Source organism: Equus quagga, chromosome 7, assembly GCF_021613505.1.
Source record: "Equus quagga isolate Etosha38 chromosome 7, UCLA_HA_Equagga_1.0, whole genome shotgun sequence".
NCBI lineage: Eukaryota > Metazoa > Chordata > Mammalia > Perissodactyla > Equidae > Equus > Equus quagga.
The window spans coordinates 98,523,428-98,667,606 of NC_060273.1; the positions used below are offsets into that span (position 1 = coordinate 98,523,428).

Sequence of the window (144,179 nt, forward strand, 5' to 3'; positions counted from 1 at the left end):
TCTAACCTCCAGAACTGCAAGACAGTAAGTTTCTGTTGTATAAGCCACCCACTTGTAAGAGCAGTCCTAGAAAACTAGTCTAGATGGTGAGTCCCAGGGGTGGAGCCTGAGCAGTAGAAGGAGAACATCTGGAGGTTTGGGCAGTGCCTATTTACGAACAGGTGTGAAAGCATTTCAGTATTTTACCGATCAGTTTGGCTGTCCCATTGCATACAAGCTGTTACACGTTGCATATCAGGCCTGACTGAAAGACCATGGGGAGCTCACAGTCTCTCTCTTCCAGGGATGTAGCAGAAAGGGAGAGAGAGTATCTTTTCTGGAGAGTTAAAGAATGCACCTGCTCCAATAGAGGGTTGGAGAAGATTTTAACTTATGGCTCTTTTAGCTTTGTGAGTAACTCAAGCTCCATTCTGTATTGTGCACCTACTACTAGTTACTGAAGTGGCCTAGGCACTGACGGAGGAAACAGAAGTCTAAGACTCGGTCTCTGATCTCCTGCAATTTACATTCTAGTTCGAAAGACAAGATGAAGTCACTTAAAAGAGAAGTATATAAAGCAATCAAAGCTTAATTAAGTACAATATGATTCATATAAGTCATTATTGTTATTGTTGTTATTAAGAACCAGCTCAGATGACTACACTTGAATTCAAGATTCCTATCAGTCCAGGAGCTCTTCTGTGAGATGAATGGCATGAAATGCTCAGGCTGACGTCTGAACCTGGGATGCTCAAGTTCACCTCTCCCCCTCTGCTCCTCCTCCCCCTGCTCCAGTATGCAAGTTGCTCAGACCATTTGGATGTGAGCATCTCTCTCAGATTAAGGCTCTTTTTAAAAGAACTGAAACAGATCCCTATGCTTTCCACATGAGATGTCAATGTTCTCACAAATTTTTTTTAAAGTTTCAATCTTGACATTTTTATTCATTTTACATTTGGTTTCTGTGAGTCTTCCCAGATTGTGAAATGTTAGGGTGGTTAGTTTGTGTTTCATTAGCTTCCTCTCAAGCCTAACGAGATTTCTACTGTCCTCAGGGCACGTGGATGTGGGTCAGACCCATAAATGTTAGTTGTGACTGACTCTTTCTAGCAAAAGCCAAGGGAGAGTACTCTGTGTGGTGAGGAAGCTGGGTCTGACAGACAGGAAGAGGGAGGGAATGGGCAAGGCTGAAACACAAGCAGCAAGAGGTCTTCCCAGAAGTGGCAGAATTTGCCAGGGGACATATGAGGACACGCGGCTGCCAGGAACATGGTGCACTCGGTTTACACCCGGAGAGAGCACAGCCTCGACATTATCACCCCTGAAGGAGAACGTGCATGAACTGAGAGGACGTGGACAAGTTCTGATCTCCCAGAGAAATACATTTGGGAATTCTAAGGGATGTAAATCTGGCCACACAATCTGGGAAGAAGCTCCAACATCTGTTCCATGCATCTCTGGGGCTAAGTCTGGGACCCCATGAAGCCAATTGGCAAAATGTGTTATTTCCTCTAGCCAGAAATGTAGTGGTTTTAGAAATTTAAATTCACCTTGACTTTTCTCCCCCCTTCATAAGTTGTTTTTGTTATTGCTCTTTGTTTTTCCTTCATAACTACTTCAAACCTTAAACTTGGACACACACTCAAAAAGAAAAATGCTGCCCCTGCTGATTCTGTGAGCTTGGAAAACAGGAGCTTTGGGGAGAGAACCAGGAACAGATGAATTGTGAGCACCTATTATCTAGAAACGCATCCATGTTTTATATACATTTGAATTTAATCTCCATGAAACTCCTCTGGATCTGTCTGGATCCTCCCATTTCCGTAATTGCCTCAGGGGTACCCCTGGTGTGGTATAAGAAACACTACTTTTATCATCTCTACCTGAATTATCAACCCGTTACAAATAATTGCCTTGACTTGCGCACAGCTGCTTTGCTGCTATAAATACAGGATTAAATGAAATACATAATTTAAATTTAAATTTCATTTTATTCCTAATCCTTGAGTTGGTCTATTGGTTTTACAAATTCTCTAAGAACTTTGGCAGCTTGTGATTGTTTATGGGCAAATACCTTCTCCAGGGCAGGGCCTTCAGAAGAGGGTGCTGGCTCATTCTTAGCTAGGCTTTAACATTCCCCTTACGAGTAAAATCTTACACTTCTTCCAAGAAGACAAACAGTAGACTCATGTTTAAACTCAGCATGTATGATTTCCTGAAAATGACAAGCCAGTAATCTGGGTGAATTAAAGCATTAAGACACATACCCACCATATAATAGACATCCAAAATGAAGGCCAATTGAAGAGTAAAGGATTTAGAAGAATTTTAGTATTTTCTCCTTTCCAGTTTATTTGTTTTGGTTGGTTTGTTTTCTTGGAAATCTACATATGTGAACACTTGACTTGTTTTAATCAGACATTTGTGGGCTCTTGGCCCAGTACACAGAAAAGCAGTGATGGGGAGAGAAATGGGGAGGAAGCTAGAAGGCACCAAGAAATGGGAGTCTGACTCAGACCATGGTTTTTGTTGCGTACACTCTAATGTTTTCCAAAAACTGTTACAACCTGTTTTGTATGTTTACAGGGAGCGTCAGTTTCCAGGATAAATGAAGTTTCCTCAAGGTCGTATATTACTTCACAGCAGAGCTGGGGTCCGTTTCTACAATGCCTCAGTGCCTAGCACAGAGCCTTGCACATAGAAGACATTCCAGGAATGTGTATTTGCGAAATTTAGATGAATTCCTAAAGATTGTGTGTGAATTCCATTTTTATAAGTTGAATCATACTTTAAAAGCATATAGGGAGCACATTTAAAGGAATACTACACTGGATCATTTTGTAAAATTAACATGTACCTCCTGATTTATCTGTTTTGTAAGCAGAATTGAGTTTATGAGATTTCCTTAAAACTGAGAGCACAGATCCTCTGTTCCTCATCTGCAACATGAGGGAGTTGGCCTCAGTGATTTTGGATATTCTTTCCAGCACGAAAATGATTAGGTTTTAGAACGTACCTCCAATTAACATTAAATTTTAGAAATTGAAACATTTGGCCATCTTTTCTGCTTTGAGGGATAGGGAGAAAAAAGTAGAGTGACTCTTCTCAAGTTTTGTCTTCTTCTCATTTATTCAAAACCAACCCCTTACTGCAATTATATTCACCTGAAATAACCGTATTAAGCCAGACCCACCTCTCGCATTAGGCAGAACTCTGCTATGGATTAAATGCATTGTTTGCTTCTAGTATGTTTACTTCTTGGCTGCAAACAAACTGAGCTCTGCTGGATTGAGGTGGGAACAGCTGAGCACCCCTCCTCCCCGTGGTGGCTGACTGTAAAGATGTTATGTATTTCAACAGCAAAATCTCTCCACAGCAAAATCACACAATCATGGTCTTTTTTTTTTCTTTATTGGTGGGAGTTCCCAGAGGAAAAAAATTAAGAACATGCTTTTTTTGTTGTTCTTTTTGATTGTATAACTAACTGCATTTAAATATACTGATGGAGTTGGTAATTTAGCAAGCCTTCTCTTGGACCAAATATCCTGAAAATTCTTATAAAATGAAACAGCATGTTGGTTCCTACCATAACTAGAATATTATCAAGATAAAAAGTTATTGATGATTGGCACTTCTCTCTCCAACTCCCTCATTTAGGAAACATAGTAGCGCCAGCCCTGTGGCTGAGTCTTTAAGTGTGTGAGCTCCACTTCAGCAGCCCAGGGGTTCCTTGGTTGGGATCCTGGGCAAGGACCTACACGCTGCTCATCAAGCCATGCTGCGGCAGCATCCTACATAGAGCAACTAGAATGACTTGCAACTAGGATATACACCTATGTACCAGGGATTTGGGGAGAAAGGGCAAAAAAAGAAAAGAAAAAGGAGGAAGATTGGCAACAGGTTAGCTCAGGGCCAATCCCCTTCAAAAACAGAAACAGAAACAAACACAGTGACTTTAATAATTTGATATAATATGATTATTAAAAATAATTCAAGCAGTTCAGAAAATCATCACAAATTACACTAGTCAGATACAGTAGTCCTTACAATGTGGTGGACAGCCTTACAGGCATCTATGTATGTATACAGAGAGAAGAACTGGTGGAAGGACAGACAGATGGATGGTTGGATGGAAAGAAAGAGAAGGAAGGAAAGAAACTCATATTATATGTGCTTTGGAGTTTTAAAGTGTTTTTAAATATTTTTAAATTTTAGGATAGTTTTAAATTAACAGAAAAGCTGCAAGGACGGTACAGAGGGTCCCCTTAAACCTCGTGTCCAGTTGTCCTCACTGTTAATATCTTACATTAGTATGTAACCAATACATTATTAACTAAATCCATACTTTATTCAAATTTTCTTAGTTTTTACATGATGACCTTTTTCTGTCCCAGGACCTCATCCAGGATACCACATTACATTAAGTGATCATCTCTCCTTAAGTTCCCCTGGACTGTGACAGTTTCTCAGATTTTTCTTGTTTTTGACGACTTTGACAGTTTTGAGGAGTACAGGTCACGACATTTTGTAGATTGACCCTCAATTTGGGTTTGTTTGATGTTTTTCTCATGATTGGTGTTAGAGTTTTAGGGAGGAAGACCGCAAAGGTAAAGCTCCATTTTCACCACAACCCATCCAGGGTACGTGCTACCAACATGACTTACCAATGATGATGTGAAGCTTGACTGCTCCGCTGAGGCAGTGTTTGTCAGGTCTCTCCACTCCTGTCCCCCTTTCCACATTGAACTCTTGGGGTAGAAGCCGCTGTGCACGGCTCATACTCAAAGGATAGGGAATTATGCTCTATCAATTTGAGAGTATATTACCTACATAAATTATTTGAAATTCTTTTGTAAAGACGACTTGCCTATTCTTAATTATTTACTTACTCACTTTTTTGTGTCAATATGGACTGAAAGATATTTATTTTATACTTTGGGTTATAGTCCAATACTATGTTATTTATTTTGTTGCTCAAATTGTTTCCGCTTTGACCATTGAAGAGCTCTTTCAGTTGGCTTTGAGTCCCTTTGACGTACACCCACTGTCTTGTTTTTTAAGTATTTCCTTACTTTCTGGCACCACAAGATGCTCCAGGCTCATCTCGTATAGTCCCTGCCCCAGCCCTGGAATCAACCATTTCTCCAGTGAGCCTAGTTTGCCTTTATTGAAGAATAGCATTTAGAATCCACGATCTGGGTGCTGGGTGTGCTCATTGCCACTGGGCGGTGGGGGGTACTTCTTTCCTCTTTGCTCCTTCTAGACCCTCTTAGTTGACAGAGTAAAAAACACATATGTGTATACTAACCAGTGCATATACACATATCTATAAATATTTCTATATGCATCCATCTTTATCTATATTAAGCTAAATATGAGTTCATATTAATGTCTCCAATTTTAATCCATTACCACACATTTTATAGATATTGCAACTGTGGAGAAATGTAAACCAACCTGATTTTCCCCTCTACTACATAACTCACTTTTCCTAACAATTTTGGCTATCTTTGAAATTCAGTCACTTCACCAGGCCATATATTGGAGTTGATCATTTTGACTGGACCCTGACTCCATGAGAGGGACAGAAGTGTTCAGAGGACACGACTAGGAAGCCACCTTCTCCACAACTCCCAGGCAAAGCCCTATGGTGGTGGCACCAACCCCGGGACAAGGAGTTCTCTTCAGCCTCTCCTTTTGTCCAGCTGGGAGAAAAGCTTTTCCCAGTGCAAAGAACTCCAAGTAAGGAATTTGCAATTGTTTTAAAATCACTTAATTTTTAAATTTATGTTTAGATTTGTACAGAGTAAAAGTCACTGTCTGTGATGCACAATTCCATCGCTTTTGACAGATGTATAGAGAGGTGTATCTACCATCACAGTCACAATACAGAACAGTTCACTTACCCCCTAAGTTCCCTTCTGTTGCCCTTTGTAGTCACCCCTTCCCCTCTCCCCTATCTTGGTCAACCGCTGACCTATTCTTCATGCCTATAGTTTCGTCTTCTCCAAAATGTCATGTATATGGAATCAAATAGGATGCAGCCTTTTGGGTGTGGCTTATTTCACTTAGCAAAAATGCATTTGTGATTCCTCCATGTTATACCATGAACTCACTTAATGTTAATATTAATATCCATGTCCTACATCAGCATAGTCTAGATTTTTGCTCTAGAGATTTCCTTGAATTCCTGTATTAGTTTCCTATGGCTGTATAAAAAATTACCACAATCTTAGGGACTTAAAACAACACCAATTTATTAACTCACAGTTTCCATGGATCTGGAGTCTGGGCACAGCTTGACTGAGTCCTCTGTTCAGTGTATCACAAGGCTGCAGTCAATATGTCAGCCTGAGCTGATATCTCATCTGAGGCTCACAATCCTCTTTTAAAAACTCACTGGTTGTTGGCAGAATTCAGCTCCTTGCAGCCAGCTATAGGACTGAGGTCCTTGCCCTGTCAACACTTTGACTTTAGTGCAGTGAAACTGTTTTTGAATTTCTGACCGCCAGAACGGTAAGAGAATGAACTTGTGTGTTTTAAGCCACTAAGTTTGTGGTAATTTGTTACAACAGCAGTGAGAAACTAGTACTTTTCACATTAGGAGAGAAGTGTATGTCCAGGGGGTATGTTAAACTAGAACAGTGATTCTCAAACTCTTTTAATTGCCAACTCTTGGTAACAAATACATTTTACATCAATATTCAATATGAGCAAGCATACACAGCTGTACACACACAAATACATAAAGTTTTACAAATCAGTATTTATTCCACAAAGTATACTCTGACATTTTCTGTACTATTTTATCCTTTCCATCGTTTCATTTTTTTTAAAATGCTGATTAAGACGCACTAAATTGATTTCATAATCTCCTACTGAGTACCTTGAAAAACACTGGAGTTCAGGGAAGAGACTAGGCCTGAGGAAGGGTGGATTGGGACGCAACTGAGATGGGCTTTAAATATGAACCTCTTGACAGCAGACAACAACGGTTCTTAGCAACTCACAATTGGTGCCACTGCCATCAGGGGCCTAAAAGAGTACAGACAATCCAAAGTTTTTCTCTAGAACTCTGAATTCTCTATTTCAATGGTTCTCAACTGAGGGTGATTTTGCAGCCCAGGAGACACTGGGCAATGTCTGGGGACATTTTTGCTGTTACAACTGGGAGGCAGGCCACTGCTGGCATCAAGTGGGTAGAGGCCAGGGATGCTACTGTGTATCATTCTACAATGCACAGGACAACCCTGACAACAACGAATTATCCAGCCCCAAATGTTGAGTGTCAAGGTTGAGAAAACAGCTCTAGTTGCATCTTCTCTTGGTCAGCTATGTCCAGAATGACTCTATCAGTCTCTTTTGAAGCCCTTCTCCAGGCTTGTTCTCCCTTAACTATGTCCTAGGGTCCAAAATTATGCCTTTCCTACCCAGCATAAAACATCCACAGCTCTTGTGAATTAAGTTTGTGTTTTAGTCTGTTTGGACTCCTATAAAAAATACCACAGACGAGGCAGCTTATAAACAATAGAAATTTATTGCTCACCGTTCCGGAGGCTGGAAGTTCAAATCAGGGTGCCAGCATGGTCAGGTAAGGACCCTCTTCTGGGTCGCAGACTTCTCGTCATGTCCTCATATGATGGAAGAGGCAAGCAAGCTCTACCCTCATGACCTAATCGCTTCTCAAAGTCCCCATCTCCTAATCACATCAACTTTGGGGTTAAATTTCAGTATATGGATTTTAGAGGACACAAACATCCAGACGATGGCAGCTTGTGGTAAGTGACAGCTGCATTTAAAACAGTTTACTGATGAATCTGAAAGCAGTGACTGGTGGAACGTGCAAGAGATCTTCTTGGCAAACACACGCTTATTCCAGGATGCTGCTCCCAGCGAAGTACGCAACCACACCTGCACATCATTTCAAACTTGTAAAACTACAAAGTAGCTTATCTACTCATCTAAAATCTACTACTTTAGGTTATTAAATTTTACTACAGCCAGATTTAAAGTACAACTTGAAAATCATTTGAATGAGACACAGGCAGCACTGGTCCACTGAAAACTGAAAAGATAATGACTTCCACATTATAAAGCTGTTTAGCAGTTTTTTCACTCTAAAGATAATTTTACCAGTGTCCCTAATTCTATGTTTCATTGTAGGGCACTAGAAAGCCGCTTAAGGCTAGAAGGAACAGTCAGTAACCAGCTTCTGTTGTTTCTACAAATAACTGGTATAAAATACACCATATGTTTAGGAAATGACATCTAATTAAAGCCAACATGGGACAACTTTCTAAGGGAGGCCCAGGCCACATTCACAGGGACACTTCACAGGTGGGCAGTGGTACACAAAGAGGAGGGAGTGGTGGTGCTTAGCGTCAAAGGGTGGATTGTGAAAATAATCTATTTTAGCCTTCATATTTGGGGGGTCTTTGGGAAAAAAAATTACATGTATTGTTAACTCCAAAATGAATGGTTTTGTGGTTTGGGTATTATTGTCTCTTCTAGGTTCATAGTAACATGAAAGTACCTATAAAAATAAACTCCAGGAAGTGGAAGATACATTACAAAGAGGGTTTTAAACATAATAAGTAGAATTTCTATCTTCTGAAACTAAGATAGCTTTACTGTGGAAAATGCTCTGATCTTAATTTCTATGTTGCAATATGCAGCCCCTCCCCAAGCCCGGGGGAGGTTGGAGTGGTGGTGAGCAGAGGTCTTAGTAAACCAAAATTAAGAGCTTGAATAGTTAAAGAAGGTGTCTGAAAGAGAAGGTTTCAGAAGGGCAATGTTCCAAGCAGAACAAATCCTTGAAAGTCAAAAACATTCTTTACTAACCATGTCTCTCCTATTCCCCAATCCTCAAGGCCCTGGTATTCACCATTTTACTGTCTATTTTTATGAGTTTGGCTTTTTTAAGATTCCGTATATGTGATATCATACAATATTTGTTTTTCTTACACTAAGCATAATGTCCTCAAGGTCCATCCATGTTATCACAAATGGAAGGATTTCTTTCTTTCCTATGGCTGTATAATATTCCATCACGTGGGGGTGTGTATGTGTGTATAGTATATGGTATATGTGTATTACCACATCTTCTTTATCCATTCATCTGTTGATAAGACCTTAGGCTGTTTCCATATTTTAAAGCTATTGTGAATCATGCCGCAATAAAAATGGAAGGGCATTTCTCTTCAATATCCTATTTTCATCTCCTTTGGGTATATACCCAGAGGAGGAATTGCTGGATCATATGGTAGTTTTATTTTTAATCTTTTGAGGAACCTCCACATTATTTTCCATTGTGGCTGGACATATTTACATTCCCCATCAATAGTTCTCAAGGGTTCGCTTTTCTCCACAGGCTCACTAACATTTACTATCTCTTGTCTTCTTGAAGCCAACCATCCTAACAGGTGTGAGGTGATATCATTGTGGTTTTCATTTGCATTTCCCTGGTGATTAGTAATGTTGAGCATCTTTTCATGTACCTGATGGCCATTTGGATGCCTTCTTTGGGAAAAATGTCTATTTAGTCCCTCTGCCCATTTTTTTTTTATTGAGGTTATGATAGTTTACAACATTGTGAAATTTCAGTTGTACATTATTATTTTTCAGTCATCTTATAGGTGCGCCCCTTCACCCTTCGTGCCTACCCTCCACCACTCTTCCCCCTGGTAAACACTAATCTGTTCTCTTTGTCCATGTGTTTGTTTATCTTCTGCATATGAGTGGAATCATACAGTGTTTGTCTTTCTCTATCTGGCTTATTTTGCTTAACATAATACCCTCAAGGTCCATCCATGTTGTTGTGAATGGACTGATGTTGTCATTTTTTATGGCTGAGTAGTATTCCATTGTATATATATACCATGTCTTCTTTATCCAGTCATCAGCTGATGGGCACTTAGGTTGCTTTCACATCTTGGCTGTTGTGAATAATGCTGCAGTGAACATAGGGGTGCATGAGTCTCCTTGAATTGCTGGTTTCAAGTTCTTTGGATAGATACCCAGTAGTGGGATGTCTGCCTATTTTTTAATCAGATTTCTTTTGTTGTTATTGAGTTGCATGAGTTCTTTACATATTTTGGATATTAACCCCTTATCTGATACATAGTTTGTAAATATTTTCTCTCACTCTGTAGGTTGTCTTTTCATGTTGCTGATTGTTTCTTTTGCTGTGCAGAAGCTTTTAAGTTTGATGCAGTCCCATTGTTGATTTTTACTTTTGTTGTTTCTGCTTTTGGTGTCCTATCCAAAAAATTATTGCCAAGACCAACATCAAGGAGCTTCTTTCCTGTTGTCTTCCAGGAGTTTTACAGTTACCAGGTCTTATGTTTAAGTCTTTGATCCATTTTGAGTTAATTTTTATGAGTGGTGTAGGATAGGGGTACAGTTTCATTTTTCTGCATGTGTTTATTCAGTTTTCCCAAGACCATTTGTTGAAGACACTATCCTTTCCCCACTGGGTGTTCTTGGCTCCCTTGTCAAATATTAGTTGATTATACATGCAGGGCTTTAATTCTGGGTTCTCTATTCTGCTCTGTTGGTCTATGTATCTATTTTTATGCCGGTACCATACTCTTGTAATTACTATAACTTTCTTCTATAGTTTCAAATCTGGAAATGTGATGTCTCTGGCTTTGTTCTTCTTTCTCATGATTGTTTTGGCTATTCAAGGTCTTTTGTGGTTCTATTCAAATTTTAGGATTTTTTTTTCTATTTCTGTGAAAAATGCCACTGGAATTTTGAGAGGGATTGCATAGAACCTATAGATGGCTTTGGGGAGTGATGTCAGCATCACGGCAGTATGAGATTTTCCTTTTTCCTCTCTCCTTTTATTTACAACTGATTGGTCATTCATAACCAAACAAAAGTGCCTCTGCAGATTACACCAGAATGCACAGGAGATTTCTACCAACCTGTGCTTCAGAAATTAGGTGAACAGAGACTTGGAGGGGGCTGTGGATCCAAGGGAGTCAGTGAGCCTGCCCCACACCCACTTGCCCTGACTGGGGTGGCAGGAGGGGAGGGCGGCACTGGAGAATGCAAAATAGGCTTGATGTGCCCAGCCAGCTTGACAGGAGAATCAGGCACACCATCAGAGCAGGGTAGAGATGAGTTTGGAGACAGAAGACACGGAGAATCTCAAGGAGTTAGTCCCCCTCTTCAGGGCGACATTCTACATGCTGAGATTTCACTGGCAGCAACAACGACCTCCCTCGCAGATGAAGTGGAAAGTGAAGGCAGTTGAGTGACTGACTGCCCAGCCACATGGGTCACAGGGACTGGTTTCTCTCCAGCATCACGAATTTCTGAGGCAGGGCCTCTGTGACTGGGCGGATGGAGAGGAAAAGGAAAAAAGCAGATAAGACATAACATAGGGCATTGAAGGAATGTGTTCCTTGCAGTCAGCTGCAGGTTTTCAGTAGGAAGTCCACCCATGGACCCCTGGGAGTACCCCCACTCAAAGATCCCCCTATCGGGCAGTGGGCACTCACAAAGCCCAGGTGCTAAGCCCACACCTCCCCTGAAATCTGCCACCAGTTTTTTCTATGCCGGCTTTTTTTAATGTGTGCTTCAGAGCTCAGCCCCAGAGCCAAGTCAGGTGAAGAGAAACCAAAAACTTGAGCTATAGTGCCACCCTGTGGAAAAGAAAGGTTTCTAATTTCCTGTGTGTCAAACTATAACAGTGAAAGTAAACAACTAAGAAAGGTGTTTGCTGGGCGGCCTGGTTGCGTAGTGGTTAAGTTTACATGCTCTGCTTGGGTGACAGGTTTGGATCCCCGGCATTGACTTAATACTGTCTCATCAAGCTACGCTGTGGCAGCATCTCACATAAAACAGAGGAAGGTTGGCACAGATGTTAGCTCACGGCCAATCTTCCTCACAAAAAAACAACATGCACCCTGTCGCAAAAAAGAAAAGTGTGTGCTACTTCAAGTGCAATGGCAGAAGCATATTGCATCAAACACTATGAAAAATCATGGTAATACGGTACCAGAAAAAGAAAATGGTAATTCTCCAGCAACCAAACCCAAAGGCAGAGAATACTGCAATCTAACTGATAAAGAATTCAAAAAAAGGTGTTATGAATAGATTCAACAAGCTACAAGAAAACTCAGATTGGCAATTAAATGAACTCAGGAGTAAAAGTAATGAACAGAAGTTCTTTACCAAAGAGACTGACATTTTAAAAAAGAATCAGACAAAAATTAGACAGAAATTCTGGAGCTGAAGAATTCAATAGATTCAAGGGAGAATGCATTAGAGCTTAGGAAATAGGGCAGACCAGATTGAAGAAATAATTAGCAACTTGGAGTATAGGAATTCAGAAATGACTCAGGGAGAGCAAACTAAGATTTTCTAAAAGTGAAGAAATCCTACAAGAGCTATAGATATGATGAAAAAAACAAATATAATAATAATTGGTCAATCAGAAAGAGAAGGAGAAGGGACCACAGAGTGTATTTAGAGAAATAATAGCTGACAACTTCCAAACTCTGAGGAAGAAACTGGACATACAAATCAAAGAAGCTAATAGAACACCCTATTACCTCAATGCAAAAACATCTTCTCAAGACAAATTATAATGAAATTGTCAAAAATCAATGATAAAAAAAGAATCTTAAAGGTAGCCAGGGAAAAAAATGAAAGTAACCTACAAAGGAACCCCATTAGGCTATCAGTGGATTTCTCAGCAGAAATGCTATATATAGGCTTGGAGAAAGTGGAATGACATATTCAAAGTGCTGAAAGATAAAAATTGCCAGCCAAGAGTACTTTATCCAGAAAATTTATCCTTCAGATACGAAGGAGAATTAAAGGCTTTTCCAGACAAACAAAAACTGAGGTAGTTCACCACCACTAGACCTGCCTTGCAAGAAATGCCGAAAGGAGTTCTTCAAGCTGAAATGAAAAGATGCTAATTGGTGATATAAAAGTAAATGAAAGTGCACAATACTCTAGCAATGATGAAAAATCAAGTCAGAATACAGATGGCTTTGGGTAGTATGGCCATTTTAACAATATTAATTCTTCTGATCTATGAACACAAGCTGTCTTTCCATTTGTTTGTGTCTTCTTCAATTTCTTTCAACAAAGTCTTGTAGTTTTCATTGTATAGATCTTTCACTTCCTTGGTTAAATTTACTCCGAGGTATTTTATTGTTTTTGAAGCTATTATGATTGGGATAATTTTCTTTAATTCTTTTTCAGATGTTCCAGTTGTTAGTTTATAAAAATGCAACTGATTTCTGTATGTTAATTTTATATCCTGCAACTTTACTGAATTCATTGATTAGTTCCAATAATTTTTTGGTTGAGTCTTTGGGATTTTCTACATATAAAATCATATCATCTGCAACTAACTTCAATTTTACTTCTTCTTTTCCTATTTGGATGCCTTTTATTTCTTTGTCTTTCCTAATTGCTCTAGCTAGGACTTCCAGTACTACAATGAATAAGAGTGGTGAGAGTGGGCTTCCTTGTCTTCTTCCTGATCTTAGAGGAAAAGCTTTCAATTTTTCTCCATTGAGTGTAACGTTAGCTGGGGGTTTGTTGTATATGGCCTTATTATGTTGAGGCATTTTCCTTCTATACCCTGTCTGTTAAGGGTCTTTATCATGAAAGGATGTTTGTATTTTGTCAAATGCTTTTTCTGCATCTATTGAGATGGTCATGTGATTTTTATCTTTCATTCTATTAATGTGATGTAAAACATTTATTGATTTGCGTATGTTGAACCATCCTTGCATCCTAGGGATGAATCTCACTTGGTCATGGTATATAATCCTTTTAATGAGTTCTTGAATTCAGTTTCCTAATATTTTGTTGAGAATTTTTGCATCTATATTCATTAAGGATATTAATCTATATTTCTCTTTTCTTGTAGTGTCCTTATCTGGCTTTGGTATCAGGATAATGCTGGTCTCATACAATGAGTTTGAATGTGCTAGCTCCTCTTTAATTTTCTGGAAGGTTTTGAGGATAGGTGTTAATTCTTTAAATATTTGGTGTTATTCACCAGTGAAGCCATCTGGTAGTGCAGTTTTCTGCATTGGGATGTTTTTGATTACTGATTCAATACCTTTACTTATTATTGGTCTGTTCAGATTTTCCATTTCTTCCTGATTCAGTCTTCGTACATTTTGTGTTTCTAGGATTTTATCTAGGTTGTCAAATTTGTTGGTATATAATTGTTCACAGTAGCCCTATGCATTTCTATACTATCAGTTGTAATGTCTCCTCTTTCATTTCTGAATGTCTTTTTTTTTTTTTCTTGGTTAATCTAGCTAAAGATTCATCATTTTGTTTATCTTTTTGAAAAAGCAGCTCTCAGTTTCATTGATCCTTTTTTTTTAATCTCTTTATTTTTGCTCTGGTCTGTATTATTTTCTTCTTTCTGCTAACTTTGGGCTTAATTTGGTTTTTCCTACTTCCTTGAGATATAAAGTTAGGTTGCTTATTTGAGATTTTACCAATTTCTCAGTGTATGCATTTATCACTATAAATTTCCTTCTCAGAACTGCTTTTGCAGAATCCCATAGTTTTCAATATGTTGTGTTTCCATTTTCATTTATTTCAAGAAATATTTTTATTTACCTTTTGATTTCTTATTTGACCCACTGACTGTTCAAAAGTATGCTGTTTAGTTTCTATATATTTGTAGATCTTCCAGCTTTCCTCTTTTTACTGATTTCTAGTTTCATTCCACTGTGATTGGAAAAGACAGTTGGTATGATTTCAATCTTCTTAAATTTGCTAAGACTTGTTTTTTTGTCCTGTCCTGGAGAATGTTCCATGTACACTTTAGAAGAATGTTTATTTTGCTGCTGTTGGATGGAATGTTCTGTCTATGTCTAAGTCCATTTGGTCTAAAGTAGGGTTCAATTCCAACGTTTCCTTGTTTATTTTCTGTCTGGATGATCTATCTATTGCTGACAGTGGGGTACTGAAGTCCCTACTATTATTGTATTATTGTCTATTTCTCCCTTCAGATCTGTTACTATTTGTTTAATATATTTAGGTGCTCCAATGTTGGGTGCATATATATCTATAATTGTTGTATCTTCTTGGCGTACTGACACCTTTATCATTATATAATGACCTTCTTTGCTTATTGTAACTGTTTTTAGCTTAAAGTCTATTTTGTCTGATATAAGCATGGCTACAGTCACTTTCTTTTGGTTTCTACTTGCATGGAATATCTTCCTCCATTCTTCACTTTGAGCCTATGTGTGTCCTTAAAGCTGAAGTGAATCTCTTGTAGGCAGCATACAGTTGGGTCTTGTTTTTTAATCCATTCAGCCACTCTGTGCCTTTTGCAATCCATTTACGTTTAGAGTAACTATTGATATGTAAGGATTTACTATTGCCATCTTATCCATTGCTTTTTGGTGTTTTGTATTTTCATTGTTTCTTTTCCCCTCTATTTATGCCTCCCTTTGTAAATTGGTGATCTATTAGCTTCATGATCTTGGATGTCCAAGTCTTTCCCCAGGTTTGCGAAGTTTTCAGCTATTATTTCTTTAAATAAACTCTCTGTCTCCTTCTCCCTCTCTTCTCCTTCCAGAACCACAATTATTCTAATATTTGGCCTTTTGATTGAGTCCCACAGATGACTCAGGCTTTCTTTGCTCTTTTTTGTTCTTTTTTCGTTGTTCACTTTTCACTGTGTGATTTCTAAATTCCTATCCTCTAAGTCACTAATTCTATCTTCCACCACTTCTACTCTATTAAAGATGCTCTGTATTACATTCTTCAACTCATTCATTGAATTCTTCAGGCCCAGAATTTCTGTTTGTTTCTTTTTAATGATTTCTATCACTTCAGTGAAGAGTTCATTTTATTTATTCACGTATTTTTTTTCCTAATATCATTGAACTGTATTTCTGAGTTTTCTTATAGTTTGCTGAACGTCTTCAAAACAGCTATTCTGAATTCTTTATCAGCTAGATCACAGCATTTCATAGTTTTGAGCTTGGTTGTTGGAAAATTATTTATATCTTTTTGGGGTGACATATTTTCTTGATTCTTCATGTTCCTTATCTTTTTGTTGCTGCTCTCCCATTTGAACTGGCAGACACCTCCTTAAATCTTGTCTTCAGATGGGGTAGTGATCATTGGCATTACTATATCTGGGGTTTCCTCAAGTTCCTCAAGGTAAACCTGCTCGATTCTCCTTACTCTCCCTTGTGGGAGGATTCTAAAGCTTTTACATCTTTTATTCTTGTAACTCACCAGCTGGCTGCCGGAAAGCTCTTTTGCTTTCCTGAAGGTGGCACTATAGCTCGTTTGTGGTTTCTCCCTCACACACAGAACCTAGGCCATTTTTTCTGAGAGCACTCCAATAACTGGACCTGCTCCCACCTCTGCACTTGGAAGCACTCACAAAGATCTGGCCACAGATTTGGGGGAGATGTGGGTTTAGCACTTGGGGTGACAGGGGTGCTCATGGACCCAGCGGGGAGATTCTCAAGCAGGATACTCTCAAAGTCTTGTAGGCAGGCATCCTACTGAAGTCCTGAAGCAGTCAGCAGGAACCATGTTCCTTTAATGCCCTTTGATATTCTTATCTGCTTCCTTCCCTTTCTCCTTCCTTCTCCCAGTCATGGAGGTCCTGCCTCGGTACTCTGGGTGCTGTTGAAGAGAAATGGGTTTCTCCAGCCAGGACCCACAAAACTGGGGTAGTCAGGTACTCATGGTTTTTCATCTCCTCCACAGAAGAGGTCACAATCACTTGACAGCTTAGCCCCATGCAGTGTCACCCAGGTAGGGAGAGCAGACTGGTCTTCTTCCCTCTCCACTGTGTATAAACTCTCATCCTTCCTGCTCCCATAATGCACTGGAATCTCCCCTCGGGCAGGCTAGACTTGTACAAATTCTCTCACACACCTATAGGTATCTGAACAGGCCAGAACTCTCCAGGCTTTTCCCCTACCAGGGCAAGCGGGGATGGAACAAGTTTGCTGACTTCCTTGGCTCTGCAGCTCTTACCAAGTCTGCTTGTCTATTTTTGGAAGCACAGGTAGGCCAGAGTCCTCCTACGTCCCCTTGGAATAGGGTGCTTGGTCCCACAGCTCCTAGTGAGGCACTTTTGTTCATGGACGGAGTCTAATTAGATTTTTTTAAAAAGAGGAGAGAAAGGAGGAACATCTTATGTCACCATGATACTGACGTCACTCCCTGTCAATTCTCAGGGAGAAATCTCTTACAGAGATTATTCAGACATAGAAATTATATTCTCCAAATTCTGTGGTCTTACATAGGTAGTAGCCTAATAGGTATCCTCACCTCTTCTTGACCTGCAATAATAGGTGATGAGAGATTTTCAGATATTGAGGTATTTGGGGTAACTATTTGGGTTCAAAACAGATTCAGCTTAAACTAAAGAAGCCTGACTTACAGCCTATCAAACAGACACTTACATCTGCTTTAACCATTAAAGAATGCACTCTCTTAAGATAAGAATGCATACCTTCCCTCCTATGCCCTACTGGTAGCTCCCTGTTGGTAATGCCTGGTCCCTTTCATGCCTAGTCCCTTTCCTGACGTCCGGGTCATATTGACCTGCTAATTTACAACTGAAAATTCACCTCTTTGAAGCTTTGATGAATATGTATCCTGGATGTGTTTAATGTATGTCCTTTGTTATAAAAAGGTCTAACACTCTACTGAAAACAATGCCTCTCTGGAAAGCCTTCTTCCTTTCTGGAAAACACCTTCCCAGATTATAATCCTCAATTTGGCTCAATTAAAACTCACCTTATTTCTCTTATCTATAGAATGGTTATTGGTTATATTGCATTGACATAGGTCAGTCTTCAGTTTGATATCTCTGTCTGTCTCTGTCTCTGTCTCTCTCTCCACACACACGCACATGCACCTGTTGTTTTAAAATCTGATTTTGGAGTCATACTGAGTGAACTTTGTTAAGTCAGCAGCTGGAACCCCAGCAGCACGGTCCTAGTGAAAGCTGATTATCTCCAAAATAGCTGTGATTTTCACTAGACAAGTCATGATAGCTACTATTTTTGGTGCTCTGCAAGATATTTTTTGGTTAGACTTCAATGAGCTGTGGAGGGATGGAGGCTAGGGACTCTTCTTTGCCAACTGGTCTTCTGATATGAAGAGCACGAAATCACTGGAGGGCAGCTGTAGATTAACGGTTAATACGACTCTTGTGCCCCTGGAGGAACGACTTCTATCTAGGAACCAAGACCTCCATACCGGTAGATCCTAGAGTTGTGAGGACAGGAAACAAAAATACCCCTAGGGGGTGACTGGGAATGGTTTAAAGGGGGCAAATCCTACTGCTACCCTTTGGCACCTGGACTCATGTAGTCTACCTGTTGGGAACAGAGCACCATATAATGGTTGTTGATTTAGGGTGTATGTTACATCTTAGAGAATGCTGCCCCATCTTCGCAGAGTATCATCTCGAAGCTGGTGTCTCAGGTGTGCCTTTTTAAAAGACCATTCCATCTCTCTATCAGTCCATTAGCCTCTGAATTTGGCAGCACATGACAAGATCAGTTGATCTCATGGTTCTGTATTCACTGCCGCACTTCCTTTGCTGTAAAGTGGATTCTTTGGTCCTTTGTGATGCTATGTAGGATCCTATGTTGGTTGATCAAACCCTTTGTAAGTCCTTGGTTAGTGATGTTGGCTGAAGCCATGCAGCTAGCAAAGGAAAGCACACAAGGAAAGGAAAGAATATGTGTCAACTCTATTCAGGATTAATTCACTCCCCTTCTAAGGTGGAAGGGGTCCAAAGATACTTGCTATCAAGCGTCTATTCGTTTCCTCAAGGGAAGGGGCTCAGCATTGGTCCCTGTTCCTGGTAGATAGGACATTTGACAGAAGCAGTAGCTAAATCATCCTTGGTGAGTAGGAGCCCATGCTATTTGGACCTATGTGTAGCCTCCATCCCTGGTTACTCTGTTCAAGCTCCCATTATGCCAATACTGCAGTGGCCAATAACAAAGGCACACTGACACTTTGCCGAGTCATCCTGCCTGTTTGGTAGTATAGTCTCTCTTCTGTGACAGATGATCTCTGATGGGTAACTTGATTCAAAAATCTTCATATTTTAAAGCTCATTCCTACAGATCTATCCATATGCCTCCTCCCCAAACCTTCTTGTCCCTTATCTTCCAATCATTCTCCTTCCAGGCCTTTGGCTAACCAGCCAAGCCATTAGCTATTGCCTATGAGTCATACATACCTATTTCCTATGAGTCCTTGGGCCACTTTTATTTTCACACAAAATGGATACCCATGTATACAACTCAATGCTCTGCCCATTGTAAGGACTTCTTCTCACCGTTTTCCTTCCCTGGAGCTGAAGGAGAGGCAATGGCCAACAGTGGAGAATGAAACTGGGGCCAGGATTTGTGCAGCTTATTTGCACTCTCTACCTCCATTCTTTCCATGTACCACTTGCATCTTACTACAGATTGTTGCTGGATCTGCTTATGATTTTGTGAGTTTAACAGATCAAAGCTCAGTTCTGGATGTATGATCACTTCCATCATCAGATGCTTGTTCTCAACCAGGGCCCAGTAGCACCCAACGAACTATCTTTCAAAAGATGTATAATTTTCCACTGCAGGTGGCATGGTCTGGTTGCACTCATAGGGCGTTTATGTTGTAATTCTCCAACTGGAGCATGCCATAAACACCACACAGCATCTTTTTCCATCACTCACAGCTCTCATATCATTGGGTCTGTCAGGTAGAATAGTCCAAGAGGAAGGATCACTTGTATTGCAGCCTGGACCTGTCGCCAATCCTTTCGTATTCTAGGCCTCATTCAAAGCTAGAAGCTGTGTGTGTAAATGGGCTAGAATTGTGTTCCCAGCATGAAATATGCTGCCTCTAGAATCTGAAGAGGCCTACCAATCATTGTGCTTACCTCTGAGTGGGGAATTTGTGAAATACAGTACTTTGTTTTTTCTTTGAAAGGGATATCCTAGGACATCCCAGATCATTGGATCCCTAAAAATTTCACCGATATGTTAGGCCCCTGAATCTTCACAGGACCTATCTCCCACCCATGGAAGGCATGTATCTTACCAAGGCCTTTGACGTGCTTGCAAGTTCTTATTCATCTAGTTTAAGTAATACAATGTTATCAATATGTGGACGAACGTGATATTATGTCCAGATGACCGATATCCCTTCTGACTATATCATGACTAAGGGTAGGTGAGGTAACATTTATAGTACACTGTTGTGTATCCAAAACTTCAACTTTCTGGTCCTCCCTCCTAACAGGGATGGAAAAGAAGGCATTTACCCTATCAATGGCCACATACCATCTACCTGAGGCCTTGATAATCTGCCCCAACAAAGATGCCAAATCTAGCACAGCAGCTCCAAGGAGCTACAACTTGGTTGAGTTTGAGGTAGTCCACTGTCATCCCCTCCAGGATCCCTAGGGAACAGACTGATCAATTAAATGGGTATGTGATGGAGACCACCTTTCTTTCATCTTTTAGGTCTTTAAATGTGGCACTAATCTCTCTCTTCTCCCCAAGATGCAATATTGCTATTTATTTACTATCTTGGCTGAGTAGGGGGCTATTTCAAAGCTTCCACTTTGTCTTCCTTTCTATAATAAACAGCTCATCTCACAGATTAAGGAACCACTATGGGTTTTTTCCAAACACTAAATGTGTCCATGCCAGTTAGATATATTCAGGGATGGGGAAAATGACCACTAGGTAGATTTGTGGACCCAGAAGACTCACTATGAGCTAGACCTAAGCCAGGACTAAATGTATTGCTCCCTGTAATGGGAGCAAGGGGGCATTACAATGTTTGGTCTCTAGTTATCAGTGTCAACTTGGAAACTGTGCCCAATAATCCTCAAAATATTGAGTATTTTCCATTTCTCTGTGTATGGTTACCCAAATAAGTCCCTTTGGGGAAGCAGTGGGAAAATCATTAACACATGAACTTGCCATGGTATGCAGGGTCCTTCTGGTAGAGATTTAGTCTGTCAGTCAGTGAGTTCTGGGTCTGAGAATTGACTTAGGACCAGAAACTGGAAAAGAGTTCCTGACTTTTTATTGTGGTGGCTGCTCTCAGCCTCCTGATCATCCACTTTTTATTTCTTTTGATTATATAGATTGGGCAATACCCTTACTGGCTGACCATCTATCTTGTACCTACCAAAGCTATGTTCCATTAACCATCTCTATAGCTCTCTGCAGATCACAACTTTAGCTGCCATCTTGACCTTGCAGTTCATTAAGATAATTTACTCACTTTGCTCCTACCAGTTAGGTACCACAACCTGTTATCTATTATTTCAGGATCTCATCATCTCCATTGTTATTAGGGCACACAGCATTTCCTACCATCAGCCTTTGCCTTCAGAAGACAGCCACTACTGAGCTTCTAAATCATGCTGGTGTCCCTTTAAACAATACATTCCTCATTGCTTTGGTAAACAGAGGAACCTCTGGGCTATCTTGCCGCACACAGTATATTCACTCTAGCACGCACACTTCTCTGAGCTTTTTGATCCCTTCTTCCTCTTGTCTGCTTTGGAAGTTCTGTTATATTTCACTTAGCTGGGCCAAGCTAAGAGGCTCAGGTTTTCTCCAGGCTTCCAAGAACTACCCTAGCTGTATATCAGCACTGTCTCCCCAGGTCCCTGCCAGAGCATTAAACCTTTTACCATGGGAGAGAGCTGACATATAAACTCTCCCTTATCCAGTTTTATATTTCTTTCCCCTTGATCCAGAACCCTTAGGATCCAGGCCCATACATATGCTCTAGGCTCCTCCAGGTTTATTTTGGCAAGGTTCTGCAGTAACTCTGGCAGGCCCAGCACTTCCCTAGCCCAATTATGCTGCAAACTGACCTTAGCTACTGGCTTGGTGATCAGAGCAAGTGAGGCAAATCCTGAGGAGGGTGCATGCTATCCTGCAAGGCACAAGCTTCTGCAACCTCTTTAAACAAGGGAGAGGAAGGGAGTGGTAGTTTAGCAGGAAGAAATGAGCTACTTCTGCAGGTCCATATCCAAGATTGTAGTGTGCATTAACCCAGATGTCCTCATCCCAAGTCTCAGGTCCTACTCCTTTCCAATCATATCCCTGACCTTGGTGTAGCAGACATGATGGGGCTGGAATCCAACTTCTCAAGGTCTGCCAATTCTACAGTTAAGTCCTGGGCCTGATTCCCAGCTTTTGCTGTCCTCCAGCTGCAGATGAGAGTCTTTTGATTTGCCGTCAAGGAGGTCATCTGGCTTTCATACATACTCTTTAATTGGTGATTAATCACTCTCAGCGCTTCACTAACACAGTGATTGCCCCCAACAACAGCCATCCAATTCCATACTCTTTATAATTACTACTTTGCAATTGCCTGAGACACTGTCCATGCCAGGGCAATCCCTGTATCCCACCCCTGTTCACCATTGGTGAAAGTGTCCACAGTTACAATGCTATGGCATGCTAGTGGTGATCCAGGCTCCACATGCCACCAGTAACAGGGCTCTCGAATGCCAGCCTGCCAGTGGGTGATCAAGCTCCAGAATCTCATTTGAGAATATCCCTCCTCAGACCGTTCTTGGCCATAAGTGTCTTAGATGGGCTTCCCTGAAAATCAGACTGAGATGGAGATTTGTTGTCAAGACATTCACTGTGGTATGCCGTTGGGATCAAAGCCTGTGAGGGTCCAAAGGAAGTAGGATGAGGCAGAGTGGGGAGTTAGACTGCAATGCAGTCACAACAAAGGCCTCAGCTGACGCTGAGCAGCACTGGAGCTGGCACGGCCTTTCAGAGTTGTCCTGCCTTAGCCAAGGGGGCTGGGCTTTTAGAACTTGGGTAGAGGACATCTTTGGAGAGGAGTCACACCTTCGAGTGAAGTGGCTCCCTTCAGCTGGTGGCAGTTCTCAGAGATCAACTTAACTGAGTGCTCTCAGCCACCAGCACTGCCTGCAGCTGAGGGAATCAGTGCCTCGGTCCTAAACGATGCAGCCAGAGCATCACTCCAGGCATCAAGGCACTCTGTTTTGCTTTACCCCACAGTTCACATACACAGCCTCAGATTAAAAAGTATCACCAATACTAGGATTACAAAAAACATTTTAATTTTGGGGGGTCGGGGAGAGGGCAAGTCTTTTTGTCCTCAGTGGTATACAGACAAGTGTTTTAGTCGTGTGAAACAGTTATCTCTGGGTGACTATGTCATCAACTCACTATATAGTTCAATTCATCTGCTTTGCTTTGAATTTTTAGGGGTTACTTTCTTAAGATTTAATTTTGGTTATTAATTATGTAAAGTATTTACATGGTTCCAAAACAAGGTACATTCCACAAAGTCCTGCTTCTACCCCCAAACTTCTGCCCTGTTTCCTCTCTCACTATAGATATATTTTAAATATATATATGGCTTATCCTTCCATTTAAAAATATAAACAATACACACACTCTCATTCTCCCTTTTTCTTAAATAACTGGCAGCATACTGTGATAGTTAATTTTATGTGTTAACTTGACTGGGCCATGGGGATGCCAAGACAGTTGGTCAAACATTCTGGGTGTTTCTGTGAGGGTGTTTTTGGATGGGATTAACATTTAAATGGGTAGCAGGAGTAAAGCAGATTGCCCTCCCTAAGGTGGGTGGGTCTCATCCAATCAGTTGAAGGCCTGAATAGAATAAAAAGGCTGACCCTTATCTAAGTAAGAGAGAATTCCTCCTGTCTGCCTGCCTTCAAACTGGGACATCGGCTTTCCTGTTTTCAGATTTGAATGAGTTTTATGATAAATCTTTTATGTAAGATATCACCAACACCATGATTTTATCTTATTCAAAGAGATTTATTATAAGGAATTGGCCCACATGACTATGAAAGCTGACAGTTCCAAGGTCTGCAGGGTGTTGGTAAGCTGGAGACCCAGGAGAGCCTAATGTGGAGGTCCAGTCTGAAGGCTGGCAGGCTTGAGACCTAGGATGAGCCAAAGTTTCAGTTTGAGTCCAAAGGCAGACATTCTTATGATCTAAGTAATCTTTGAAAAAAATTCTTTTTTGGCAATTTCCTCCTCTATGTTTTCTCTGTTAACTCCTCTCCTGAAACTCCTACTGGTCAGATATTGGATTACCTGATTCTCTACTTTCACCTTATCTTTTCTTTTCCACCTATTTGTCTTTTTCTTCTACCTTCTTGGAATCCTCTCAAGTTTATCTTCTATTAAATGTTCAATTTTATAATATTTAAAAAATTTATCCAAGAGCTTCATTTTGTCCCCAGATGTTCCTTTCCTGACTCTATTCTTGATCTGTTCTTATTTCCTTGGGTGTCTTAGCCTGGGTTCCCTGAAAACAGAGCCCATGACAAAGACTTAGGCACAGGCACTTTTGAGGGGAACGTAACCCCAGGAAGGTGTAGAGGATGAGGACTAAACAGAAAAGGAGGAAAAGTTAAAAAAAATGGATCATTAGGGAGTTGGTTACTGCTACCGGCAACTGGCTCTCAATCCCATGGGACTTTCCGAGAAATCTTTTTGAAATATTCTCAAACTGCCTAAGGTATAAAAAGGAGAAGTACCTATTCCACTCACAGGTGTCAGAGTGGTGTTACGTTTCTCTCACCTCCAAACTGTGCATACACGACTGCCAAGAGGGCTGCTGCAATGTTCCAAAGGTGATGGCGGAAAAGTCCCAGGGCAGTGGGGCCTAGAGCTAGGGCCCAAAACATGGCAATGTCCAGTTGTGGTTGGGTGAAGCTGGTCAAAGACTACGACGAATTGGTTACTGCAGCAGGGGCTAGAGTAAGTGGTGGGGCCAAGAGGATTTTGAAGTGATATTCAGGGGTGTCTGATATACATGGAATAGTAATGACAACTTTTAATTTTCTTAATGTCTTTCCTATTAGTTTGATTATACTGTTTGCATTCATCTCTATCTTTCCTATTAGAAGCTTTCCTCAAGTGTTTGATGATCTGTGGCTGTCTGCTCATATGTGGGGCCCTAAAAACCTGACTGGAAGCTCTGTGTCCATGGAGAGGCTTTTCAACAGAGGGGTTTTAGTGGAGGAGGATATCATGAGACTGTATCAATGGGAGGCTTAAAACATCATCAATTGTAGTTCTTTTCTCTTGGGCTAATTTCCTTATGGGAGAGTAGGCTAGAATCTCCTGCCAATAGGGTGGAGTGGGGCCTGGCTGCCAACAATCCAGGAGGGAGGATGAGGGGAGTGGGCTGAGGTCTCACCATTGAGAAGGTATTCTTTAGGGTCATCTCCTGGCTGTTAGCTGAGTGCCTCTGCCCTCAGCTGTGTCTGTGCCTGTAGGGGTGAATGAGAGGCAATGGCAATTGCTACAGTTTGTGATATGGTAAAGGGGATCTAAGGGTCTATCTGCTTCAACATAAAGTTCTAGGTAGTTCTCCCATTTTCAGTCTACTACTACCTCCAATTCCTACAATCTTTCTGGGTTCTGCAGTGCAAATCCACATGCTTCCATGGTTATTCTACTGCCAACTTAAATTTCAGCTGTCTCAGATTTGTTCAGTTATATCATTCATTCAGAAGTCTTCCAGCTTCCAAAATTTTATAGCTGTTATCATCTCTCTGATTCTCTTTGTCCTTCTGGATCTGTTATTAAAAAAAATTCTTTATGGTCACTTGTGGTTTGAGAGAGCCCGAATGTAAATGAATGTGTTTAAGAATCTATGTTTAACTGGAAGTTTCTCCCCTTTTACATTCTAAAATATTAAAAAGTATAAAAGTTTAAAGGCCAGCACGGTGGCATAGCGGTTAAGTTAACATGCTCTGCTTGGGCAGCCCGGGGTTTGCCAGTTCGGATCCCAAGCGTGGACCTATGCACCACTTAGCAAGCCATGTGGTGGCAGGTGTCCCACATATAAAGTAGAGGAAGATGGAAACAGATGTTAGCTCAGGGCCAATCGTCCTCAGCAAAACGAGGAGGATTGGCAGCAGATGTTAGCTCAGGGCTAATCTTCCTCAAAAAAAAAAAAAAGTTATTTAATATCCCTTATTGTGCACCATCCATGAGTAAACACTGTGAGAGATTTATAATAAGGGCCATTAAATAACTCAGTCTCCCCCTTGCCTTCTGCTATTGGCTCCTTACTGTTTCTCAAACACCTCAAGCATGCCCCTAACTCTGCCCCTTGCCATTTTTTATTTCCCATCTGGCCTACTCTTGCCCCCAAAATCCCCAAGACTCCCTCCCCACTTCCTGCAGGTTTTCACTCACATGCTACTTCATCAGAGAGGCCTTCTGCTACCCACTCTCTACAGCACAGCAACAGCCCAACTCACCTCCTACTCTGCTCCTATCCTTTTCTTTCCATAGCATTTATCACCACCTGACATATAGATTTATTGTTTGCCCCCAATTGAATTTATGCTCTAATATAAACTATTTTGTTCCCTGCTATATATACCCCACGACCTATAGAACAAGCCTGGCACATGGCTGATGCTCAGTAAGTAATGATGGTGGGAAAAAGGGAGAGGAGGGGAACGAGGGGGAAAGGAAAGAAAGAAAGAAGGAAGGTTGCTTGGTTCTTTGGGCATTGTATTTGACAGAACACAATGGGAGACGAAACCCTTTTGACTGTTTCTTGAGATTAAAGTATGATCTGGCCCAGAGGTTTCCCTAATTTTGGCACATCCTAACCAAACCATAATTTAATCTTCCGATAATTTTTTCTCCCAAAACAAGGAGAAAAGAGAAAAGAAAATACTGTCAAGCACTCTGTGCAGCGCTGTATCTAGCTCCTTGCAGACAGGGACTTGTGCACCTGGCAAAACAGGCACTTAAAGAACATCTGTCGAACGACTGAAGACCAGGACCTCCCTGAATGTTCTGCTTTGCACAGCCTTCCACTAGGACCTTTACAAATCTCCGAAATGATGGACATTCTGATAATCACAGACTGAATTTCCTGTGGCCTCAACAGGATAGGGCTTAGAGTCAGATTAATTTTATTTAGAAAAAATAAAGTGACTTTTCTTACATCCCAGGGCTCTTAGAGTAAAATTCACACACGCCACAAATCTAAGGCAATGTTTCAAAGAGAACATTTGGGGAGGGAGGACTAAAACTGCAAGGAAAACCTAGGTCTAACTGGAAGAGGAACCTGCTCACGGTTCACAAGACCAAACACAAAAATGTGGGCCAATTACGAGAAATCAGAATGTGAGAATGTTAGGACTTAAAAAAACAATTTAGCTTTGACTTTGGGATGGAACAGTCAAGTGGAGCCGCAAAGGATTTTGCGTTCAAAAGCAAGTAAGTATTTGCTGAAATTATCTTTCATCATCTTAGCAAGAAGGGATCAGATACAAGGCTTAAACCTATGTGTATAAAATAGATCTTGCAATTTCTCAATAGAGATTTTAGAAAAAGATTTGTCATCTCCCACTCCAGATCTCACCCTACACAATAGGCTAGGAGATACACTACTCTTGATTTGAGAAATAATTGAGCTTCAGAACAATTTAGTGAGCTTCTGAATATTAAAAACAGAAGTACCAGTTAAATAAATCAACATAAACAGCTGCTTAACAGTGATAAAATATACTTTTATTTACTTTGTTGAACCTGAGGGTCGTAAAAAAAATTATTGCTAAAGTAGATATCAGGCAAACAGAAAGGTACTTTAGAAGCCCAGTTACCTTGGAGTTTATTTAAACTAAGAGAAAAAGGTCATAATGTTTTCATGCAATACATACTTGGTTCTTTAAATAACAATTGTGACAAATAACAGAAATAATTAAGGAATGCTGCACTTGTGATCCATACAAAACACCAACATTTTGGGTTGTACATAATTTAAAGAAATGTCTCAAACACTTTTCAAAATACTGTAGTAGCCAAAACACAGAGGCATGCCTTAGGTGGGCACAGGAACGCAGTTTAGAAAAGAAAGAAAATCACACTAGAACTACTCAATTTCTTCAAAATCACTGAGCAAGAAAAGCAACACTGCACTTCCATACTGATTTTACACAACTTCTATACAGTACCTTGACTTAAATCCAAGAGCAAAAGTTAAGACTCTCCTCCTCTATTTTTGGTAAATAAGTGCATGGTAAACTTAGATGACTTGTCCCCCTGGATTTTACCTGGGAGTGGCCTTTTAAATTTTTTATTTAAAAGAGGGCAGGTTTGGCACTTTTATACTGATGTCACCAATGTTAATATTTCTTGGGATCTCAGGAAGATTCATATTCTTTACAGCTGATACAGCACGGGCTGGAGCTCCTGCTAAGCCAGCCTGTATACAGAAGCAAATAAAAGAAAAAGAAAATGTACAACTCAGGTGTAGCTCATCACAAAACACAAAAATGGAGGACAATGATAAAAGATTTTCATATAACAAGCTTAGAGACCAGATGGTAGTTTGAATTGGTATGGGATGGTTACTTTGAAATACTAATCTATAAAGAGAAAACAGTTGACACATTAAAAAATACAGTGAATACATGCAATGATAACAATGTAAATATTGAAATACACATTAACCTGTACTACTTAGATATCACACACAATATTGAAATTACAAAACTTAGAGCTTCACCTATATCTTGATTTAACTGACTTAACGATATAACCACGAAACATATTTTACATTAGTTTCCTTATGAAACGTCTCTTGCAACAATAAGGATAGATTTTGGTGTTTTCTCATTTTTAAAATGCATTTATTATCAATATATGCTGTGAAATAAAAACTGAAAGTAATAGATCATGCTTGCTTAGTTTCTTGACTTAGGGCTAAACCCTTAAAACATTCCAAGTGATAAAATCTTTTAAAATTTATTTTTTAAAATTATGGAGGCTCCTCTAAACTTTTCTAGGAAAATTCTAGAACATTAAAAAAAAATCAGGTTTTTAACGAGAAGCCTCAACCAGAGAACAGTTCTGCCTAAAAACGACTGAAAGAAGAGGATCATTCCAACCCTTTGATGCCTTAGTAAAAATATAATGATTAAAAATATTGTCATATACAGTAGATTCAACAATATTTTACAAAATACAAACTTAGAGAAAGAAAAGCATAAAGGCAAAAGGTAGTATATATAAATAAATGAATTTTAAAATTTCCAGTACCATTAGTGTACAATTTTTGTCTTTCATCTTAGGAAAATTTATAATTTTGAAAGAAAATACACTTAAAATATAAAAGGAAAATGAATATATCATTTTTCAAAAATAGCTACATCAACAGTCTTCATATTTTTAAGGTTTAATTCATATACAAAATAGATTTCATCAATTTTTATTGAGGCTATATAATAAAGTAAAGCCAACAAAAACATGTGAATTCAGTGGCACACATCATCTTGCACAAAAGCAGACAATTAAGTAGCAAAAACAAATCTTCCACTTTGCTTAGATTACATATATAAGAGACAATGTCCCTGTAATTAGGAACACTAGTTTTAAAGTTCCTTCTTGTAATTTTAGAATTTTTTTTCTCTCATGTAATCCTACCTCTTTCGTTAATCAAAAAAAAAAATAGTAATAATAAAGCTGTTACCTGAGAAAAATCTTGACTGATACAAAATAGGCCAGTGTAAACTATTTGCTGAATAAAGGATACAAACATTGTTAAGCAATGAAATAAAAGCCATGGATTATCAAGTCAGAATTGGAAATAATAGAAAAATCAGTAAAATAGTATTAATAATAGATATGTCCACACAGGCAATGATAAGGGTGATATGGATGAAAAACTCCATACCCAATTAAAGAATGAATAGGGCTGGAGAATTCAATTATTGTAATTAAATGGAGGTTATTGTTTTTGTTACGTAACTAAAAATTTGATTGACCTCTACATTTATACCTACCTGAAGCAATGCAGTTTTTGTTGTACCCCATTTTCCTCCCACTGCCCCAAAAGACGTTGGAAATACAAATGAACATTATTTAGGGTGACACGAATCATATTCAAAAGGGTTTTTAACTTGATTATTTCAAGTTCATTGTCTAGCTACCAAAATTTAGAATGGTTTAAGATCAAAGAAGAATCCAATTCAGAGAGCTTTACCATCCTTGTAGGCTCTCTTCATTTTACCAGGAAGTATGTTGTCTGCCAAGGGAACAGAAATTATTTTATAAAATTACAGACATCCTAGAACTAGTTCATTTTTCCAGGTAGAAGGATTTTGTAATTTTTCTAATGAAAAAACTAACTTGCCAATATTTTTACTTTGGAATTTCTATACAGGGTACAAATGATGAGTAGACTATAGAAAATTATTGATAAGATATTTGAATATAAATATTTCAAAAGACATGAATTATTAGAGGACTTTATTACTGAGAAAGAGAGAGAGAAGGTAGGTGTGAATATGTGTGTGTATGTGTTTTACTGGATGCTATGGTTTACATTTATAAATAGTAAAAATAATTTTTTCAGTATTAAATTAAATGTCATTGTGAAGAAGCCTTCCTTTCCATAATACCCTGTACCATGAACAGCTAAACTGAACTTAAGCAAAGTAAAGGAGAATAAAAATGAGTCCTGTTCAATTTCATTAGATTAAGTCGTTTCTTTGTGATCAAAGAGGGTGTTGACTGTTGGCTGCTAATGAGAATACATAAAGTCAATACAGCAATTGATTTAAATAGCATAAATGTGCCAAGTTCTTATCATGTAAAACCAAAAGAAGTTTCTGAGTACAACAAACTACAATTCTTCCAAACATAAGCAGCAAGCCATAGACATGCAAAGGATGGTAACTATTCAGAACACGCAAATGAATTAAGAGAATCAAATTATTTCTCAAGCATGTTCAATACTTTTGTGTAGTATGTCATGAATTTAAATGGTAGGAAATAAAAAAATTGTAATGTAGTACTTCAATTAAGTTTTAAACTAACATTTTAAGAAATCAGATTCAGCAGAATATAAAAAAAATATAAGAAGGACTGTTGTTCAGTAAGTAGATGCTTAAAAGACCTATCAATGTTCATATAGGAAAACTTAGGGCTTAAAAAAAAAAGATCCGCATGACTCAGGTAGTCAACACCAGAAGTGCTATGAAACAAATTTCATTTTCAGATTTCCAAGAAAGTGAAGTCTGAAACATTTTTACTAAAGAATAAAATGCAAAAGAGGTAATTTGCCATTAGGAAATCAGTTTGCCAACAGAAAGGTGTAAAGTAATTTTCATCTTAGTTAAGGTTTCATTTTTCAGTAAAATATACTCAAAGCAACAGGATAACTTCTACTAACATAATTTTTTTGAACACTAAAGTTTACAGAAATTAAGTTTACCTGACTTAGTAGTATGTACAATTTAAAATGTAAAAATAAGATACTTCTGACAATATAACACAGTTCTTGAAGATTTCAGATTACACAGCTGACACAAAGCAGAAATAAAAAGAATGAAACCCTACTGGAGAAATAACTTGTTTCCATCTGTTGTTATACTCGAGCACCACCATGGCAGGTAGACTGCAGCAACTCCACTAACAAAAACAAATATATGAATCCAAAGCAGTTAAGAGTATGAATTAGATGAAAGAATGAAGTACAGTATATAAAAGAATGGTCATGTTTTCTCTCCCATGAGATTAAATAAACAGAATTAAGAGAAAGAAAACAAAATGAAGTCTGCAAGTATACCAAAATGAGGCCAAACAGATAGAAGACTTATACAGACATACTCTCGGAAATTTCAAGCACTTGAATCACAAAGATAGTAATGGATGGATATGATTTGTTTTTTATTTTGTTTTTAAATTGCCAGACCCAAAAATAAACAAAATATATGCAAGCAAAACTGAAAAAGCAGCATTACTAAAATATAATCCAAAGAATCTGAAAGCTCCCTTTTCCTCATGCAATAAGCAATTAACTTTCTTTAAGGGAAAGGGAAAAGAATCTGGATATGTATTTCATCTAAGACATAAAATACCATTCCACCATCTTAAAATATTTTTTCAAGCTTGAAATATAGCATCATAAGATGGTAGCTGGGATGATTTGTACATACTAAAACCTTTACCCACCCTTCCTGCTGGAAGTTGCTATATGCATATTCATCATTTTGACCTAACAGCAAAGTGAAAGAACATCAACATTAATAAACACAATAGTAAATGGTTTCAGACTCAAAATCATTAACAAAATAATGGCAGATTTTGAGAGCACGTTTTGAGCAAAATAGAAAATGTCAGTATTTCAATTTCTTAATGTAAGAGTAACTTTTAATCTGGGAATTTATAATAGGCTTCTTCATTGCTTTAAAGGCAGTGCTTTAACTGCAATTATAAACAGATTAGAAATGCTGATAACAATCCTATAGTGAGCAAGAACTACGGCATTATAATAAAAATTTTATCAAAATTAGAATATTTAAAAATTTTAAACCTTCCAAATTACTAGTCATTTTATATAATCTTCAGTTATAATTTCTAGCACAGGATTTGCCTGTATGAAATAAATATAGTAGACTAATGCCATTCATGGATTTATTAACTAGTTTTGACCATTACAAGTGACCTTAGGGGTCCTCACCATAATTTAGTAGAAGAACAAAATAACTGTGCACGTCAAGGAAGAGGGCAGAACCAACTCACAAGCTTAGTTTCCAACATCTGTATCTCAGGGCCATTTTTCTTATTCTATACTCTTTAAAAACGTTTGCTTGATTTTTTCTTTCAAGAAAAAGCTAATTACTAGATCTAGTGATGGAAGTTAAGAGACCTGAGCAGTTGATGGTTCTTTGCTAGAAAATAGCAATTTCACATTAGTTAAAGACTGGAACACAGAAATCAGCAGTGATTTGGATCAATGGAGTAAATGAGACAATTATGTATTATCTGTTCCGGGGATGAAGCAATATGGATCCGGGGACCAAAAGTGGTAGCCCGAGCTGCATAAGATAGCTCACGACTCAAGATAAGAAATTATAAAGCCACTTATATGTTGCTGCTTCTCAAACACATCCAGAAAGTAATAATTTAGTGGCTAAAAAGCAATGCCAAATTCTCAGCAGCATTTTTCTAATTAGTGCGGTACGTAATCTAACCTATTAAGTTTATAGATTTTGTTCCTCTATGGGACTCAATAAAGCATTTTCACTGTGAAATTTTTAAATGGAGGCTTCCATTTTCACTTTTCCTAAAATGGCTTTGTACAAAAAAAGTTGTTCATCATCATCTACATGGAAATTTTTAAAAAGTAATTCACACAGTTAACTTACGGTGTGAAAAAATGTAAAGTTAGGTCTACTAAAAATATTTCCAATATTTGCCAATACACTTTGCAAAAACCTTCAAGCTTTACAATATTTTTTATTAAGTCTTAATGTTTAGATGTCAGAAGGTTGCTACAGTGGAAATTCATTTTATTTTGGTCAATATATTTAATTCCATTTTTTAGAGCATTTAATTCAATTTTAGGAGATTTTTGATCTTACTTTCTGTTGGCCGCTGTTAGTCAAAGCTGTAAAAGCAATTCTGTTAAGACTTTGGAACTGAAAACCATTATGGGGGGTAAAAAGTACTATGTAACAGTCACTAGTCTAAGCCTTCACTGCTTCCCACTTTGTATGCAAAACTCTAAAGGTTCAGCTTTTGGTTTTTAAATTAACAGCTTCCAAAACACAGCAGGCAATTTTATGTTAAGATCCTAATTTAGAACGATAGGGGGAAAAAATCTCTGAGAGTTAAATTAAGATTGCTTCTGCCATATGATGCTCAAAATAAACTCTAAATTTATTACTATATACAAAGTAAACTGTCATTTCTACAGAAGTAATTTGTCAGTTAAATGACAATGTTTAAAAAAAAGAACAAAAAATTTAAACTTTCCTTTTACAATGCAGGCAGACAAAACAGAACAAACATGACATCAATGATATACTAGTAAAATACACTAAGTCCAATAAAAGATGAAGAAACTACAAGGAGAAACTAGAATGGAAAATAGGCTACAGGGACTATATGGGATCATTAACACAAAAAATTTTTGAGTCTGGCCTAAATAATTAATTGCCTTTGACATCATTTTGCTTTCCCTTTGTTAAAGTACATTTTTCTCAAAGTCAGCAATACCTTGTCTACCTGTCCTGTCTGGGAGATTGAAAGATAAAGGTCTGTAAGAGAGAAGAATGGAAAGAGCTAGAAAGATCAGGATGTTCGGAAAAAAGAGGACTGACTTTAAAAAAGTAGTGACTAAATTCAGACCCATTTATTAATTTAAAAAAATAACATGAAATACATAAAAGCTAACCAGTCTCCCCAACCCCACCCCTCTACCTCCACCCCCAGGGAGTCCTTTTATTCCTAGGCAGATTCCTGGGTGCCTCTTACACTTCCCCCATAATCCCACCAACCTCCCATCTTAAACCCTCCTTTCCCAGGATCCCAATGGAATAGTAAACCACTTTTCTAGCAAAGTAGGATAGATGAAAACACATTGAGAATATATCTTTGCTTCTGCTCCTTTAAAGATCTGGGTGATCTTTGCTTCTACCTGTCTAGGTACTGGAATTAAACCAGTTCACTTTCGACTGTCACTGGAAATACCTTTAAGCCAAAATAAAATCTTCAATTTCTCACAAAGTAAAGGCACCTAGATAGATCCATGTTATATTTTAAAAGCTCTATCTGAATTATAGCTAGGCTTATTTTTAAAAGATAACTGCTATTCTAAATATTACTTAATTTTTAAAATATGATAACTAGGTCTTTTCATCAATCATGATATTCTGGATTTTAATTAAGTCTTTCTCGGTAAGTTTTTGCTTATGATAAATTTTAACTAAAATTTAGTAAGAGTTAGATTAATAAAAGCTTATAGTTTACTCTCAAATAATTTTGGATTATTCTGTGGTCATATGTTTGGGAGATATAAACAGTTTAAGTAACATGGAAATGGAACCCACGTGAAAACTTTTGACATTTCAATGTGTCTGGAATAAAGTTGATAGCCTTCTATTCTTAAAATATATGAAAATTACTGAAAAATTTGAAGGTCAATGTTATTTTCAACACAATTTCTTAAAATCTGATCATGGCTTCACTTTGACTCAAAATCCTATGTTAGAACTAAAATATTAGCAGACATCACATATAGAGGAACGCTTGATAAGACATATAATATGTTGTGGTTTATTCCCAATCAGATTTAAAACATACTTTCTTGTAAAGGAGAAAAAGAAAAACTAATTTGGTAGCAGATAACAACTGATTATACATGTTAAAAGATGATCAGTGGATGAAAAACAGAAGTATTCACCAGTATTCGAACCATTTTAAATAGCATTGCTTCTGTGAAAGGATTTTTAAGTTACAATATTCTTATAACTATTTCTATTGAAAATGTAAATTCTGTATTTTACTGCTCTTTATAGAGAGGGAAAACTGTCTCATTAACAAAGTTTTACTGGATAATCAAAAAGCAATATCCATTACGCAATTATTATAGGTCCTTCATGACTTTTGTCAATATTTTATATATAGCAAACTAAGGAGAAAAAGAAAAAACAAAAAGAGGACACCACCAATGGAAAGGAGTTAAACACCTGGAAATGTGAAAATTCCAGACAAGAGGGCAATATATTTTTACAGATGATTATACAGAATTCACAAATTACCACATATTCATTCATTTTAGACTGATTATTCACGGATTGTGTCACTGTCTGTCTCTTGGCATTTAAAATCTATATCCATACAGTTTAGTAAAGCAAGGGTTAACAGATTACATAAATCTCAAGTTATCATTTTAAGACTTTAAAAACTATAGCTTAGAGTTTTATAGTAAATCTCTTACTATACTAAATAATATATTGCAAATCAACTATTTTAAGTAAAATTGAGTCCTTTTGTCCTAAAACAAAATTTTCCCTATTAATCTGGTTTATGTTTTCCCTTTTCAAAAACCAACTTTTAAAAATTGGCTATAGAACACACAAAATATATACAGTTACTTAAAAGAGTCATAATTTTAAGCTCTTCACTATTACAAGCCTCTCCTTTGGGAAACCAACAGGGACGGTAAATTGACACAAGAAGTGCAGGATTATTTTAATTTAAAATAGAACACTGGAAGATGTTTTCAAACAAAGCTTCAACTGTTTCTAACACTCAGATTTCAGATTATGCATCATCCTGTGTTTCATTCAACTCCAATGAGCATAGCATTGTGTTAAACTGATGCTTTCAAGTGTCAACAAGATAAAAATTCTTCAAAACTCACCTGTTATAAATTAATGCTGACATATTTTTAATACCTTCCTGCTTTTATAGTAACATTTACCTTAAATCAACCAAACACCTGAACTTGTACTAATAAGTATAAATAAAATTTATTTTTCTAATCTGAGTTATGACTATAAATACCAAAGGTTAAGAGTATCCTCAAACATCGTGTTGAATGAGATATTGAGACTATTCATCTCTCCAGACTTCTGCTCTAGTAATAAGAAGCAACCAGAATAATATGAACTTGAGTGGCTCCACTACAGCACCCGTTACTGATGTTCAGCCTAGGTCTTGAGGGGAGAGTCACTAAAATTCTAATGTAGGGTTTTATACAATGCTAAAGTGTTGGTTGGTCCTCATTTACCCAACTTAACAGCACAAAGTTAGCTGTGTATAACTAACCAACTCCTTCTCTTATAGAATGCAATAAATGCCACGAATACATGTATTATTGCATAAAATATGTGACTTAGCTAACTTCTCAGTGACCTTTGGGAATGACCCAGAATTAAAAGATTAAGGCATTGAATTTCTTTTTTCAATGTGCACTCAGGCTTGCTAAGCACCTATTACAACATAACATTACTTCTTCATAAGAATTCTATTTCCTCTCCTTTCCTTTTCTAGAAAGTTTTGTAAATTTATCTATCTTCAAAATCTATCAGTTCTGAGATTTCCTTGATAATTACTGACTAGGGTTTTACAAAGCAAATATTGATTCTACTATTCAAATAAATAATTTTTTTTTAAGCAACAAGAATTTGGAATTGTGTTTATTACCCAAGGCAGTTATGACCGTGTCTAAAAGAAGAATACACAAAACTATTTGGTAGATAGTAGTCACAGAACATTTAACATAACAAAATTTGTATATTTTATTTCTTAAAAGTGAATCAGCATACCAGTTGTACTTAAGGGGTGATACTGAAGGACAAACAGTGAAAGCTATAACTCATGCATAATTTATGATCATGCTTACTACCTCCATTAATCAGAGCACTTTCTATTCTTACCTCAGATTTCTCCAGTTTATTTTGTGCATCGATTTGTGTAACAATCTCATTCATATTGGTCTCCAATACCATTCCCCCCATCACCATTTCTGCAAGAATATTATGAACCTAAAGGAAAAAATATACACATCCATAAAGAAAACTCAGTAAAAAATGTTTATTGCTTTCAGTAGTTTTTGTTTCAAATACTGCTGTGTCTATTTTATAAGTGTGAACTGTAAAATAAAAATAATTTGGAGTGAGGGCTCATAATCCACTTCCATCACTACTGTGAAGCCTTAGGCAGTTAGTTACAAAACCTCCTAAGTCCTAGTTTAATGGACTGTAAAATAAGAGGTAACAATAGTACCTCCTCCACAGACTATTGAAAGGATTAAATGAGGTCATCCATGGAAGTGCCCCAAACAAAGTAAACGATCAATAAATATTAGCTACCATTACTATTGTACCAAGTTTAATGCTTAAAAAAAGCTCTACAAGGGCCTTTTATACCAGATTCTTAGACAACAATTAGTAAGTTGTTTTATGCTCAAAGTACTTAATGAAGCTATGTGGCATTATTACAAGCTCTAGATTGAAAAAAAGTAAAATTTTCTTTTTATTGCAGTTATTTTAATAATGCTTTTACCCCAAAGCACTCTCTATATGTAATATTCAGATTTTTTACGATCAAATACATCTTAAAGTGACTAAATATAGTGTCTTCCATTGGGGAGAAAATATATAACCCAGGTGTCTTTTCATAACGTATTTACTGGATCAAAAATCACCAATTCAAAGCTGAATTAGCTTTCACAAAATAGTATACTCTGCTATAATTTTTTTTAAAAATGTAGCAACATTAAGAATGATGACTGAAATTATTTATGAACACTGACTCTATCACTTATCAGTTGTACGCCTTTCAGCGTTTCTTGACCTTTCTGAGTCTGTTACCTTATCTGTAAAATAGAGACAGAAATAGTATAGACACCTCACAGGACTACTGAAAGAATTAATAATTCACGTAAAGTGCTTAGCACAGTACCTAATAGGTATTATAAGGTAATTTTATTTTTTTTAAACAAAAACTTTTTTTGGTTAAATATAAAATTATATTTTTCGATTTTCACTCCTTTAAAACATTTCATGCAGATGTATTCATGATTTAAAAAATATCCTACCATTATTTACTATTTTTTCATTTTGGAAAGATGGACATCTCATACACAAATTGTGAAGAAAGAATTATAGAAGTTACTTTTCCTAGCAAACAAAACAAAACCACCAGAAGCCACAATTGTTTTAAAATCTAGTGCTACAGATGTTAGCTCAGGGCAAATCTTCCTGAAGCAAAAAACAAAGGGAATATTGGCAATGGATGTTGGCTCAGAGCAAATCCTCCTCAGAAAAAAAAACCTAGTGCTAGTATCATCACTTCTACTATCCTTTCTGTTACTAGATACCATTTATTAAAACTATGTTTTGATGCTGTACTTATGGTGTCTAATTTAATTCTCACATTATCCTTTGTTACAGCTGAGAGAAAAAACCAGCTTACTCAAGACATAAACTAATAATATGTGGCAAACCAGCGACTCAAACCTAAGCCTGAGTGATCCAAGTCCAATTCCTTGCTTTCTTCTGTCAACAATAAATGAAATTGATGCAGCTAATTAATCTTTAGTCATAATGTACGAAAATTCAATTAAAGGTCAAGAAGGTGATTAGGTGATAAAATTACCTTACAATAGCTAGGACGTACTATATAGCAGGGAAAGTGTTCAGAAAGAAAGGCCATGGCCAGCAGACAGAGATTCATTAAAACTTCCATTTTAGCAGAACTTACTTTCTTCTTTTTAAAACAAATTCTCATGAGAAAGCACAATTTGTAATGCTGTTAAAAGTATAGTAACTCCACCACCCCCACTTTGCTCAGGCTTTCTTATGGGTTCATCTCCATATACACTGTACCACTGCCTTTCCAGAAACATCTTAGAACACAAGCACTAGATTAGTGGAAACCATAAATTTCAGTATTATAGGAATGCTTACCAAGTTTAGAGGTATCAAAATATGAGCAGCCTGCAAATGTAGGTCCTACCCAAGAAATTCTAAGAATATATGTCAATTTAAGAGATAAGGACTAGGATATAAATTTGTCCTCAAAGTAAAAATAACTCCTATGAAAGCAAATTCAGAAATCCAGAGGTAGAGACAGAAAATACAAATGAAGGGTCTGTGAGCTAAATCTTCAGGAAAAATAATCTCATTTATTATAAAGATAATAAATGCCTAACAACTTTATCCTGGCTGAGGAGGTGTTATACGTTATGTAGAAATTCAAGGAGATAAACAGTATGGGAATGAGAATTAGTAATTGGAAGGCTATTCCAGTATTACCAAGGTTACGGAGTACAAAGTAAGGTATGTCACATGAGGAGGGGAAATTTTGAAGATGAACATAACATGCCCAGTGATAGAAAAATTCATGTTCCAAGAATTGAGAATAATTTTTGGCAGACTTAATAAGAGAAAGAGGACGATAAAAGCTCTGCTTTTAGCTTAACCCTAACTCATATGGTTGACACATTCCAGTATTTTGCTTTATAAATTTTATTTAAAACAGACTTTTATAGAAATAAAGGAAAGGATGACAATATGGTTACAATGTAACTCATCTACTAAAGCACTTTGATGTTCACCCACAATAAGAGTTTAATGAGTTTTTACTCTTTTTCTGAACTTGTATAGATATTTAAGTGTTTTAAAAAGTTGCAAATACCACATTAACAATGTATTTTTGCTTTTTTTTTTTAATACATGCCCTGTCTACCCAACCACAAAGCTTCTTCTGGACATAGATCATAACTTCTAAATTACAATACAAGCAAATGATGAAAAATTTAAGCCAATACAGAATCTTATGTATGAACAACAGTAGTTTCCACTACCCTCTGCTTCTGTTATCAGCTCCCGCTATCCAAAGATAATCACAGTTAATCATATTTTATACATCCTTCTAGAAAACTTGTCATGCATATACTTGCCATATGTGTGTGTATGATATCTAATTTACACAAATGAGATCACACTATATACATTATTTTCACAGTTCTGCAAGAAAATAAGGAATGGTTGAAAGTTAGAGGCAGGAGAGAATGAGAATGCAAGTTAAGAAAATAATAAAAGATACCGGTGCCAGATTTATGTAGAAGAATAATAAATGAAACATTTTGGTAAGAGCAAAGAAACAAAAATACAAAACTGTAAAATGGTGAATCTACGCTATTAGTTATCACATACCTAAAAAATGAAAGAAATCTCCAGATTCCTCAGAAATAGACATAGCTTATTAAATGAAAAAAATGAGTGGGATAGAACAATTTCTATAATATGGTCCCATTGAGGTTTACAAAAAAAATTACACACATACATACACATACTTAGATATACCCAGAAAATTTCTGGAAATGCATATAAATACTTTTATTAAAAAAAAACAGGCTTCATTTTTTTAGAGCAGTTTTAGGCTAACAGCAAAATTGAGAAGAAAGTACAGAGACTTCCCATATATATACATAGCTCCTGCCCCTAACTTGCACACCTTCCCCCATTATCAACATCCCCCAGCAAAGTAGTAAATTTGCAACAACTGATGAGCCTACACTGACATATCATAATCACCCAAAGTTCACAGTTTAACTCAGGGTTCTCTCTTGAAGTTGTACATTCTATGGGTTTGAACAAAGAAGTAATGATGTATCCATCATTATAGTATCACACAATTTTCACTGCCTAAAAATCCTCCATGCTCCACCTATTCCATCACCTTCCCTCCTCAACCCCTGGCAACCACTAATCTTTTCACTGTATCCATTGTTTTGCCTTTTCCAAAATATAGTTGGAATCATACAGTATGTAGCCTTTCAGATTGGCTTCTTTCACTTAGTAATAAGCACTTTAGGGCTCCTCAATGTCTTTTCATGGCTTGATAGTTCATTTCTTTTTAGTGCTGAGTAATATTCCATTTTCTGGATGTAACACAGTTTGTTTACCCATTTATGTACTGAAGGACATCATGGTTACTTCCAAGTTTTGGCAATTATGAAAAAAGCTTCTATAAACATCTGTGTGCAGGGATTTGTGTAAACATAAGTTTTCAACTCCTTTGGGTAAATACCAAGGAGCGTGATTGCTGAATTGTGTGATAAGAGTATGTTAGTTTTGTAAGAAACAGCCAAACTGTCTTCCAAAGTGGCTGTACCATTTAGCATTCACCAGCAATAAATGAGAATTCCTGTTGCTCCATGTCCTCACCGGCATTTGGTGTTGTCAGTGTTCCAGATTTTGGCCATTCTAATAGGTATGTAGTGGTATCTCATTTTTGTTTTAATTTGCTGCAAATATTTTTTTTAACAGATAGTAATTACCTAAAGAATGGAACTGGAGGACTCATGAAGAACGAAGCCATCTTTCATTTTATACTTTTATTTGTTTTGAAAACTTTTAACATGTGCATATATTACTTAAAAAAAAAAATCTTGCTAAAATAAAAGAGACACCATGCAGTAACTCAGAGGAACAACATTAAAGGCAATGATCACGCACATGTTTAAGTTATTTAGGAGGTAACACAAAGGTGTTGAATATCTGTTAGTGACAAGCAAAGACAAGCCTGCCACTTTTCATATATGTTTAAATAATAAGAATTCTATCTTATATATACATCAATGCAGAACCTGGAGACTTTTACTTAAAACTACTCTAACATATTTAATATTAAATAGTCTTTATGTTATTTTATTTTTATTTATAAAATATAGTGCACATTGTGGGTATCTAATAAATACTAAATACACTTTTTTCTTCAAGATCATTTATCTCAATTATCTTAAAATTCAAAAGTTAAAGAATAAGGCATTTATTTGGTATTTAAGTTTTTACCATTCCATCAATAAAACGTACTTATTAGATATTTATATATAGTGCTTACAGAGAGCAGCATCCTGATTGGAGTAAAGCCTACATAATCATTGGAGAGTAGAATGAAGATCAAATGAGAAACATTTCACTTTTTGACAGTTACAAGCCCTCTACTAGGCTGAACAAAGCATCTAAAAAGGGATATAGAAAGGAAAGGAGGTCAAATTATGTAGATTCTTTTCTATGGATTGTCACTTGTTTTCAGAGCATAAAAAGCTACTTTGCTATAATTTATGCTAGAAAAGATGTCCTCTGCGCTAAATATTTTTTAATTAGACTACATTAATATCTGATTATAGGGACAGTCAAGTAAAATATGGCCTATTCATTCTATTCAATACTTCACTTAAGAATAAAGATGTTGTGTATGTATTAATATGGAACAACTTACAGAAAGATGAAGTTAATAAAGCAAGGCATAGAACATTACGTGAAATAAAAACAAACTTAAATACTCACTGAACCAAGAGAACTATGCATGTCTTTGAAAATATATAGGAAAATAGTCTGGAAGTCTACCTAGACAAACTATTAACAGAAATTACTTCAGGGAAACAGTGTGAGATGGGAGTGAGTGAGTGTAAGGAGGGGGATAAGGTAAGAAGAAACTTCATGTTTAATTATACAGTCTTCAGTATTGTTTGACTTTGTTTCTAAAGAAATATAAGCATTATTATTGCAATTTTAAATAATAAAATATTTGACTATGGATAACACTCTAATGTTTTTTTAATATTTGTGTGTCTATGAGACACGTAGAGACACAGACAGAGGCAGACAGACATCACGTATCTTCCTCAAACAACTGCAGACCACTTGAGGACTGGGCTAGGGGCATATTCATCACATAACTCTGCAGGGTGTTAACTACTAAATAAATATTTTGTAAAATGTGTTTCGCACATTTTACTCCTTCTCTGCTTGTGAAAGGAAATTGAACAGGAAATTTAAAAAGGGGGGAGGGGCAAGCAGAGTTACAAGTCTACTGTAAAAACTATAATACTGTAAGATAGGACTTTTTAAATTAAGACAGAACAGCCAATTATGATGAAATGATCAATTATTTTAAATTAGGTTAGAAAATTTCCATTTACGTACTTCTGTGGATCATACTGCTACTAATCTGATAACGAAATTTTAATACATATATTTGCTAATAAAAATTTTAAGCAATGAACTTAATCTATTAATATCTCTATTTGTAATTCTAAATGGTCTAAATAGATCTCTATGTTTTGGTATTTCTTCAAATCTAAGCTACCACTGATTAAAAAAAATCATTACTTTACATACCACTGAAAAGGAAAAATGTTGCCAATTAAATAATGATGAGCTATAGAACATAACACGTATCCCGATCTCAAAAATGCTAAAATGTGAAAGAAAATATGCATTTTAGAATCCATGAAATATGGTATTTTCATGTCATGATTTAGCTCCACAAGGGCTGATAGGTAAAATAAAAGCTATAATGAAAAAATTTAAATAAGAAAATGAATGTCTTTGGGTTTTACTGAAGTCACTGCAAACACCATATATATACTGGAATTTCATTAAATCTAAAAATCCTTAAAATTCTGGTATAATTGTTCTCCAGCAGGATATCTGATATATCAAAGTGTTACACAAATCAAAACTTTCACTTGATAATGTTACTAACCTTGAGAAAGTGTTTGTTAAAGTAATCAGTTCTGTCAGAGAAGCAAATTACAAGTATGGAAAAGGAGAAGGCTAGCATAAATTCTGCAGTGTGGCACTAGACTCAGGTATTAAGAAGAACTCAATTATTTTTAATACATATAAAGATACAGAAATAGGTACAGGTGTGTGTGTGTGCATGTGTATGTATAAATACATCTATTATATCACCCCTGTAGCAATGAGCATACATGGTGCTGAGACTGTCATTTCTAAACATCACTGTCCACTAAAAGAAACTAGGGCTCCTTGGAGAAATGGCTATCTCAAGGGCTGGAGCAGAAAATATATAAGATGCTCTGTCCAAAGAAAAGGCCTAGAGGGGCTGACCCTGTGGCCAAGTGGTTAAAGCTCTGTGCGCTCCTCTTTGGCGGCCCAGGATTCATTGGTTCGGATCCTGGGTGCTGACATCCATGCTGTGGAGGCATCCCACATACAAAGTAGAGGAAGATTGGCACAGATGTTGGCTCGGGGCTAGTCTTCCTCAAGCAAAAAAAAGGAGTAGGATTGGCAATGATGTTAGCTCAGGGTGAATCTTCCTCACAGGGGGAAAAAAAAGGCCTAGAAACAATCACCAGCCTCATAATTATGAACACCTCCAGATGATGGTTTCTATACACCATTTCCTACTGAAAGGAATCAGGGCTCCTAGAAGGAATGGCTGCTAACACATCTAGGGCAGGAAATGAACAAAATGAGTCTGGAACATCTAGTTGGACCTAAGACAAAGCAACTATTAAAGTCCATTGGGGGAGGTCATGTCAAAAGGACTCAGAAGACAACCTGAAGGGATTCCCACTGGCTAGAGATGGAGCAATATGAGCATTAAAAAAAAAATAATATCTGCAATCAATTAGAACAAATCAATCATGTTAAAATTCGTATGTCACAAGGATACTAAAAAAATTCAATGATCATGGTAGATATGAGGGAACCAAACTGTTATGAAAACTGGAAAATAAAAAGAAATAGTCTAGAATTTATCCTTCCTTTCCTATGTAAACCATACCTTTTAAACCCATCATCTCTGTTTTTCAATGGATTATTTCATTCAATTTACACTTAATGTATGGAATAATAAACTTTTAAATTATTACTTTGTTCCCCCATGTTAGTTTGATCAAATTTTATTTATAATATATCCCCTCTTTTCAATCAGAGATTCTATGCCTACAATTTTCATTAGTGATTACTATCTCTTTCCTTGCTCTCTTAAGCAAATATGACTTTATTATTACTTATAAAACAAATATAAAGTTTTTCTACCAGTGCGATGCCTTGGTCTCCTACTAAAATGCTCTCATTATCCCCTGTTCTCCTTTCTCTCAGTTGGATAAGAGCCTCAAAATACTTTTATAATACATGTTAAATACTTCAAAGTCTCTTATCTTTTCCTTCATGTCTTCTACCTCTTAATCTTTCAGTCCCGCACTTTGAGATTATTTCCTGCACTTATCTTCTACCTATAATTCAAGTTTCAACTGTGACCATCCTCTTCTTTTAAACATTAGTTTGAAAAACACATTCTAAAGCCACAGAAAGACTTTTCCAAACTGTATCTCCTTAAATATTTTTTATTATTTTTAAATTTCAAGTGTTCCTCTCTCTCCTCCGGTAGTTCTTTTCATGGGGCATATGTTCTGATTGTTCAAACTGTTCCTTCATTTCTCTTGTTGAGATGGCATTCCTTTTCTCTGTTGGCTCACTAATACTCAGGTCTGGTTGCTGAGATATTCTTAACGGCTAGACTTCTTCAGTTGGTGAAAGGAAAAGGAGTCTCTCACTCTGTGGCCTGTTGTTTAAGGATAGGCTGTCAAACTCCTCAAAAGGGACTGGGCTGGAGGAAACCATTGCTCCAAACCAATTTTGGGTAGGGGAAGGCTATCCCACTACTTCAGATACAGAAATCAGTGACTGATAACAGAAATCAGTACTTAAAGATTTGTAATGAGAAATTCCTAACAATCACAATGAAAGAAAAGATGCTGGCTTGGTGGGTAGTAGGTCACGTGGAAACTGTTATATGGAGGCTAGAAAGTTAGTGATCCATGTTTGTAGTGGCAAACGTTTGGTAAAACTGTCATCTGTGATACCTTGAAAAGCAAATAACTTTACCCCTGAAAACTCTTTTCTCTTTGACATAGAAACTGACAGTTTCAGACAGTGGCAGCTTCGTCACCATGGATCCCAGAGTGACAGCACGTGGAATATGATAAACATACTGCATGAATGAGAAATATTCTGATATTTGTTACTGCAGCATCAATTAGCCCACCCTAACTGATAACAAAAGGGGTATTCCTCACAACTTCCTCCTTTGATCTGCCCAGCTGTGGTCCAAAAGCAAGAGGAGGGTTGTGTGCAAAACTTTTTGTATCTGTCCCTAAGAAAAAGTGAATTGAGCAGGTTAGGAGATGCCTGACTGTTAGAAAGCTCCAGGGTGCTTAAAAATTGAAAATAATCCTACTTTCATAGAAAGGCTGAAAAAAAAACAAAACTAGCATTGTTTTAGATGGAGAATGTAGGGTCAGGAAAGGTCTATATGACTGGTCTCTGACTCTTGGTATCCTAAGTTTTTCTTAGTGCATTGAAAAAAATTAAAACAAGAGCTTAGCCCAGAAAAAAGAGACATAGCTAATTTGGGGAGGTTCAAAAGTAGTGATACACTGTTATGTGAAATGAATATTACACATTTTTAATTTTTTTAAAGACATATTCATTTCTGTAATTATTTGTACAAAAAATATCTAAAAATATACATGCTCTAAAATGTCAACACTAGCGTTAATTAAACAAGGAGGCCATTAGTCTGAGATGATTCTAATTCCTTAGCAGCCTACACAAGCAAACTGAAACCTAAGCCTATAAATGCCTCAAGGTTAAGAAAGTAAAACTAGGGACAACCAATTGCAAACAGCCAATTCGGCTTTCCCAAATAATGCAACCGCTTATTGCATGATTATAGCTTTAGCAATCAGATCACTGCCTTGCTTTGCTTCTGCCACTTCTCCATACAAGTCTTTTCCCTAGCTCCTGTCAGTGGAATGCTCCTAACCACTTTCGGTTTGGCGCTACCCAATTTGAATCAATTTTTGCACAAATAAACTCATAAATTTAATATGCCTTGGTTTATCTTTTAACACGGCAATCTCTGAAATTGAGATGACTTCTATTTATTTTCCTCTCATATGTATTTTCTGATTTTTCTAAAATGAAAGTATATTAACGTAAAATAAAAGTTTTAAAAACATTGTGTGTCATGTATGGAAGTTGTAGATGAGTAGAGCCTAATTTTTCTATTAAGGAAAACTTTCATTCTCCAGTACAAACATGAACGCTTCACTCTTACCACAACATTTTAAAATAGAATCTTCAATTTTCTTAAAAAATTGCAAGATGTATTATATAAGCTAATGATCATAGAGGAGTCATTTTAAAAAGAGCATTTTTAAGCATTTTAATCATGTACCAAAACATAATTTCAAATATTGTACACCCTCATGTCTAAAAATAACAGGAGTCTTTGCAAATGTGAAAAAGCATAGGATATATTAATTAGAGAAAAGCAGGAAAAAACTAAAAATAGACTTAAAAATATCAAGTTTAAGTTCTCTGTGAAAAATGAATTAGTACATGAAATCAAATCACTTAGTAAAGAAGAAACATGATCTAGGGGATTGGCTAATGATAAATGTATTCTTTTGATGTTTACAAATAATAAAATTCATTCCTTGTGCTATAGCTGGAGTAGGGTAGTGGTTACATAACTATAAACATTTGCCAAAACTTAGTTAACTGTATGTTTAAAACTGCTGAATTTTAATCAGTGCAAATTATTCCTCAACAAAGTTTATTTTTAAAAATCACTTTTTTTGGCTAAAACTTTTGACAGATTATTCTCAAACTATTTTATTTAATGGCTTAATCATTCAAAACAATCTGTTACATTATGCAAACTTAATACAGAAAAAAATCTGTATATACTAAAAGTGGAATTTCTTCCTCCTAAATTCTATATCACCAAGACCCAGTAACACTAGTTAGAAAACTGTCAGGGGCTGACGCGGTGTTCACGGGTTCAGATCCCCGGCGCAGACCTACACATCGTGCATCAAGCCATGTTGTGGCGGTGTCCCACATACAAAATAAAGGAAGACTGGCACAGATGTTAGCTCTGCAACAATTTTCTTCAAGCAAAAAGAGGAAAATTGTCCACAGATGTTAGCTCAGGGCAAATCTTCCTTACACACAAAAAAGAAAACTCAGTCATTCTTCGTTTCTCTCACCTCCAGCTGTCAATAGGCCAAGAAGCCCTGTCAATTCTTTCTTTCACCCCTACTGTTCTGCCTTAGTTCACCACTTTCTGGACTATTACAACAGATCCTAATTGATTTCCCTGTCTTTAGTTTCCCACTTACCAACTGAAACTCCGTAATGTAGAAAAAAATGATCTTGCCCAAAAAAGGGACAAAGCAACAATAACCATGGCACTAAAGGCACTCTAAAATGAGGCTTATTGGGGCCAGCCTGGTGATGTAGTGATTAAGTTTGTGTGCTCCACTTCAGTGGCCCAGGGTTTGCAGATTTGGATCCTGGGCATGGACCTACATACTGCTCATCAAGCCATGCCATGGCAGTGGCCCACATACAAAAAAAAAAAAAAAGAGGAAGATTGGCACAGATATTACCTCATCAACAATCTTCCTCAAGCAAAAAGAGTAAGATTGACAATAGACGTTAGTTCAGGGCCAATCTTCCCCACCAAAAAAAAAAAATTAGGCCTCTTGATCAATGTCAAAGAAAAAGGCCCATACTTTATATCCTTGCCTGAAGAGCCAACCTCTCCTTTTCTGTCTGTGAAATATCTACTAATCCTTAAAAATCCAATTTAAATGTAATTTCCTCCATTCACACCCTCTGGGGCAGAGGTAGGTGGTTCAGCTGTGTTCTCATTAACACTCTGAACATATTGTTACTTGTTAATGCCACTGTTTCCTCCTCCAGATGTGAAGTCCTCTGGAGCAGGGTCTGAATCTTCTTCACTAAGCACAGTACCTGGCTCATAGTAAAAATAATTTATGAACTGAATAAAGTTATAAAAATAGCACTATTCACTAAATACATTTTCACTTTGACAAATACAAATTAATATTTTTCTTAGGTTTAGAAGATTTGACAACAGAGAAATAGTACCTTGTCTACATGGAAAATTAAATCCAGTTCACAGACATTTTCAAAACACTTGTCTAATGTTTCCACAAATACCTAAAGAAAAAGAAAAGAAAAAACGGTTAAAAGTTTCTGAGAACTGTATAAGTCCATTGAAATGTACTATGTACAAGGCAGACAACTCTTAACTGTGAACTAAAACTTTTCTCACTCTATTATTTCTCTTTTATAAATTAAAAATTGTATTAAGTGCAAAAGGAGTAGTTATAGACTATTCTTCATGTAAACTATTTTGTAATACAATAATTTACAAAACAATATAAACTTTGCTGAAAATAACTAAACACTAGAAATTCTTAGCACCATTACTTACAAAGCACTGAAAGATATTTAAATGGGGTTCCCTATCTTCATGTCAGGAAAAAAAGAGCTTATTAGAAGTATTTATCAAGATAGATGGGCACAGTTCAAGTCTCTACCATATCTAATCTAGCCACTAATTTTTAACTGGCAAATTAGTATAAAAGATCACTAAAAATCACTTATGGAAGGAGCATAAGCTTTGGAATCAGATTTATCTGGGTTCAAGCTCTGGCTCAAATACCTTTTATGACCTTCTGTAGGAAAGGCTTAACTCAGCAGGCCTGGGTTGCTCAAACCCTACACATTTCCAAAAATGTCCTGTTTCTCGCCTAGCTCTTGGCTAGCTCCTGGGAACTGAGCTCTGAGTCCTTGGAAATTTCTATCTGATAAGAATGTTTTTGCACGCCTGAGGCCTTGGGCCACACTGCACCAGTGTGAGCAGATAGTTTATGCTAACAATGTGATTTATGGTGAACACCTCTTTTTCTTTGTGGTTCTGGAGCTTAAGCAACCAACGTCAGTCACATAGGTGCTACAAGTCTATGTGACTGATCTCCCCAAAAATCCTGGACACACAGGCTATAGTGAGCTTTCTCAGTTGGGAATACTCTGCACATGTCATCACATATCATTTCTGGGGGAATTAAGCATACCTTTGTGACTCCAGTGGGAAAGGACATGTGGAAGTTTAAACCTGGTTTCCTCCAGGTGCAAGATGATCTCGGGAACCTCTGAGACAAACTTTCAAAAGTCAATCTCTTAAACTCCACCTTGCATAGCTGTCTCTAACTATTCTATTCTATTCCTATTTCTACTCTCACTACCCTTCTAAATGGTAACTTTCATAGATAGAATGATCATACAACTTATCATTCAAACTGGGGCATATTAACAGTAAAAGGAGCAGCTAGCTATTAATTATCATTATTATAATAATACTATGTAATATTGTCATAATATAATAATGGCCTGAAACAACAGATGTAAACCAGGACTGTCCCAAGAAAACTGAAATGTATGGTCACCCTCTTCATAGATGATTCTATGAGACAAAGAGTAAAATCTCAACAGCAGGCTTCCTGCTGTAACTGCTCCAACCTCAGGCCATTTTATACAGATCCACAATCCAAGGTTCCTTCCTGGCATCAATGTAGATGTATAAGACAGGTGAAACAATGTAGATATGTAACTATATGACTATAATCAACATTGTCTTAGACCAGGGGTTGGCAAATGTTCTCTGCAAAGGGCCAGAGAGTAAGTATTTTAGGTTTTGAGAGAGTAAAATTTTTAGGCTACACAGTATAGCACAAAAACAGCCATAGACAATACATAAACAAACGACCATGGCTCTGTTCCAATAAAACTTTATTTACAAAAACAGGTGGCAAGCTGGATTTGACCTACAGGCTATAGTTTGTTGGCCTTTGACTTAGACCAAAGTCACTAGGAGAAATAAGAAGTCTGTAGTAACCAAGAATATACAGTTTACTCATAATTTCATTTATGAGAAGAAGGCATTATTAAGATGAACAAGTATGGGAGATACGCAGGTCAGCCTCAAGTGAGCTTCTAATTTATTTCAATTTTGTGGTAGGTAGAAAATAAACATTGTTGAGTATCCACCCAAACTCCCAATTTTATCTATTTCTCCTCAAGGCCTCGGTGATGTGGCTCCTGAAATGACTTTATTCATTCTAACTAATTCAAATGAATTTTCCTTCTTGTTATAATAGCTTCTTATTATAAGGGCTGAACAGGATAATGCTGCTTGAACACAGGTAAGCACTTAACAAATACTGACTTCTTGGGGAAACAAAGAAGGGACATGAAAAAGAGAAAACTTTTCCCACTGAGAAAGAAAATATTAACTTTTGAAACAGTGTCTTTAACTTGGAAATCGTCTGAATACAAATTTATAAATAAGTTATGGGAAATAAAGGGATTTAAGTTCCATCGCCCTTCTGTAAATTTTTACTGAAATATAATATACATACAGAAAAGTACACAAATCATAACAATGTATAATCTGATAAATTTTCACAAAGTAAATATACCTGTGTAACCAACACCCAAAGCAAGTGTTAGAATTCTATCAGCAGTATAGAAGCCCCTCCTACTCCATCAGTCACTATTACCATCAAAGGTAACCACTACCCTGCTTTCTAATACCATAAATACATTTAGCCTATTTCTGAACGATATTTAAATGAGATCATAAAGTATGTAATCTTTTGTGAGTGACTTCTTTTATTTATCATCATTTTTGTGAGAATCATTCATGTTATTGCATAATACAATAGCTCATTCATTCCTGTCATACAGTATGCCATTGCATGAATATATCACAATGTATTTATCCATTCCACTGCTGACAGAAATTTGGGTTGTCTCCAGTATGGGACTAATACATTTAGTACTGCTAAGAATATTGTTATATGTCTTTTCGTGAATGTATATACACATATTTACTGAATGTATACCTAGAGTAGACTTGCTAGGTCATAGGGTAGCATATATTTAGCTTTAGTAGACATTGCCAAATAGATTGTCAAAGCGATTATAAAAATTTACACTCCAATTAGCTGTATGAGAGTTCCCACAGTTCCACAAACTTGTCAGCACTTTATGTTGTCAATCTTTTAATTTTAGCCATTCTTATGGGTATGTGGTGGGATGTCACTGTGATGTTAATTTGTATTTCCCTGATGGCTAATGCGATTAAGCACCACTTCATATTTATTAGCCATTTAGATATCCTTTTTTGGGATATCTGTTCAAGACTTCTGCTCATTTTTCTACTGTCTTTTTCTTATTGATGTATAGAAATTCTTCACATATTCTAGATACAGTCCTGTCATATATACAGATTACAGATCTTCTCCCAGTCGGTGGCTTGCCTTTTCATTCTCCTAATAGTGTTCTTGGAAGAACAGAAGTTTTAAATTTTAACATGGTCCAATTTATCAGTTTTTCCTTAACAGTTAATTTTTTTCTATGCCCAATTTAAGAAATCTTCGCTTACAACAAGGTCAGGAAGATATTCTCCCAGAAGAAAACAAAAGCTTTACTGTTTTATTTTTCATGTTTGGATCAAATCTATCTGGAATTGATTTTTGGGTATGAATGAGGTAGTCGTCTTCCTTAATTTAAATCATTATTAGACTTACTAATCAGAATATAAAGTTCCAGTATACCTTATTTTTTCATGATTACTTTTCCCAGTTCCACTGGTTTGATTATCTATATAGTGTAGCCATTATTTTTTAACCATCAGAAGATGACTATCTTGGTGAAAATGCTGTCTAAATAGTTTCCTTTCACTTATGTACATTTATAAAAGATCAGTGGAACCTGCTAAATGTGCAGACTATGTTGGGTAAAGAGAAAAAAATGTTTTCTTGGTAGCATTAAGTGTGCCACTGATGAACTATGGAGTGGCAAAAAATATGGGCAGCCTAAAGAGGCAGTGTGGTATAGTGGTGAAGAAATCTGAACGATCTGGCTTCAAATTCCTACTCTGCTGCTACCTAGCTATGTAAGCTCGGGCACCATTTAACCCCTCCAAATCTCAGAACTATAAAATAGTGATAAAACTACCTACCTTTCTGGATTATTTTAAAGATTTAGTTAAATGATTTAGATAAAGTATTATTCATCTGGATGTTCAAAATATGCGATGATTATAAAATTAAAACAGAAATAGAAAATTCTAATTCTGCTGATTAACACTGAAAGATAAAAGCAAAGTAACTACACACTGAGGCTGACAAGCCTTTGTGATTTGCTTATTAACTAAGAAAGAAAACCAGTGTCAATATTTAAACCAGAACAATACCACCCATGAAAAATGTAAATACTTTAAGGAAAAAAAAAGTCCCCTGCAGCAAATGTTAGTATAACTCCCTGTTCTTAATTAAGGAAAAGAATTCTTAAGATTTAAGGCATTCAAAGGCTACGTTTGGCTAAAAAAAAAAATCAAAACCCTCTTCAAAAAAACTTTCCATTTATTTGCATTTTATTTGGCAAAAATTACTTAGTATAATTAGAAATCTAGAGGCCTAAGGTAGACAGATACACATTGCTGATCTGTTACATAGACAAGGCCAACACAAAAGCAAAATTTATAAACTGAAGTAAAGAAATTAAGGAAAACAAATCAATGGATCTTGTGGGTTCTAGCCAGAACAACAACAAAATAATATAGTTGTCGTTGCATCATATTTCACAAGGAGAAAGATAAAAACAGCCAAGAACAAGAAGTGACAAAGTAAATGGCACTCTCTAGCGTTTCATTTTAAAAACGATATAAAGCTTAAAGTCAATTTCAATATAGTAGTTATCTGTAAGTAGCTACTCATTAATCTCTGGCTTTAATGAATTCAAAGGCTAATGGGAGCAAAATAATTTTTAATTTACTAAGAGAATCATAATTTAAGTTTTTCTTCATTTTAATAATTACCTAGTTTTCCAAAAATAAATTTAAAAGATAGAGATATCCAGAAAAATGCCACATCCATAAACAGTCTCCTTTCCCTGTGCCCTTCTATCAACAGAACTTCCTTGTGTTTTCTTTATCTTTAACTACAAATCTATATGTCCGAGCCACAATGGGTAACAGGAATCTATTACGAGGTAGCTCAGTATTTAAGAGTACTTAGTACTTAAGAGCACAAGCTTTAGCATGTCTCTATTAAAATTCCAGCTTAGCCTCTAACTATGAAATTTAGGGCAAGTTATTAACTCTAAGCCTCAGTTTAATGAAATAATACTTTATCTGCCTTCCTCATAAATATGTGCTTAATGATAAAGTTAGCTAAAAATCACTGACTACTACATGTTAGTCATTTAGCCATGGGCTTCATGTACAATATCTTTTTTAATGCTTGCACCTATTTGATGAGTTAGATTTATTATTATTACCTCCATTTTGCAGATAAGGAAAATGAGAGTCAAAGAGGTTAAATAACTTGCCCAAAGCTATATATAGAGCCAGTACAAAGCAGAGCCTGAATGGCTAACTACCACCAGCTTGCTTTAATTCACTGATCTTTCTAACAACCTCATGAGGTCCGTAGGCAGCATATTGAAACAGGCATACTTTACTGGTAAAAAAAAATTCAAGGTCTATAAAGATTAAATGACTTGCTCAATATCGTACTAAATTAGCATTAGCAGCCATAAGTAAAATAATTTCACAACAGCTAGTCTAACACTCAGTATCGCAGTAATGACAAACGCTATGTACACATGGAGCTCTAGTTTATATACATATTCTAACACTGTGGTCAAAACATATCTTTCTAAACCTTAACGAAAAGGTTAGCTGTTAGGTTCAATTTTTTCCTAACTACAACTGAACAAGACTGATGCTGATGTAATCACTACATGTGATACAGAAAACTGTAACAGAATTTGGAATTACCTAGTGAACTTTTATGGCTCCATTATCAGCTTGGAAAAATTAATTGAGGACAGTATGACTGCTTATAAATAACTCAAACAACCAACATTAATAATTAATGAACTTCTATTCTCACACTGTAAATATTTCAGCACTTCCAATGAAGATATGCTACAACAGAAAAGACTAAAAAAAAGCTAGCTATCAACTCTGAAATTTGCTTATATGACTGTCAATATCATGATAAAGTAGTACATATCAGAAACCAAAAAGGATGACCTTTTTACCTAAAAAGAAAGATAAAGAAGCTGACTATTCAATTTGGTAACAAACTGGTATAAATTTTATATGTAATTTACTAACAATGCCTTCTCTCAGACTTTATACTAAGATATAAAGTCAAATCTGGGACAATATATGCATACCTTAGAAACACAATCTTTGCATAAAAATATCTGCTTCCAATGATCATTTGAATGGTATCATTTTTTAATATTTAAAAAGTCAAAATTAAACATATGTTTAGTAACTACTATGTTGAAGTTTTCTTGATCCATTCTCTAAAGAATATGCAAGACAAAGAGGTTTTGATCCAAACTCGCTTGGTTTATAATTTTCCACTTTACTTTTTACATTACATTTGCCTTTCTCAAAACTAGAGGATGGACAAAGCAAGAAAATCAGTTCTAATTAAGCTCTGAATAGCTGTTTCATGACACAGAACCAGAAACAATGAGCTACTCCCTTCCACCTTTGTTCACTCAACCAATGTTTTTAAAGTGACTGAGTCATGTATGCTCAGCACTCCCCTTAAGTATTTAATGATCTAGGTAATTGCAAGGGGAAAGAGAGTAACTACAGCACTTCAGCATGTTCATGGCAGTGATCGTATTAATCCCTTTAAGGTAAATTACAGAACCTTTCTTTTTTTGTGTGACATGATAGATCATTAGGATCTTTTTGTAAAAACAGCTCTAGCCTACATTTGTAATGGGAAGATGACACAATTCTCCTGAAATCCTCTTTTTTGTATCTTATATAATATCAAGGCAAATTATCAACAATTGAACAGTAATGGCTACAAAATTTTGCAAAACACAAGACATAGCTTCCACCTTCCACAAACACGTGATGGAATTTACTTCACATATGATGTAGGATATCTGTTCTTTGACAACTCCCCGTAGAATTTCATTCTGAGAGATAACAACTATGCTATCATAACCATTAAGATTAGCCAAGGGATCAAAATAATCATCAATAATGATGACTTAAATCTCAGGACACAAGTGTAAAATACTTCTGATTTGCCTCTAGGAAAATTCACATTTGTTTTAGTCTTTCTTAACTGAAGTACTTCTCTTCAATAAAACAGACTGAATTTGAAACAGATTACTTTTCCCCTGTTTCTCCTCTTGTAACACTGGTAGCTAGCTCAGGAAAATAAATGACAGTGTTTGAGAATTGAGTGCATAGGTCTACCACTCTCATCAGCTGTGGATAATTGACAGAGAAATATAAAGCATAGTTCCATATTAAAAAATCATTTTCTAAAAAACACAAAGCTTCTCTGAATTAACAGAATAATGATTTAACTACTACCTATATGGGATAAACCAAGAAATGTAATAATGAACAGTTAAAAGGCAATGCAATACAAAGTTCTGATCAACCCTTAACTGTTACCAATCCATATATAAGTAACAGTTGGCTTCTCTTTCTTTACTAGAAAAGCCTTTGGGAAAACAAAACACAACAAAACTTTGCAGTGTTTCTCAAGTAGTCCCCAGGAGGAAAGTAAATATAAACCCAAGGGGTCTTGGGGACTTATTTGCCTCAAGCTCAAAATTTCTTTCTTTTTTTTTTTGATTGGCCCTGAGCTAACATCCATTGCCAACTCTCTTCCTTTTGCTTGAGGAAGACTGTTGCTGAGTTAACACGTGTGCCAATCTTTCTCTATTTTTGTGTGTGGGACGCTGGCACAGAAAGGGTTAACGAGCAGAGCGCATGTCTGCACCCAGGATCTGAACCCACAAACTTAACCACTATGCCACTGGGTGGCCCCATCAAAATTTCTTTGAAGTCTCCTCTTAGAGTTTTTAATATTATAAAAAATTTCTATTTTACCTTATAAGACGTACATGTTAATCTTAATACACACGTTTATCCTAAAAGTGTCACTTCCTTACCACCAATTAAAAAAAACAAAAACAAAAACAAATACCAAGATTACTGCCTGGTTTCATGTAACTCAGCTATCTAGCTCTTCCTCAAAACCCAGTTTAAGAATTATGGATTTAGAGTAATCTGGCATATTAACAGTTCCATTTATCACTTGTGTTTTTTTTTTTTATTAACAATATTTGACACCAAAAGCCTTATCTAGCCACTTATATTTTCAAGCTTTGGTACTCAGAATTCTGACAAAGTTGCCTGCTTTGGTTAATTTCTCATTTAGTCTACAACACTAACTAGATCTCATACCATGCCTCCTTCTTTGCTGATTTCAAAAACATGAAACTTGTTTGGCAAAGAAAATTTCCCTTTTACACGCAGCTTTCTCCAATCTATGACTTGCCTACACCATGACTCTATGTTTTTGCCCTGTCTGGGGTCAAGAAAGAGAAAGAAAACATAAGTTCAGAGCATTCCTTCATGATCATCTTAGTCCAAAACAATTATTTGTACCAACTACTCTTTTTTATTGTGGGAGAGGTAATTTTTTAACTTTTTATGGAAATATCACAGACAAACAGAAAGCACAAATATCTTAAGTGTATACAGAGCTTAATGATTTTCACAAATTAAACACACAAATGTAACCACAGCTCAGACAAAAAAAAAATTACTAGCATATAGCAACCACTATATTTTTCTAGCTAACTCTTCTTCTAATTAACCTTCAGGTTTTGTTGTCAGTTATTTTACAAAGAATGCTAATATTAGGCATTAAAATACATTCATTCATTCAACAATTATCTGTCAAGGACCTACTGTGTTACAGGTGCAATTCTATGCACTGGGGATAAATCACTGAACAAAATAAACAAAAATCCTGGCCCTCATAGAGCTCATATTCTTGAAAGGGTAAATGACAATAAACAAGACAGAGCCAGTCAAATATATAGTATATTAGATGATGACAGGTACTAAAGAAAGGAATAACGAAGCAGGAAAGGAGTTATAAATGTCAAAGAGGGAAAATTTTTAGAAAGAAGGGCCAAGGAAATACCCTATCAAGAAGGTGACATCTGGGTCAAGACCTGATAGAATGATGGAGCTAGCCATGGGAATATCAAATGGAAGAACAATCTAAGTACGAAGGTCAGCAAGTACAAAGCCTCTGCGGTAGAAGCACGCCTAGTCTATCTGAAGAACAGCAAGGAGGCCACTGTGGCTGGAGCAGAGGGGAAAGGAGTAGATGATGAACCAAGATAAGCAGTAGGGTATGGGGAAGGGAGTCAGGTCATGTGGGACCTCATGGGTCATTTGTAAGGAATCTGGCTTCTACTCTGGAGTGAGAAGGGAAGCCACTGAAGAGTTCAGAATGTAAGATGTGACATATTTCAATAGTATCACTCTGGTTGTTTTACTCAGAAAAGACCAAAAGGAAAAGACAGTGGAAGCAGGGAGACCAGTCAGGAAACTATTGTAATAAACCAAGCAAGAGCTGATGGTGGCTTGGACCAATGCAGTGGCAGAGCAGGGAGTAATAAGTGGTCAGATTCTGTACATCCTACAGGGGTTGCTGAAGAAGAGGCAAGAGAGATCAGGAAACTGAAATGAAACAACTAAAGAGGTAGATGAAAACCAGGCAAGTAAGATGTCCTAGAAGCCAAGTGAAGAAAATATTTCATGGAGAAGAGATTAATAAATAATCTTAATCAAATAAAGGAGGACTGATGAGAACCTCTGGATTTAGCAATAGTAGAGCTGAAAACCTGACTGGAGGGTGTTCAAGAGAATGGGAGAAGAAAAATTTGAGATAGTGCGTACAGACAACTCTTTAAAAGTATTTTGATGTAGAGAGAGAAAAAAGTGAGGCAGTGGCTGGAGAGGGAAGCAGGGACAGGAATTTTGAGAGAACACATTATAGGCTAGTGGGAATCATCTACAAGAGAGAGGAAAAATAATACAGAAGAAAGAGAGAGAACTGCTAGAGCAATGAGAAGGACACTAGTATATAAGTGGGCACGCTGGCCTTAGCTAGGAGCCTAGTGAGTTCATCTCTCACAGAAGAGACAGTAGAGTACATGGACACAGATGCAGTCTGTAGACGTTCTCTTCTGATTGCTTCAATTTTCTCAGTGAACTAGGAAGCAAGATGCTAGAGGTGCTCAAGGTTTAAGGAGAAAGGAGAATGTATCAGTAGTTGTCTAGGAATATGGAAGAGTGAATGGACAAGGGAAATATAATATGATTACTAGGTACCATTAAGGATTCACTGAGGTTAGGGATCATAAATCTAAAGTGAGGCCAATAAGTATGGTTATGTTTTTTTCTCTAACTACGTTCAGATGTATGGGTTCAGGGAAGGAGCTGAGTAAACACATAATTATGATTATCATGACTGATGATGGAATTTAAGCTGGGTAAGGAAAGTAAGACATCAGGAGGATCAGGGATAGTGAAAAAATGACAGATTTAAAAGACTGAACGTCCCAAGAGACTTAAAGAATTGTTGGAGTAATAGAAATTGTGAGATGAAAAGATAAGAGGTGGTAGACAGAGAGTGGAAACTGTGAAGTTGAAATTACGGATGGACTGCAGTTTGGATAAAGATAAGCTCTAGAAATGAGTAGTGAGGTGGGGTAGAGGGCAAAACTCAATGAAAAAGAGGAATTCTGGATTTGAAGACACCAGGATACTGGGGGAAATATACACATAAATACTGAAATCAACAAGAATTATCATTTACGTAGTACTGGAGTGAACGTGAGTGAACTGAACTAAAATCTGTAAGGAAACAATCCTCCATGGGTCTTCCATTTCTGCACATAATGTGAGCAGAGGTACTGACTACCTTTATTGTAGACTATCTTTCCAAGCAAGCTTCTATAGCAAATAGCCTTGGAAAATAAAATATCTTTCTCCAAATCAAAGGGTAGGTTTACCTACACCCTTGGAAGATATTCTCTTCCTCCAGGACATGGGCAGACATACTTAGTGCCCAAAATAAAAGACTCCAGTTCCCTAAGCTTGGGGTTCCTCTCCTATAACTCAATCCACTGTGTATGCAGGTATCACATGGCCCTCTTCAAGTCACCTTTTGGGAACTGGGACTTGAGGAACCAGTGTAAGCAAATGCTGTTATTCTGGCTGCTACTTTTGCTATTAGAAATAAAGCCCTTTGTTTCTGGCCCAGAAGTCTCCTATTTTCTGCTGGCATCCATGAAATTGTGGTAGTTAACTTGTTAGCTTGCAAATAGGGTAAAATCTCAGACTCTTGAAAGTTCTTCACAAAATCTCCAATGACTGGGAAGTGAGGATAAGAGATTACTACAACAGGATGGGGAGAAGGTGATATAGTTTGATAACATGAGATAAAGTTTGGAGACACTTTAGAAGAAAGAATCCTCTAAAAAAAGCAATGCAAAGCAAACAGAAACATCCAGGCTCAATGGTATGAAGAAAGCAGGAGAGAAAACTGCTACTACTTAAGATTTGTAGGTAGTGTCATTAGAGAAGCCAGATGTAACTTGGAGCAAAAAGGTGAAGACAATATTACAGAAGAGGTTGAAGATAAAGAAGAATTTGCTGATGATTGACCTTGAGTTCCGGAGACATTATGAAAGATTTTCAGGAAACACAGGGAGGGCTGGGTTTTAGGGTCAGATCTGGATACATATGTTAAGAGACCCACAAGTCCTAGACTTCTTGTGGTGACATACGAATATGAAATAAGGGCATGACGAAATTAATTGTGATTACTCTTAAACAGATTAAATTAGTCTCCATCTTTCTACATCCCTCATCCCTCTTTTACTCACCCAACATCTACTATGGAACAATTTATTTCTTACCAAACAAAACATCATTTTTGAAAATTTAGAACATACAAGTTTGAAAAAATATAAATGCCAAAATCGTTATTTAAGACATTAAGAGGCAAATGTTAACTTACTTGAATTAGATCTAAAATGCCAAGTTCACTTTCCGAAGAATCCACACAGAAGACAAAATATAATGTTGCATAATGTCTATAAATCAGTTTGTTGTCAGATCCTCCAATTAATCTAAATGACAAAACAAAACAATCAGAATGTTACAGAACAAAACCAAAGACGTTTTTATTACCTCAAGCAAACTGACGATTTTGTTTAAAATCTTTTATAAATGTTTCGGCATAGCATTTAATGGCACAGCATTCAAGTGAACTTATATCAAAGACTAAATTTAAGATGGCTGTTTTCTTCAGAGATATTAAGTAAAAGAAGCTAGTGCTTAATTTTAGTTCACTCACTAAACTATCTACTGAGTACCTACTATGTGCCAGACATTGATAGTGGGTAAGGAACAATAAACAAACAAATAAATAAAAAAAGTTATCAGAGTGGAAGAATCATGGAGAATCAAAACAGGATGATGCCATATTGATGGAATCTCTACTTTAGGTTGATTGTTAGGAAAAAACTGACATTTAGGCTGAGATCCAACACTACAGAGCCAGCCATGAAAAAATTTAGAGAGCTGGCCCAGTAGCATAGAGGTTAAGTTCACACTCTCCATTTCGGCGGCCCGGGGTTCGCCAGTTCAGATCCCAGCCATAGACCTATGCACTGCTTATCAAGCCATGCTGTGGCAGGCATCCCACATATAAAATAGGAGAAGATGGGCACAGATGTTAGCTCAGGGACAATCTTTCTCAGCAAAAAGAGGAGGATTGGCAGCAGATGTTAGCTCAGGGCTAATCTTCCTCAAAAAAAAAAAAAATTTAGACGAGCATTTCAGTCAAAGGTAACAATGAATAAAAAGGCCATTTCATCAAGAATGAAATATGTATGTTCAAGAAAGAGAAAGAAGACTTGTAGACAAGGAAAGATTAGTAAACAATGAGGTCAGAGAAGTAGGCAGATCAGATCATAGGGCATTTTTAAGTGCTTACTAGATTTAACTCTACAGGTCACACTTAGTCACAGAGCCTAAGACTGATTATTAACTAGAAAAAAAAAATAATGTTTCTTAAGTTTTGGACAGATTTACCATCAAGATCTCCTCCAAAAATATATTTTGTTTTGGAATATAAATGAAAAAAAACTGAGCTACGAGATTCTCAGTTCTTTCATCAAATATTTTTATATATATTGACTGGGGTTTGAGCATTTTTAAAATAATAATTTAGGAATCATTCCAAACACCTTATATTTTTTTAAATATAGTTTAGCTATTTCACAGTTAAATTTACAATAATTAGTTCACCTTCTCAAAAGACCCTTTAACACTAACATAATATAAAATCAAGACTACATGTACTCAAAGCTAACTGAACAAAACAAACAGGATATGGGGAAATAGCATCTATTTCTAACTCAGTAAAAGTACCACCAAATTCTCAAGTTCATAGAAACAACTTCTCTAAGTATACATTACCTTTATGTCCTCTAATAGCAAAAGTGGAAATGATCTTTGATAAGAATTAAAAATTCCTAGTATGCTAGACATGTTTCTAAAAAAGATATTCAATTAAAAAATAAGTGCACTTTAAAGATTCTCTGAGATTATTTTTATAGACTATGACTGCAAATGTTCCTTGAAAGAGACAAAAAGAGCACAAATAGCAGGCTTCGTTTCAACCTGAACTGGCAATTTAGAGATTATCTTAAACTTTTGTTTGGCTCTGCTTTAAAAGAAGACCAAACTTTTGAAAACTATAAGTTTCGAAATGGTTATTAATGTTATTAAAAGAAAGCAAAGATATTAATATGCAATATGACAAGTATGTATTTTGTCTTTAAAAATACAATTTTATCTTTAAACTACAGTACAATACTGATAAATACTGATACAAATTCTTGTATGGAATGCAATATACTACATAAACCCACAGAATTTTAGAAATCTTCTCAGTCCAAATATTTCATTTTACAGAAGAGAAAACTGCGGTACAAGAATTTAAGTGACCTGACCAAGAAAACCAGCTTGTTATTGACAAAATCAGCACTACAGCAGATGTGTAACTTCATCTCTGATGCAATATTTGCTTTCTCTTTTTATAACGTTGGAAAAGAATAATCACAAATGCAAGCCATAATTTCTAGTTCAAACAGTGCCCTGATTAGATCCATCAGATTCTTACATGACTACTACACAGTGTACTGTGCTGAGTTCTAAGCTTCCTATGAGATAAGAGATTAAGAGGCTGAGATGAAAGGAAGTGATAGTAATGGCAAAGACAACTAAACTCCTACAGAAGTTTAAAAGAAATAAGTAAAGTATCATTAAAATACAAAGACAGAAAGCAGGTACACCGTTCTCAACTATTAAATTGGAGGTCTTGAGTTAACAGCAAAATTTACAAATTGTAAGCATGTATTTGCAAATTTAAGTGCAGCATGATATAAGATTTTAAGAAACGCAAGTAAACTTTCTAAATGATAAAAAGTAAATTTATGGTCAGATAAGAATGAATTCTCTATTATCTGAACTATTTTTCATAATATGCATTATACATATTAAAATACAGAAAAGTGTAGGTTTCTCTCACTAATCTGTGATTATTCATAATGAGGCTCAGCTAAAGTTTAGTTTCTAAATTATCAATGAGGAATATCTTAGTAAGAAATTAATTATATAAACATAGGAGGGAACATTTATGAAACTATTTGAGAACAAACTGTTTTCATGAAACCCATTAGTTTAAAAGTATTCATTTATAATAGTTAGAAAGCTAATTATAAGTAATTCTTATTTATTCATTTTAAAATTGAAAAATCCATTAGCTGAATTCTAATCTAACATAAAGATATGTCTATATATAGATATACATACATACACACAAGATATGTATTTGAAAAGCAGACTGCAGTCTTGTTTATAATAATAAAACAAAAGATGTAATCTAAATGTTTATGAACAGGTCCAGCAACCTAAGGAATACTCTTTAGTCGTTAAAAAGAATGAGGTTGCTCTAGATATGTTTACATGTAAAGCTTTTCAAAATATTAAGGGAAAACATGCAAACCAGCATACATAGTGTGATCCCAAAAGTAAAATTTTTTAAGGTTATACTTTTATATTAGTCAACACAAAGTTAATTTTCTAGACGAATACACAACAAACTGGGAAGAAAGACTAAAATAGGGAGGGAGACTTAGTTCACCTTTTATACAGTAGTCCCCCCTTATCCACATGGGACACATGTTCCAAGACCCCCAGTGGATGCCTGGAAGATGCTTCTGTAAGATGTACTAAACCCTATATATACTGTTTTTTTCGATACATACATACCTATGATAAAGTTTAACTTATAAATTAGGTACAGTCAGAGATTAACAATAACTAATAATAAACTAAAACAATTATAACAATATACTGTAATAAAAGTTACCATAGATCTTAGCAACCTGAGCATATACCTTTTTTTTCCTTCCTTGTTAAGTTGAGAACTTTCACCTTTTCACTTAAAGGAAACACTTTGCGGCTGCTCTTTGGCATATCTGAATTGCCAGCATCACCACTCTTGCACTTTGGGGCCATTTTAAGTAAAATAAAGGTTACTAGAACACAAGTACTGCGATACCATGATAATCGATCTGATAACCAAGACAGCTACTAAGCGACTAATGGGTGAGTACTGAGTAGCATTTACAGGGTGGATATGCTGGACAAAGGGATGATTCACGACCTGGGCAGGAAGGAGCAGGACGGACATTGAGATGAAATGCTACTCGGAACAGTGTATAATTTAAAACGTATGAATTGCTTATTTCTGGAATTTTCCATTTAATATCTTTAGACCAATGGTGACCACAGGTAACTGAAACCCCGGAAAGTGAAACTGCAAATAAGAAGGGACTACTGTACTTCACCGTAAAGTTTGAATTTTTGCTATATGAATATATTACCTTTATAAAAAATGACTTTATAAAAGTTTTTAAAAAGAAAAAAAAGACTGCATATCTTAAAAAAATTAAGTTAGACGTATAGCTAATATGGATAGCAATTAATTCACGTGATCCAATTAATCAAAATTAGGAAACTTTTACTACAAACCAGTTAAACAGTATACATTTTAATCATGTAGTCAAAGATTAGAAATGTCTACCAAATGCTTTACTTACAATCCTCCTTCTAGGAAATTACAAACATTTTCATCTCTCTTAGATACCAAATGGAATGTCTCCCTGATGATTTGCTGTTGTGTATCTTCACTCTGAGAAAGAATAATTCACATACGTTAGGACTGAATTTCTAGGTTTAACAGCATTTTAAGAATTTTAAAAATAAAAGGTAATAGTATCAGCCTGGGAAATACATCTAAGAGATGTCCTTGGAGAACTAAGATATCATAATCCACAGAAACAAAACATTTTTTTTTTTAAGATTTTATTTTTTTCCTTTTTCTCCGCAAAGCCCCCCAGTACATAGTTGTATATTCTTCGTTGTGGGTCCTTCTAGTTGTGGCATGTGGGATGCTGCCTCAGCGTGGTTTGATGAGCAGTGCCATGTCCGTGCCCAGGATTCGAACCAATGAAACACTGGGCCACCTGCAGCAGAGCGCGCGAACTTAACCACTCGGCCACGGGGCCAGCCCCACAAAACATTTTTTGATGAAAAACAAAAAGCAAACACAAAACAAAAAAAGTCAACATTTTATAGTTCACCATTACAATAAAACTAACATTTCTAAGTTTCAAAAACCAACAAGAAAAATATTAGACAGATGAATTACAGACACCAGTAAAAGGGACACTAGATATTAACTAGTCAAAGCCCATTGTTTTACAAATGAGTAAACTGAAACAGAGAGGTGAATTATAAATAATTCATGTAGTTAATCTATATTTTAATAGAAGAAAGACACAGAAGTTTAGAGCTTCCAATTAAGTAAGTTTAACTAAATGCAAATTAATATGATTCCACCAATCTTACTCATCTTTATACAACTGCAGCCTAAAACCAAGAGTTGGTTCAATAAATATTTATTAAATTCACCAAGCAATTCATATCCCAGTAAAAAAAGAGTCAACTTCTCAAACACTGCAACAGAAAATTGGACAAAATCATGAATAGGAATTTCACATTAAAGGAAATATGATGGTCCACAAACAAATGAAAAGATGCTAAACCACATTAGTATTAAATGAGATGCAAATTAAAATAACAATGAGATAAACTCCACATGCACATATTAGTAAAAGTGTAAAGATATCACAATATCAAATGCTGACAGAGATGTGGAGCCAAAGAAACTCTCATTCCACCGGTGAGAGAGTAAATGATATAATCACTTGGGAAAAGTTTCATAATCCAGCACCTCCACTCCTAGATACTATGCTAAACCATCTGAAATCATTGTTTTTGAACGTCAAAAAAACAGAATATTGGCAATTACGTATATATAACAAACTCTTAACCTGTGTACCAAGAGACATGTAGAAGAATGTTCATAAAGGCACTGTAACAACAAAAAAAGCTAAAAATAACCCAAATGTCCACCAACCACAGAATGGATAAATTATGGTATGCTTATATAATGGAATCCTATACGAAGTAAAAATAAAGAAGTAAATTACACGCATTAATATAAACAATTCCAAAACAATGTGGAAAAGAGGAAGTTTCTCAGTTTGGACTGCCATAAGGAGCACCATAGACTTGGATGGCTGAACTAACAAATTTATTTTCTCATAATTTTGGAGGCTAGAAGTTCAAGCCCAAGGTGGCAGCAAGGCTGGTTTCTGAATAGGTAAATTCATAGAGACAGAAAGCAGATTAGAGGCTCCCAGGAGCCGGTGAAGGGAGGTGGGGAATAGGGACTTATTGTTTAAATAGGTACCGAGTTTCCATTTGGAGTGATGAAGTTTGGAAACCGATAGCAGCAATGGTTGCACAATACTATGAATTGTAATTAAGGTCACTAAATAGGATACTTAAAAATGGTTAAAATGGTAAATTTTTATGTTTTGCCACAAAAAAAAATGTTAAGTAGTAAAAAAGACTTCAAACATTCTGAAATTTTAAAGCATACTTTAAAAAACAAATCATGAGTCAAAGAAAAAATCATAATGAATGTTAGAAAACAGGCATCAGAGTCCTAACATAATGGATATTGGAACCCAACAGTAACAAAACATCAGAGATTTAAAACTCGTGGGACACATAAGAAAAGAAGTCTCCAGAAACACCAATAAATAAACAGTCCTAGCAACACACACACCACCCCCCCAAAAAAAGAAAGAAAAGAAGTCTCAAAATTCTTAAGAATAAGTATACCAGAAAAAACACAAATAAAGTATAAGGAAAATGATAAAGAGCACAACTCAATGAAGTATGTCAGAGTAGATAAATAAGGCTAAAAGCTGGTGGTTCTTTGGAAAGACTTAAAAAACATATAAACTTCTGGTAAGATCAATCAACAGCAAGAAAAATGGTGGAGAGGAAGAATAAACAACATAAGAAAAAAAAGGGAGACCTAGTTATAGATGCTGCAGAAATCCAACAGATAATAAGCCAGTATGATAGATATAATAAGCCAATAAACTTAAAAATCTAAGATGAAATGGCGAAATTCCTAAAAAAGATTTTTTTTTTTAAAGGAAGATTAGCCCTGAGCTAACTGCTGCCAATCCTCCTCTTTTAACTAAGGAAGACTGGCCCTGAGCTAACATCCCTGCCCATCTTCCTCTACTTTATATGTGGGACACCACCACAGCATGGCTTGCCAAGCAGTGCCATGTCCACACCCAGGATCCAAACCGGTGAACCCTGGGCCGCTGAAGCGGAACATGCACCTTAACCACTGTGCCACCAGGCCAGCCCCCATAAAAAAGATTTTAATAAAACTGTCTTAGGGAGAAATAGAAAAACTTTAATAATCCTATAATCATAAAGAAAGTAAACAGTAGTTTAAAATATCTCCACCAAACATAAATCAGGCTTTGAGGGTTTTAACACCAAATTCTACCAATGATTCAAGAAACAGATCACTCCAATCTTGACAGCTCTTCCAGAGCACACATAAAGAATTAACATTTCCAATTCATTTTATGAGGCTAAGCTAACACTGATACAAAATCAGACAGGGAAAGTATGAGAAAATGAACATTGCAGGCCACTCTCACTAAAGAACATAGATACAAAAAAAAATTTTTTTAATTAATACATTATAACCAAAATGGTTTATTCTAGTAATGCCGGGTTGATTTAATTTTAGAAAACTGATTAATATCATTTTATACATTAATTAACATATTAAGGGAGAAAAAGCAAATCATTTCAATAGATGCAGAAAAAGCATCTGATAAAACTGAACAACAATTCTTGAACAAAACAAAGTCTTAGCAAACTAAAAAAAGAGAATTGCATCTATTGAAGGGTATCCTATAAAATACCTTTTGCAAACATGCAAACATATTCACAAACAAAATGTTTAAACAGTTTCTCCTTTTAAGATCAGAAATAAGATAGCAATAACTGATTTTGGTTTTCCTATTCAGTGCCATACCAGTTATCATCAGTGCAAGAAGACAAGAAAAAGAAATAAAAGATTTAAGACTCTGAAAGGAAGAAACAAAACTGTCATTCATAGATGACAAGATTTTCCACACAGAAAATCTAACAATTTACACAAAAGTGTTACAATTAATAGAATTAACAAGAACACAAAGCTAGTATACAAAATTCTATTGCAATTCTAAACTTCTGCAACTATCAGTTGGAAAACGTAATTTTAAAAAGATACCATTTACAATACATCAAAAAACATGCAGTGCCTAGGAATAAATGAAACAAAAACACATAAGACTTCTAGGAAAAAATGTAAAACTTTTTATCAAGAAAACTTAAAGACCTAAGTAAACAGAAAAATGTACAATGTTTATAATAAGACTGAATGATTCAATATTATGAAGATGCTCAATCTCCCCAAAATGCTCCAAGGAGTCAAGGTAATTATAATCAAAATTCTAACACAGAGAAAGAGAGAAGGAAACTTGAAAACTTGAATCTGATTCCAAAATTTATATATTTGATCAGAAGATGAGAATAACAAGACACTCTCGAGTAGAATGTGAGAGGACCTGTGGACCAGATAAAAATTATTACAAAACCACAGCAATTAAGATACCATGATATTGGTGAAAAAATAGTGAAACCGACTGATAGAACTAAATAGAGAACTAGAAACACACCCACATATATATAAAAATTTAATTTAAAACAACCTAGGCATTGCAGATCAGTAGGGAAAGGAAGAGTATTTCCATGAATGGTGCCAGAATAAAAATTGCTATTTGATAAAAATTGCTGGTTTTGTTCTAATACAATAAACTTCTAGCTCTCATATTATACTGTAAAATCAATCCTAGGTTGATTAAAAACAAATGCCAATGGTGAAACTACAAGATTTCAAAAATATTACGCCAGAAAATATCTGTATAACCTTGTAACAGTGTTGAGCTTTTAAATAAAACACAAAATAAGGGTAATCATAATGAAAAAGACCGACAAATTCGATCACATCAAAAGCAAGCTCTTCTAATGCTCAAAAGACACCAGAAAAAGAAAATAAGAGAGCTACAAACACAGAGAATATATCTGTAATACATAAAAACTGGCAAAGGAGTAGAATCCAGTATATATAAAGAACATTTACATGCCAGTAAAAAAAATATAAACATTCCAATATAAAAATGAAGACTTAGATAGAAAGTTATCAAAAAAAGGAAACCAGAATGGTGACTTAATAATGAAAGATGTTCAAGTTCATACAGGACAAAAAGAAAAATACGAAAAAGAGGGATAAAAAAAACCCTGCTAGTTAAAACTGCAATGACAACATAAAGTTCCCATACTATCAGTGAACATATATAAATAATGTGTAATAATACCAAGTATTGGTAAAAATGTGAAGAAACAAAGCACTCAGACACTACTAAAAGGACTGCATATTGGTACAACCACTTCTGAAAACCGATCAGCATTACCTAGGAAAGCTGAACATGCACATACTCTAGGACAATGCTATTCAACTCCTACTTATACCCTAGAGAAATTCAAAAAAATGTTTACAAGAATGCTTATAGCAGTATTGTTTGTAATAGCAAAACAACTACAATGTAAATGTCCATCAACGCTAGAATGTATAAACCAACTATGGGTTTATTCATGCATGGAATATTACACAGCAATGAAAATGGATGACTGTAACTAGATATAATGCCAATAATGATCTTGGATATGTTGAATTTTTTTAAACATCAAGTCACAGAAGAATATAAACCCTATGATTCTATTTTTTTAAAGTTCAAAAACATGCAAAGCTGAACAATAAACTATTTAAGGAGAAATGTGGTAAAACAAAAATAAGAGAATGATTTTAAAAATTTAAGATGGTGGTTATCTCTGGGCAGAAAGGAAACAGGATGGAATACAACATAGGTGCAGAAAGACTTCAAAGGTATTGGTAATTTTTCTTAAAAAGGAGTGGTGAACACAGTAGTTAGGGTATTATTTCCTATAGCTTAAAATATTTAATATACAAATATACTTTTCTATCTATTGAATATTTTCAAAAAATACTGAAAAGAGGGAGGAAAGGAGGGGGTAAAAGCACTGAACAAGACAGCTGCCCTCTTCTTTCCTTATGTTTGCTTGATCAGCTCCACCACCTCCTTCTTCATCTAGAGCTAACTGGTGTCCCATGGAAGATCTTACCTAATCTAGTGATTTCAACTATGTTATTATCTCCCTAATTAATTTTTCCTATATCCCCATTTCCTATATCCTATGTTCCAAACAGACATCTCCAACTGTATTTCATAAAGGTGTATTAAAACTTACATGTTGAAGACTAAAGACTAAAAACATTACATTTTTTCTAAAACCTATTTTTCTTACTATATTTCTTTTTTTTTTTTTTTTTAATTTTATTTTTTCCTTTTTCTCCCCAAAGCCCCCCGGTACATAGTTGTGTATTCTTCGTTGTGGGTTCTTCTAGTTGTGGCATGTGGGACGCTGCCTCAGCGTGGTCTGATGAGCAGTGCCATGTCCGCGCCCAGGATTCAAACTAACGAAACACTGGGCCGCCTGCAGCAGAGCGCGCGAACTTAACCACTCGGCCACGGGGCCAGCCCCCTCTTACTATATTTCTAATCTCAGTTAATGGCATCACCATTCGCCCAGTCTCTTAAGCCAAAAATCTTGATGATTCCTTTTCTTTCAGTCCCATGTTCATTCAGTCACCAAGTTCTGTTAATTCTACTTAGAAATAATGGTAAAGCTGGATTCAAAGACATTATCTCAACTTAGATTCTTATTCTCACCCAGAATACTATAAGAACCACCCACATATTTACTCTGCCACCTGTCTGTCTACTCCAGACCATCTCACACATCAACAGAATTACTTCCTAAAAAACACCATTTGTTATTTCCTTTCTTAAAGGCCTCCAGTTTCCATGTGACCTAAAACCCAAACTTTCCACCATGCTATAAAAAGCCCTCCAAACTCAAATCTAGACCTACCTCTGAAGTGTCATCATCTCTTTCTTCTCCCCTATACAACCTACAGCAACCACACTGAACTGCTCCCTTCCTATTTTCCCACTTCCTCATCTCATTCTCCAGCAATACACTTTTACACTCAGCTCAAATATGATTACTTCTGTGAAGCCTTTTTCGACTTTCCAAGGAAAAATCAGTTCCTTTGCTTCAGTGCTTCCTTGCTACTGTTTCTATTCCTATTATACACTTTTAACCATATGCTCAAATTTCCTTTGTAGATATCTGTAGAACTCACAGACTCCAAGCTCCTCCAGATTTTCTTTGAATCTGAAATGCTCAATAGAGTAGCTGGCACTGAGTAGCCAACAGAGGTGGACTGAATAAATGAATCTGTAATCTAGAAGACAGGATCCACATCCATTTATATTACCAAATATCTGGGTTACATTACACACACACACAAAAAGGCAATAAAGTAAAGGTGGTATGGTGTAGTAGTTAAAGGTATGAACTCTGTTCTAATTAAAATGGGAGATTAAATACACACCTACTTTTGTTGCCTTCTCAAACCCCAGCTAAAACAATACTAAAAGGATTTTTTTCTTTTTTTTTTTAAGGCATAAACCCACAATGATGAGAACGGAAAAGGAGGATAAGGGCAACAAAATTTGGAAAGTGGTTGAATGAGTGGTAAAGCATTAAGTAAACCTCAGAAAATTTAATCCTAAATTGGTGACAAGGAAACCGAAGAACTAACCCAATTTGTAGCACAAAATAGCCAAAGACTCAGGAATTTCTACTTTTAGGTACCTCTGGAAGTGAAGATGAAGAGGGGAGTGTAAAATAAGGACTGTTTAAGAAGTAAAAGGACCACTAAGTTCCCTCCACCACCCACAAGAAAAGTCTGTAAATTTATTTCTAGGAGTAGATAAAACTGAGGGTCTTTGGAGAGCAAGGGGTGCTATGGGAGGCAGAATAACGGCTCACAAAAGATGACAACATCCTAATCTCTGGAACCAATGAATATGTCCCCTTACACAGCAAAAAGGACTTTGAAGCTGTGATTAAACCAATGACCTTGACATGGGAGATTACCCCAGATTGTCTGAATGGGCCTAATCTAATCACACGCTTCCTTCAAAGTAAAGAACTTTTCCTGGGCTGTGGTCAGAGGGAGATGACTAGAAAAGAGTCGGGGAAATGCTATTCAGCCGGCTATGAAGACAGAAGAAGGGGGCCATGAGCCAAGGAATGTGGGTGGCCTCTAGGAGCTGGAAAAGGCAAGGAAATGGATTCTCTCCTAGAGCCTCCAGAAAGTGATGCAGCTCTGTCAATGCCTTGATTTTAGCCCAGTAAAAGCCATGTCAGACTTCTAACTCACAGAACTGTATGAGAAGTCTGTGTTGTTTTAAGCCACTAAATTTGTGGTCATTTGTTAGAGCAGCTATAAAAACCGAATACAGGCACCATACTGAAAATGGGGCGTGGGGGGTAGGTTAAGAAAATGTACACATACCTGATGTTGAAATCTCTAACCCTTTTCCTCAATCAGTTCCCATAGTTCCTACAGCCAGGGCTTCTTCACCAGCCAGGCTGGAATCTGGAACAAACTTCTCCAGGAATTCTACCTAGATCTAAAGATAATGACATTGGAGGTTCCAACTATGGCAGAAACTGCTATCTGTTCTCCAAAATCTAGTTCCTTTATTTCCCAGACACACAATTGAAGAACATTTTTCATTCTACCTTGAATTTAGGTGGAGCCACACAACTCAGTTCTGGCCCAAGGGACATGGTTGGTAGGTGCACTGGTATGTCAGAGCTGGCACAATTGAGGGTCAAGTGTTTGTATCTCTTGCCAATTCTGCATTTAGTGACATCATGTTGGTAGCCTGAAACTGGCCATTATGGCAGTACTTACACCATGTAGCAAACACTACAAATTAGAGCTTTTTCCTCCCAGGTGAGCCAGTTATCATCCAGGCCTCACTCATAAAAATTTCTGCACAATCTCTCATGTTAGATGTGGAAGTTCCTTTGATCCCTTCTCAAGAACGACAGACAAATGCCCACACAGAAGGTTACAGGTGATCACAAATACCAATACTAGACTTCATGTGAGAAATAAACTTTTACTATGTTAAGCTGCTAAGATTTAGGGGATTGTTGTTACAACAACTGTAACTTTTACACTAGTTAAACTGCCTAGCCTGATCATCTCAAGTAAAGCTCACACAGACAATCTCTAATCATGAATTCAGAGCTTGCAATTTGGTTTTAGTATTCTACCCTCAGACAGAAGCAGTCACCCAAGATCACTAGACATCTGAAGATAGCTCTAACATAACAGGTAAAGACAAAACAGGGGATGACAGCAACTCAAAGGAAATAAACCAAATAGGGAGAAGAAAATTTAAAAATATATATCATTAATATCAGAGAGGTAAGAAAGATAATCCAACTATGAAATAAGAAGAGCATACTATAAAACAATAACATTCATAAATTTTAAAAGGAGCTCATGGAAATTAAAAATATAAGGAGAAATTTTAAATTTAGGGGAAAGACTGGGAAAATACAGTTGTAAAATGCATCCAGAAAATAGAGCCAAAGGGCAAACACATAAAAAATGGAAGAGAAAGGATAAGAAAAGTAAAAGAATGGTCCAGAGGAACACTGAATAGAAGGAGATTCAAAAACAGAACAGAGTAAACTGAGAAATTTTTCAAGCAGAGAGGACAAGAACTTCCAGAATAAAAGGGCCCATCAAGTAAGTACTCAGCACAATTAATGAAAACAGACTTAGAGCACGGGTCTGTGAAACTTCAGAAACTGCAGAAAAACAGTCTACATACTTTCTAGACAGTAAAAACAGACCATACACAAAAAATAAGAATCAGAATTGCCTCAGGCTTTGTGATAGTAAACACTAGAAACTAAAAGGTATGGCTCAATGCCATCGAAATTCTGAGGAAAAGTTATTTCTATCATAAAATTCTATAGGCAATGTGAAGTTCTAAGACTCTTTTCAAACATGCAAGATCTCAAAAAAATCTACCTCCCAGGACCTTTCTCAAGAAGTTACTGGAAGATGTACTACACCATGATAAGATGATAAACCAAGAAATCAAGTAATAGGAGACCCAACACAGGGACAGCAAAAGGAAGCCCTAAGATAACGTAGATCTAGTACGATGGCCATACAACAGGTCCAGATTGGCCCTAGTCAAAAGATTCCAGAAGAGATTTCTTCAGGAACATGAAACTGATAGAAGATGCATATGATTGAGACAACTAGCAACATGATTGAGACCTGAATTAGTGATAATTAAATAACACACAAGTTCAAAGGAAAAGGCAGTTGTATCTCCACAGAAAATAAAATGTCAGGAAAGAAAAAACTAAGCAGTTTACAACATGGTTTAGCTGAGGATACTGTTCACACAGTAAATTAATGTAAACACCAAAAACACTGATCTCACAAAAATTATGAAATAACTAAGGGATTGAGAAGGATACAGATATTGGGCGGGAGGGGGAAAAAAAGAGCTAAATAATCATTTTCAATAGCAGAAGTCAATAGATCAGGCCTACAAGTGAAAAATCAGGCAGCAAAACAAGCATATTATTTAGAGATGTGTACATAAATACTGAGTAATCAGCTGAAAGTACTTAAATGTGGGGAGGAGGAAAGAGAGCATGGTATTTTTCACAATAAACCTTAAAGAACTACTAGATTATTTAACCTACATGTATGCATAACTTTGATAAACAAACTAAAAACAAACTAGGAGGAAGAGTATGGAATCTGCAACCAAACTATATGGGTTTATTTCTGGATATGCTCTTTACCAGCGGTGTGACTTTCAGCAAGTTAGTTAACCTCTCTGTACCTGAGTTATGCTCATTTGTAGCATGAAGAAAATAACAACATATACCTCATGGAGTTGTTGTGAGGATTGAGTTAACATACACAAAGATCTTAAAAACAAAACCTGGCACATAATAAGCACGGATTAACACTGACTTATTTTAAAATATCTGCCTCTGAGCCTTGCCATCATCTGTAAAATAAGCTATAGAACTCTAATGATAGAGTAAAGATCTTATAAGTTTTCTTTTAAGGAAAGCTATCTTTTTGGATTATATTATTGTTTATAAGCAAATAACAAGTTAAATATGTTAAACCTTAACTATGTTTCACTAACAGTGAAAAGAATTTCTCATGTGAACGTCACATCTGCCGCTTGGAATCGTTTTTCTTAAAATGCCAGCAATACTCAACTATGAAAATCAATATTGGAAAGAATGCTTTAAAATTTTAATTAAACATCCAAAGTCTAAGTTAAGATTAAACAAATCACGTTTCTGCTGACATAAGACAATTTGCCCTTCTTTAATAATCAATTTAACTTAACAGCTTTCATAAACAAGCCTGGAAATTGCTTCAGATTTCCTAACACTATAGTTTCATAACAGAAGTCGAGATACATTTCAGTTGGTCACAACTCCTAGATTACATGAGTCTAAAGACAAGTAGAGTTACATAAAGGCAACAGCTTTTATTTTAAATAATTCTTAATGCATTAATGAAAACTAAATTTTAAATTCAGTAACCCACTAATAACCTTTCTCTTTTCCCATGTTCCTTTCCCATCCTTATGCATATGGCATAAAAGGCAATTTTAAAACGAAAATTTCCTTCTAATCAAATCATAAATATGTCATTATCCTCATCCCTCCCTCCCACATACCCTCAGTGGAGAATTTTTTTCTTTAAATGCATTCATTCACTCCACTAGATGTTAGAATAGAGAATTACCAAGATGAAAGAGAAACAGATCCTTTTCTTAAAGAGCTTAAAACAAAAAATAAAACGAATATAGCTATTTAAAATTTCTAGTTAGTGTTCTAAATCTGGCTTTTTTTAATATTACAAAAAAGAAATAGATGTCTTTATAATAAAAGTTGGAGGGCAATTGCTGACATAAGAACAGTACAAATAACATACTATAAGAAGTCAAGGGGAACTTGATTTTCCACCACAAGACTATCATCTTCAAAGAAAAGTGACGGGTGTCTAGGAAGGGCCTTGAAGAATAGGTAAAATTCAGAAATGTAGAGAATAGGGAATGTGAAGTTGTATGACATCTGAGGTAGAAGGAAGAATGTGGGCAAAAGCATGGAATCAGGAAAGCAAGGAGCATGTATGAGGAATAATAATTAGTTCATATTGCATTAAAAGGAAGAGAAGTTTGAAGACTAAGCCTCAAGCACTCCAACATTTAGGAATCATGAAAAAGAGAAGGCTCCAGTATAGAAAACCCAGTGAGTGAGTTTGTTTTCCCAGGCCACTCCAAAGTAGGAAGTCTCGCTGGAGACCTGGCGTGTTGAGTAGGCCTCACTTTAGTCTGAATGCATAGAGAACATGCAGTCAGGATGGGGTTACCCTTAAATAGCAAACAAAGAGAGAAGAGGGCACCTACAACAGAAACTGTATTAGCACTTGCTGAGATTATTTCATTAAATTTCTAAGAGAAGAACCCTCTGGTATTTTCCCTCACAATGTATAAAAAAGTATTAAAAATGTTTAGCACACGGCCAGCCCAGTGGCATAGTGGTTGAGTTCACATGCTGTGCTTTGGCGGCCTGGAGTTTGCAGGTTCAGATCCTGGGCGCAGACCTAGTACTGCTCATCAAGCCATGCTGTGGCGGCAGCCCACATAAAAGAGAGGAAGACTGGCACAGATGTTAGCTCAGCAACAACCTTCCTTAAGCAAAAACAGGAAGATTAGCCACAGATGTCAGCTCAGGGCCAACCCTCCTCACATATACACACACACAAAATGCTTAGCACAATAAAGAAAGCACTCAATAAATGGCAGCCTAGTACCAACACTCTAAAACTATCATCTACCATATGAAGATGTTTCCCACTCTATTATTTTATTTAAATACCAAACAACTGAGAAGATGATATACCGAATTTGAAATATGTAGAGAGTCTGAACCATGATGGCAGATGAACGGTCTGAGAACTCAAAAACAATGCAAAATTTAGGGGAGAAGTAAGAGTAAGGTACCAAGACAATTCAATAGGGAAAGAATAGTCTTTTCAACAAATCAACAAATGGTGCTGGGAAACTGGATAGCCACATGCAAAAAATGAAGCTGGATCCCTACTTCACACCATACATAAAGCTAACTCAATGCATCATAGACCTAAATGTAAGAACTAAAACTACAAAACTCTTGAAAGGAAATGTAAGTATTAATCTTTATGACCTCGGATTAGACAAAGCTTTCTTAGATATGACACCAAAAGCACAAGCAAAAAAGAATAGATAAACTGGACAATATCAAAACTAAAAACCTTTGTGCTGTAAATTATATCAGCAGGAAAGTAAAACAACCACAATAGGAGGAACATTTGCAAATAATATATCTGATAAGGAACTTGCATCTAGACTATATAAAGAACTCTTACAACTCAATAACAAAAAGGCAAATAACTCAACTTAAAAGTGGCAAAGGATTTGAAAAGCCTTTTTTTAAAGAAGATATGCAAATAGCGAATAATCACATGGAAAGATGTTCAACATCGTTTGTCATTAGCAAAAGACAAATCAAAGTCACAATGAGATACTACTTGACATCCACCAGGATGATCAGAATCAAAAGGTCAGACAATAAAATGAGTTAATGAGGATATGAAGAAATTAGAACCCTCACAGATTGCTGATGTGAATGTAAAATAGGACAGACAATTTGGAAAACAGTCTAGCAGTTCTTTAAAACAAACACAGAGTTACCATTTGACCTAGCAATGCCACTCCTAGATACATACCCAAGAGATATGAAAATATATACCCACACAAAAATTTGTACATGAATGTTCATAGCAGCATTATTCATAGTAGCCAAAATGTGGAAACCCAAACATCCATCAACTGATAAAGGGATAAAGAAAATGTGGTATATCTATACAATGGAATATTAGTTAGCCATAAAAAGGAATGCAGTACTGATACACAGTACAACATGGGTGAATCCTGAAAGCATCAGGCTAAGTGAAAGAAGCCAGTCACAAAAGACTACATATTTTATTATTTTATTTACATGAAATGTCTAAAATAGGCAAATCTATAGACATAGAAAACAGATTAGTGGTTGCCAGGGGCTGGGATAAGTGGGGATGGGGGAGTGACTGTTAATGGGTACTAGGTTTCATTTGATTTGATGAATATGTTCTAAATTTAAATTATAGTGATGATTGCACAAAAATGAATACAATAAAAACCAAGGAATTATACATTTTCAAGAGATGAATCTTATAGTATGTGAATTACACCTTCATAAAGATTTTTTTTTTAAGGTTACGTAATTTAAAGGGGAAAAAAAAAAGCTGGGGCAAGTTTTACAGCTATCTTTCTCCTAAAAAGTCTTCTTATGAAACTCTTCTCTGGAAGAATCTTGGAGGACTTTATATTTTGTAATAAGAAGGAAGTTCATTCCACAACAAAGCCTAGGGGGCCCACCCGGTGGCGCAGCGGTTAAGTTCGCAGGTTCCGCTTCTCAGCGGCCCAGGGTCCACCGCTTCGGATCCCAGGTGCGGACATGGCACTGCTTGTCAAGCCATGCTGTGGTGGGCGTCCCACGTATAAAGTCGAGGAAGACAGGCACGGATGTTAGTTCAGGGCTAGTCTTCCTCAGCAAATAGATTAGGACTGACAGTAGTTAGCTCAGGGCTACTCTTCCTCAAAAAAGAAAAAAAACCCAAAACAAAGCCTACAATGAGACAATTCATTCTGAGGAAATACAAAGAGTATCTGAGAACAATCTCTGGAATGTTCTACAGCTCCTTAGCTACATAATGTTCCAACCAAGGGTAGAAAGTAGCAAGTAGTAGTAATAATAAAAGTAATTGTTATTATTAATTTAAGTAACAATTACTGTCTTTATTATGTATCAGATTTTACAAGTATGTTTCTTATTAAATCTTCATCAAAAAAACCTTACTCAAAATAAAAGCCCACAGTATAAGACTGGTTAAATAAATTATGGTACAGTATATAATAAACTATTATGTAGTCATTCAAAAACTACTTTCTGGATATGATGCCAAAAGCACCGGAGACAAAAAAAAAAAGCTAAATTGGACTTTACCAAAATTTAAAACATTTGTGCATCAAAGTATGCTGTCCTTTGAAAAAGGATATCATTCTTTGGACAAAAAAGCAACCCAGGGATGGGGAGAAAATATTTGCAAATCATATATCTGATAAAGAACTGATATCCAGAACATATAAAGAACTCCTACAACTCAACAACAAAAAAATAAACCACCAGGTTAACAAGTGGGCAAAGGACTTGAAAAGACATTTCTCCACAGAAGATATCCAAATGATCAGTAAGCACATGAAAAGACACTTGACATCACTAGACACTAGGGAAATGTAAAACAAAACCACAATGAGATACCACTTCACATCCATTAGGATGGCTATTATGAAAAAACAGAAAATAAGTGTCAGCAAGGATGTGGAGAAATTAGAACACTTCTGCTTTGCTGGTAGGAACGTAAAATGGTGCAGCCGCTGTAGAAAATGGTATAGCAAGCTGTGAAAAAAAATTTACGCATAGAATTACCATACGATCCAGCAATTCCACTTCTCGGTATGTACCCAAAAGAAGTGAAAGCAGGTGCTCAAACAGATATTTGTATACCCATGGTCCCATGTACACCTATACACCTAATGACTCATGTTCACAGCAGCATCACCCTCAATAGCCAAAAAGTGGAAGCAACCCAAGGGTCCACTAACAGATGAATGGATAAACAATATGTGGTACCCACACACATATAATGGAATATTATTCAGCCTTAAAAAGGAAGGAAATTTTAACACATGCTACAACATGGGTGAACCTTTAAGACATTATGTTAAGTGAAATAAGCCAGTCACCAAAGAACAAATACTGTATAATTCCTCTTTCATGAAGTTCCTAGAGTAGTCAAATTCATAGAAACAGAAAGCAGAATGGTGTTGCTGGTGGCTGGGAGAAGGGAAGAATGAGGAGTTAGTGTTTAACATGTACAAAGTTTCAATTAGGGAAGATGAAAATGTTCTACAGATGGATGGTGGTGATAGTTGTACAACAACGTGATTGTACTTAATGCCACAGAACTGTACACTTAAAATGGTAAACTTTGTAATGTATATTTTACCACTGTAAAAAAATTATTCTATAACAATCATATTAAGAAATATTAATGACAAGAATATCTATGTGGCAGGGTGAAGTGGCAATCTTCCCCATTTAATCAGCACAGGAATCAAAACAATTCAAGAAGTCCGGCACATTGAAAAAGAGGCCTTTCCTCCTGGGTAACAAAGAGAAGAATGACTGACAGCTAGTGATTCCTGAATTACACCAGGCTTCAAGCAAGGAAGGAAAGATGTAAATACTTCCCAGCGCAATAACAGAGGTGGTCTAGTGGGCTTCACATAAACTGTGCTCACTTATAATTAAGGCTGTCAGATGTCTGAGAGAAATAAATGCTTTTCTTCTTGAGTTGTATTACTTCACAGGTGACAAGAAATGGAACCAGGTTGATCACTGGTCTCATTAGTATAAGGCTGCACAGAATTGGGGCACTTACCTTAACTTTCATTCATTGGGCTAGTACTCTGGAACCTAATGATAACTGGGTAGAGAAGAAAATAACCGAGCAGAGGAGAGTATGACCACCTCTCCTACAGAGGCCAGGCACATGGTTCAATTGTGCAAAATACAAGTAGGATTCAAGGAGAAATACCTCTTCTTGAGAAGTGCATGTTGGGGATGATGTCATCAGAGTGAAAGAGGCTGTAGATTCGGCATGTAGGCATGATCTGGCCCTGTTTTTCTCTCTGACCTCGTCTCTTCCCTGTGATCACTCAGCTTGCCTTCCTGCTATTCCTCAACACATCAAGTTTGGTCCCCTTTGAGGGATACTACACCTCTTTCTGCCTGAACCATTCTTTCCTCAGCTGTTCTCATACACTCCCTTACCTCATTCTGCTCTCTCCACATGTCAGGTCCTCAAAGAGGCTTTCTTTGATGATTTTATCTAATATGGCCTCTCCCTTATCACTCTTCATCCCCTTACAATGTTTCATTCTTCAAACACTAATCAGAATTTTACATAATTTGTTTATTGTCTATTTCCCATCACTAGAATGTAAACTCATAAGGCAAGGTACTCATCACAATATTACCAGACGTTAGAACATGGCTATACAAACAACAAATAAATATTGCTGAAGGAATACAGGCAGGAAGAGAGAGAAAGACGACTGCAATGGACAAGTCAGGTAGTATCCAAAAAGGTCACCCCTCTTCTCAAAGGACTAAGTCTAGAAGTGCCTTCTCTTGGAGTTTTAAGAAGCTAACACCTGTTAGCTGGAATGTCGGCCTTTCTTTCTCCTCTACTGCAATATCCTTCTGAGAGTTGCCTGATCCTTCAGTAAAGACTTTGTTTATCTACAGTGCAGTTCAAAGGACTGGGCAGGGGAAGGCTAACAGGGCAGAATGGGCAAGGAAAGAACACGTGTAATTTATCCCAATGTGAGAGTTTTATATAACAAGAGGCTGGAAGGGGATTGGCTCCTCTAGGTGGATGACCTTAGTAATCTTAATACTATATATTTTCCACGTAATCACAAAAAAGAAACATTTAAAAAGTAAAACAATCAATAATTTAACTCAGAATCACCTTGGCTTACCAGCAACAGTGAAGAAATCCATAACCCACAAAGTACAAAGACGACTTGAAGTGCTAAAAACAAGAATGAATTCTTTGACTTTCCAACAAAAATGAGCAAAGACTTCCCTTTGGGATCAGAAAAGGGAAGGGCCCTGATACACTCAGGTTACATATACGAGTTCAATTTTGTAAAAGAGAAAGATGTACACTGAGAAAAAATATATGCAAATTATTAAAGTGCTATTAATATACATGATTGTATTTTTAAACATTTTAACAATGTTAAGAGCCAGACATAAACATATTTGGTTATCTTAAAGCCACATATGTTCAATAAACCCGCCAACAGCTTCAACGCATTCATTTTGTTTTATTAATGTCTAAAAGGTATATATTTTTCACTGGGACATTCTGGAAGGAAAAATGAAGGCTGGAGGAAATACACTAAATGTTAACAGTTATCTGTGGATGGTGAAATCAAAGATGACCTTAGTAATCTTAATACTATATATTTTCCACGTAATCACAAAAAAGAAACATTTAAAAAGTAAAACAATCAATAATTTAACAATCAATAACTTTACTAAGAAAACATAATATAGCCACCCTATACAAGTCCTTCCTCTGTTTTGAAAGGCAGAGGAATGACCTATAACCTTTCCCCCAAAACCAAAAATCACTGTAATACAGAACATTTTATTTCCTCCTTTACAATTTAATTTTCAACAAGTTTTATCTTAACTTTTTAAAAGCAAGTCTTCAAGCATACTATCTACAAAAATTGTGATATTAGAATTTGAATTTTTGAATGATCCTTTGATAAAAGGAATACTTTGAACTAAGATCTTTTGTGGCACATGTTCAGAACCACATATTATCAAAAACCATTCCTGATATTAACAACTTCAGAAACAATCTAAAATTACAGAAAAGAAAAAATAATATCTATTCAAAAGAAATAATGTGAGCTAATAAAGAGGGAATAGTGGACACTTGGTTACACACCCAATACCTACCCCTCTCTTGCACCTTTCTAAAATAAGACCAATTTTATCATGCTTCCACTCTCATCCTCAGCTCCAAGGGTGGATCTTGATTAGCATAAGCTGCTACTGGTCTTGGGTAGAACTAACCAGACTGAAGGAAAAGACATATTCCAGGACTTCAGGAACAGATCACTCTCTCCTTGTGGACTGAACTGATTATCAGTGATTTCAAGGTGGAAATCAGCTCTTGTATATCAACTTTGTGAAAAGCAAGGCAGAGAAAGAGAAGGAAACTAGGTCTATGACAAGAGTCATTCGTTTGGTGAATCAAATAATTTTGGAATCTGTCTACTACTCAGCACTTCCTATTACGTATCCTAACCTAGTTCTTTTTAAGTAAACTTGTGTCAGGCTACATTATACCCAATTTATGTAGCCAAAAGCATCCTAACTAACATAGAAGGAAATCAAATCATTTGAAATTATCCTCTTAACAAAACAGCTCAAACAGTACATGTTAATGTGTGTTAACACCTTAATACTTAGAACTGTTTTGACAATTATATCTTGATCATAAAAACAAGTTTATCCCATCTGCCACACTGTCTTAACAATCACTAAAAAAAGATCAGTAAACATGGATGCATCTTTCTTAAGGATTTTTTTAAAAGAATAAAAATGTTATACATACTTATACTTTATATTTTTCATGTAAACAAACTCAAAAAAAAGGAAAGAACAATCCTAGAGTTCCTTCTAGGGCTTGCATTTGGTTGACAAACAACTTAGATGCAGTTTATAAGAAAACTGAAGCAACTCATGTTTCTAACAGTTTGAAAACTTTCCTGTTTGCACTGTGGGTGTGTGCACGTATACACACACAATCTTTTTTGTCTGTGGAAAGAACTAAGACAATTCATATAAAAGAAAAACATTTTTATCCTTTATTAAGATATGCCATGGTTCATTACTAATATAGGAATCCAAGGAGTTTTCTTGTTTGACTGCTATGTAAAAATATATCTAGTTTATGAAATATGTCTTATTAGACATTTATAGTGATACACAAATACTGCCAGGCAAATATTAAAAGACTAAAGTTTACTGTTGCCAATTTGCTGTGGCTAAGTATCAATTAAAGAAACAATTAAACCAAGGAAAACATGTGAACTTCTGCAGTCACAGCTCAAGGATATATAGAAGGCAAAAACAAAAGGGGACACATTCTGAGCCTACTCTTTAATTCTTAATGTTTGATTCTGGCAGAATGAACAAAAACTTCAGTTTAGCAAAAACAGGTGTGTGATTTCCTATGCCTCACACACAACAGCAGCTTGGAGGTACAATCAAATCTAAAACTCTATTATAGCAGGAATGGAAATCTGCACTATTAAAGGGTAAAGATGAACATATAAATTGTTGTATCATGAGGAAGGATAAATGAGGCATGGAAATCCAATGCAGTAAAGGAAATGAGTTGACAAATGGTTAGACGGTTTTCAAACTGCTCAGTGTTTAAACCATTACTGTTAGACTCAAACCTCAGCATCCTGTCAAGGCACCAACTGTTAACCCGGCCACACTCGTAGATATTGCTTAATAAGTTAATTTCAAAGCTGTCAATCTTATCAGATATATACTTCTTTTAACTTAAAACAGAAACATTTGAAGTCCCAGCTATGCCACCATTACTTTTGTCCTAAAGGCATGGATTCTTAAAACCTCTAGTTAATGAAAGACTAAATTTTAAGAACTGGAAGGTATATTAGGAAGTCACTTCTAATCCAAACTTCATCTCAAGCTAGGAGACTCTAATGAGTGCATTTAGCAAAGATTTATTGAGAGCTTTCTATATTCAAGATCCAATGTCGATTGCTGGGGGTGACACAAATATATCTAAAACCCAATATCTTCCCTCAAGGGATCTATAGGACACCCCAAGGAATTACAGGCAGTGAAAAGAATACTGTATCATAATAAAGATAAAAATAAAATCCTAAGAACCAAGAGGAGTTTTTCAGCAAGATAAAAGGTCTTAGAGAATGCTTAAGCGATGTTTGAGTCAAGCCTGGAACAGGGGGTTGAATCTGGACACTTGGCAAAGGAAGGGAAGGACATTCCAGGCAGTGAGAATAGTATAAGCTCTGATACCCTATACAAACAGACCTCATTTCCAACTACTCTCCCGTACACAGTCTGCTCTTGCCATGCAAGTCTTCTTGGTGTCCTTCAAACAGGGCAGGTTCTTCAAACAGGCATTGCCTCCTCAGGGCCTTTGCATATGCTGCTCCCTCAGCCTGGAATGATCTTTCCCCAGATATTTGCAAGGGTGGCTTTCTTAATTCCTTCAAGTCCTTGCTCAAATGTCACCTTCACAGTGAGAACTTACCTGGCAATCCTATTTTAAATTGTCACCCTCACACTCTCCATCATCCTTCCCTTTTTATTTTCTCCACAGCACTTGTTACTGTCGGGCATGGTATATTCTACTTATTAGCTTTGTCTATCCCCCTGCCAAAAGAAGAGAGGTTACCTGTTTGTTCACCTCTGGATTTAAAGCACTGTCTGTATGTGGTAGCCATGAAATCAATATTTGTTGACAAACTGACTCATAGAATAAATGAATGAAAAAGATTTCTGCCCTCAAACAGATTATGATCTAGCGGAGGAAGCAACACATAAATAAATAAATAATCCTAAATTCTTCCTGAATGAGAAAATACACAGTGAGCAAAACCAAATTTATGAAAGACTAACACACAGAAATAGCTCCTGGCATCCCCACTTCTACATGTCCAGTGACCACAAGATTCTTCATTTTACACCTCCTAGCTTCCGGCACACAGTAACACTTGTTACTTCTGCAATGGCCAAAAATGACACCAGAAATGCCACTGCTTCCAAAACTGCCTCTTCCCACATTAACCTTCAGCGCTACCTACTGAGTAAAAGTAAAATATATTTTTGTTCCCATTGTTGGACAGGAGAAAGATGTATTCCTGGATCTCCAAATTAAATACATTTTTCTGTAGATAGTTAAATTCCACACTACAGGACTGATTACACTGATATTACGGATTAGCCAAGAAACATATTATTTTTAATACTGCTTAATTATTAAGTGTAGATATGGAAAAACACATTTTTCAATTGTTTCACTATTGGAGCATACCATTTCTACACTGCAAATGAATGGCAGAGGCAAAATCGTTGAGAGAAAGATCCTTCAATATAGGCTAGTTCTGTATTTTAGGCAAACGGGTAACAATGTAAAGTTAAAGACATTTTTTTCACTCAGAAGGATCAACTAGAATTTTATCTTCGATTAAAAAAGATATAAAATTCATAAACAGAGCATTTGTATTTAAATTATACTATACTAAAACCAAACAAGAATAGTAGAAAATACTCTTTATCGCCAGCAAAAGCAAAACTACTTTTTTGAAAAGGAAATGAGGAATAAGATCAAGATTTCTCACTTCAACTAACACCTCCGACTGCATTATCATTTTAGCCAAAGGAACATTTTCACATATAATTTTAAATGGCAGGAGTGATTTCCATCTGGGAATTATCTGCATAAAAGTGTTAGCCTTGGCACAATTTCAACATTTCATTGAAAGGTCATTTCTGGTTCTAAGCAAAATGCCCCAAACTATGCAAAAGGTTCATCTCTACCTTAATCCTACCATTGAGAGTACAATTTTATGTGTTTTACCCAGAGGTGAATTTTGCCCTCAGATAAGCACATATGTCTATAACCCTCTTTCAATCATTAATAAATTATCTTTACTACCTTAAAACCTCCTGCCTTTTCCTCAATATTTACGCTTCTAAAAGGGTTTTACAAATATCACTATTCCTCATAAGTAGAAGAAAAGTAAAAATTTGGGCAAATCCCCTGACGTAGAAAAATGCCAAACCAGCAGGTGAAACGGTAACTTCCAGGTATAGAATCACAGTTCTAATTGGTCAACTACAAACGTCGCCGGTTATGGCAGTTGTAAATTATTTACAGCCACTAGGGGAAAAGCCCGAGGAAAACGTCAGGTCTTCACTTATCTTTTTCTTAAATAAGGAAACACCTGAAAGTCACACTGGACAGTCGACCACGTATCGCAACACAGACACTACAGAGCGTGCCGTCATCAAGACGCAGGGAGCCGAAGTTCCTGCGCGATGAGAGGATTACAGTGAAAACAGTAGCCCATCGGTCCCCGGAGGAGAGACACAAGTCCACCAGGAGAGGCTGGGAGTCCGGGCGGTGGGGCTGCGCCCCCGCGAGCGGCGCGCAGTCCTCCGCGGCCGCCAGAAGCCGCGAGCGGCAGGAAAGCCAGGGCGCCGGGGGCTCGCGGGCGCAGGTGGGCTGCGGCTGCCCGACCGGCAGGGGCCCCCACAGCGAAGTCTCCAGGGCCTCGCCCGCGCAGCCGGGAAACCACCCAGCCCACAGACGGGCGGAGGAGGCGCCCAGGCAGAGCCACGTCGGAGGATGGGAGCGCTGCGAAAGGTGGGCACCTTGCTCACACCCACCCAGAGGCTGACAGCCCCGGGGCGCGAGGCGGCCGGGGCGCGGGAAGGGCCGCGGCGCGCCCGAGGGGTCCGCCTTGAGGGCGCTGCCTGCCGCCAACGATTCCCCTCGCCCGGATCGGCGGCGGCGGGATACTCACGTAGGGCTGGTAGAACTTGGAGAGCCGCGGCTTCCCGTGGTTGTTGAAGATGAGGATGGCCTTGATCATGGCTGAGCCGGGCCGACCGGGTGGGCGCTGGCGGCCAGGGCGGGGGCAGGCGCTCGAGCCTCGCCTCGGGATCTCGCCGGCGATCCTTCCCCACCCGCCCCCTCTCGCACGCGCGCGCGCGCCCCCGAGTTGCGGGGCGGGGCCTGGGAGGGGCGGGGCCCGGACGGGGCCGACGCGAAGGGAAGCGGAAACATCTTGGTTTGCCTGAGGGGCGCCTGCGCACTCGGCGGCGTGCAGCAGCGATGCCCACGGACGCCTTGCGGAGGCTTGTTGCTGGGGGAAAACGGTAGTTGCGGCATTAACTGTCAGGGGTCTGCAACAGGTTCGACAAAAGAGGACCAGCCTGCAAGCCCGACTTTCACGGTTGGGTTGAGTCTCCCTACTCCGGCGCTTCCTTAGCGACGCTCCCTGACGCAAGGCCCGCCCACTGCACGCTTGTGCACCGCCCACCACCTCCGCCCTCGTTTTCCACCGAGCAAGATGGCTGAGGAGCCGGAGTCAACGCTGCAGCTTTCTCCCTCGACTGCGGCTGATGGCGAAGGACCTACGGAGGTTTCCCCAGAAACGGCCACTCCGGAGCCCCCCTCTTCCGCTGCAGTCTCGCCGGGAACAGAGGAGCCTGCCGGCGACACCAAAAAAAAAAGTAATTTTGAGAGCAGTTTCGTTCTGGGCAGAGGCGGGAGGTTTAGATTGCGTCCGACCAGGCATAGAGGGCAATAAAGAAGCAAAGTTTAGAGCAGGGCCGGTCCCAGACGTGGTTTCTGAGCAGTCAGGAGAGAGGAAGTGTACTTTTCCACCTTTGACTTGAGTGCCTCTCCAGAAGGCCATCTCTGGACGCACCTTCGCGGTGTCGTGCCTGGTACTTGACTGTCACCGCAGTTAACACCCTGTACTCTGATCTTCCTTTGGGTTGGCCAGACTGCGAGCTGTTTGAAGGTGGGAGCTGAGTGGGATCTCGGTGGCTCCAGGTACTTAATGCGGGACCTAATTATTTGAATGATTTAAGGTGATAGAGATGTCGGTGGCAAGTCTAAATTAGAATCCACCCCTTCTCACCTTTTCGCTGTTTTTTATGCTAATTGCATGTGAATTCACTCCTTGAACCAAAAAACTGGAGTTTTACCCAGTACGAAGAACGCTAAGGGAAAACTAAAGGCATAGGCGTCATCCTTTTTGTTTCTTTGTTTTGGTGAGGAAGATTGGCCCTGAGCTAACAACGGTGCCAGTCTTCCTCTATTTTGTATATGGGACACTGTCACAGCGTGGCTTGATGAGCGGTGTGTAGGGCCCCGCTGGGATCGGAACTGGAACCCCGGCCTGCGCAGCCCACCCTGCGAATGTAACCATTACACGACCGGACTGGCCCCCTTCGCTGCCTTTTTTTTTTTTAAACACCATTTTGGAACCTTTGTAAGTGAATCATTTCCTTGCGTGAACCAGCTGTCCCCACGCTCTTTATTGAGAATTAGTTCGCCATTGTAAAATACAGAAATTCCTAAGTGGGGCACTCTATGTAGGGTTGCCTGCGAAGAGCAGCAAATCAGCATCTACGATTCGAAGAGGTTGACCCTTGACCTCAGGTTTTCTCAATCCAGAGTCTTAAAGCGTAGGGACGGCGTGTTTCCCAGTCAGTGATCTCACGGCCTGTCATCCAACATCAGTTTCTGCTGCTGTGGAGGATAATTGTCTCTCCTAGCGCTGTCCCGCTTTAAGCAGACTGCCTCTACATTTGGGGGAAATCTGTGTTGTCGTTTCCACATGGCGCACTAGTAGAGGAACAGAAACCTATGATTATTTCTGTAGATAACCGTTAGAATCTTTCTTCAAAAGAATCCCATGAGTTTTACAGATTCTTGTTCCCTTTTTTCTTCCAATTTACTATAAGTAGGAACAGGGTTTGTTTCAGGTTTGTTTTAAGCTCTAATAGTCTTAGGAAAAAGCTGACTACTTGACCTAAAGACACCTGTGTAAAACAGAGGCTAAAAAACAAGGGCCCAGAGCCCAGATAGGGTCTGAGGTTATGCGGTGTGTTTTCTTTGGTCTGCACAGTATATATCTTTAAATCATCATTTAAAATCAGATTTTCATTTTCTGGCTCCTGTGAGTATTTGAGTTTGCCTCTGATTTAAAACTTAGTTTCCAGCTATTGAATTTCTACTTTGACATTGTTCTTTTTTGAGGACCTCTTCTGAAGAAAGAAGCTTAAATATTTCATATGCTCCATCTTTCATTTAATACAGAAGAAGAAAGATCATTGAAGCAGACTGAGGTTGTTGGTCCTGACAGCACATTAGGATCACCTGGGAGAGCTTTTGAACATATCCATGCCAAGGCCCTACTTCCAGAAGATTCTGATTTAATTGATGCGGACACCTGTAAATGTTCGCCGAGTTGAGTCTAAAGTGTAGCTAGGGTTGAGAACTACAAGCACATCACCTTTAGAATTAAAGAAAAAAAAAAATACAGTTATAATTACAATAAATGCTTTTCCTTCTCTAGCTTCTTGTCCTCCTGCTCTTCTTCAATAGTACAACTCAATATTTTCTGCTTCACTTTCTTGAAATGCCCAATTGCAGTTGACTTATTGCTAGCCCCAGAGGATTGAAGGAGCAGGGAAGGGGAGGTATAGAAGGTGAATTAACCAAAATCCCCTCAGTTGTCTCCCAGTTCATCTCTATTCCCTACATGAATGAAGCTAGAATTATTAAGAGGAGGAAGGAAAATAGACTTTAGCAGCAAGATAACCTGTGTGCATCATCTGTTCTAGGTGCCTTCATTCCAGGGGTAAACTTGAATACATTGATTGGGACCCAATTTTTAATACCAAAGAATGGGACAAGAAGGATGTAATAGAATAGAGTTAACTTTAGAGGGCAGCAGAACACCATTTTGCTTTCAGTGTTGCTTTTGATGGTAGATGTCTTTTTTTTTTTTAAGCAAAGTAACTTCAGGAGACAGATTCACAGTCATTACGTTTGCATCTTTGTATGTTGGATTATCGAAACCTTTGATTTCTCCAAACCTTTTTGGCCCCTAGTTATGTATTTTCTTTTTAATAATTTTTATTGTCTTCTTTTATTGAAAAGTTTATTGTAGAAAACTTGGTGGTCACAAAAAACACAAGTAAAACTAAATAATAATAGCCTATAATGTCACTACTGAGAAGTAGCATTTGGGTGCATAGGCCATGTTTATGTGACTATGTGCTTGTGATGGTTTTAATGAAATTGAGATCATATTATACATGCTGTTTTATATTTAGTACATTTTGATAACTTTTTCATACTGTAAATATGCTTTTATGTGTTTCTTTAATGGCAGCTTAATCTTAAGATTCAATGAGTATGAGTTATGAGCTGATACTCTTCTAAATGCTTTACGTATACTAACTCATTTAATCTTCATAACAACTCTAGGAGATATGCGCTATTATCTTCCTTTTACAAATGGAGAAACTGTGGTAGAGAGTTTAAAGAGTTTATTCAGATATATATACCTAACAAGTGGCAAAAAGGATTTTGAACCCAGGGAGTTTAGAGGGTGTGCTCTTTAAAGACTACACTATATAAATTCTATCATAGAGTATAATATCCTTTATTTAGCCAGTCTCCTCTAAATATCTTTGTTGGATATTTAGGTTTACCATTTTTTTTCTATAAATGTTTCAACGAAGGTGAAATCCTTGTAAGTGAATCTTATCACATCTCATATTTTCTTAGACTGGATTCCTGGAAGTATTATTGAGTCAAATATATCTTTAAGTATTTGGTAATGTATTACTGTATTGCTCTCCAGAAAGGGTACACCATTTTGTATTCCCCATAGTAGTATCATCTACACTATTATTCTAATATTTACTAGTTTTGTAGATGAAAAAGGTCATGACATTGTTATGTTTTTTCATATCTTAATAGACCATTTATATTTCTTCTCTTTGGAATTTGCTGTTATGTTAAAATGCATTTTAAAGATTCATTTCATGGGGAGACTTTGTGGGACTGTAGGATCAAGGAAAAAAGCCTACAAAAACGTGATGAAAAAGAATCTTACCTAACATTTTTACATCTTGGGTATACCTCCAGCATCTTAAATACATAAACTGTATGTAGATTAAAGGTTTAAGTTTTCTAAAGTCTTCTTCTACAACATTCTCTTTAGATGTTTTAGTGTAATGGTCAATATTTTTTTCTTTTACAGTTGACATCCTGCTAAAGGCTGTGGGAGACACCCCTATAATGAAAACAAAGAAGTGGGCTGTAGAGCGAACCCGAACCATCCAAGGACTCATTGACTTCATCAAAAAGTTCCTAAAACTTGTGGCCTCAGAACAGTTGGTATGAAACCAATGGTGATCATTTCCCGACAGGAATTCATAATAGTTCCTAGGCAACAGTGAATAACTGTTGTATATAGAAATGCATATAGAGCCACATATGCTACTTTAGTGATATGCTTGTATTTTATATATTAGTGGAATTTGTGTACTTTATTGAAGGATTCTCTGGGGAACCCTGAAATGAAATGAATTTTAGATTTTCTTTTACAATGTGAACTGAATTTTTTTTTTACTTACTGTATTAGTTGTTTTCCTCAAAAAGTCACTGAATGCCCATGCAGAAGGATCTATCATAGCACATTAGTATGAAAGTTTTGGAGTTTTTAAACTTGTTTTGATGTCAGTGTTGCTTCCTTCCTGTTCCTCTTGAGGTAAACAATGTATCTTTGCCATAGGTTGTGGAAGAACTAAGGGATATACTTGTTTCATATTATACTACATGTTAAGTACTTCTTGGTGGCAGTTGTAAGGATTAATATTTTAAATGCCACTGGTTTTTAACTTGATATTTGACTACAGAAATTTGAGTGTCTACATGTGTTTGGCATTTTGTCATGTTATATTAATGTGCTAGACACCATTATCTGCAGATCACAGTCTTGGTCAGTACTAACACAGATAGCGTATGAGTGGATATGTGGTTGAGAAATTGCTAAGTGTTTTTTAAATACAAGTTGAGAATTTGTATAAGCGTTGGGGAGGGATATAGTTGCTTGTAAACACAGGAGTGAGAACAGGTAAGATGAACGAACTGATTATTTATAAAAGTGGGATGTTTTGGAGTTTATTTCTCTTTGTCAATGAGGAGAAAGAAACTACTCTGCTCTAAGAGTTTAGCTACAAGTGGTTCTCACAAAAGGGACATAGGCACAAAAGTAAGGGCAAGATAGATTAATCACTAGAAGTTATTTGAGGCAAGAATAGCATAAAGCCAGGGATTCCTCCAAAGGAAGTTGTGGGAAAAGCATTGGGAATATTTGAGTTTCACAGGTGAACATCTCTCTTTGTGATCAGAGTGAAAAAAATCATCTGTTTTATGAGTGCCATATAGAACTTAATTCACTGTCAGAGATGGGCAAGATTATAGTGTCATCCACATGCATGTGGTAGCTAAAACCTCAGGAGCAGAGGACCTTGCCTAGAGTCCGAGTCTAAATAGAAAAGTTAGGGGAATGAGGACATACACTTTAGAGAAATGAGTAGACGCTATGTCTCTACTAAGGGTGCAGCATGAAGAGTTGAAGAGGTGGGAAACCAGAAGACTACCAAATAATTCAAACATCACTTTTAGAAATTTATAGATAGAGGAAAAGACAAAATGATGCTATGTTCTGTGTTAGTGTTAGAGTCTTGACATTTTGTATTGCCTATATCCAGCAATCTGAAAGGATTTGATTGATATCAATATATATTAGGTTGTACCATGTAAAATAGCCATCAATCAACCATTTTAAATTAAAAATTTTATATGGTTCGATCTTAACCCTTTGTAGTGAATCTGGTGATGCTTTCCCATTTAAGCAATAGGAAACATAAACAAGTAGAATCATTTTTGTCACTTTCCTAGATTAAATTAAAACTCACATCTTCTGGCTTTTATCTAGCTGTACCCACATTATTTTAGCAAAACGGATGTTAAAGAAAAAATGTTGAGGATTGTGGGAAGATAGCAGTGATATAAGGCATAGTCAAATCTCCAAATTCCCACAAAAACATAACCAACTAGATAGCAAAACCAGAAACCCATGATTAGTATTTATAATAAAACTAGATGATAAAGGATCCTCATGAACCCTAAAATGCAAGTTGTTGGGGACAGACCATCACCAACCACAGGATCTGCATGGTATCAGCAAATGTGCTGAAAGAAGCAAGCAGCAAGATTGGCATCTGACAACTCTGAGAAAAGGAGAACCTGAAAACAGCTAACAGGTATTCACTGGAAAGCACAGTGGGCCCATTTAAGAATGTAGCTGAAATTGAGAGGTTTTATTTCTCCAGTAGCAGGTGATTACAGTATATCTGCACTAAGGAGGACTGGAGGGACTAGAGCAGTCTAGCTGCTGAAAGCTCTCAAAACAGACTCAGTAAGGCTCCCTTCCAGGACAAGACCCCACACTGAGGAGGAACTTCTGGAAGTGAAACAGAATTGATCAGGGTAGGAATATGAGAGGAAGGGAGGAGAAGGACCAGGTCAAAGTCGAGGGAACAGAACCTGGAAAGTTTAGAAAGCAGGCCTGCATACCGTTGAACGCTATACAAAAAAAAACAACAGAAGAGGGGCCAGCCTGGTGGCGCAGTGGTTAAGTGCACACGTTCCACTTCGGTGGCCCAGCGTTCACCAGTTTGGATTCCAGGTGCGGACATGGCACTGCTTGTCAAGCCATGCTGTGGCAGGCATCCCACATATAAAGTAGAGGAAGATAGGCACGGATGTTAGCTCAGAGCCAGTCTTCTTCAGCAAAAAAAGAGGAGGGTTGGTGGCAGATGTTAGCTCAGAGCTAATCTTCCTCAAAAAAAAAAAAGCAAAAACAAGATGGAGCTCTGCAGAGTTAGAAAAACTACACTAACCCATCTCATTCTAAAAGCTGAAGAAAAAAATTTCATATAAAAACAAGCAACAGAGAAGTATCAAGGTCTAATCGCATACAGTGATATAAGAAAAACAGAAAAGGACAAAATAACATCCCTAAAGACAATGAAAATATGTCAGAAAAATGTACCTACAAGATAGGTCAATAACTGTAACTTAATGTCTTTCAGCTTGTTTTGAAATAATAAGAAAATGATACAAGAAATGTAAGAACAACATATCAACATTAGTATAAAACTCAAATGAAGTAACAGAGCTCAGGAAAAGAATTAGAAATAAGTTATTTCACGGGCCAGCCCCGTGGCCAAGTGGTTAAGTTCACACACTCCGCTTCAGCGGCCCAGAGTTTCAGCGGTTCAGATCCTGGGTGCAGACATGGCACCACTCATCAGGCCATGCTGAGGTGGCATCCCACATGCCACAACTAGAAGGACCCACAACTAAAAAAATATGTAACTGTGTACTGGGGGGCTTTGGGGAGAAAAAGGAAACATAAAATCTTTAAAAAAAACAAAAAGTTATTTCAGAAATGGAGACTTAACTGGAAGGAATGTAAGAGCAAATAAATAACAGATAATGCCTTAAGAAAAATAGAAGGCAGGAGCCGGCCTGGTGGCCGAGTGGTTAAGTTTGCATGCTCCACTTTGGCGTCCTGGGGTTTCACCAGTTCAGATCCCGGGCATGGACATGGCACCGCTCGTCAGGCCATGCTGAGGTGATGTCCCACATAGCACAACCAGAGGCACTCACAACTAGGATATACAACTCTATACTGGGGTGCTTTGGGGAGAAGAAGAAGGGGAGGGAAAAAAAAAAGATTGGGAACAGATATTAGCTCAGGTGCCAATCTTTAAAAAAAAAAAAGGCAAAAAGAAAAATTCTTTTTTAATCAAAAATGAACAGTAAAAAAGATTTGGGAGAAAGTGACAGAGTATGAACAAAGGACAGTGAACATAGAGATAACAGGAGTCCCTGAAGAAGAAAACCAAAGCAAAGGAACAAAACAAATACTTAAAACTATAATTCAAGGGAAATTTCTTAAAAAAAGATTTGAAACTACATATTAAAAAAATATACGAAGTACCTGCAAATACCAACCCAGAATAATGAGCACCACGGCACATTAAAAAATCCTTTCAGGGCCGACCAGGTGGTGTAGTGGGTAAGTTTGCATGCTGCGCTTCAGTGGACTGCAGATTTGAATCCCTGGCACAGACCTACACTGCTCATCAAGCCATGCTGTGGCAGAGTCCCACATACAAAATAGAGGAAGATTGGCACAGATATTAGCTAAGGGACAATCTTCCTCAAGCAAAAAGAGGAAGACTGGCAACTTCCTCACCAAAAAGGAAAAAAATCCTTTGGACATCTAGGGAAATAAAGAGGACCTGCCTCAGAAAGAAAATTAGGTTATCATCACTTTGACAGCAAAGATAGAAGGAAAGTGTGAGATAAGGATTTTTTTTTAATTGCAGTAACATTGGATTATAACATTATATAACTTTCAAGTGTAAATTGTAATAGATTTCGAATTCTGTGTAGATTACATCACGTTCACCACCCATAGACTAGTTATAATCCATCACCACACATTTGTGTCTAATCACCCCTTTTGCCCTCCTCCCTCCCCCTTTCCCCTCTGGTAACCACCAATCCAATGAGATAAGGATTTTATATACAACAAAACTGACTTTTAATCAGGGCACGAACTATTAGCAATGTGTAATGACTCAGGGAAAACTGTTCCCGTGAACCCTTCCCGGGGAGTCTTCTAAAGAAAGCTTTGTAACAACCAGAATAACTAAAGAGATATCAACATAAAGACTGGTGATTTAAAAACAAAATCATTATTCTTTAAAACTAAAATAATTTTATCTTCCCAAGTTCTAGCATTTGGCAAAAGATTGCATTTTGAAAATTTTACTTCCATGGAACTTCCGTTTAAACTAGCTGAAATGCTCTTTTTTATTAAAGTCACTTTCAGTTGCTAATTCCTGTTACAAAATCACATTGAGTTCCTGTCGTTCTCTACCACGTCTACTCTACTGTCCCCTCAACACTCACACCATCTTAGTTTTGTCCCTTTTGCCTACAAAATCCTAATCACTATTCTCTTCACCTAGTTAAATCCTATTTATTCCTCGTATCTCTTCCAGGAAGCCTTCCCTGACCTTTTTGCTTGGCTAGACTAATGCCACATCTCTGTGTACTACACACTTCATCAGATGCTCTTTTCCCATACATGTTCTCATTTCTTCATGTGTGACTGGCTCTCCAATAGATCAAAAACTCAATGAGGGGAGAGATCATATTCTTCATAGTTCCTAGCAAATAGACAGAATGTTTGCTGAAATAAACCAAATTGTCACCAAGAGCCCTTATCCTAATTTAAAATGTACCAATGAGTAAAATCTATGTTCACTCATAGTTAAACTGCTAGGAGCTCAACACAAATTATTATATCTGTATTACAGGAAATTCACATTAAAATGCACACTGATTTCTGGTAAGTTTCTGAAATTATTTTAGAACCTTACTCAGCCTAAACCATGAATTGATATTTCTGCGTGAACTATTTTTAAATAATTTAATAATTAATGTCTATTGAACTATTTTTAAATAATTTAATAATTAATGTCTATTGAGTACATATACCAGCCATCAATATGTGATGCATACTATCTCATTTTATCTTTCCCAGGAGCCCCAAGAAGTAAAGATACTATTAGTTTCCGTATTTACAAATAAGGAAACAGGCTAAGAAAAGTTATTTGAATTTAGAGCCAAGATTCAAACCTAGATCTGTCTCAATGGAGCCTCTACTTTTAATTACCACATTGTATTGCCCAAGGGAGAAATGTAAGCAATATTTATTCTTGTTATAGTTGGTGGCCCAAATAGTTTCTATCAACCAACTATTCTGATATATATATATATATTTTTTTTTTAATTATGTTAAGCCCAGGAAAGTTTACTCTTAGAATTTGATTATAGACAAAGGACAATTGGGTATATTACCTGTAAATACTATGTTTTGTTTTCTAAAAAGAAAATTATCAAAAGTCACTTTGATACTGTGACCTTTTGTTACAGTATCTGTAGGAATTTTTTAAATACTAGAAATGTTTTAGTAAAAAGAGACTAAACGGAAACATTGAACGATGAATTCTTTAAAGAACAAGGTTATATGGACATTAGGTTTCATTTATGTTACATTTTTCCTACCTCATTTGGCTGCAGGTAAATTTACAGTAGTGGTACCCAGCCTGAAGTTCAGTACTTTTGAGAGTTTTCAAAGGTGGTAAAGGTCAAAAAAAATTCAACCATATATGTCATTTACCCAAGAAAAATGCATGGACTATCCCAAATGTTAGACTTCTTGATTTTTGGCTGTGTGTGTGAAATTTTAAGAGAAATTCTGTCTCTAATTATGAGTAAATAGGAAAATTGTTAGTTTTAATGTAATTTCTTGAATAAACCTTCAAAAGCTATTTGTAAACATAATATTTAAAGGTTTTTTAGTTATAAAAAGTTGGAAACCACTGTTCTAGGAACAAAAATTCTGTTATTTTTGTTCTCTAGAGGAAAGACATGGTCTTCGTAAAGATCTCATTAGTTGACTAATTTATGAAAATTAGAAGTTTAGGAAAGCTTTATTCAGTTCTGAAGACAAACAATTTGAAATAGCTCGTGGATGGGAACACAGAAAAATGCAGATTAATCAAAATACCATTAAAAGTGAGTTGTGATAATTTTTTTTTCTTGCAGTTTATTTATGTGAATCAGTCCTTTGCCCCCTCCCCAGACCAGGAAGTTGGAACCCTCTATGAGGTAAAATATTGCTGCTTTGTTTTCTTAATGAAATGTGCACTTCTGTGTATAGTATGATCATTAATTCACATCATCATTTTATGAAGTGATATACCATTCTTAATTGTCTGTCAGCAAAGAAGAAATTACTTTCTTATTCTCTGTTATATCTGTAACGCCTTGAACATAGTTGGGTCTCAAAAAACTGTACAGTGATTGAAGAATTAAGAAATGAGTAGTACAAACAGAAGCTGACTTTGAAGTATGCCCAGAAAGTAAGGTATCCTTTTTTACCTACATCTAGTTTCATCTACATTGTTTATATAATCAGTAATCTAGATCTGCCTCCAAGAAATTGAAAAGGAGACTGCAAAGAATGACTTTATTCAATATCTTTATATCTTCATGGCAGTAATCATTAGAGTATACACACTAGCACCAGTAGAAAATAATGTGTACATTATAGTCAGAGATGTAGAGAATGGAGAAGATTAAAATATGTAAACGTGTCCATGCTTAAGATGCTGAAAGGACAGGTTTTTATTAAAAATTTATGATTACTGGTAAGTGTCTGATAGCAACTTTTATCTATAAAGCTATTTCTTTCAATAGATACCTTACATGTATGGGTTATTTATGATACACTTTTTTTTCTTAGTTCCATCTAAGAATAACAAAAATTGAGTTTAATTTCTTGCTTTTTTTCTATTTGTAGTGTTTTGGCAGTGATGGTAAACTGGTCCTGCATTACTGCAAATCTCAAGCATGGGGATGAACTACAGAGAAAAAGATCCCGCTAACTTAAAATGAATCGTCTGGCTCTGGAAAGTGTTGATATTTGTGGCAAGAGACTTGTGGATTTGATGAACTCAGCATGTATCTACTATGAGCTATGTTTATGTATAAAAAAATTCATAGAGTAGATGGACTCACAAAAATGTGATTTGTATTAATACAAATCATCATAACTGATCAACATTAGAGTATACCCATTACTACAACCGTTGCTCCAGATCTGCCTCCAGGGTATTGAAAAGGAGAATAAGACTGTATAAAGCTTCCTTATTATCAGTTCTCAAAATGAAATTGTTTACTTATAGAGTTAGCACTCTGCTGATTTTTTCCTACTGTAAAAGTCAGTTTACTAAAAGATTCTTTTTGTGTTTGTCCAGGGAACTTCAATTTGTTTGAGGTATGGGATATGCCTTTTCTCATTTGCATTTATATCTACAGTGTTACCTTGGGAAACATAGCTGCATTGACCTGCTGGCTTTACACCTTACGTAGTCCAGTAGAGGGCAGCGCAGCTGGCAGAAAGAGGCAGTCTGGTTTTACATCTTTGCCAGATGATAATGGAGGAAAAAAGCTGTTCCTGCTAATTTCTAGGAAACGTCTAGCCAAGAGAGCACACATGTTGACACACTGGAAGACTGCTTTAGAGAAAAATGCATGGTTTAGTTATTTTATTGGGAAACAGAAGGAATTTTACAAATTCTAGACAAGTGATTCATACAGCTCTTTGCAGTCCTATCATATAATGATTCTTGAGCCCCAATGGTTATAACTATGGTGTTATTCTGTCTCTTATTTTTAGTGTCAAAAGCACTCGATGAGTAAACCTGGCAACATCTTTGAGTTTTTTATAATGCATTTTCCAACTTGAAAATGCTAAAAGAATAATTGAAAAATAGCCTTAGATTTTGTGTGTATTTCACTAAAAGTACCATTTTTACTAATACTGTTAGACTGGTAATTGCCTGAAGTGACATTTAACTTTGTTTCTTTATTCTATATTATATTTGTAATGCAGCATTAAACAAAAAAAAATCCAGTAAATTGAATGGAATATCCAAACAGGATCTGAGATGTGTATGAGAATTCTAAGTGTTTATCTTCAAAGGTAGTGAGATGGTATGATTTTGTCAAAGGACTCTGAACTACACTTATGTCCCTTAAACCCCAGAATGTACTTTATGGTTAATGATCTGCCATACATTAGCTTCAGGGGGTGCTAAGGAACAATTTGGTTTACAGTGATGAAATCACTGTTCAGTTCTCATTTTCTGCTCAAGAATGAACTCTTAAGTCCCCTTGTACCAATGTCCCTGTTTATTAAATTAATACAGCTAGTAGTTAGCACTGGAATAATACAGGTTGAATTGTCAAATTTATCTTGTAAGACTAGGTAAGAAATTAGTATATATGTTGAAAGCTGGAAAGTATTATTTTTGAGTCAAATAAGTTGGATTTGGAAAAGATCTGTTTTTTAGCTTTGTCTACTTACAGTTTACTGAAGGATATGAATATATGCATATATATTTAACAAATAGCAGAAATGTGTTTAATTTATATATTGTGTTTGCCACTAAGATTTCAGATGATAAAATATTTACTACCTCAATCCAAACTACTTGAGTTTGAATTTGTGACATCAACTTAATTGTTCTCTTTTGATCTAAATAACTTACTAGTTTAAGTCTAAGGTTAGCTAAATATATGTACCTTGTTTTCTTCCCTAATAACCTTGAAGAGTATATAGGGCTTTACACTTTTTCAAGCCATATTTATATTATTGTCTCTTAACCCTTACCCAAAGAATTAATCGCTCCATGCTAATTTTACAACTTTTACTTGTAAGCCCGATCCCATGAGTTACTGGATGACTATAACGTAAAACACAATTCACAAATACTTTTACAGATGTTTATACTGTCTTAATTGTAATTGAACTTGGGGGGGCCAACTGGACCCTCAGGTTATATTTTAAGTTTTCCATGTTTATGAGAAAATGGATGTCAGTAATGTCATGCTTTATCTTACCATGCAAAGATGACCCACAGCACACAGAGTGTATATCATATTAGAATACTGTGTTTCCATCTTTGAAGGTACCTATGTCAAGGACTTCATAATGAGTTCCCCTTATTAGGGTATAAGGTAAGCTAAGAATGTTTATCTGTAATGAAAATAAGATTGGATGCTTCCTGGAATCTTTGATTTTCCAGAAGTTTTAACCCTGAAGGGACCTTAAATATCATCTACTCTAGTCAGATTAGAAAACTCAAAGAGACATGCAGACTATGCCCTAGATTATTTAGCATTAGTCAGCTAGTTTAGTTGTGTGTAACCCAAAGTGGGAAAGTCTGCAGTGTTCAAGGGGTATGATGATCGCCTTTCATACGGTTTCTGTTTCATTTTCCAAGGATTATAATATACTTGGTAAGCTTCTGGCACTAGGGAAGTCAGCAACAGACCACATAATGGAAGGAAAAGTATTCAGAAAACAGTTCAGCAGGTTTAGTCTTACAAGTACTATTTCCCTACAAGATTATGAAACCCACACTGGATTATTCAGTTTCCCTGAACATACCTTGTGTTTTTTGTTTCCTACATCTGCTCATGCAATTCACTTCTGTAAGTGTCCTTATACCTTTACCCTTTCAAATCCTACGTCTCTGCTTAATTCAGATTTTAACTTTTCCTTAAAGCTTGTCTGAATCACTCATGGAGGACATACTCTCTCCCTCATAAGAACACTTAACAGTAAACTACCACTATTACAGTGCTTACTGCATACCACCTTATAAGCATGTGTCCAACACCCTTTCATGATTGTAATGGCCCTGAAAATAGGATTTTTTGGTTTTTTATCTGGTAACCTCACACATATAATAGTACATTTCCTTACACACACATAATTAGTAATTGATTACATATTGAGTGAATAAAATTAAGTTTGGCTTGGAAAGTATAATTTAACTTAGAAAAGCAACAATAAAGGAAATCTGCGTGTTTTAAATTTTTGTATGGCAGAAGATAAAGGAAAATATTTGCAACATATGACAGGGTTTTAATGTCCAGAAGGTGAAGAACTCAGTTCAGTCAATAAGAAAAAACAAACCATGTGAAAAAAGGGCAAAAAATGTTAAAAAGCAATTCACAGAAGAAAATATAAAAATGTCCAATAAAGTGTGAAAAGTGCTGAACCCTATTAGTTATTTAAAAAAAAGACAAACTATGAGATGCAGATTATCAGTATTATAAAAGCAATAATTAAAAACAATGTAATTACCAGTATTGGCAAAGTTGAGAAGCTCTGTCATATTCTTGGTAAATGGAATGTGAATTGGTACTACATTTTTAGGGGGCAGTTGAACAATATCTATCAAAAGCCTTGAAACTGAATATAAACTTCCATTTGTTCATTCACATCTTGAGCGCCTACTGTGTTCTCAGCATTGGAATAAGGTTCCTGTTCCCATGGTGCTTTCAGTCTAACTGGGAGGCAGATTTTCAGGTATGAATTTAAATACTTGAATTTTTAGAAAGAATGAAAGGTAAAAATGTATTTGATACTAGATTTACCTGTGTTTTCTTATATAAAAGATAAAACGTGTATGTGTATGAGTGCGATTAGAATCTAAGAAGAATCCTTATAAATCAACTCCCGTAGTTCCTTCTGTGTCCTCATAGCAGATAGACAGGAAGCTTATGTTGATTACTTCTAGTGATGGCCACAAAGAAAGCCCTGTCATTTTGTGATGGCTCTATTCCTTACAGAACTGTCTTGCTTGCTACCTTCCTCCCTGCCTCTTCCAGTTCTTGGTTCCCAGCTCTAGTATCTAGATCTACCAAGCACATCTTTTCCCCCATTCCCACCCCAGTTTTCCCAAGTCGTCTCTTAGTCATGGCAAATCCATTCCTTCCAGTTGCTTAGACTCATTCTTGATCCCTCTCTGACGACCCACTTCCAATCTATCAGCAAATCCTGACAGCTCTACCTTCAGAATATGTTCAGAATCTAACCATTTCTCATCTCTTCTGCTCCCACTCTGGCCAAAGCCACCATTAATCTTTCACTCAAATTGTTGTAACAGCCAACTGATTGGCTCCCCTTTATCTCCTCTGTCCTCCAGGAGGTAAATCCTTGAACGGCTTCCCATACCAGAGTAAAAGCTAGACTTTAACATTGTCCTACAGGGCCCGGCCCGGTGGTGCAGTGGTTAAGTGCACACCTGTTTCTTGGAGGCCCGGGGTTCATCAGTCCGGATCCCGGGTGCAGACATGGCACCACTTGGCACGCCATGCTGTGGTAGGCGTCCCACATATAAAGTGGAGGAAGATGGACACAGATGTTGGCTTACGGCCAGTCTTCCTCAGCAAAAAGAGGAGGATTGGCAGCAGTTAGCTCAGGGCTAATCATCTTCTTCAAAAAAAAACCCCACAAAACCATTGTCCTACCAGGGCCTGTATGATCTGCAGTCCCCACTTACACACCCTGCCACCCACATCCGTATTCATCTGTGTTGTTAATCAAACACAAAGCTTGCTCCCATTCCAGGGCTTTTACAATTACTATTTCTTCCACCTGGAAACCCCCTCCAGACAACTACATGCCTCACTAACACCCTTCAGTCCCTGCTCAAATATCACTTCATCAAGGAAGTGTTCCCTTGAACTCCCTCTAAAATGACAACTCCTTACCGCCTCACTACCCTCCTTCCCCTGCTTTAATTTTCTCCATTGTATATCATATACAGTATTGTGTGTCCTTTTCTCCGTGTATACGTATGTAATATTTGTTAACATGTCTACCCCCCTCGTTAGAACATAAGCCCTCTGAGGGCAGAGGTTTAGTTTTGTGAGCATACATTAAATGGATGAATAGATAAATATTTCCAGACCTCTAATTCTAGCTCCCTCCATGGGGGGCTGTCTACTCCATGTCAATGTCTGTCTTAAAATGTGACCATCATTGCCCTTGACAATGCAGAGTGCAGTAGAACTACCTTTCTGGATCTAGGTATTCTACTTATCTTCACAGACCTTGTAACATTAATCACCTTTTCTTTTTCTTTTTCTTTACGTTTTTTGACAGTTAATAGTTAGGTTACAAGGTGCAACTCTTTTAGGAAGAATTTGGGTGTCCTTTGCAGAGAAACCAAAAAAACTTGAAACAGGTCTTTGCTGGATTTGAACTCAACCCTAGGATCTCCAAAGAAAAACTACCACTTGAATTACTCTAGCTAGTTACCAGTGTGCTTTTCCTAACTTCATCATTTATGGGTACCTAAGGCACTGTGTGCTAGGCATAGAAGAGGATGTAAAAATATAAGTGGAGCCTGTCCTAAAAGTTCTTACTGTCAAGATGATCCACATAAGTAACTGCAACACATGCCGTGTAGTGGTAAGTGCCATAAGACACTGATTACTGCGCCTGTTGTTCAGGAGGGGATATAGCTTATTTGAGAGGAGAGCACTCGGGCTAAGACCTTAAGGTAAGATTTGGACATACTGAAGTGGCCTTTTAGAATCTAGGCAGAAGGAAAAACTTAAGTAAGAGAATGGATTTGATAAGCACCAGAAATAGTGACTAATTCATTTTGGCTGAAAGATACATTTATAAAGAATAGTAAAGGGTGAAAGATGAAAAAGGTGTTTTAGAGCCAAAACATGGAGAACTTTAAATGCCAGACTGGCAAGCCTAGTGTGTACGAAATAAGAGTTATTGAGAGTTTCTGACCAGGAAACATCATCAGTTTGCACTTCAGGGTAATTAATCCAAAAGCTCTGCATAAAGGATTCACATGGGGAAAGCTGGAATCCAGAAATCCAGTTTAGGAGGCCAATGCAGGAATCCAGCCAAAATAGAATGGAGGCTTGAACAGGTAGCATTACAATAGGAATAGAAAGCTCAGAAAACATAAACGATATGGAGACAGAAAATTTAGCAATTGGTTGAAAGGTCTCGAGAAGCAAGGAAAGAGGAGGCAGTGATGGATGAGGTTTTTAAACCTGGGTAGCCTCATTGCAGAAATACAACCTCCAGGACTTGAAAAGCATGCTTGAAAGGAATTTTAAAAACATTTCATTTGAGGTGCCAAAAGGTGTTAAACAGAGATTGCTCTCAGCATATAAAATCAGGAGATGTGGGAGGCATCCACATAGAAGTGATTAATGAAATTGTTCAGGAAAGGGTTTAGAGAAGGGAGGTGAGGAATGTGCATGTGTGAATACGGCTGTATTAGCAAAGATTCTTCAGGTCTTTGAAGGTCAATCAAAGCCAGAGTAGATAGAAAAAGAATTGTTCAAAAGATTTTGAGAAGTGTACTCCACTATGAAATACAAAGAAGTTAAGCTTGTGTTTGATTTTTGTTGTTCATCCCAAATATTCAAGGATTAGAATAGCTGAAATGAAGTAATTAAGAGATTCAACAGAAAACATTGACAAGAAAAAAAATAATTTTGAGTAAATAATGAAAAGTGTACAAGTTACTCTCCCAAAATAATCAACCACCTCTCTGCAACACATATCACAAAAGGTTGGCTTCTGGAGTGCTTTCTACCTACAGCCCTTTTTGAACAATGGTTATTAAACTGTCCTTTTACTTTCTAACAATGTTAGAATACTTATAGTGTAATCAGTTTAAAATAAGACTTCAGGCGGCACAAGTAAATTTATGATATATACATTGTATGTATAGACACATATACATATATACATACATACATTGAAGCAAAGTCTGGAAAAAACACCAATTTAAATCCAAATTCCCTGGGTCCGCTTATAATGAGAAAGAAGGAATCTATACTTGCATTTCTTTTGTCCCTCACATTTTCCTTATTTTCATTCATACTAATTTGTGTTCTCCAAGCGTGCTAAGTACCAGGACAACATTAGAAATGCGTTTCTCTACATGTATTACCAGTAGGCCCCTTCAAGCACACGCTTACAAATAAAGGATTTAAGTAGTCATTAGAACCCTTTAAATTGGAAGCCAAAAAAATAGCGTTTCTTTTCACCTTTAATTGCTAGACCAGGTCTTTGCACTGAATATTTTTTAGGAAATGTTTGATTTTAAGATCAAAGAGGGATACCTGGCCTTCCATCGTTTCACTCGTCTTGCTCGAGACTCGAGTCTCCTTCGTCAAAATGTACTTTTGAGTATAGTACATTTGAAATTTTTTAAAGGGAAGTCTTCGACTTATTTTCACCTAGCCTGGAGCATGTTATGGATAGTTTCAACCGACAAAAGAGTTGCTCTCCAGCCTGGGAATGGAATCCATCCTCAACTTTCGCGACCTGCTCGCAATTCCTCACCTCTGTTTGGGAGGAAGGGTCCCTTTCCTTGCGTTTCCTTCCTCGGTTTCCCCCTAGTCTTTTTCTCCTGACCCCCTCTTTCTACGTCCTAGCGTCGCGAACCACAGCCGCCAAGAGGGGCCTCAGAGCAGGAGCGGAGGGCGCGGGGAGAGCGGTTGGGATGGGCGGCCAAACTGTGCCCTGGTCGGGTGGTGGAGAGACCGCGCGCAGGCCCCTGCCAGCGCCGGGACACTCGAGGGCGGACTCCCGCGCGGGCTGCGGTGCTCGGGGAGCCGGGGCCGCGTGCGTGGGCCGTGCCCGCACGCTCTCGCGGCCTCCGCCTCCGTTCTCGGGTCGCTGGCCGCCTCTCCCCACCCTCCGAGGGATGTTGGTACATTCCCGCTGACTCCGAGAGCTTAAAAGGGCTCGGGAGGTTGAGCCCGGCGGATTTGGTCCTGATTTGTGTGCGCGGCGTGTCTCCTCCGCCCTTCCCCCCCACGCCAGCCCAGACCCTCCCCGCCGCCGGGGGAGTCTTGATATCTTGCCGAGGGTTTCTGTACGCTGTGGCGCTCTAGCGTTTAGGGGTTGTGTGTGTCTAGCTGTCTAGCTCGCAACTAAGGCCCCACGCCCCCAGCTCTTCGGTTCGCTTAGCACCGCAGCCCAGCAGGGAGGAGCGCGCGCCGCCAGCTCCGCAAGGGATGGAGCAGACCGAGGTGCTAAAGCCACGGACCCTGGCCGATCTGATCCGCATCCTGCACCAGCTCTTCGCTGGCGAGGAGGTCAACGTGGAGGAGGTGCAGGCGGTGTTGGAAGCCTACGAGAGCGACCCCGCCGAGTGGGCAGTGTACGCCAAGTTCGACCAGTACAGGTGAGCGCGCGCTAGCCCCGCGCGCCGAGGACCCCGGGCGCCGACTTTGCCACCGAGTAGCGGGCGTTGGGGAGGGGTCCGGCCCAGGGAGCGCGGCCTGCGCTGCGCCCACCCTCCCGCTGCGCCCGAGCCTTTGACGCCCCGCGGCGCCGCGCCTCCTCGCCCGCGGGCGGCCGGGCCCGCGCTCCGCGCTTTGGCCCGAAGGTGGATCCTTGTGGCTTTGATGGCCGCTGGCCTGAGAGTGCAGCGGGCTCCCCGAGGCGAGGCCACTGCGCGGCTGCAAGCTTTTCTGTTCTGGTTGCGCCTGTCAGTCTCTCCGCCCCCACACCGCCGCTCGTCCCCTGCCCTCTGGAGCGATCGCTCGCCTCCGACGCGGAGATGCGAGGAGACCCGGGGGCCCGGACACACGCAGGGTCTACCCTTCCCGCCACCCTGAGGAAGCACAGGGGTGCTTCCAGGAGAGAGCGACATCAGCCATCCGGAGAAAGGGCTGAAGGTGGAGGACACTGTTCCCCGACCCCAGTTCTCCATCGCTTCGCCCTCGGTCGCCTGCAACCAGGCACCTGCCAACAGGCATTTTTGCTAATATAAAATACTTCTTGGGGTTGTGAGCTGCTGTTTTTCATTTTATACTGCTCCTCTCCCAAACCAATTTAACTTCCAGGACTGCGGGTTTATTTAAACCCACTATCAGGTTCGCGAATTAAACGACCGTTGCTTTTTCAGCCCCCAAGCCATAGGCTTTCTGTTATCCTCAGTTCTGAGGACCTGCAATGTACATTGAAGCTCGCTGCTTCCCAGATGTGCTTGAGTGTGATGCCCCGGTGGGCTGGGTCCTTTGCAGCCTCCGCGTAGTGATTAAGTAAAACTGAATCTCTCTACCAATCCTCTAGGAATAGAAGTAAAATTTAATCCCCCTGAAGGGTGAGAGGTTCTTTTCCGAAGGGCAGCCTGCGCCTCAGGTTTTGTGGTTGGCTGGGTTGAGGGTTGAGAGAAGGGGAGGCGCGGGGGGGGGGGGGGGGGGGGGGGGGGAGAAGAAAGAGAAGATTGTTTTCCTTGGGAGCGGTTTGTTAGTCATCTCACCTAAACACACGCAGTGTGCTTGGTAAGGTTTTGTCGCCAAGGGCTGTTTCAACTGTATTTTAGGATTTGAAATTAAAAAGTGAAGCCTACTTAGGATCCCATTTTCCACTTACAAGTGACTCTAGGAAATTCTTTGGGTTCGTATCAGCTCAGTTTACGGTGAGGTCCTTCTGTGGTTGCCAATAAAGCTACTAGAGTCGAGTTTTTAATTTTGCCATTAACTCCACATCATTGAGGGCTTGTTATGGACCAGGTGCTCTTCCCAGCACTTTACACATGTGTTAACTCATTCACCTCACAACAGCTCTATGAGATAGGTACTGTTCTTACCCCTGTGTTATAGGTGAGGCATGGTAGGCAGTAAAAAGATTGAATTACCTGCACAAAGTCATACTTCTATCACGTAGTGGCCCCTGGATTCAAATTAGCATTGTTCCAGAGCCGGCACTCCAAACCACTACTAAACTTCCTGCAGACGTGGTGCCATAATAGTTTTCTTCTGTCTGAATATATTATTGACCAAGTGAAATTAATTAACCAGAAGCTAGGTTGTAAGAGCTCTTAATCTTTAGAACAAGGGCATTTCCAGGGGCCTTGAATACCTCTTGATTCACAAGCTTTAAACCATCTGAAATGCAACCAGTTGGACCTATTCCACAGGTGCCTGAGGCACAGCTGATTATGGATCCAGTCGTGGGTGGCCAGTTGGGGGAAGGGAGAGGAGGGAGATGGGAGATCAGAAATCAATTTGATAGTGTTTTTTGTGTGTAATAGATGTCCTAGCATTGTGAAGGATTCTGGTCTCTGACCTTGGGAAGGCCAGTGCAGAAGAACCAAGATAGACTATGTTCCAGTGTGGGCCACGCAGTAAATTCTCTGGAAGAAGCCCCAGAGAAGCAAGAGGGGTGACCCTAAGACTGAGGAAGGGAGAAGTAGGATCTTGGTGCAGGAACCGAGTTGACTGTGAATGAAAGGCACACAGCACAGCCCCTTAAGGGTAGAAAGGGCTGCAAAATCAGGATGACTGACATCTAAAAAGCGCTTACTAATCAACTCCTCAGTGACCCTGGTCTGCCCGCACTTGGCCTCCAGCCTGGAGGAGGAGAGGGGAGGAAAGGGCATATGGAACATAAGTGAACAGATGACCCTGTGAACAAACACTACCCCAAAAATGGGGTAAAGAGTCCTTTCCTTAATGATGACAGTCTAAATGAATGTCATAATTATCAAACTTTGCTAATTAAATGGCATCAATAGTACCACTTGAACCAATAGAAACATTAAAGTTGAATTTTTTTCCTAGTGGTATGGTTGTAGTTGTTTTGGTTTGGGTTTTTTTTTTTGCCAGTTACCTGGCTTCTCACTCTGAAAGGTTTAGAGTGTTATTTACTTCCCTGATGTAGCTCGTCTGTTCTGGTACTTAGGTTAGCCCCTACCCTATTTGTGCAGGACTTTTCCTTAGGAGTACCTTTGAATGGGGTTTGTGTCTGGGCTATAGTAAAACTAAAGAGAATTCTAGAATAGCTATTTAGTGAAATCTTGTTTCTCAAGTTGTGGTTTCGCTAAAGGGAGGGGGAAAAACAAAACAGTAGTAACATTCTTGCCTGGAGCAGTAGTGCAGTTTGCAAATACCTTCTGTGAGAAGCTTTTATTCTTTTTATCAGTTTGAGGCTGTCATGTGGAGAATCATGTAATGTGCTTTCTTTTCCTGTTGCCTTTTCAATGCCATTAATTAAAACTGAACAGCTGTAAATCCAGTGATTCAAAATAGAGAAATGTCCAAAGTGAAGTGTGACAAAATATTTTTCATTTGTGCTGAGTTTCTAATTAGAAAACCACAAAGTTGCTTAGAGGTAGAAATATGAACATTTGTAAATGAATGCTACTTGTGACACACTGATTTTTCTCAGTGCTTGTTTCCTCAACCAAATTCAAACTTCTGAATACATTCTTTTTAGGTATACCCGAAATCTTGTGGATCAAGGAAATGGAAAATTTAACCTAATGATTCTATGTTGGGGTGAAGGACATGGCAGGTAATACGACTATTCATTTGCAGATATTTATTAGAGTATCTATTCCAGCATATGAAAAGTACACTGCCAGCCTGGCAACAAGTTTTGTGAGCACTGACAAATCTCATTTTATAATTATTTGTTTACAATGTCCCCTAATCCCAACAGAAATTCTCATGGGAGGGGTTTAGGCATACCCCTGCATATCAAAAGAGTCCCCCAAAATAGGTAGTAAATCAAAGGAGATAACCAATTTAACTTAATCTCTATCCTTTATGGATTTAAGCTTTATATGGAATTATGCTAAAACTTGACCTTTGTGGTGCTTTGACGTATGTAAACAATTGTGAGACCAAAGACCAACACGTCCACATTTGAAGTTAGAAAAACAATTCACAAATTCAGAAAGTTTCCTTCAACTTCAAGTTAATTGTGTACTTTCTTTATATATAGGGTAAGGCAAGTTAAACTAATACCGATTCTTTGAGACTTGGTTCCTTAATTTATCCTTAGTTTACACATTTACCAGTCTTATTACCAATTGAGTATTGTTCTCTCTTTAAACAGATCCTTCTCAGTCTTTTGAGAATGGTGAAAACAGTAATCCAGACCCATGTTTGATGGGAGAAAGGAAACAGGAATTTACAAGACTTTGGAAAGTTAGGTTTATAGAGTACATTTACTTAATCATATGGAATGGAGTTGTTTTCATTCATTCTCTCAATATTTTTTGAAAACAAATTATATGTCAAGAGTATGACTAGGCTCCATGGATTTAGGAAACAAGTTCTTATGATACATGTATGGGTTAATAGAATTTAACATATGAAATAAATGCCAATAATGTATACAGATTCGTATCTTTTAATCAGCCCTACAGCTAGTACTACTTAATAAACTTAAATACCATTTACTCTAAGATTACATGAATAAATCCTTTCCCCAAATCCAATTTACTTTCTCCCACCAATATGGAGAGGTTATCATAGGTAGGGTACTCTAAATCTATAAAATGCTGACATTATATATACTCTACTGTATAATTTTAGGGTAGTAACGCATACACATACCCTTTATTCCCCAAAGAAAGGAGAAAAGAGAATAAGTCTGGGAAAAAACTAAATGTTAAGTATGATGCAGTTATTATAGATGATTACCTTTATCCTTTCTAAAACTTCTCTAATGTAGTTTTATAATCAAATTCTAGCCCAGCTTAACTGAGTTATTAAAAGCTATATCTTTGGGGCCGGCCCAGTGGCGTAGTGGTTAAGTTCATGTGCTCTGCTTCAGTGGTGTGGGGTTCATGGGTTTGGATCCCGGGTGCAGACCCATACGCAGCTCATCCAGACATCTTGTGGTGGCACAGGATGTTATCTCAGTGACAGTCTTCCTCAAGCAAAGAAAGAGGAAGATTGGTAACATGTTACCTCCGGGCTAATCTTCCTCACCAAAAAAAGAAACTATGTCTTGAAGAAGATAAAAGGTTGCTGGTTTTGTGTTTGTTATCAAACTAGTATTACAGCAAGGTTTAAAAAAATTAACTGTTCTTTAGTAGGGGTATGTGGCAAAACTGTACCCATTATATGCATTGATATGGAAGATGGTTTTTTTTATTACTTTGCCCTGAACAATGTTGAATTATAAATTGATGACATATAAAAATCCAGCTGAAATAGATTTTGGCCTAGGAGATGTCCTTTTGACAGTGTGCAACTTTAAGCTCTGGGCAAATTGTTACTGTAGGTCTGGATCCTGGACTATCCACTGAGTTCAGTTGTCATTTTGTGTCTATATAGTAGTATCCATGATCACACCGACTCCCACTGCTTTCTGAAGATGCTACAGGGAAATCTAAAGGAGACATTATTTGCCTGGCCTGACAAAAAATCCAATGAGATGACCAAGAAGTCGGAAAGAATCTTGAGGGAAAACCAGTGTGCCTACATCAATGGTAACATCCAATACCTTTTTCTGAGGGCAAGTGGGAAAAACTTTGAACTCCCATCTGAAATATTGCTTTCTTACATGTGTGCAACAGAACTTGGATCGTGGAGTCATGATTTCAAATACTTGGGAAAGGACCTAAAAACAATGGGTTTTGTTTTTTAATGCTCTGCGTCTGGATTGGAATCATTTATTAAAAACATATACAGGTAGATTAGTGCCCACTGAAAAGTCATTTACCTGCCAAATCTTAGGACAATTAGAATATGAATTTACATTAAGTAGAGTCTTTTAATAAAGGATTGAGGCCAAGTTGGAAATACTGGTCTTTGTGTTAGAAAATGTAAAGAAATGTTTTGTAAGTGATTAAGAATGCTAGCTAGTCCCTGTTTTTCTAAAATGCATACAGCATACTTAAAAGAGTATTCTCTAGGGAAACTTTGCAAAGCTTGTTATTTAGCAGTGATTTTTAGATCTCTTACCAAGAATTCCTTCTTTCCCCTTAGTGGGATATGGGAGAGGCAAATGCTTTTCAGGAGAGGCAGTGATTCATGTCTGTATTCATAAAAGGGGTTATAGGGATAATCACTTTCCAAAAAGCTTGTTAAGACTTATTTTTTATTGCCATTTACAGATGAGATTGCCAACACGTAGGAACATTAAATAACTTGTCTAAGGTCACTTTTAAAAGCTTTTAAATGGCAGCCAGGATTTGAACCCAAGCACTTTGACCCCAATGCCCGTAATCTTAATCAGGATGCTATCCCACTTATATAAAATAAGTTATTACAGAGATTTTTCTGGCAAAGCAGGTTTTTTGTTCTTCTAGCTTAAAGTCCAGTATTGGCCTTGATACTTGGCCTAAATTTGTTCACTAGTTTAAGATTGCAAGCCACTTACAAAGGTCAAATTGTATAGAAAAATTTTTCCCCCATTCATATAACACAAAGGTGTTAGTTTCTTGTATAGCAAGAAACTCGTATTTAAGGGAGGCTATATGTATAAGGCATACCAAAGTTCCAAGAACAGGTTTGCTGCCTCTGTCACTTACTATAAAGCCAAAAGCCTTTCAGAATAATTACTTCCATCTAGAGTCACAGCGTCTTTGTGAAACTAGATCAGATCTTGAAGAATAGGTAAGCTTTTTTCAAGGGTCTTCAATACAAAAGCCTATAGGAGCCAAGCAGGTAAGGTAAGTGAGTGATACAGGCTGACAGTAAGGCTAGGAGAACTGGTATGTGCAAGCCACACTGTCTCAGAGGACAACAATGGCCACCCAGCTCCAGAAAGATCATCCTGATTTCTTTTTCTGTAGAAGAGAGAAATTCCGATTTTTATGGGAAATTTTGCCAGTCAGTAAAATATGGGGTAGGATAAGATAAATATTTCTGTGGACTAATTACCCATATGATCGGAACCCACAAATTTTCAACGTTTGATTTTTATAGATGCAGGAATAGGAGTGCAGATGGATAGTGATCAGTGGGAAGGATGTTTCAAGTATAGAGAAGAGCATGAGTGAAGAAGGTACAATCATTGCAAAGAATGAAAACTATTCAGGAATGACCTAGCTGGAGGGAAGAAGGAAAAATGGGCTTGAACAGAAGTAGTGGAAGGGAAAGTGAGATCAGGTCCTGGACCTCCAAGACCAGCTTAAAGTAAGAGTTTGCTTTGGTCAACAGAATTTTATTTGGGAATATCTTGATCAATTCAATAGCAGTGTGCAAGATAGGGTAGAGGAAACGGAGAGTGGGGGTGAGGAGACCAAGTTACCTACTGTAATAGGCAGAAGGTAAACATGGACTAGACCAAACTGCCATCCATTAGTATCACCAAGAAAGATCTAATACTACTGTGACAGAGAGTACACCATGGGCGTAAAGGAAAGGAGGCAAAAAACAAAATAATAATAATGCTGGGATTATTAACAATAGGGATCAGACATGAGCCTCAGGGGCTTCTGTAAAGGATGGGTGACTAGTTTTTGCAGGGTCTTTGCTTGCAGGATTGTCCAAGATGCATTGGGTGGTGTATGTACTTGCAACTGGAGAAACAAGTAATTGTATAAAGGGCAATCAGTTCTTAAGAATATTGAACTTTCATTCAAGATTGTGCATAAGCCAATATATTATGAAAGCAATAAACTATAGAATTAAAGAGTTTGCAGATCTGAGAATTAGGCCCCATTTTTAGAAATGAGGGAAACTGAAGATCCTAGAAATGGTGAGTTGTTCAAAGGTAATCTGGCTAGCTACTCTAGCTGAGAGTAGAAACTAAGTCTTCTGCTTCTAGGCTTTGCTCTTCTTTATCATGCAAGCTCATGGAGCTAGATCAAAGCATTAAGCCAAATTAGATGCCTGCGTTAACTACACTAATTACAATGAGTTCCTTAATTAGTCCTCAAACTCTCTCCTAACTGCATAAATTTCTTCTCAACATATTTTTTTAAATCCAGTATTTTGTCTTTATTTACTTTAATCTTGAAGACATCTCCCCCAGGGCATTTTGACCTGCTTCAGTGTGGATTGGTTGATCTCTAAGCCGGGGCTCGGGCTCGGCTGTCATCCTGGAGTCCCCTCACATCATCCAGGCTTTCCCTTTGCTCTCTCCTGTTACTGATCCCCTAGTTTCCTGATCTTGTGTCTGCTTCATTCTTGGTCCATGCACTTGTTTTGGTTGAGCATATCCTCCAATGGCTCTATGAGAAAGGGTTCATGGAAAGTAAATTTTTGAGACCTCATATATCTAAAAAGTTCTATATTCAATCCTTGTCACATGATTGGTAATTTAGCTGGATATGGAATTATGACCTGGCAATCATCTTCTCTCAGAGCTATGAAGTAATCCCTTGTCTTTTAGTTTCCAGTCTTGTTGAGAGTTTGGTGCCATTTGGTTCTTGAATCTTTCTATGAAGGCTAGTTTTTCTTTGTAGAAACTTTCGAGATCTTCTGATATCTTTTCTCTGTCCCCAGTATTAGAGTGATGTACCTTGTTTCATGACTCTCATTGTGCTGGGGACTCAGTGGGTTCTTTGAGTCTGGAAATTCATGTCCTTCCACTCAAGAAAATATTCTCAAGTTATTTCCTTGATTTTTTTTTTTTGGATCTATTTCTGAAACTTATGTTGCTTAGATATTAAACTTCCTGAACTAGTCCTATAAATTTTTAATCTTTCCTATTTTCTGTCTTTGTCCTTTTATTCTTGAATCTTCCTCAGTTTTTCTTCCAAACTTTCTATTCATATTTTATTTCTGATATCCCCCTTTTTATTTCTAGAAAGTCTTATTTGCTGGTTCTTTTTATAGTAGTTTGTCTTATCTCTCTGAGGATATTAATAAGGTTATTTTTAGTTTTCTCCTGAGTAGTTTCTATTTCAAGTTGCTTTTTTTCAGGTTGCACTGGTTTCTGTCTTTCATACGAGAGGCCTTGCTCAACTATCTGGTGGCCTTGGCTGTGTGCTAATATTTAAAAACCAGGGACAAAAAAGTTAATTGGTAGCTCTGAACTCGTGGATGGTGTTTGTCAACTGGACTTCACTCTAGGATAATTTGGCAGAGCTTTTTCTTTGAGGGACAACCAATGGCAATCCGATCGGATTCCCTGAGAAGCTGATTCTCATCTCCTGCCTGGAGAAAAAATTCCTGTCTTGCAACGTTTTAGCTGTGAGGTGGTGAAGAAAGCAGGGATCCTACCATTTGATGTGTAAACTTTCGCATAAGTCACCTGTTTTTCACCTGGCATTCACCAATCCTGAGTTCATCTTTTATACTCTTTCTAGAGAGTAGATTTAAGAATTCTTCAGGGGGAAAGAGTAGAAGTGGTGAAAGGGATTTGAGACTCTACTTAAATAAGCTTCCACCCAGTTCTTGTATTTTTTTTTATTTGAGTTCATAATAGTTTACATCATTGTAAAATTTCAGTTGTACATTATTTCTTGTCTGCTACCACATAAGTGCTCCCCTTCACCCCCTGTGCCCACCCCCAAACCCCCTTCCCCTGGTAACCACCGCAGTTCTTGTATTCTCAGCCGCATCTTCACCCTCGTTTCCAGAAGCACCTGTGCTGCCAATTCCTGAGCTGTTGGGAGTTTTACGACATAAATCAGGCAGTCCCATGGGAGCTGAGGATTTAGCTTTCTCTCCTCTGAGAAGCCATCCATCTACTTTCAAACTTTCAAATTTTTATTAATATTTTCTCTTTTCCCATTATCTTTGTACGGTGATGCCTTTTTTATTCTTTTACTGCAATTGTAGAGGATTTTCCGGAAAGAGTAGAGTGCACATAGCTTACAGTCTTTAATTGGAAGTTCAATTCTAACTAATTTCTATTCCTATGTATAAAAGTGATTTGTCATCTTAGGTGATTGACAAAATTTTTACCTGCAGCTGTCGTCTAAGCTCCTTCATCTCTCCCTCCTTCTTGGATATTGTTTAGATTCCATTGGCTTACATCGAGTAGAGAACACTAGCCACACAGAACCTGCTGTGAGTCTTCACTTGTACAGTCCGCCTTTTGATACATGCCATGCCTTTGATCAAAGAACAGGACATAAAAACAAAGTCACCATGACATTCCATAGCAAATTTGGAATCAGGACTGCATTTGTAAGTATCATTTCTCTCTCCTAGGTTTCAGTACTTTGTGGGTTGGTAACATTACTGTATGCATTGCTTTTTTTATTCTAGATATTATTTGAATATCTTGTTTTAAGGATTCTTGAATTGAAGAATGAGATGAAACTTAACTTGGAGGAAAGGCCCCTTATATCCTAATTCTTTTAACTTTGGAAACCATATTTTCAATTTATAAAACAACTTGAATTAGATGCGAAGAATTGTGTATTGAGAAACTTCAAAATGTATTCCTAAAGAAAATGGTTTTTTTTCATTTATTAGAGAAATAAGAGTGAAAACTATATTATTTGATGTAAGCACTGTTGCTGTGACTGAGTGTTCATAGGTCTAACCCGCTGGGACAACACAAATAACTTGCCTAGTTAACCTTTGCAAAGTTGAGACCCTTTTCTGATGATATAAATAAAAAAAACTTGCCTGTTTTGATGGCCAAGTTGCTTTTTCTTTGAGTAGTGATGCTATTTAGACCACAAATAAATGAGAGTAGACTATAGTATGGTCCCCCTTGAGGAACACCTGTTTCTGCCTTAAAATAATAAGGCAACCAACAGTAATATGGTATGGCAGTCTTCCATCTCTGGTGAAATAAATTGGCCATTTAGTGGGATGGTCTTTAATTAGCAGTTGGAATGTCCAGAAATAGACAATGCATGAAAACAGAGCCTGAAAACCATCCTCGTGAATCATCAAGTACAGCCTTTGAGAGAAGCTGGGGCAGAATTTTCTGACGTGACTGCCCTGCTTTGTTTTCTGCATTCCGATCCCCAAGAGATACTCTTATCACAGCAACGAGACCACAGGGCTCCAGTGCCATAGCTGAGTTTTCATTCACTGCTGGAAAAGCAGGACTGCTTAAAACAAGCTGAAATGTCTCGTGTAAAGATTCTTACACACCTTTCTTTCTTTCAGACAACTTCTGGATCTCTGGAGAACAACTAAGGAGCACCAGACCCTCTGAGGTTTTACTTTAAGGTCCACTGAAAGCTTTGCCTTGGACAGGAAGGCCTCTCACCATTTGCTGCCCAGTAATATACTTTATAAAGCCAATACTTAGATCTACTGTAAGGCAGATGCTAACTATAAGGCATTAAGTAAGCAAATAGTGCCCTGAGCTACTGCAGGAGAAAAATCCCACTATAGAAAAAGAAGGCTCATGATTTTAAAGGCCAAATCAAGTACTCTCCTGGTTTCATCCTCTAAATCCATTGGAACCCTACTGGGAAAGTCAGTGAAGGTTTTTATAGCTTTTGGAAACACTTTGGCCTCTGAACTGTAATTAGCAATAAATAAAAACAGGAAACCACAGACATCTGATGCCCACCTTGTTACTTGGAGGACTAAATGTGGATGTCCTTAATATACTTTGTATGTTCTAGTATTTGAAGAGAATTTTTTGAATCTGGATTTTATTTTTTCAATCTTATTTTACAAATTCCTGTTCTATAAATCATAGGGTATTGTAGATAGAGAAACTTAAGGTACTTTGCCATTTGGTAGTGAAATGAAGGGCAGAGGATTTAGAAAAGTACCCAAGCCCACAACAAACCAGAAACACAAACTCATGTCAGTGTGTCCAGTGGTCATGGTCAAAGACTTTGTACTGCTACAAAAATTGCCAAGTAATTTTAATAAAATTGGATTTGAACACAATTGGAAGTTGGCTTTCTCTTTCACATGATGAGAGTTTCATATAATTCTTGGTTCCTTAGATTTAAGTAGACTGCCACAAGTACTACAAAAGATGCTTTTATGATATAAGAATGTGAGAGGGCCAAAAAAGGCATTCAAAAGCAGCTTACCTTTTTAGGCTTTACATGTGTTCACTAATTGGCCACAGATACCAACCTGAGGGCCTCTGGCCCTAATGCAGCTCATAGACTGAATGAAGTTTGCCTGGAAATTATATGTGGGTCTGTATGCGTTCAATGTGAATTGGTTTTCAAGATTTAAAATCTGGAGATTTCATAGAAGGTATAGAGTTCCAGCTTCTTGAAAATTTGAAGTATCTGGCAACATTGGACCTGCCTTGCATTTTCATTGACATCCGTTGGCTAGGCTAGGATCTGCCCTTAGATGGGGCCACCCCTCCAATCTACAGCGGTCCCAACCTGCCTGTTTCCCTTATTTCTGTTTTCCTGCACAGCCCACATGCATTTGAGTTTGCTGCCCCTACTTGAGCCAATTTTCTTAGGAATATCTGTCATAACCTTGGAGTTTATCATCTCTGGAAATTTAGAAAGTAAAGTCCTTTGAAGATAGTTTCTAAATAGGTCATTGATTATGTTCTTTACACTATCTCATAGAATTATTTACATTTTAGCTTCCTCTCATTTTGAGAAGGATGTTAACATTTATTGAGTGCTTACTACACACTATGTATTGTAAGTTGTTTAGCTGTACTAACAAACTTAATTCCATAAGACTTCCTAGGAATTAATACTGTAAAGTTTTTCTACTGGTGCCGTAGTACATTACTACAAACATGGTTGCTTAAAGCAGCACAAATTTATTTCCCTCAGCTCTGTGGCTCAGAAGTCTGACGTTTTCACAGCACTAAAATCACGATGTCAGCACGGCTGCATTCCCTTCTGTAGGTTCTAGGTAGGATCTGTTTTCTTGGGGGTTTTTTCCAGCTTCTGGGGACTGCCAGCATTCTTTGGCTCAGGAGCCCCTTCCTCCATCTTCTAAGCTTGCAATGGCAGGTTTAGTCCTACATCTCAGCATTCTATCCTACTCTCTCCCTTTTCTACTTTGAGGGACTCTCATGATGAGATAACATCTCTGTCTCTGGATTATACCCTCAGTCATGTCTGTAAAGTCTCCTTTGCCCTGTAAAGTAATATGTTCCTAGGTTCTGAGGATTAGGGTGTGAATGTCTTTGGGTGTTATTCTCCCTGCCACAGTCTGCCCTTTTGCCCCCCAAAGAGCCATGTCCATCCCACATGCAAGGTAGATTCACTCCATCCCAAGATCCCCAAAGTCTCATCCCATCACAATGTCAACTGAAAGTCCAAAATTCTAAATCTTGTCTACTCAAAAGTTCCAAATCTCTTTTAAATCAGGTATGTGTAAGGCTCTTAAAATCCATCCCGGGACGCAATACTTCTCTTATTAAGCATGGTTTAGGAACTTCCCAAAAGTTACCCAGCCAGGATTTTACAGAGCTAGGATCTGATCCCATATAAAGTCATTCTCTTTATACTCAGGCCTTTCAGGGTAGAAGAAACCTGGGCCCCTTCCAATTTTTGTGCTTCCTGTTATATTTCTTTTAAAGTATAGTATATTTAAATGTTTAGTAGCACTTTTAACACACAAATGAGTAATACCCTATGTGTGACAAGTAACGGCAAAATCTAAGTTTGAGGATCCTTGTGAATGTGAGGCTCGGCCTACGCAGCCGCTCTGGCTGTCCTGCCCACCCTGACCTCAGTGATTGGCCCTGTTCTCCACCACCCATGACAGTGTTCACAAGGGAGCAGACATGCTTCTCAAGAAGCTCAACATACCCTTGGGTCGATGAGGTGTTTACACACATGGCAAGGCGGTCAAGCCATCAAGGGCTCAAATGGATTATGTAGGAGGGAGAAGGAACATTGAGGGCTGGAATCATGCTTGTTGCTAAAGGATGAATGGGAGATAAAAGAAGAGAGAAGGACCTAAGTCTAGAAGAAGAGATGAATAAACCCCACGTATGAGGAGAAAGCGAGAGGCAGGGCTGGCGGTAGGCCCACACACCGTCTTACGACTTGGTACCTCCCATCTCACCTACGGTTCGAGCTTCTACACTTGCTGTTCCCTCAGCCTGAAATGCCTCTGTCCAAGTGCTTTACATGGCTGGCTCTTCTTGCCCTTCGGATGTCAGCTCAAAGGCCATCTCCCTAGAAAGGAATTCCCAAACCATCTGTCTAAAAGCAAAATCTCCAGGCACTCTCTATTCAGTTTCACGGAAGCACTTACAGTTCTCTGAAAAGTGTCATTTCTTTTTCCTCTCCTTTATCATCTAAATCCTACCAATAGGATCCAAGCCCCATAAGGAAAGAGACATTGTTTCATTCACTGCTGTATCCTGAGCATGAAACCATACCTGATACATAGGAGGTGCTCAATAAACCCTTATGAAATGAATGGAAAAAACCCTCAATCTCCTTACATAATAATTTTGTGTTAATGTACCCTGATGCTATGGTCTTTTCTATGTGCCACCAAATCAGTCCTGCCGTGTTATTTTTATCAAGTATGGAAAGTCTAAGGATCATTTTTTTAAACCACAACTTCTTTCATAAGGCCTGTGTCAGGGCTTATCTTTTGGTGTGGGTTTGTTAATCACGTACTTAGACAAACACTGACGAATGAAGGGCTTTTATGTGTGTTTCACGGGGGAGAACAGCATTAATTTCCCCACTTTGCAAATGTGCTTAGCCTTTATTTCCCAACTCACAGACCACTTTGAAAAATCTCTGAATGCTAAAGAACTTCTCTGCAGAAAGGCTAGCACACAAGAAATTTGCATACAATTTCAGAAAAGATTCCTGGACCATCTGAAGGTCCCTAGGGGCCCCCATTAAAGAATTCTGCCCTATGTGAGTTTGGACAGATTTTTGGAACCCCTCTTTCTGCTCTAAGAGGTGAAACTAGGAAACAAGCTGCATAGGCTTTAAGTCAGTACAATAAAATGCACACTGTACTACGAGGCAGCCATGCAGGCCATCTCCAGCCTGTGTCAAAGTGACCTTGCAACCCTATACATCATGATGGAAGATGCCAGCGGGACAGATCCATAACAGGAAAAGATAAAAGGGTACCTCAGTCTCACATGTCTCAGCTGCATTTCTTAGAGATTGAGAGAATAATTAACAACCCTGGTCCTTGCCTCCCTCCACGCGTAGATAACGTCAGCATCTCTGAATTTGTTTGATGTATAGCCAAGGAGTTCTTGTTTATGTTTCCCTCAATGTATAATCTGGAGAAAAGCCCAGATGTATTCCATCTCTTTTTTGAAAATCTAGTCGTAAGTTTGTTTTCTTTTCCTCTTCCCTGCACGTACACTGTTATGTGAAGGAGATATAAGCTGCGCTTAAAGTCACGCACCCCGGAGCAGTTCCATCAGAGCGCTCTGCTGAACTGTTTCCCAGGGTTCAAACTCCCCACACTGATTATTGAATAAACGCCTTCACTAATATCACCTAGACTCTATTTCAGTCAACATGAGCCGTGGCATGTGGGGAGTTATGGCTGTTTCACTTCATTTTCTGCGATAGGCGGGCACTAGCAAGCTGGGCTACCAGTTAACCTTTTAAAAGTTACAATGAGTTTTCTAGGAAACACCAGAGGCTGGTGCTACCTTGTCTAGGCACGTCCACACGCGTTTCACAAGATCTGTTCTCTCTGTCTGTAAAGACATGAAAGACATTTCAGACTTTCACTACTTTATTTATCCAGTTGATGAATGTTTTCGTTAAAAAGTGTGTGTGGAATGAGGCTGCCCCACGGCTGAGTGGTTAAGTTCGTGTGCTCTGCTTCGGCGGCCCAGGGTTTCGCAGGTTCGAATCCTGGGCACGGACATGGCACCACTCATCTAAGCCATGCTGAGGCAGCATCACACATACCACAACTAGCAGAACCCACAACTAAAAATATACAACTATGTACTGGGGGGGCTTTGGAAAGAAAAAGAAAAAAATAATATCTTAAAAAAAAAAGTGTATGTGGGTAGTGAAATAAGCCAAACACAGAAGGACAAATATTGTATGATTCCACCTATGTGAAGTACCTAGAATAGGCCAGTTCATAATGATAGAAAGTAGACTAGATGTTACCAGCGGCTCAGGGGGAGGAAGAATGGGAGTTACTGTTTAATGAGTACAGAGTTTCTGTTGAGAATGATAAAAATGATTGAAGTGTAGATAGTGGTGATGGATACACGGCATTGTGAATGTATTTGATGCCACTGAATTGTACGCTTATGAATGGTTAAAATGATAAATATTATGTTATGTATATTTTCCCACAACAAAAAAGTTATTTCTAAAAGAAAAGTGTATGTAGGGGGTGAAGGGGAGTGTGTGTGTGTGTGTGTGTGTCTCTGTCCGTGTTGGAATAGGTAAGACGTACTGTCATAGAAAACACGAATGATATGAAAGGCATATGGTGGGAAGTATCCTTTCCAGTCCCGTCCCAGGCTCTCAGTTGCCCTCTCTGGAGGTAACCTATGTGACCACTCTCTTGTTTCCTCATTTGTTTACCCCAGTGTTTATACAGAGGGTAGCATTCTAAAGCTCATGTTGTGCAATTATAAGGAGATCTTTCCACTTCAGAATACAAGTGGTTCATTTATTCTTTTGTCCTGCTGGCCGCGTGATATTCCGCGGTGTGAGCATACTGTAGGTTACTTCACCAGTCCTCCATTGATGGACGTTGACGTGACTTTCAACCTATAACAACTACAAACAATTCTGCAGTGAGTAACCATGTATATAATGTCATTTCACAAATATCAGTTGACACATTTCTTTATTATAAAGCAACCAAGGTAGCTCAGCCCCAGGAAATGAGATAACAGCAGAAGAGTACCCTTCAGTGCAGAACAGTTCATCAGTACAGAACCTGATGTCATCACTCTTCCATTCAGCCCCTTCCACTCCGTTCATCAGTCAAGTGTGTTTGTGTGAAGCCTCCAGTGCTGTGAGAAGCTTGACACTCACAGAGGTTACTATCACAAGCAAGAAAGACCAGGGAAAGCCCACGTGTTCATGAGAAAACTAAAGATCTAATTGTGGTCAGTTTAGACTTCTGTGTCTGCTCAGCAGGTAGGCTGATGCATTCCTGATGTTTGCTTTTATCGCTGTGCTTTTTGAATGGTTGGAGAAAATGTGATAGCTTTATGTGCAATTTGAAAACATGCCTCACAGTTTGCTTAATGAGGGGCATTTTGTTTATTTTTCGAGTAATTCACAAAGAGACATAAAGAAACTGTGACAGACTGAGATCTACTGAATATGGTTTTGAGCACTGATTTAAGCCTAAATCAGTAACCTGAGGAACATCCTTGTACAGGTTCGAGGAAATAGTCATCTGCTTAAAATATTTCTATCTATATATCCAAATACTTTTGTGACATGTATAGTTTTTACGTAAAAAGTACAACCAGAAAAATTCCTTGCACATGAGGAGTAGAAATATTATAGAACTAGAAAGTAATCTAATGTAACTGAAGATCCATTAGCCTTCAATGCCAAGAGCCCTCCTAGGCGTGTCATAGCAAGAAGAAAAATTGCCATTTTCTGTCATCGCAGATCACTGTGATGCACCTTTTGGTGAAAGCTGTATGATTATACAAGTTTATGTAGGATTCATCTAACTAATAAATATAAAATAATGATATCATGGAATTGTGAAGATGAAATGTACTTGAGTGAGCATTTAGCCAAACAAGTCTTTTGATAAATGAAGAAACTGAGGCAGGTGAGGTTAAGGTTAACCAACATACCTGAGCAATGTTGTGCTGGTGTAGGTTCATATTGCCCCATGGGAGCTGATGTTCAGGAATTTTTCAAGCTGATTGCTAGGTTAGAGCTGGCCATAGTGGGAGTATTTACACTGTGGAAATCTATCAATGCTACAAATCAGTGTAGTTCTCTTCCCCCAGAGAGCCTTTATTAAACATTTGCCAGCATACCGCTATATCTAAGGCTATTCAGCCAATTCAAAATAAAGACAAAGTGTGCCTGGACTGTTTAAATATATTTTTTTATCCTTTCATTTTTATTGGACTTCTAAATTTTTTAATCACTTTTGCATATATAGATATATGTTATTGTCACTTCAGAGAAATCCTTTAAAGTGAGACAGGTTATTATTTCTCTACGCTCCATTTCAGAGATGAGGACATTTAGGCACATGTCCATGAAATATTTTACCCAAGGACACAGAGCTAGGTAATGGAAAAATCAAAATAGATGTTGGTTCTGCCCAGGACACATTGAACCTTTGGCAAAAGAGAAAAACTATTAAGCAGGGACAGAAAGTCAACAATGTGGCCAACGCAGTGATGACTCTATGGCTTTCCTGTCTGAAATTTGTCAACTAGTTCCTGACTTCATAGTTTAAACAAAAACACTCATGAGGTATTCAGGCTGGACAGGACAGTGAAGAGTCTTATTTTTCCCAAGTGTATGCAATTAATTATGTCATAGCAAAGGTTGCAACTGGGCTGTGCTTCATTCCTAGTTATTTGACAGGGCACAGGATATAAACTTTGGGACTATGTTCATAGATATACCCCCCATGGCACCAGACCAGTATTCCAGGTTGTTTCACTTAGGACTTGCTCAATTGCAAGTGATGAAATGTGACCCAAACTGACTTGAACAAAATAGGCTGTAAAGTCCAGAGGACACTCAGGCAAGGGTGGATTGAGGGGTTCAAACAGCTTTTTAGGACTCTATCTTGTTCTCCTCATTTCTTGACTCTCAAGTCTAACCTTGTGGTGTTAAGACGACCCCCAATATCTTGAGGCTTACAACTTCAATTTCAATTTTGGCAGAATAAGGGGTTATTTCTTCACAGTCTTTCCACAAGAATTAAGGAATTTAGTTATATGGGCTCTGATTGCATTCCATCCCACCCCTGACCCATTCACTATGGCCAGTAGGGTATGATCTCTGCTCTGGCCTGAGTCACATGTTTGCCTCTGGAGTCAACGGTGGAACCAGTTCCACCAAATCAAATAGGTTAGGGTGGGAGGGGTCATCAAGGAAAATTGGAATTCTGTTATGAGAAGAAAGGGGAAAGGAGAGACTAGACGCCAGGGAGATAAAAATCAACAGATTTCCACTACATAGGAGCTCAATAGATTTCTGTTGAATGAATGAGTAAAGGAATGAATGAAAAATCAGAACAACTAAGTGACCATCACCTTTTTACCCCTGATAATACTAATTAAAACAATTCAAGGCTGGTTGTTTTTTTCTTTCTCTTACTGATGAAACCTAACAGAATGCCCCATCACTCCAAAGACAGAGGACTTTACAGATAGACTCATGGGTATTCTCCAATATCTAAATATCCTCCATCAATCCTAACCCATGTCAAAATTCTTCCACCAGAACTACAGCTCTGTGTAACAGGAGACAAATGGGCTCTTTCTATTGTCCCAGGGTTAACTAAATCCTAAGGCTGAAACAAAAGGTATCGAAAAACCTCATATTCTAAAAAGAACAGACAAAAGTCACTGAGAGGCTGGGGTCAGGCATTTCCCTTCAGGACTTACTAGGAGGTGGCAGATCCGCAACAACGCCATCCATCACCCTTTCCCAGTCTATCTAAGATAAGGTTGAGGAGTTGGGAGTCCTTGCATTGCCATTGTGAATTGCTCAAATCCATCTCCTTATGTTCATTCCTAAATCTATATGACTGCATTAAGTCTGTTAGAATCACATTCCAGCTCCTGCTGTGACCACACCTGCCCACCCCACACTCTAATTCCATCCCCCACCCCAACAGAGCCAGGTTTTCCATTCAGATCTTATGCCACTCTGTGCTTTGGCCAAATGACACTGTCTTATCTCACTGTTTTTGTTCTCCCCTCTCCTGCCTAAAATGCCCTCTGCCCCAGTACCCGCCTTCTGGGAGAAAGAGCAGCTCCTCTCCAAGGCCCAGCTCAAATATCAATTCTTTCAGAAGTTTCCGCAGTGGAAGGGAATCTCTCCATATTTGGGCTTCCATAGAATTTCATTTTCACTTCCTTGTAGCAGTTCCCACATTCTGCTCTTACAGGAATTTGTGTTTGATCTGCTGCTAGATAACAGACTCCTGAGGCACTAAACAACCCCTAAGACAGAGCCGCGTTCAGTGGGCCGCAGCTAATTCTTGTAGTATTAAGTTGTAGCAAGACAATTTTTTTTTTAATATTAATTTGCATCTTGTTTTTGCTACTTTAGAGAAATCAGAAAGAAGACCAGCCACTGAGATTTTTTCTAATTGTATTTTCCCTGCCTCAATCCAAGAGAGTAGTCTGCCTTTGAGTTCCGTTGCCTCAGGGGCTAAAGAAGTGGCTTCAAGACAACCTCTCCTCCTGGCCTCTTCCCCCCCAACTCCCAACAGCCGAAACTGATTGAGGAGATTATGGTGGGTATTCAGGGGTTGGGTAGGGTGGGGAGGCAAGCACTTAGAAGCCTTTGTATATGGTAGCTGAATGGAAGAGGACGTAGTTTTTTTTAGTAGGACCTGTGTCCCATTCTCTGGAAGTATTTTCAAAAAGAGTAGATTTATGGTGCACCTAGGAAGGCTGGACTCTGGCAACTAGTGCCTCCAGCCTTGGCACAAAGCAAGATCTTTCCAGGGACCATACAGATCTAAGCAATGAGCTTATCAGTGACAACCAAGATGAACTGAAGCCTAGAGGTATTTATTTCTCGGCATCACATAAACTTCTTGAATTCTTGTATAATCCGGGAAGGGAGAAGGAACTGCCTCCAAAAAGAACTAAAATTGAATTTCCCACCAGCCTTATAGGATATTGACCAGGAGTTAGAATTAATTTGATTCACAGAAAAATAAAATAATATAGCTTCTAATGTTGGATAAGATCCTGGCTGCTGTGAACCAAATGTGAACTGAGTCAGAAGGGATTTTCTTCAAGCTGGGTTCAGATTCATAGATTTGCACTTCACTGGACCCCAGGGCAAGAATCTGCCGAGAACATCTGGGTTTCTACTTCAAAAAACGTCCAAATCATAAACAAAAGAGTACAGATAGATAGCGTAAGGATAGAGGACAATGCCATCCAGTGATCAGGGGAGCCTGATCTGTGGGGCTGAGACATGCACTTTGCCTTGCCTCCTTTTGAAAACCTGCATCCTGCATTATAACAGCTTATAAAATAGTCACTCTTGGTTCCTGGGAGGCAAAAGGAATTTATCAGGGGTTCAAAATGTACATCATCATCAACAAACACAGTAGTTAAGTACTTCCTATAAACATGTGTTAAACATTGAAGCCTTCAAATTTTGTCAGGTAGGAGATGAATAGTGTTATAGGATGCCCTAGTATTTTTAGAAAATTTAATGACAATAAAAAATTGGGAAAAAATATGTTTTAAAGTCACAAACACTTTCTGAATTTACTTTTGGGAAAGAGTAACTCTGTTCTTGGAAACTATTTTTGGACAGTCCTGTAATACCATAAATATAAATCAAGGAACTAAGGAGCCCCCACCCCTTTCTTTTGGGGAAACTGTGATGCCATCACTTATCTTGATACGGATGTTGAGATAAATAAGTTTAATGCTCTGGGTGATCATATGAGTTGGATTTATGTCTCTGCAAATGTTGTTACTTTGGAATAAAGGAATCTTTTCTCTGTATGGACTGTGTGTATGGTCAAGCTGGGGCCCACAGGAGACTAGTTGCAGAAACCTACAGGAGAGACAAGACAGCCTCATGGTCACCTCACTCTGTAGAAGCCATGGTGTGTGGGGGATCAGAACTGACCACCTCAAAATATGTCTCTTTTGCTTGATTATTTTTAAGAACAAAAGGCTCGGAAGACTCAGGAAGAACATTTTGACCTTCCTCCATACTGCCTAAAAAATTTTAAGATAGTAGGCCTGTTTCAGGAAGGAGCTAATACCATAAGATAACTATAGTATAATGTAAAATAGTTGTGATAGAAAGACACCAGCAAGGCCCCCCCCCTTTTTTTTTTTTTGAGGAAGACTAGCCCTGAGCCGACATCTGTGCCCATCTTCCTCTACTTTTTTTTTAATATGTAGAATGCCTACCACAGCATGGCTTGCCAAGCAGTGCCATGTCCTCACCTGGGATCTGAACTGGTGAACCCCGGGCCACCAAAGCAGAACATAGGAACCCAGCCGCTGTGCCACCGGGCCGGCCCTGAAAGCCCATTTTTATCAAAGTTCTGTCTTTTGGGTGATATTGTCTATAGATGGCCCAGCAAACACTTGTTTAATAAGTATTTGAACTTCCATCACCATGTAAATTGCCTTCCTCCCCTCTGAAGTCCCAAACCACTACCCCCAATATCCTCCTTTGTCTTTAGCTAAAGATGGTATTTAAGGTGGTGGCTTCAGCCATTCTGGCAAATTATTCCGTTTTCCTGGGTTTCTCCCATGTATACGCTTGGTTAAACTTTGTTTTTTTCCTGTTATTCTGTCTCATGTCAATGTAACTCTTAGGCCAGCCAGAATGACCTAGAGGGTAGAGAAATTGTTTTCCTCCCCTACAGCGGAGAGGAACTGGACTGGTTTGGAGCAATTCTGTGGGCATTCCTCTCTCAGTGTTGTTCAAGTCTGAATAAGCCAAACTTTGGCAAGGTATCACTGTTGGACTGTTTTCTGTGGTGAGTGTCCTGCTGGGGCCAGAGGGGCTAGATCACATCCGGAGGTAGGGAGCAGGGGACGGGGTGGGGCAGGCTTTCTCTGAAGGGAGTGTTCATTTCCTCTCAGTCATTCCAGGAAGAGGCAGAATCTGGCTGAGGGAAAGAAGAGGCCACAGACTAGAAGGGAGCAAAAAATCCCTTCCCCTTCCCCAGCAGAGGAGTGTAAAATGTGGAACAAGTCCAAGCGTTTTTGTAGGGGTGCAGGGCTGTTCCCTCCAGGTCGAGGCAAGTTGCAGCCCTTTAAGGGACCTCAGAGTAGTTCTGAGGCTGGGGTCTCAGAGAAGCCACATCTCGCAGGACTATGAGGCTCTGTACTATATATAGTTCATTTCATCATACCCACACCCTCAGAGATGTCTTGCCCATTTCAACTAAGTCTTTGCGGGGCTATGAGGGATAAAGGGAAGGTTTGGGATGGACTCTCAAAAGAGCCATGGTGTCCTCTCCCTGAGGCCAGAGTTGGGGTTGCAGTGATAGGTCCAAGGACAGTCATCTCCAAGAATCATTGGCAGCAGCATTAGGCCAGCAAGCAAGCACAAAGGGGAGTTGGTGCACACACATGAGACAGCATCCTGCACAGTCTCAAAAATACCTGGGGGTTGCTTTGCAAGGACTAGGGTGCAAAATCATGCTGGTGGGGTCTGGAAGCTTCATCATGAGGATATTTAATAGAAATGTAATGATCTAAGATGTCAGTTGCAGGCTGGTGAGAGCTTATTTGGACTTATTACAAAAGTAGCATCTCCAGGGAGGGCAGGCCACCTGGCCAAGCAGTCTCATTCTGTGTCCCCACGTCCCACCCTTCCATTGAGACACTTTCATTCCAGTTCTTGCTGCCACCACCAAGCCTGATCCCAGGAAATGCTTCTCCCTCTTCAACACTTTGGCCTAAGCAAGGATGAAGCTACTCTCCTTAAATCTCTCCTTGAATCTCTTGAGCATGGTGTCGTGTCAATACTAAAAGGAGTTAGCTCATCTTAAAATAAATAAATTTTAAATTTGACCTCAAAAGAGATTTAATGAATATTGAACTCAATTAATTATAAACAGGCTGAATTCTTTTAGGCTAGTTTTTCATAATAAAATATTGGCAAAAAATACATTATAAAAAATTATAAATAAAAATTTTCAATATGGAGATCCAGATCCTATAATAACTTCACTCTAGTACTGGGACAATTTCACAGACACCTCCTCTGAATTCTTTTTCTATGTTCCAGCCTGTCTCCTTGGAACAAGTGCCATCATATTCTCTACCACACAACAGCAATGTCCTGAATGCCTTATTCTCTCTTTTTTTGTGCTAGTCATCCACCTTGGTGCTCACCCCTACCACTTTCTCATTTCTGTACTGAAGGATGGACCTTCTTCAGAGCTGATTAACAACTCAGAGTAGACTGACAAAAGAATGGCAATATAAACCCACAATATCATAAGCAATGGCCTAGTTGTAGCATGTTCTTACAACAGCAATTATACAAATTTATTAAGAGGAAGACAATTTCTCTTATATGCTGCTACTCTGTGTGGCAGATTGTATTTTCCAAAATGGCTATAGCAATATTTCTGGACCCACAGGCTCTTCCAGAACATATTCCTACTTCCCCTCTCCAAACCTAGGTGAGGTCTGTGATTGCCTCAATGAGGAGAATGTAGCAGAAATGGTATTCAGTGATTTCCAAAGATAGACCACTATTTTCTGCCTTTTCTCTCTCTCTCTCTCCCTGTCAACACGCTCACTCTTGGAACCCAGCCACCATGCTTCAAGGAAGCCCAAACCAGCCCAAGCAGAGAGATCACATGGAGAGGCCCTTGCAAAGAGGAATTGAGGCCCCCAGCCAACAGCCCACATACACTGCCAGCTGTGTGAGTGAATGAGCTTTCAGATGATTCCAAGTATCATAGAGCAAAGAAAAGCCATCCCCTCTGTGCCTTGTTTGAATTCATGACCCTCATAATCATAAGCATAACAAATAATTGCTTTATACCACTACATTTTGGGATAATTTGTTACCCAGTCATAATAACTGGAACACACTGGTAGATTAGAGATACAGATATCAGCTGAATCCGTGTTCGTTGTCTTCAAGGAATTTACACTTCCGTATTTCTGAGATTCCTTTCATAGCTGCACATGTTGCGGAAGCTTCAGGGAGCCTGAGTTTGGAACAACTTGAGAGATTTTCCTGGGAGTTAGACACGTAGAGTTGAAAATACCAATTTTGTCACTGATAATGTTGATTGGTGAATATGGCTTCAGAACTGTGGCCAGCTGGGTTTGCCAATATCTCACTCCTCAGTCAGACATAGTCACTCACCTAGCACTGGCCCACCTGGGTAACTGCAGGCCTCCTCCCCCACCCCTTCTCACACACCTGTCCCCAGGGCTAGTCCCCTTTCTGCCAGGCAGGGAACACTCTCCAACACAGAGGAAGGGGCTAAGTGAGCATGCATAGTTCCTTTCCCCAAATTCAGATTACTCCCTCCTTCTCCCACAGAAATGAGAGGAGGAGAAAGACACCAACAGTATTAGTGCAGCTGAGCAACTTGCACACGGAAACATGAACGGCATACCTCTCACCATATTATTATTAACTATTTATATTTCTTTAATTTTTTCTACATTAACCTTTTCCTAAGCAAATGCTCCCATGAAATCAGGAGTTTGATTTGCTAATTATATATTTTCCAGTATACATTAAAATAAGAACTCAACTATTAAAAATTGTCCATGTGTCATTCAAAATAATGTATTTCACACTTGGGGAAATGATGCTATGAGAAATTGACACAGGTCACCCCACAAAGTGGGTAAGCTCCAACTCAGGCAGATATATGATTCAATGTTTGGTCGAAGGCAAACATGAGACGTGAAAACCGACATTAAATTTAAAAAAATTAGAGAAGATTACATTTTACTATTTTTTTTCCAGCAATATAATCCTGATGTAAATGGTAGCAGAAGATTCATGAAGCCAGAACTAGAAATCGTTACATTAAAATGGAGTCTCTTGATTCTTCCAATAATTCCAGCATTGTGGGCATGATTCAGAACAGTTCTATATTATTCTGGATTCTGAACCTTGGTGCCTTTCCCAACTGCCATTTTCTGAGCCTTTGAGGCAAATTTTTGTTGCCTTACATGCACTCTCCTCAACCTTGATGACAACAGGTGCTGTTCCATTTCTTTCCATCTCCCTTTTTCCTTTCCTACTCCTGGAGCCCACTGGGGAGAAGTCAGAGTGGGGCTGCCAGCCTAGAATGAAGTCACGGAACCGTTGCAGGATGGTGGTTACAGTGTTCTCAGTTGCTAATAGTGGTCTTTTAGGGCTGCTTCCATATGTGATTTAAATACAAATTTGAAATAGGAAAACATCTTTCACCCTGAACCCCTAGACTGAAATGTCCCTCTCATTTGATTTCCTTCTGTGCCAGACTGACTCATTGCAACAAAGAGGGTGAACCAGCCAGGCCATAGAAGTAAGAAGCAGTGACAGCAGGACCAGGAAAATGCTGCCTTCTACACTGACCTTTCTTCACCCAGAGGGGCCTATTCGACTGAAGGTTAGATAACCATCTCTTAGAGGACACTGTCAAAGAAAGAGCAGAAACATTTATGGAAGCTCATCCAACTAAAGCAACTGTAAAAACAGGAAAATACCTCTGAAATTTGGGGCCACTCTGCCTCTCTCCGATATTATCAAAGGTACTTTCCAAAGTCAAAAGCCAAGCAGCAGGGGCCAGCCCCATGGCCAAATGGTTAGGTTTGGTGTTCTTTGCTTTGGGTGGCCCAAATTCGCAGGTTTGGACCCCAGGCATGGACCTACACCACTCGTCAGCCATGCTGTGGCAGCAACCCACATATAAAATAGAGGAAGATTGGCACAGATGTTAGCTCAGGGCTAATCTTCCTCAGCAAAAAAAACCAAACCAAACAAAAAACCAAGCAGCAGCAGCTACAAGAGAAGGCATATAGTTGATATTCCCTGTTCTGTGCTACACTCTCCCACCTTGCCATGAAGGCTGTTGTTGGATGGATTGTTCAAGTATAAGAATCAACTGGGGAAGCTTTTTTAAAAAGGTAGTCTCCCGGGCCCACCCCTAGAGAGTCCAATTCTTCGGGTCTGGAATGAGGATCAGAAATCTACACTTTTAACAACTTTCCCCAGAAACCCAGGGCATGCTTATGCAGAAGATCTACAGAACACACTTGAAGAAACACCACTCTCATTACTATCACTGGAACTTTCTTCTGCTATAATGCTTATGCCTAAACTATTTCTTAGTAACTCCTCTGAATTTTAGTATGTTTCTCCTTTGACTTTGTTTTCTAGCCTATGTCAATCACAGCTCTACTCTTGGAGGAACAGAAAAACCATTCAGCTGAGAGCCCTGAGTTCTGAACTTGCTCTGTTACTGGCTCGTACTGGGATACTGGGCTCTTAACTTTAGGGCTTAGTTTCCTTATCTTTCCTGTAAACGAAATTTTTTCATGCTAAGCTCCATAGAACCCAGGATTCCTGGATTTCCCCCAAACTCAATGATTTAATGAGGGGTGAAGTATAACTAATAGTCTGGGATTAAGGCCCTTCCAACTCCCAACTCCCCCAGCAACCAAACCAGCTTGGTTTTGAGATTTTACTTTATATATTGCAATTCCAGTAGTGGTTTTGTTTGGGCAGGGGAGAGACTCCACTGATGATTTTTTCTTCTTTTTTAATCCATAGGATTTAGAGAGTCTTTAAAGAATCTCTTTGATCTTTAGTGTCTATGATTCCAGAAACCCTGAATGGAATCTCTGGCACAAGTTCTTCTTGGTAGGATTTTTCTGCTCTACCCCATCCCCAATCTATGGCGGCCAGTTTTATTAGGCTAGGGAGAAAGGATTCACTTCTGGGAAATATGTTGTATTAAGAGCCAGAGGCATGAATGGATGACATGGGCACTGTGATAATCAGTGCTTACCAGGGGATCAACTCAAGAGTCATTTAAGCCTAATTATCAGAGTAGGACAATGCTCCATCCACTTCTGCTCGGTCTCCACCAGAATTACTGCTTCCCCTCCATGTTGCCCCCTCACAGTGATGTCTCTTATAAATTATCTACAAGTTGTGGTGTAGATAGAGACAACAGATGTCCGGAGGACACCCAGAGCACTTAAAAGGTACAGTTCCACCCTGAGAAGCATCATATCATCTCAAGACGAGATAAGATAAACCCTCTGAGTTCTTTCTCTCTGTTCGAGGACAATGTGCTATCACCCCAGCAGGAAGGCACTTGTACTGGGCAGCAAACAAGGGAGAGACCCTTCCAGGTTGGGCAGCAGTGGCTGTGTTCAGCTATGATAATGTGCTAACCAGCAAGGGCGAGGCACGTGCAGCTTAGCAGGAGCAGACGAAGTTTTTTCTTTGGCCAGAGGGATTGAGGTCCTGAAAGGATTAATGACTTCCATTAATTGAATAATCAGGAGATAGCCTTTCCATTCATGTGTATAAATAAGGAAAGTGCAGTACAAAGAAATACCTGCTATCTCTGGACATGCTGGAAGACACAAATGGCACCTGCCCCAGATTGCCAGCATCCTCACCTGCTGGGAAGTGCTCTGTCCTCCACATCAAACACCTTCTCTAGAGAACACAGCCTGGCAGCCACAAGCACTTAGCTGATGCTGGACTAACTTGTCCTCATACCACTCTAATCATCTCCTGGCCAGTAGGACGTATATATCATTATAGGCAGCCCCTAAGTTGGCAGTTCAGATTGTCACCAATAGAAAAAAAAAAAGCTACCACTTACATATATAAAAGCTGCTTACATAGAGTTAAAACTTCGTGTATAATGCAATAAACTTTGCCCAAATTTTAGAGAACCCTACTAGGAAGCGAAACTTTGGGGTTAAAAAAGTTCCAGAAAGAAAGTCTGCTTGGGTGAAACTCAATTCAATAAATGGATTCATTTATTCAACAGACATCTATTGGCCCCTCTTAGGTGTGAGGAGTGGTAGCAAATTCAAACAGAATACAGGCCCCATTCCTGAACAATAGCTCACACACACACATACACGATAAACATCAAACTAATAGGAATAATAGTAAATGTCATGAAAGAGATATAAACCAAAAAACTGTGGAAATTGAGAACAGAAATTCTGACATATTGAGGTATATGGGGTAACTATTCTCATTTAAACCTGATTCGGCCTGAACTAAAGAAGACTGACTTAGGCCTGTCAAACAAACGTTGTACAACTGCTTTAACCATTAAAGTAAGGAACGCATTAAACATTATCTCAGAGTTAAAGAATAGCCTCTTTGAAGATAAGGATGCATACTTCCTTTCCTATGCCAGTATCAGTACTCTTGAAGATAAATTTCCTTTCCTGGACATCAAGGTCATGTTGAACTAAATATCTCTTTGGAATTTTGATGAATATGTATCGTGGACATGTTTGATGTATGTTTTTTTGTTCTAAAAAGGTATAAAACTGTACTGAAAGCCATGCTTCTCCCGAATGCTTTCTTCCTCTGTGGAGACTACATTCCTGGGCTAGTCCTCAGTTTGACTCAAGTAAAACTCATCTTCTCTCTCCTATCTATAGAATGGTTATTGGTTATTTGCACTGACAGGGAGCTCTTCTGCCCAAAGGATAGGTGGGGTTTTTACAGGTGGACATGGAGGATAGTATATTGTTGAAAGGAAAGTCTCACAATAGCCAAGCTCACAATCTTCTGTGTGGCATGCATTTAAGGAGGCTTTCCGATCTACGAAAACTGAATTCCGATTTGTCTAGAGGGTGGGGTGGGAGTGGAAGGCTGAGGAAAAAAGCAGAAGGCAAAGGCTGAGGACTTTGGGCTTATTCTGAAAGCAGTGTGGAGTGATCAAATAGAATAGTTATGCGATCAAAGCTGGGCAGTAGGAAATTTTACCTGGTTCTTGGTATGAGTTGGGTTGGGGAAAAGAAAGAAGTAAAGGCAGGAAGGTCATTGTGGAGGCCCCTGCAGGAGTGCTAACCAAGAGATCTGGACTAGGAGTTGGCGTTGGGAATGGTCAGGAGGCAAGGGTTAGAGGAGCCACTGCCGAGGTCAAACCCACAGGACTTGGTCGTGGATTGGCTGGAGGGAGCTAGTGTTCAAAGATGACTCTGAAACCTCCACAGGCTCTAGGAAGAAGGTGTCTGATGTATTTAATACAGAAAAGTCAGGAAGAAACGTATCCTAGGAAGATAAAACTAAGTTTGATTTTGGGTAGTTTCATAAGCAAATAGACTTTATGAACTGACCTGCTCTATATTAATTCTCTTATCAAACCGAATTGCACTGCTCTTAGTAGAATACAGCCTAAAGGGAAACAGGAGTGAGGTGGGGTGAGGAAAACAGATGCAGCCAAGGGATGGAAGATGCTTTACAGGACAGCCTGTTCTATGTGACTCACCCAGATAACAAAGTGCAGAGTCATTTGGTTATTGTTTCCATTCTATTAATAACTTTCTTTTTTCACCTTTATGAAGGTATAATTGACAAATAAAATTGTAATATATTTAAAACGTACAATGTGATGATTTGATGTATGTATATGGTGTGAAAGAATGCCCACCATTGAGTTAATTAACAAACACTTCCATCACCTCACATATTTATCTTTTTTTGGGAAGCGGGAAGAACACACGTTTTACTCTCTTAGTGAATTTGAATTATACGATCCAGTATTATCAACTATAGTCACCATGTTATGTATTAGATCCTCAGACCTTATTCATCTTATAACTGAAAGTTTGTACCATTTTACCAGCCTCTTCTTCTTCTTTTTTTTTTTTTTTAGGATTGGCACCTGGGCTAACAACTGTTGCCAATCTTTTTTTTTTTTTTCTGCTTTATCTCCCCAAACCCCGCCTGTACACAGTTGTATATCTTAGTTGCACGTCCTTCTAGTTGTGGGATGTGGGAGGCCGCCTCAACATGGCCTGATGAGCGATGCCATGTCCGTGCCCAGGATCTGAACCCTGGGCCGCCGCAGCGGAGCGGCCGAACTTAACCACTCGGCCACGGAGCTGGTCTCCTACCAGCCTCTTCTTATTTCCCCCACTCTCCAGTCCCTGGCAACCACCTTTTACCATTCTACTCTTTTTCGATGTGTTTGACTCTTTTTTTTCCTTTATTCCACATATAAGCAAATTTACTTAATTTACCTGGATAAACAAATTATGAAGTAAATAGAACAGAGTCTATGCTATGCTAACATCTATTGCCAATCTTCCTCTTTCTGCTTGAGGAAGATTTTCCCTGAGCTGACATCCATGCCAATCTTCCTCTATTTTTTTTTTTAAAGATTTTTTAAAAATTTTTTTCCTTTTTCTCCCCAAAGCCCCCTGGTACATAGTTGTATATTCTTCATTGTGGGTCCTTCTAGTTGTGACATGTGGGATGCTGCCTCAGTGTGGTTTGATGAGCAGTGCCATGTCTGCGCCCAGGATTCGAACCAATGAAACACTGGTCCGCCTGCAGCGGAGTGCACGAACTTAACCACTCGGCCATGGGGCAAGCCCCAGTCTTCCCCTATTTTTTATGTGGGATCCCACCACAGCATGGCCTCATGAGTAGTGTGTAGGTCCACATCTGGGATCAGAAGCTGTGAACCCCAGACCATCTGAGTCAAGCGTGTGAACTTAACCACTGTGCCCATCAGGCCAGCCCCCAGAGTCTAATTCTTAGACACATGATAAGAATTGTCACAGTAGTTTCTTCCAGAAAAAAAATCCCCATGCAAATCATTAAAGGTGGCTTTAATACTGCTTGAAAATCTAGTTCTACTTATTTTGCTTTATCTTTATCTTTTGCCAAGATAAAAACTTGTCTGCATATGTGAACTCAGCCCTTATTTGCAAGAACATCGAGGTTCTTTCCATCTACATTTTAATTAATTAATTTTTAAAATTTTGTGTGAGGAAGATTGGCAACAGACAGCTAACATCTGTTGCCAGTCTTCATCTTTTTGCTTGAGGAGGATTGTTGCTGAGCTAACATCTGTGCCAATCTTCCTCCATTTTACATGTGGGATGCCACCACAGCATGGCTTGACAAGCAGTGCTAGGTCCACACCTGGGATCTGAACCTGTTGAACCCTGGGCTGCCAAAGCAGAGCATGCAAACTTAACCACTACACCACTGGACTGGCCCCTACAAGGTTTTGAGATCAATGCAATTAATCTACTTCTAAGTCTGATGCACTTACTTTACCCATACTAGATATTGGCAGGAATTCACAGTAGTCTCAACTGAGAAAAAATAATTTGCCTTATTTACAGTTTCACTTTTAGTCTGGCAAGATTAAACCCAACTTCAATTTTTTAAACTTCAAAATCCAAAATGTTTGGAAACATAGAATTCTTTCATTTTGTAAAGTAATTTTCACATAGTTTTTTCAAAATAGCCAAAAAGTGATCTCTTTTTACTCCTTTCACCCTGTCCTCACTACACAAATGTAAAGAAACTGATGAAAAAATTGATCTAAAGAGATTTCAAAGATTCATGTGAACAGAGGTCCAAAAAGCCAGTCCACTCTGTGTCCAGGCAGGAGGTGAAATCCCAGGAAGTTGTTTCCTGGAATCAGAATTGCAGAGTAAAGTACCCTAGTGAAGAGCTGAAACAGGGGTCAGGGTGCTGAAACCGAGGCCCCTGGCTGACCAGCTGAGCCCACCTGACTGCTGGGCTCCGGAGCATCTTCATAGGGTGGGTTGTTCCCAAGAAATAATAAGAACCATAATCAAAATAAAAATCACCACTGTAACACAGCTACTTATGCGAGGCCCTGCATTGCCTACTCACATACTCTTTCACCCCATTTCACAACACCCTTCTGAGAGTGTGTTTTCATCCTCATTTACAGAAAAGGGCATTGAAGGCTGAGAGCAAGCTGCAAAGCAGCAGACTTCTGATTGGGACCCAGTTCTGTCTGCCTCCAAATTGTGCTCCCTGCATCCTGCTGCTTGCCTCTCCAGCAGGTTTTTCTTACACACTTGGGCAGGAGGCCAGATAAGGATCCTGGCTTCAGGCCTGAGCTGTTCAGATGCTGAGAGCCAGGAAACTAAGCCCTTGGGCATAAAACTGAGACTCTTTCCAAATTCTCCTGGCAGAAGGCCCTTATTTCAGAAGTTCTTACTTCCTTTTCCATTCCACTGGAAGTTATTTTCAAATTTCTCCTGCTCCTAATAAAATAGATATTTTTCTACTATTATATAAAAACAAGATACTAAGGGGTTCTATTGACCTTCTGCTTATCCTCATGATGTTTTTGCTTCCTCACTCTCTAAACGAGAGCTTTTGAAGGCTAATACTTCCCTTTTCTCCCACCTGGTCACAATTCCTATTTGCTGAGATCCTTTGGTACTTTGAGTTCTAAACTATTATTAATTTTTCTCTTGCTATATTTGTCCTCAAATTCTTTAATTTTTAGTTCTTTATTTGACACTTACATTACAAATTCCCAATCTCTCTACCATTATTTATTTATATTTAACCACGTGTGTTCTAAGGTTCATTGCTTATCACTCTTATATCATCTCTTGAGTTTCCTTTAGCTTGAAACATTCTTTCTTAGTATTTTCCTCAGCTAGAATAAGTGTGGGATGTATAATCTAAACAATCACATTTCATTAATAGGTTTCTCTTTTCTCTGGGAGGTGAATGGCATGTTGACTGAGAGCAGACTTTTTAGATTGCATTCCTTTCTTTTGATGCTCTGTAGATAAGATTCCACCATCTCCTGGCTTCCATTGTTGCAGGTGAGTAGTAGTCTTGTACCAATCTGACTTTGTCTTTTGTCTGCAAGCACGTACGATTTCTCCCTATCCTTGCAATTCAGAAAACTGACCAGGAGGGAGCCCTGATGGCCCAGTGGTTAAAGTTTGGCACACTTCACATCAGTGGCCTGGGTTTGGTTCTGCGGCGCGAAACCACACCACTCATCCGTTGGTAGCCATGCTGTGGTAGCGGCTCACATAGAAGACCCAGAAGAACTTACAACTTTACACAACTATGTGCTACCGCTGGGCAGGCGGTGGGGGGTGGGGGGAAGAAAAAAAAAAGGAGGAAGATTGACAATATGTATTAGCTTAGGGCGAATCTTCCCCCACCAAGGAAAACTTACCAGGACATATCCAGGAATAGACACCTTATTTGTTTTTCTAATCCTGCCTAGAACTCAGTAAAGCTTTTCAAGGTGATGGCTTCAGTATATTTAAACCAGAACTTTTGTTCTTTGTTTTGAGATTTTTCTTCTGCTTAATTATCACACCATTAATTGCATTCTCAATTTCGTCTCTCTTTTTCCATTTTTTCACTGAATTATTTAACTTCAAAATAATGCTTTTCAGGCCCAGAAAGTCCTTTTTATGTTGTAATAGAATCTCCTTGAGTGAGTGCTTCTTTATTGTTTGTTTGTTTATTATTAAAGTTGTCTTCTGTCTCCTTTAGCAATCACTACAGTAGAAGCTAACCCAATTCTGGGTGTTCCAGTTGCTCTTTATTCTTTTTTTGCTGCAGGGTTGCCTGGAACCATTTCTTTGTTTACTCTTGGCTCTATCTGCCCCTGAGGTTTAGTTAATCTATGGAGATGCAATAAGCAGAGGTGAAGCTGTGAGAGAGACTGCAGATGCAGTGGTCTCTGCCATGGTGGGCTTGGGGTGGACAAGCAGGCAAACTGTGACTCCTTCCTTGGTCAAGGACCAGAGCGGAGCTTTCTGCTCCCATTCTTCTCACTAGTAAAGGCTAGTGTTTCTCAGGGAAAGAGAGGAAGATGTGCCCCTGTTCAGCTGCCCCAGAGTATCCAGTGGTTTCTCCTGAGCCACCTGGAGGCAGATTGGCACAGTCTGTCCTGTTGGGGCAGAGATCTACATATTTCCTCAAGGCAATCTCTCCCTAAGATCCACTCCTCATTCCAGGATTCTTCCCCTGTATTTCTCAGGATCTGGTCTGATTTTCAACAAGGGTACCAAGACTATTCAATGGGAAAAGGATAATCTTTTCAGCAAATAGTGCTGGGCAACTGGAGAGCCACATGCAAAAGAAGGAAATTGAATGCTTATCTCACACAACGTAAAAAAATTATCTCAAAATGAATCAAAGACCTAAATGTAAAAGCTTAAACTATAAAATTCGTACAAGAAAACATAGGGGTACATCTGTAATACCTTGGATTTGGCAACGGATTCTTAGATATGACACTAAAAGCAAAAGCAACAAATGAAGAAATATGTACATTAGATTTAATCAAAATTAAAAACTTCTATATTTCTAGGAACCCTATCAAGAAAGTGAAAAGAGAACACACAGAATGGGAAAAAAATCATATATCTGACAAGAGACTTGTATCTGGAACATATAAAGAGCTCTTACAACTCAATAATAAAAAGACAAACAACACAATTTTTTAAATGAGTAAATGACTTGAATAGACATTTTTCCAAAGAAGATATGCAAATGACCAATAAACATGAAAAGATGCTGGACACCGTTAATCATCAGGGAAATGCAAATCAAAACCACAATGAGATACCACTTCACACCCACTGGGATGACTAGAATCAAAAAATCAGATAACAAGTAGTGCTGGTGTGGATGTGGAGAAGATGGAACCCTCATACACTGCAGGTGGGAATGTAAAATGATACAACCGCTTTGGAAAACAGTCTGGTAGTTCCCCAAACAACCAAACTTAGAGTTTCCATTTAACACAGCAATTCCAGCCCTAAGTAAGAACTTAAATGGAACCAGCCCAAATGTACATCAACTGGTGAAAGGATAAACAAAATGTGATATATTCACACAATGGAATATTATTTGATTATAAAAGGGAATGAAGTACTAATATTTGCTACAGCATGGATGATCTTGAAAATATTATGCTAAGTGAAAGAATACAGTTACAAAAGACCAGATATTATATGATTCTGTTTACATAAAATGTACAGAATCAGCAAATCTATAGACAGAAAGTGGATTAGAGGTGCTCAGGGCTGGGTGGTAATGGGAATGAGTGGAGAGAGAGGATGGGAGACAAAAGCAAATCGCTGAAGGGTATTGGTTTCTTTTTGAGGTGGTGAAAGTGTTCTAAAATTGATTGTGGTCATGGTTGCACATATATGTGAATATAGTAAAAACCATTGAATTGTATACTTTAAACGGATAGATTATAAGGTGTGTTAATTATCTCTCAATAAAACTCATAAAAATACACTATTATAAAAAAAGAATAATATTGGTACTGATATTGCATAAGAGCAAAGATTAAAATAATCCCAAGCCTGTGTAACCAATAAAAGGATAAGCAATGCTCCCAAGCCTTATATAATGGGCAAAATTACAATATACACATAGGTATACAAAATGCTGCAATTTATTATAATCTATAAATATAACTCACAAAAATTAAACTCTATTAAAATTTAAATTTTACCTAAATGTAGGGCTGCAGATTCAGCAAATAAAAACACAGGAAGCCCAGTTAAATTTGATTTATTCCTAATTGCCTATGCATATATACATTTAGATAAATGAAAAATATTGCACGGGACATACTTTAAAAATGTGTGTTATTTGTCTGAAGTAAATTATAACCATCGAAACTACATGCCACTTTCTTTAATTTTATTTTTCTGATGACATGGCTGTGCTTAACAGCTCCTTGCTTCACCTAATTTGCTGATAAAATTCCTGTGGTTACAGTCCATATTCCATCTACATTGTAACATATCCACAGTGGTTGCATTCAACTTATTTTGTTTTTTTTGTCCATCTAACATCCATCAATGAGAAAATATGCTCAATAGTAGCATTATAAACCAGTATGCTAAACACATCCTGGCATAAAGCTAAAATTCTGATAATTGCTCTTCAAATTTCATTTCTTGAAGCACATACCATCTTTCATGCCATAACTTGCTTTTCTATTCCTGAAGATTATGTTGCATCTCTTGATCAATAACTTTTTTAAATGTTGTCCATTGATACGGAAGAGGATTGTTGTCCATTTTTACTTCCTTCTTCTCCAACAATACACGTGATTCCACTAGTTCCTATCCTGGAAGAATATTTAGTAACAGCCAGTAAAAGAATCAAATTTTTCAAAGGATGATGTCAATTTCAAAACCTAGTTATAACAATTACAATAGTAATTATCTATTTCAAGTTGGAATTTCTTTTCCTGTTCGAAAGTACTATTGCCTCTTTTAAGAACAGCCTTGATAATGAAAGGGATAAATTTTTCAATTCTTTCTTTAATATATTCAACAATTTCCTTTAAACAAGGCAGTACTTTGAAAGCATTGTTGTTCTTTTGATTTGCATAATCCTTTTGCTAAAGTGATTGAAAACTGTAAACAAGAAGTAAATAGGCTTCACTTAATAGATTATTAAAAACTCAGCAAGAATCTTGGGGTTCTTTTCTTCATAAGATTTCATACTTTAAGTGAT

The 144,179-nt window shown here is 38.0% G+C and overlaps 3 protein-coding genes and 1 long non-coding RNA gene across 5 annotated transcripts; 3 read left to right on the forward strand and 1 right to left on the reverse strand.

Moving 5' to 3' along the window:
- Positions 1 to 27,535: 27,535 nt before the first annotated feature.
- On the reverse strand, positions 27,536 to 88,284 carry AP3S1 (adaptor related protein complex 3 subunit sigma 1). Its single transcript, XM_046666708.1, has 6 exons — positions 87,887 to 88,284; positions 65,099 to 65,190; positions 60,943 to 61,054; positions 49,076 to 49,147; positions 37,220 to 37,327; positions 27,536 to 28,251 (listed from the first exon to the last, which is right to left on the reverse strand). Exons 1-6 carry the CDS (start codon positions 87,953 to 87,955, stop codon positions 28,123 to 28,125), a joined length of 582 nt encoding a protein of 193 aa, XP_046522664.1. The 5' UTR covers positions 87,956 to 88,284; the 3' UTR covers positions 27,536 to 28,122.
- Positions 88,285 to 88,435: 151 nt separating this feature from the next.
- ATG12 (autophagy related 12) lies at positions 88,436 to 101,095 on the forward strand. Of its 2 annotated transcripts, XR_006889379.1 has the most exons (5): positions 88,436 to 88,598; positions 92,153 to 92,289; positions 97,359 to 97,390; positions 98,653 to 98,715; positions 99,410 to 99,427. XR_006889379.1 is itself a non-coding variant. In XM_046666709.1 (4 exons), the coding sequence occupies exons 1-4, from the start codon at positions 88,436 to 88,438 to the stop codon at positions 99,467 to 99,469; spliced, it is 423 nt and encodes a 140-aa protein (XP_046522665.1). In that variant the 3' UTR covers positions 99,470 to 101,095. The 2 variants fall into 2 exon arrangements, 1 of the variants encoding a protein (XP_046522665.1); XM_046666709.1 differs by lacking the exon at positions 97,359 to 97,390 and having other exon boundaries at positions 99,410 to 101,095.
- A 6,119-nt stretch (positions 101,096 to 107,214) lies between these two features.
- Positions 107,215 to 118,968, forward strand: CDO1 (cysteine dioxygenase type 1). The gene is made up of 5 exons (XM_046668548.1): positions 107,215 to 107,642; positions 110,684 to 110,761; positions 112,537 to 112,691; positions 117,119 to 117,288; positions 118,228 to 118,968. The coding sequence occupies exons 1-5, from the start codon at positions 107,473 to 107,475 to the stop codon at positions 118,255 to 118,257; spliced, it is 603 nt and encodes a 200-aa protein (XP_046524504.1). The 5' UTR covers positions 107,215 to 107,472; the 3' UTR covers positions 118,258 to 118,968.
- Positions 118,969 to 124,012: 5,044 nt separating this feature from the next.
- On the forward strand, positions 124,013 to 133,363 carry LOC124241506 (uncharacterized). The gene is made up of 3 exons (XR_006889232.1): positions 124,013 to 124,124; positions 127,257 to 127,443; positions 133,150 to 133,363. It is a non-coding gene; the product is annotated as an uncharacterized LOC124241506 (long non-coding RNA).
- The last annotated feature ends 10,816 nt before the right edge of the window (positions 133,364 to 144,179 follow it).

Coding starts and splice junctions, on each gene's coding strand:
- AP3S1 (XM_046666708.1), bottom strand. CDS start 87,955: ATGATCAAGGCCATCCTCATCTTCAACAACCACGGGAAGCCGCGGCTC. Junction 65,191..87,886: donor CCAAGTTCTACCAGCCCTAC/GTGAGTATCCCG, acceptor ATTCTTTCTCAG/AGTGAAGATACACAACAGCA. Junction 37,328..49,075: donor TAATTTTCCATGTAGACAAG/GTACTATTTCTC, acceptor TTTTTCCTTTAG/GTTCATAATATTCTTGCAGA.
- ATG12 (XM_046666709.1), top strand. CDS start 88,436: ATGGCTGAGGAGCCGGAGTCAACGCTGCAGCTTTCTCCCTCGACTGCG. Junction 88,599..92,152: donor CGGCGACACCAAAAAAAAAA/GTAATTTTGAGA, acceptor TTTCTTTTACAG/TTGACATCCTGCTAAAGGCT. Junction 98,716..99,409: donor AAGTTGGAACCCTCTATGAG/GTAAAATATTGC, acceptor TTCTATTTGTAG/TGTTTTGGCAGTGATGGTAA.
- CDO1 (XM_046668548.1), top strand. CDS start 107,473: ATGGAGCAGACCGAGGTGCTAAAGCCACGGACCCTGGCCGATCTGATC. Junction 107,643..110,683: donor GCCAAGTTCGACCAGTACAG/GTGAGCGCGCGC, acceptor CATTCTTTTTAG/GTATACCCGAAATCTTGTGG. Junction 117,289..118,227: donor TTGGAATCAGGACTGCATTT/GTAAGTATCATT, acceptor TCTTTCTTTCAG/ACAACTTCTGGATCTCTGGA.